Raw genomic sequence first — 144,179 nt, forward strand, 5'->3', positions numbered from 1 at the left:
GCTATTGGCATGGTATGGATGATGTCAGCTAAGATGTGTTGGGTGGATCACTTTTCCATTTCTAGTTATTAACATCAGGCTCTTAGCTACAGAACAAACATCCCATGCCCAGGTTACTGCTTGTGTGCGGAGAAAATAAAACGTAAAAAAAAAACAACCCTCGATAATTACACAGACAATGTTTTTAATAGCAATACAAACAATAACATTAATAATATTAATTTAACATCATATAAAACAAAGTGTGTGAAACAACCCTTAACAATATACATTATAAAATATTAATATTTATCTAATAAAAAAAAAAATATATATATATATATATCTATCATTCACAGTGAGTGGTCATGAACAATTCCTCACACACACAAAAAAAACCCTCATATCTTGATAATGGCAACTTTACAGGAAACGGAAAACTTATTTTAATGTAAAAATATTTGTAGATGTCTTTTCTAGTCCTTTTGAAACATTTCTATTGGTCAATTTATCCTAATATTTTTTTTGACAAAATGATAATACAGTCTTTTTTTGGTAATTCTTGCAAAAAAGCTAAATAATTATTATTCCAAGCAATAGAACTGGAAAACATTTATAAGCGATAAAAACCTCAATATATAATTCTTAAAACACTTTATTTATTTTTATCATTTTCACTTGAATCTTTGACTCTAATTGTTCTTTACACTGTCTCAAATTTCAGCAAGAGTGTACAAATAAAAATGCTCCATAATTACAGCAATCAAATTCTGTAATGCTACCAATTTTGAAGTTTTTTGTGTGACAGTAATCATATAAATATATAAAACATTAAGACACACAATTTGGCATTCAGTTATAAGTTCAGTGCATTCAACAAATACATTATATTTGTGCTAGATTCCTAAATTCTACTACTAGTAGGTTCTTCTCTATTGTTGAATAGTTTATGGGTTGTGGTCTGGGTTTTGTTACTCTTTTATTCTGTGATGTTTTCCACTGAAAATCCACACATCACATTTTCTCTGAAATTCTCAAACTAGACTGCACAAACAAACCTCAAGCTGCATCAGACAGTTATTTACAGGAGAGGACAGGCAGAATCCTTTGCATTACATACAAATGTACTGACCAACACATCCCGTATTTTTCGCACTATAAGGCACATTTAAAATCTTATGTATGAATTCTACCAGTTAGGTTGTAAGGAGCAGTAAAGCCTCTCTGCTGAAGTACAGCGTTATACAGGAGCTTCAGTTTAGTTCTCCAGCACTAGCTCTTTGGCCGTTTAGAGGTGAGTATTATCTGGAACAGCATTAGCATTACCCGCTAACCACAGCACTATCCCTTTTGCCTTTTAGAGTGAGCATATTGGACTGCGTGTTATCGTGGTAAAACAAGCTACGTGAGACAAACAACGACCTAATATCGCCCTGTCTTACTGGAATACTCTGGGTTTCTCAGTGTAGCGCTGTCAGGCAGCATTAACCGCTCCCCCACCAATAAATATTCTTTTGTGACCTCTTTACTTTTTCACATCCAGGCTGGTTTGGATTTACGCAGGTTATCTCAACTGATATTAAAGTTTGTATGAAGAAAAAACAAAAAACTAAAGACATCTGTTGGAAAAAAAAGAATACATTTTGCAGCACTGTGTGTTCAAGAGAGTAGGATAAAGTGCAAACTAGTGTAAGAAGTAAGAAGATCTGCGGTATTACTTTTAGTCCACAAACACTTTCGACATATGATGCATATGACACCTCAGACCAAATGGTGTGACTTCTATTCTGTGAGGTAAAACTTGAGTTTCACTCTCCAGCGAGTGTCACTCTATTTTTTTTTTTTAGCAGAGTAATGTTTAGAGCAGGGGTCGGCAATTAGTTTTGGTCGTGGCCAGATATTTTCCAAGCAATTGTGTGGCGGGCCACAAAAAAAAATCTGTTTTTGGAAAATTAAGCAGGTAAACCCAGGAAGAAAGGAAAAAAATGAATAAATAAACACACCCCTCCTCACGCTGCGATTAAACCCGAGTCGTTAGGATCGCGGTCCAATATGCTACCGCTGCCCCAGCTAGTAAACTGAGTTACAGCTGGAAAAAAACGCCTTATAATCGTTCATTATAGGTCAAACAACCACACGGACCAGATGTTTCACGCTTGCAGGCCACATCTGGCCCTAGGCCGCCAATTGCCGACCTATGGGTAAGACTCATCAGCTGCAGATGCTGCATTGTACTGCAGTACTACAGGGCTACACAGTGCTACATTTGGGAAAAGAGGTTTGAAATGGTTGGCTTGAAATGGTTGGAGAAGCAGCATCACATTTCTGCATTAAGGTTGCTCTGTTACTGCGCTGGAGCTCTAACAGGGCAGCCATGGTCTAAGGGCTAGATCATGTCTACACGACGCAGCACTGGACCTTTCAGATTGCTCGATGTTCATACTATACCTATTGCCCCACCATCCCTTTTGCCCCGACATGACTTTTGCCTAAAAAACTCTGCACTGACCTGTTCATGAGATCTTTGCCTAACTCATTTTTCTGTTCGCGAGAATCTGTTCACAATAATTACCACCCACAGAACTGTCTACTCTGGGTGGTAATACCTTCTATGATGTATTCCTGACACGTGACTTTTTTGATCGAAGAATGTTATATATTCTTTGAATAACTTTTTAAATAAACTTTTCCTTAAACTCACGATCAGAAATCATCTGACATAATGGTGATAATTCATGTCGCCTTGCCATGAGCACACAGGCCTGAGTTCAACCTCACTCACTTACAGTGTTCATTTTGACAGGTGATCTATATTTATTTTTAGTTTTTGACTAAAAACATTGTATAATAAAAGTATAATAGTTTTAGTCACATTTCAGTAATTTAAGTCTTAAACTAGTTTTAGTCTAATACATTTTAATCAAATATATAATAAATATAATATTTTTTTGTTACCATCTTAAATGTGTAATTATTTTGAGATTTTTTGTATCAAAAGTTTTGTTACATGCAAATTATGCTAATGTATCAAGGTTAGAAATACTTATTTGTTTTTTGTTATTAACATTCTAACAAATCTTGACTTTTGCTTAAATATCTGTTCTTGCGTTCCATATATTCCATATTTGTACTGGGAACTCTTTATTCTAAAGAGTTGTGTCCAGATGCACATCCATGGGACTGCAGCTGCTGAACTTATTGTAATAATGTTTATCTTCAATAAGTGGTAGAGCCACTGTCAATCTTAAAATTTGTAATTTTGCTTTTGTTCATTGATGGAAAGTGGAATAAATTTATTCATAGTTTAAGTTCTTATCTCTTTTTCGTTATAAAAAATAGGCTGTCAAATAATTAACATCGCTAACCTAAACACATAACACCTCGTAAATTAAACATGCCTAGGTGTTTTTCAAGCTGCCCTGTGCCTCACTGAAGTGAGGTAATGCCTGGGTGTCCCTTTGCTCATGCACCTTTTGGAGTGTCCACATCTGCAGCCTTTAAAGCAATCAGTGGCCATGGTCCCCTGCTTCCTCTCTTTATGGGCAGGAAGTGTTGGAGAGAGGAATTCCATAATTGCGCACAATAGTGTGTGTTCACTGCAATAGGAAATAAGAAGGCTAAATACAGCACATGCAGATGATGTGAATTTTAACACTGAGAGCCCTATCTTACACCATGCGCAAGGCTTACACTCCGCCAACAGTTTAAATAGAGACAGCAATTGCGAATATATCTTTGCTGATGGGTGCTGTAGTCCTGAAATGAGGTGTGTTCAGGTACATTTCTGGTGTATTGCTATTTTGGCAACGGAAACCACTGTTGGTGGCCACTGACTGAAAAACCTAGACCACAGACAACATGTTCATTGCTATTTTGGCAACACAGTCTGCAATAAACAGGATATCAAATAAACTAAAATTATGGTTCCTGTAAATCAGCTTTTTACTTGCCATTTCTTTTAAGAGCCAGATGTGCTCTGACTTTGGCAGATTGGTATTTTAACGGCGCAGTGCTTCTGAGCTTTTCAGCAGAAAAAAAAGTACATGCTCGTTCACACTGTAGAGATGCACAAGCAGGTCATTTTTCTTCTGCTAAGAAGCACAGAAGCAATGCGCCGTTAAAATACCAATTTGCCAAAGTCAGAGCACAAAAATCTGGCTCTTAAAACAAATGGCAAGTGATATATATGCTGATTGGTTTATTTCATGTTACCCATGATTATTTAAGAGAATTAGCACATGGCTTTTGTGTGCAAGACATACTTTTCCCGCCGTTACGATAGCAAAGACACACTGACACACCTCAAATCAAGCTGCACGGTGAGCCATTGACGGTCGGCTATAGAATGCTAAAATAGGGTCTTTAGTCTCATCAGTCTGAGCTAATGCGCAATGGTAAAAAACAGCCTTCCATTGTTTTAAAAGTGCTGTTATCAGCAGTGAACGACTAAGAATAAGGGGTACACACACTCCAACATCATGAACTCTAAACAAACAGCTAGAATACTATCATACTGATCAGGAGAAGAAGACAGGTCATCACTGCAGGAGCCACTCTCAGGTGGGAGGCACCATTTTCCACCAAGAGATTAGATGTGACTGTCCAAGACTGCTCTTGCTCTGTGGCTTGGCAGACATAACATCCTTCGTCCTTTTTGCTCATGCTTTCTATTAGCAGGAGACACTGCTCTTCAGTGGAGACGCACTCTGATACAGTTTTGTTGTCATGAATCCAGGTGTAGGAAGCATGCTTGGAAAGTGTGGGACAAGTAAGATAGTATTTGGAGTGTCGAGGGATCAGGTCTGGGGATCTGGGGCTGCTGCTGAGCCTCTGGATGCTTGGTCCTCCTGCTGTGGGACAATAAAGAAAACAGTGGTAAATTGCAGACGGGCTCCAAATATGTGCATACACTTAGTAGATACTCTCAAGCAAGGACAAGGACAGGAACTAGTATCATATCCCATGACTATTGCTGAACTGTGGAAGATGTGCATGTGCGTGCCTCCTGTTTAAATGTAGATCTAACTGTCTGTTTGCATGGACAATTCTGACCAGATGCCACCAGTCACAATCATTATCAGCCTCTGTGCTGTCCACTGTGAGTGGTAATACCCTCCATGGCATACAGTATTCCTGGTAAACAGATGAGGTAGATGCAGTAACTATTTTTTTCAAAAGAACAATGTGTCTCCATAGTTTAGCTCTCATGAGTTTAATAACATAAAGCATGTTTCAAACCGGCGTGTCTGCGCGTGTCCGTCAAATAACGTAAAGGAGCGCCATGTCGCAAAACCACATTATGAAGCTTTTTTTTGTGAAGATAACTTTATTATCACTTATATAAACCGAGTTTATGCAAAGTGACCGCGCCAATACATTTAATCATAGCCTACATTATATATTTGCATAAATTATTGATGAAATTACTGTAGAAACGATATTAGGGACGATAGAAGATAAGTAGCACGATAGACACTTTTTTATCGTCGCCATGATATTTATAAACATATTGCACAGCACTACCCCCCACTATTCTATTTTCATGTTGCCTTGCCATTAGCACATTGTCCAGAGTTTAGCCTCATTACTTATACATGTGTTGGTGTTCCAAAGCCGTCTCAAGCGGAGGTAGCACTACTCTCCCATGACTACACTTTTTGGCATGACAGCGTAAAAAAAGGAAAATCTCTATAGATCCTATATGTTTATATGTTAGTGTGTGATTAAGCACTGTCTCCGTGTCTAAGACAATTCAGCAGTGTTTCGTATTGCCTTTAACAGAACAAGAGATAAATCTTAGTTAGGAATGCATGATGCAATTTGGTTTTGGCTGTTTGGCTGGCTATGAGGTATGACTTGCATTCAAGGCCATGGGGGGCTGCAGCATTACTCAGTTCAACAGAATTCAACAAGTTCTGCTCCAACCCACTAAATCTAATTTGTGCAGGTGATTTCATAGTTTAAAGATGCTAGTTTACAGATGATTTGTGTTTTAGAGCAAAACAACGAAAAAGACACTCTTCTGCACTGTGGTCTCATTCTAAAAAAGAACAAAACAGCCCTGCAGTCATGGTAAGGTCACATGGTTATACTGTATTTCTTCATAGTTTGTTTAAGCTTTGATCATGTGTTTACCTAGGGCAGAAGAGGCTGACTTGGCTTGAATGTGGCATATTATATCACACATTCCATGTCTTTAAAAAATTGTATGTTCTTGCTTTCAGGCATTTATACAAACTCCCCTCTGTGTGCTCCAGCTTTTAATGAAATGACTTCAGTAAAGTCTTGCAAACAACGATTGCACACCTAACCCACACATTTTCTTTTTCAGCGCACTGCAAGCAGTAGTGTTTGCAGAACTTATCATCACTAGGATATGACAGCAACCAGTTATAAAACCAACAACAGCCACAAACACGTACAAGTAGACCTACCGTCTGCAGAAAAAAAGTGATCTTCCCTTCTCACACCTTCAGCCGAGGCTCTGTGAACATAGAGGACACAGTGTGATCAGTATGATGACACAGTGAAGAAGTGTCTTAAGAAAAAATAATTCTAATATGCAAATTCATTAACTTTATACTTAAGAAAAGTAAAGAAAGAAATCCTTAAAAAGATATTTAAAGATCAAGGGCTCTATCTTACACCCTGCGCAAGGTGCTCAACGATGCTCATTACTATCTATTACTACAACCCGTAAACATTTATCATTTATTTTGACACTTTGCGCCTGCATCGTTTACATAGCAAAGACATTTAAGAAAATATATCTACGCTGATGTGCGTGGTGTTCTGGAAGTGAGGTGTGTTCAGGTAAATTGCTGGCATATTGTTTCTTGCCAACAGAAATCACAGGTGCTCCACTGTCTGGTTTGAACCCTGACAACAGTCAACAGTGAGATGTTCGTTGCTATCTTGTTACACACGCACACAAGAACACGCTGCAGCACAAACACAACTTTTTCATCAACAATTAACAAAATATAAAATAAAATAAAATAAAATAAGATTCTGTTCCTGTAAATGTGAACCTGCTCGTGAACCTTCACAGCATGAACAAGCAGGTCAGTTTCCTCTGCTGAGAAGCGCAGAAGTGCTGCGCTGTTAAAATACTAATTCACTAATCAGGTCGGACCACCCCTGGCTCTTAATGGTATGTGATTGGTTTATTTCACATTGTGCCCAAAACACACATAACTGATTAAGAGAATCAGTACATGATTTTTGTGTGTTTTTGGAGCTGCGCAAGGTATATTTTTTGCGTCCTTACAACAGCAAAGACACACTGATGCCCTAAATCAATGGTTTGTCTATAGATCACTAAAACAGGAAATATTGACTCATTTTATTAGGAGTAATTCTAAAAAGAGTTTTTTTTTTCTTAAAAAATATATGTTCTTAAATATTTTAATTAATTTAAGTTAGACCACAATGGACTGAGTTGGCTAGAACCAACTCCCACCCATTCTTGCTAGAATCTGTCCCACCCACACTGCGTCCACCCACTCCAATTCCATTAGAATTTGTCTTGCTCAGATGTACTCCCACCTGCTCCTGCTGAAACTGGTCCCTCTTCTGCCTACTGTCACCTGTTCCCACTCTTATTTTGGGCTGACGTGGGTGGGTGATAGTGTTTTAGAGGTTTAAGCAAGGGTTCGCTTCACTATTTCACTTCACTTTGGTCAAGAGTTTGTGGATGTGAATAGTTTATGAGAATAGTTAGTCTTTTGATCATTTATTGTAGGCTGCAGTGAGACAAAGAATGCTCAGTACACCAAAGTCACATTAAAGACTACAATTAATGAAAAAAAGGGACGGTTGTTCCTTACAAAATTATCTAAACAGCTTATTAGCACCTTGAATAAGGTTAAACTGTTAGAAATCCCCATTCCCCTCAGTTCTATTGAAATTGAGCCAAAATGTTTTAAATGTGTTCTGCTCCCACCCAGTCCCACTACAATGGGTCATGCTTAAACCCACTCCATTCAGAAAATGGGGCCTGGGTGCAGTCATATGTGAGATGAATGGGCTCGGGACCAAAAGGTTGCTGGGTCAATGCCCTCAGACAGCAAAAAATTGTGGTGGAGTAAAAAAAAACATAGTTCTGTCAACCTTCATGTCTGAGCTGCCCTTTAAATTTGACACCCAACCACAAAATGGGTTGGCTGCCCAGTAAAGTATTAGTTTGATTAGGTTCTGTTTTTCCTCCATTTTGCTTCCCTGCATTGATGTGTTTCTCCTAACTAACATAAAAAAACAGTTAATCAAAAAACGGTTTATGATAGGCTGTAGCATAGTTTAACTGCAAATATCACTTCCTTATATGGCAGGGCTTTGCCAGCTCTCAACGCCCTCAACGCCTCTCTATTATGTTCACCACACTTTGCATGATATGTCATGCATTACAGGGATCAGAATAGTATGTAAACCTGACCACAGTCTAGACATTCAAGAGACATGGATATGCTTGTGTTATGGGGGGTATGGTGCACAACCATTTTCCAAAAACAAATGTGATCTGATTCATCCAGGCAGAGTTTATGTGTGTGTGTGTGTGCACGTGTTAAATAAATGTATGAAATGGCTGACATGGGAGGGTGATAGCATGTCAGAGGTTCAAGCAAGGGTCTACTGCACTATTTCACTTCACTTCGGTTAAGAATTTGTGTGTGTGTGAATAGTTTATATGAATGTTTAAACACAGCAGTTACAATCTGTAATTGTCTTTTGATCATTTACTAAAGGGAGCTGAGAGATTCCTAATTAAGACACGGACATATTACAGACAAAGAAGACTCAGTACACCAAAGTCACATTATTAACATTACTGTTCTGTTTGAAAACAGGGACAATTGCCCCTCACAAAGAATGAATTATTAGCACCATGATAAAGATCAAACCAAATGCTTTCCATTCCTCTCCGTTCTATAGAAATAAAGTCGAGATATCTGCCATGTTATCAAAATTGGCAACCCACATTTGCACACAGAGACCAGAGTTGGAACCAGGCTTTATAACTGGCACATCCTGCACAAATCCACAGCAACACGGACTCCACCAGACAGGCTCAAGTCTCACCACGCCTACAGCAAGGCAGTAGGGGTGGGCGATACGGCTCTAAAATAATATCACGATATTTTAGGGTATTTTTGCGATAACGATATACTTGGCGATATAGGAAAACAGAAAAATAATTAATTAATTTCAGGAATATAGTATAAAAGTATACAGAATAGTAGACAGAATAATCATAATGTGGCAAAATAAATAATTTAGCATAAAATAATATAATGCAGCAAAACATATTGCAGAATATTCAGTGCATGCATATAAACTGCAAACTAAAACAATTATACAATAAATACACCTAAAGCTTCACAGTAAATAATAGACTACTTTTAAGACAGAACAGCCCAATTATCACGATATGAATTTTTAAATATCATGATATTTCTGCGTCACAATATATTGTATACGATATAATATTGCCCACCACTACAAGGCAGTACAACATAAGATGCTACAGTCTGTCCCTGAGTAACTGTAAAGAGATGCTAGGCTAGCAGCCTCCTGGAAGCAGACATGGGAGACAGCTGGGCCTTCCCGCAGCCAACAATACATCAGGGACCCAGGAGATGGTGTAAAAGGAGAAGACCTGCCACGCCACCTGTGGACCTCACAGAATCTGGTGTCTACTCCATTTAAAAAAAATTTGTCTAGTGGTGGCAATAAAAATGTGCACATACTTGCATCATAGGAAAAAAACACTGGAGATGGAATGAAAAATTCAAGGAGAGATGAGAGGCAGGACTCATTAATCACATTAGAATGGGTGGAGCAACTCATCATACTGCAGACAGCCAGCACATGCCTAGACAGCTAGACCTGTGGTTGATGCACTTTTTAGAGTGGGCTCAGAAGAAGACCAAATAATTGATTAAGATCGGTTTCTTGTTTGCAATCATAGTGTGATCTCTCAGGTTTCTGAGAAACAATCATCTTCATTGACAGACATGCTGTCCTTAATATTACAGTCAGTGTAAGAAGTTATTTTAAGGTAGAATCACCACATAATGTTGCTTTTTTTTAAGTTCTTAGTAAATATAACCTGATAAATTAACCAACCTAGCCTGCACAAAGCGTTGGTAGACATTCAGTAATTTGTACCACTTTTTGTAACTCTGCCCCCAAGAGTCAAGTCAACAAACTTCAATTAAACTTCAAACCAAAAACCTTTTTTAATCTAGAGGAGCATGGAGGCTCACTGATGTTTGGTGCACTAAATAGTCTAAAATTGAATGGGTTCTGTTCAATCAGCATAACCATTATATAACCTATGAAACATGGTGGTGGTAGTGTCATTGTGGGGGAACCTTTGCTGGCCCTTACTAGAAAATTGAGAGAATATCTGGTTTTAGATGAGTTAATCAACACTTACCCAGATGAATTCTTGCAGCTGCAGTAAGGATCATTAGCCATACCACATGCATTAAAAGCATCCCCATAGTGGTTGCAGTCCCGCAGGTTGATCGTGACCACCTGGCTGCTGTTGCTCACGTACAGCGTTTTCTACAGAGAGGAAGATAAATAAGTTTAATAAGATGATGTGCTGTACATAGTAGAATATTTTTTAAGGTACATTACATATTACTATTGTCATACAAGTGTCAGCTATAACATTATTAGTACTTCCTTGTTTCTACACTCATAGGCCACCATGTTTTTAGATCTACTGTTCATATAGGAACTCATTGCAGTGCTATAATTACAGGCTATAGTCCTGTATTTGTTTCTCTGAGTACTTTTAGACTATTATCCACCATTCACCATGTTCTTCAGAGTAGGTATTATTTGTGTGGTGGGTCATTCTCTGCCATGGTGGTGGTGTGTTTTAGTAGTGTGTGTTGTGCTGGTAGTATAACATCAGATGCAGCAATACTGCTGGAGTTTTTAAACACTTCAGTGTCACTGCTGGACTGAGAATAGTTAGTCCACCAACCAGAAATATACAGCCAATATGGGCCATGTCCTGTGCTCACTGATAAAGGACTAGAGGATAACCAACACACACTGTGGAGGAATAGATTCAGAGCTTCTGTCTCTGACTGTACTTTATCTACACGGTGAAGCAGATGTAGGTCGAGTGTACAACAGAGTGGAGGACAGTGAGTGTTTAAAAACTCCAGCAGCACTGCTGTATCTGATCCACTCGTACCAGAACAACACACACTAATAACACACCACCACCATACCAGTACAGTCACTGCAGTGCTGAGAATAAATGACCCACCACCCAAATAATAGCTGCTCTGTGCTGGTCCTGTGGAGTCCATTGAAAAACAGGGTGAAATGAGGATAAAAATAAGGTATGCAGAGAAACAGACAGAGCACTACTGTAAGCTCTGTAATAATAGAACTATAATTCGCTCCTAAATGCTAAGAGCATCTGATAAAATGATGGAATGTGAGCACAGAAGGCGGTTTGGTTAAAAGAAAGGTTTTTAATTTATATAAGTTACTTAAAAGCTTTAATATTATTGCAGTTTGTGTTTATTGCAGTCTGGAATGTTAATAACAGTGTTCTAACCTAAGGTGGTGAGTGCTTTTCTGTCCCTGGCTAAGATTGTTTTAAAGTGGGTGTGTTTTCATTAGAAAGGGAGTGAGTTCCTGGCCAGCGACAAACAAACACACAGCACACACTGCACAAAAATAACGGTGTTTCAAATGGTTCATAGAGCTATGCCACATAAAACCAAATTATGTTTCTATAAATAATCATGTTTTTAACAGAGATGTAAAGATTATTCACACTCACAAGTCTATTAAAAACATGCTACTTTATGGGACCAAAAAAGGTCTCTTTAATAAAAGGATTTTGCAACTTGTGGCACATTTAATCTACCACAGTTCAACATTCACTGGCCTACACAAGTACACAAGTATGTATTTGCCATTTCGAATTTAAAGCAAATGCAGCACAACAATCAGATTAGCCCATAAAGTCTTGTAATGAAACCAAACAAATAATCTATATGTCACACAGGAAGGGGTGAGAAGACGGACGTAAATGCAGGTATCAATTTATTAAACAAATGAGATAAACCAAAGCAAAACAGAATGCTAACACCAGTTGCAAAGCAAATAAAGAAGACAAAATAAACTAAACTACAAAAAAAGAACAAACAAAGAAAACTAGATTAAGAAAATAAAACCGAGAAGATTAAACGGATTAAAATTTACAAGCAGCACATACATGGCATAGTAGCACAAAAGACTTCACATAAAACACGAGGAGGGTGAGGAACACCTGGATCTGGTAACAAGGGGGCGTGGTTACAAACAGCACACCATGTAACAACAATAATGGTAAGAACGGGGAAAACAAAACAAAGAGCAAATGGCTGGGAACACAAGACAGGAAAACAGAGGGCAGAAGCACATGCAAACAAAAAAGGAAAAAACACAAGACAGACACGTGCTAAGGTGCGACACTATAGTAAGGTAAAGTTTATATAATAATTTAATTTTAATCAGAATAACTAGGCTGCTTACCCAGCTAACAAAGAACAATATAAGAACGTTTAGCAATGTTTTGAAAAGGTTTCAGGAATGTTAACCTGTAATGTTGTAGTCTTAATAACGGTTTGCTTCATAATGTTATAAGAACGTTTCTCAAATAACCTTCCCAGATAGATAAATACTATCGGTATGGAACTCTTAAAAGCAACCCAGTTTCCAAAACAAGAAATTAAATCATTGAGACAAGTGACGTTGCAGTGATGTTACCTGAACATTTAACAACGTTAACAACGTTCTTAGAACATCCAGAAAACTTGACAGATTGAACGCTTTAAGAACGTTTACTGTAACGTTCAGTAAATGTTCCACTAACCAATAATTATAAGCTGGGTATCCACTATCCTCAAGTTCATACTAAATGTTGAAATTATTTTTACTTTCCTTTTACACATTTTTGGGTGAAATTGATTAGTAACTATTAGCATGGCCAGTTCACCCAACCATGTGTGTTTTTGGGAGGGGGTCATAATTACAACATCAAGCGGAAGACCACAAGGCCATAGACTGCCAACACCCAAATTCCTCACAGGCAGTGACCAGAGTGAAAATTAAAGCCACATCTCCAGGCCATTAGAGCTGTGCAGCACACACTTCTAGAACACTCCTACTGTTCTGGTTAAGTTTGCTGATCTGTGATGTTAGACCTTAGAAACCAAAAATATACCATAACATCACTTTAGCAACCACCTAAGCCCTGAGAGGCAGCCTAGCAGCACCTTAGCAATTGCTTGACAGCAACTTGTTACCACAACAACCACCTAACAACACAGTAGCAACCATTGAATATACCATAGCAACCACTTTAGAATACTTTCCACTGTCCAAAGTTATACTCCAAAACTTCTGTCTTAACCAAGACAGTTCCCAGTTTCTGGGTGTATGTTTTCTCTGTTCTCAAAATTGTTGATGCATCATCATTCAACCTCTGAGACTCGTAGATGAAACTAAACAGAAGTAACCAGTATTTACCGTGAATTTGCCACTGACACAATAGCAGAAGACTGTTCAGATACACAATTTTACATTTTAAGGTTCTTTTAAGATTCTGTTAATGCAAACAACTATTATTATACTTTTATGTCATGATTCTGACATACCTTCCTGTGTTAGCCTTGGCTAAGGGGGTTAGCTTTGGATAATGGTGACTTAAAACTTCTTTGTTAGATGATGCATCAGAGCTGGGTTGCTGCGCTGTGCTCCGAGTACACTGGCTGCCCAGTGATGCTGCATCTTCACAAACACATTTTGTCACTAGAATGCACCATGTCACTAGTTTTGTTACTAGAATAGCTAGTAATGCCATGCCTGAGAATCTCCTAAAAGGAGAATACCCACTTGAAGTGAGTTGAAGAGTTTATGAATGGCTGATCATTTTTTCATACTGTGTGCTAATACAGTATCTACTTATTTCCTCAACACAGGACAATTGTAAATGTTTCAGTAGCCTTTTATACATGCTCTAGCTGTAACTCCAGTATCAGCTCATCAACCAATCAACTCACAGTACCAGTAATTCATGTGAAATCATGTTTGCTGTAGAAAAATGGAAACATACATAGTTTTTAGCTCCAACTACCCCCATTTATAGAGGGTGACTTGTCACTCGCAAGCTCCCTCTAGTTTTTAACAGTCCTTTCCGGATATAACAAGATGGCTGATTTGCCTCAGAGCTCTTGTCAGCAAGCAAAAAAACTAAAACTAAAATGACTAAAACTTGAGCAAAAATTGTGTAGTGTGAACTAGGCATAACTTGTAAAGATAATTCTTTCTAAAAACACAAGTGCATTCTTCCTCTTTTTGTGTAATTCTTGGTGTTGAAAACACCCATTATCTTCTATAGTAATTCTTGGTAAGACAAAAAGTTTCATTACAGCCAGTGGCTCTTCTGCTGATGCTGTTGTTTTTAGACATCAGAGGCCAGTTTTTGGCCACAGAGCTGCTTGAGGTTGATATATATTTGCCCTTTCCTCCGCTTAGTTTCACTGAAGTGTGAAAAAAACAAGACTAATGAACTGTTGATTCTGTAGATGTAAACTGATTGATCTGTTTCTCAGAAAGGTTATATAGGAGCATTAGACCTCGCAGCAAGCGTACTGCACCAAAATAGATTGCTTGCAAATCAGCGGATATCTGCGAATAACCAAGAGTTACCACAAATAGGCTTTTCCCTCACAAACATGCCGTTTGTGTTGATTGTGCGGAGGTTCATGCTAATCCAGAAAAAATCGCAGACTGCCACTACCACTATTTTTTATTGTTTTGATTTGGAAAAAATCAAATAAAAAAAATAACAATAGTAATTATAGTAGTAGTTTTAGTACTTCATAGTAAATAGTAAATACCATACAGGAATATCTAAAAAAATATATAGAAAATGAATAGCTGATAATTTAGACATGATTATCATAGCTGTTAATTTAGAAAACAAGTTCTGTAGATTTTATATAAAGTATTAACTCCCGTTTATAAATAGCAGCCACTTTTAAGTGGTATAATAAGTGGAGCTCGGCATGTGTATAAATAAGTATAAATATTAGAGTTTGACGATTGTGTATAAAGCCCCCAGTGTTCTTTGGAATGGTGGTGTTCCAGCCTGTACTTGAGTTGGGATGAGTTGGAATGAGCCAAATCTTAAAGCAAAATCTTAGCAACCACTGTAGCAAGAACTTGGCAACATCTTAGAAACCCACAGTTATTCCCTAGCAACATCTTTACAACAATCTCGTAAGACCAAAGCAACAGCCTAGGAACACCTTAGCAACAATCTATCAAGCCCTTAGCAACAGCCTACCGATGCCATAGCAACTGCCTAGCAGCATCTTAGCTACCAACCTGTTTCCACAGCGACCACCTAACAAAACCTTAGCAACCAGGAGAACAGCGGAACTGTGTTTTCTAGACTGATAGTGTTGCATCAGTCCAGAAAACACATGCATACAATGCATCATGCATGCAATGCATGAGCAGGTGTTCCAACACTTTTGTCCGTATAGTGTATCAATAACTGAGTAAGCACATTCTGCACATACTGACCTCTGGCTTTATGTTTGTTTGCACAGTTTTTATACTGTAAAAAGTTTCACAGTCAGAAACTTCATACCAATGAGTCAGATCATTGCTGCTGTTTTAGAGATGTGCATGGTCTGTGCACACAGGAAGTAGCCCACCCAAAGAAGCACAGCTCTAATTATAGCAGCCTGCATTGCATGTGCATCTTGTGCAAACTTGAAAGAATTGAATGAGTATAACATCAACCCCTTCAGAACGGCTAACAGCCCAGTGCACAGCACCCATTCAAAGATACCCCCCATGACTGGCTGACAGCCTGACTGGCTCCTTTGGTTGAAGGGCTGAAGTCTATCCTTGAATGAGCAGCATGATTTGCGTTGAGAAAAAAAAATAAAATTAAATAAAATCCCATTCATACTCTCCTTATTAAGAGAGAGAAAGGGTGAGAAAGGGAAGGGAGGTTGGCTGAAAATAAAATGCTCTGATTGGCTGAAAGAACTAGCTTTTCTAAATATATACTTTGGTGTCAACAGGACAATGCTCATCCACATACTGCTGCCATCTCCAGAGCTTGCCTTGAAGACACAGATGCTATGCCATGGCCAGGAATTAGGTCCCCATCACTAGACCTATCCCTGATTAACAATGTGTGGTATGCTATTGCCTGGGCTATCAATACTCCCTACACTCCTACCACAAAATCTGCAGGAACTACAAGATTATTAAAGCTGCATGGGATGGAATTATCGCAGGACACCATTAGGAACCTCTACAACCCAGAGATGCAACCCAGAGTCTGACATGCTGCATTACATGACATGCAACACACATGCATTACACTCTACATCTGTATCTTTAGCTCAGAAAATATTGTCTACATCAGTTAATATTTTCTGTTTATTTATTCCTTTTATCTTCTATCTGAATAGAATTGCAATCAAACACTTTTTTTCTTGGGTGCAACTAACTTTTCTTTTATGATGACTGTACAGTATAGATAAATATAATAGAATATTAACAATATTTATAATTTAAATTCTTCACCATCTTCACCTCAACCTAAAACCTTCTCCTACAGGAATCTTTTGATAATAAACTCTTAATTCTACTTTCTCTTTACTACTAAGAAAGTCTGAGGTTCTCTTACCTCAGATCTGTCCAGAAGCATGCTGTGGATGTGGGTCTTCTTATCGAATGGCAGGTATTCAGCGATAATGAAATGACCATTTTCTTTCTTCAGCACCTTATGAATCCTGCCATTTTCTGGGGAGAAAAATAAAAAATAATACAACATAATAAATAAGTGTTGCAACCAACCTCAACAAACAGGTACAATCACAGTCCTAGGGCTTCTCTCTGCTGTATTTTACATACAAATCCAGTCCACTTGGGATTAAACTTGTGAAGTAGCATAATAATTATGTATTCAAAGCCCTGGACTTTCCAAAACGTTCTAGCTGTTACATCAAAAGATTAGTCAGAAACTTGCAGATAATATGGGAAAAACCTGGGTTTAATAGTAAAAAGGTAACAGGTAACAAAACAGACCAGGGAAAACACAGATTTGTAAACCATGGAAAACAAAAACAATACAAACAACAAAGCAGACAAACCAAACGGGAAAAAACAGACAGAAAGATATCATAAACAAGACAGATACAGACAAGAAGAGTTCTCACTATGAAACTGATAGGGTTGGCAATACTTCGCAAAGGGACATAGCGAACATACAGGTATATACTGTATACATATATTAAATGGGGTAATCAGTTACAGGTACAGGTGAACTTTACAGTACTAATGAAACACAGCTAAAACAGATCACCATTAGAGAGTGAGAATAGGTCCTGATTGGCTGACTGGTGGCATGTGACAGATGCTGTGTTCCATTTAAACTATTAGATATCAGCTATATCTGTTAGCAGTGCCTCAGGTTAGCATTGCTAATGATACAATTTGGTAACAATGCATTAAGCTGTTTTTTGTGCAACTAAATATGTCCAGAGATAGAAGATGGATAATACAGTGTGTATTACTGATCTAATGATCCAGTTTAAATCACTTCTAAAAAGTGGTTTAGAAGAGGTACTTCTCATGTTGAGGCACAGTTTAACAGGAACACTGTGTTTTTTCAGACAAAAATACAGTTGAAAGCTACTAAGAGCTTCCACTTGGTATTTTTACTTGGTATTTTAACCATGGGTGACTAGAGTGCTTCACTTAAAACAAAAATAGAGCTGTGGTTGGTGATGCATCTCTTACACATGCATCTCTCAAGTCCAGGCTTAGCCCTGAAGCAATGACAACAATAACAGCATTATTTTTACATGCCTTATTTTGGTCTTTTGGTAAGGTGGGCTTAGAAATCTAAAACAACCCTGACTTAACCTTATATGTGTTGAAATTCACTCTATGGAACAAAGTATTAGATCACCTGCTAATTTGGTGTTTCTTCTGAAATCAAGGGTATTAAAAAAAGTTTTGTTGGAGTAACTGTCTATACTTGTGTCTAGGAAGCACTGCTAGTAGGATCTGAATTCAGGAAGCGACATGAGTGTTAGTGAGGTAAAGATGTTGGATGATCACCACTCCAAACGTATTGGGTTGAGCACCATCATTCGTCATCAGAGAACACAGCTCCACCGCTCCACAGCTCATATCAACACTAGGGGGGTTTATACTTTTGTAGACCATGCCTGACATTAAGCATGAGTTCTGTGTCTCTCAGCTTGTCAACAAATGCATGTGAAAAGTGGTGGCTCAAAGCTTAAATTACATGTCCTTTGACGTTTGCAATATTAGTGTAGTTCTCATTCACCATTATCTTCTTAAAGCCCTATCCTGATGAGATTAGTTTCTTGGGGAGTCCTGGGGTAATTTTCTCTTTTATGGGGCGTCCTCTGAGAAAATTACAGGCTGAATTACCTACTGTTTTTCGCTGAACTCCATGGTCCTTCTGTAATTTTAGTCCCTTCCGTACGCACATCTCTGTGTTTCATCACCTCACGTTTATCCACTGCCACACATGGTAATTACACACTGGGCATGCCACGTAAACACAACAGGGAGTTAAAATGGAGGAGCTACTGAACGTGATGTCGTGACTGAGACAGCCAAAAAACTCACTGGTCCTCCTGTTTTTTTCAATTGTAGTCCAAATGGAAGAGTTTTATCACTGAGTAGAAGTGTTAAATATTTTTCACAGACATCCCCCAGAAAAACTAATCCTGTCCGGATAGGGCTTAAGATTATAATGATCTATCCTATTATTCTCATGAATTGATCATATCCCACAGAGACTGTTCCCATTCATTCAATGAAAATGAAGCCAAAATCTTCCGCCATGTTGGCGATCCTGAAACCCGAGTCTGCGCAGTAGAGTCCAGAGGAGGGAGAAAGACTGTGGAGAGACAGCCTACTCATTTACATAACCCCGCCCCTGAGGGCTGCCTCCACAGAGCTCGCACAGTCATTGGTCCCACCCATACAGTCATTGGTCCCACCCCAGCTAGGTGTAACCCAGCCCTTTTACAATAACCACAACTATTTGAATAGAGCTGAATAACGTTTTAAAAAACGAATTCTGTGAGGATATAAAAATTTACAATATAAGCAGAGGTTACACTAGCTGTTGCGAGGTAGAATTTCAGTATATTAGAAAAAAACGTGATTGAAAGTTGTCTGTTTTGCCATTGAAACCTATGGGGATGGGTGGAGTTACACAGCTTTCTGAAACCGAACAGCAGGGGGCTATACACAGTCTAAGATATTCCAAATAATATAATATAATCTTCATTTTGATGGCTGATCAATGGTTCATTTACAATTAGGTTCATTTATTCTTTCAGTGTTTCTTGGGTAGAATGCTTTGTAAGTTATTTCAAAAGTGAAAACAAACATTCAAGCATATAACTTTTTGCTTCTGCTGATGCTACACTTGTGAAATGAGTAATGTCACAAGCGCATGGATTGGTTTGCTCCACCTAAAGACAAAAGCATGACTCAAAACTGAAAGTGTGACAAGGCCTGTCAAAATACCATAGAAGGAACTTTGACAGGCCAAGGTTATGTTAATGAGGTCCTACCAACAGTGGCATAAACTGGAAATGTACACTATTTCGGTGCACTATTTCAACACTATTTCAATACTCATCTGCATACTGCTGCCCAAGTGCATGCTAGCATGCTGCATTGTAGCACTGTTCATAACTTCCTTTTCCTCTGAAGACGCTACACTTGAGTAAGAGTAAGAGTCACGTCAACAATGCAAGAGTGCTCCTGCTGACACACTGGAATAAATTTCACAGGCTTCAGCAGATTTAACACTCATGACTCATTAAGGGTCAATAAGTTTCAAGAACCAGCATGACTCTGTGGTATCATGCAAATATGAGAGTGAAACTATATGTCCAAATGTTTGTGGAGTAGGACATGCCAGAAATGATCCATGACTAATCTACCAATCAAAATAATAATCATTAGAAGATTCATTGCCTACCAAAGTAATCATTAATTGCAGCACTATTGCGGATACCCCATTTATAATGAATGAAATCAGCTACCTTAGATTGCACCTGTTCCTGACATAGACATGCTGATATAGATGAGTATAAAGCACCCCCGGTATTTAGCTGTGGAGGAGTATCCAATGGAGCTCCATCCAATACTTTTGGGATGAGGTGGGGAGGAGATGAGATTAGGTAGTGCTCATCTGGTGAAATCAGGTAAAAAATAGAATAGAATCCTTCTCTGGACAGTAGAGACAGTTACTCCAACAAAAGCAGGATCATTTTTTGGTAACACTTTACTTGGATGGTCCATTTGATGGCCTCTTTGATGCTCAACTGACATTCAACTAACATTCAACTACATGTCTATTAAATGCAAATGAACTAAAAGGTGAAAGTAAATGATTCTCTATTGAATAAAACCCTACATTCAACTCTAATCCAAACGCTTATCTTAATATTTTAGCGTTGGGTTTAGGGTTAGATTTTAAGCTTAGGTTAAGGAAAGGGTTATGGTTAGGGTTTGATTTTATGGTTGATTAAGGGTTAAGGTTAGGTGTAGGGTTAGGTTCTATTTTGAATCATTTACATTCAACGTAGGGTTAAGTTAAAATGAATGGACATTCAATTCAGTGTTAGTTGAATGTCAGCTGAGCATCAACAAGGCCATAAAATGGACCATCCAAGTAAAGTGTTACCAATTAAAAAAAAACAAAACAAAAAAAAACACCTGATTTCAGAAGGACCAATGCATGAACAGGTGTCCGGGATTTTAAGATCATATGCAGCTGTTCTAAAATCTCACATTCTACTAGCAATGCTAATATGTATGTAATTTAATTAAGTTTAAATAACGTAATACTTTTAAAGAAGCTAAACCTAATATTGATTAATCCTGTAGTACATTTGAAATTAAATGTAATTATTTAAATACACATGTCAAATATAATAATCTGTTTTCTCTTCCTGTAAATTTGTCAGTTCCGAATTTGAGGTCTGGTAGCTCAGCACAGTGGGTTTTTGGTGGGTTCCTGGTAAAAAGGAAACCGCCATCTTACTACAGGCGGAGACTCACAGTTTCCACTACACAGCAGCAGCCGCCACAGCTGCAAAAATAGTGTTCTCAAGTTCCTCATGACTATAGACCTGCAAGCCAGCAAAGAGTTCAGCCAGGGTTTGTAAGCTCAATATTCTTTCTAGAGAAAGTTTTGCACCAAAGATATCCTTGAATATAATAAAAATGAGCTGGTTCATTCTAGTTTATGAAGAATGCATCCACAACATTTATCCACATTTAATGTGTCTAGCTTTAATATGATACAGAATAATTGTTTGTAATGAGATAAGGTTTTAGTTAAAAATACAATAAGTTTTAACTTGCCTCAGAGTCTAATATAGTTAGGTAGCTGTGTTAGCTATAAATAAAAAATCACTTCAGTTTCTGAATCAATGTCTCTGATTTTGCTATTAATAAGTATATTTTTGAGTAAAGTAAACATTGTTTTTTTATTCTATAAACTACGGACAACATTTCGCCCAAATAAAAATATTGTCATTTAGAGCATTTATTTGCAGAAAATGAGAAATGGCTGAAATAAAGAAAAAGATGCAGAGCTTTCAGAGCACAAAATTTGCGAAGAAAACAAGTTCATATTCATAAAGTTTTAAGAGTTCAGAAATCAATATTTGGTGGAATAACCCTGGTTTTTAACAGGTTTCATGCATCTTGGCATGTTCTCCTCCACCAGTCTTACACACTGCTTTTGAATAACTTTATGCCACTTCTGGTGCAAAAATTCAAGCAGGTTAGCTTGGTTTGATGTCCTGTGAACATCTTTCCCCTTGATTATATTCCAGATGTTTTCAGTTTAGTAAAATTAAAGAAACTCATAATTTTTAAATGGTCTCTTATTTTTTAAGAGCTGTATGTCCACATACACATATGTCCACACACAAGTTTGTCCACACACATATATCCAGACACATATCCACACACACACCTAGACAACAGCGTGAACACGCAGGTCAGTATCCTCTGCTAATATGTGATAGTCAAAGAGCATCTGGCTCTTAAAAGCAATGAAAACTGGCACTTATTTCATGTTACGCCCCAAAACACACTTATGATCAACTAATAGAATTAGTACAGCTGACAAATACTGGAAGTCCACATTTACAAGTCTTTTCTGTAAATGAATGCCCTCCTCTCTCCTTCTTTCAATCTGCATAAACCACATTCTCGATAAGGTCAGGCCAGACCAGTCAATGGGGTTTCAGACCAATTACTGAGAATTATCAAACTGTGGCTGTTCTTAGAATACCCAAAGCGTTCTCCCATGTACCATTTTTATCAGAGCTAGTTATTTCTAGGCTACAGCCCTGCGGAGATCAGTGTTTCCATGATTCCATGCCCCGAGTTCACGTAATCAAGGTCATGCTTGTTAAATGGTGAGTAAAAGCAAGTGTAAGTCATGGATATTGTTTGAGTGGGTTGAAAGAATAGGGGTCAGTTTTCTATAACTAAAGCAAAGCAAAGTACTTAATAACCTCGAACTTAAGATTATTTTATAAATTATGAGTGCTTCTTAAAATACTTCATAAGTAATGTTGTACTTAAACCTGAGCATTCGGACCTATTACAATTTTCAGTAAAAGAAAATAATCTTACTTGTAAGTAATGTCTGTGCTTAGGGCTGCAACTAATGATCTTTTTGGTAGTGGATTAATCTGATGATTATTTTTTTGATTAGTTGATTAGTCAACGATTATTTCCATCTCTAAAAACAAGAAAAAAACAGCGGAGCATGCGATTTAAACAACATTTAAATGTTGAGATGTTGTTTAAACATGGAAATTACTAATATTTAATGAGTAAATATATAATCCTTTGAGTTTGGGCACTTTTAGAAACACAGACTGAAGTTGAGTGTAATGTGTGAGTCAGTGACGTGCAGACGCTATGGCCCAATGTGCTTGGGCAACTGCCCTTTTGCCGTCCTTGGCTGATATTGCCCTTCCGAGGGAGGGGAAAAAATAATATAGGCAAATATTATTTCATATTTCAACAAGATTTTCTTTATAATTCGTAATTTTGATTGAAGTTTCGTAAAACAAAGTTTTCAGAGTCAATCATTCAGATTTAGACACCTCGAGAGAGAGGCAAAAGGTAGGTGCGCGGGCGTAGCGGGGGACACGCAGCACACTTCACTAGAAAAAAGAAAAAGCGCTTCAGCCGACTAGCAGAGCATCTGCCCTGAAGGTGAGCTTGAAATGTAGCCTTCACAGTATTACAAGACATGATCACAATCAACTTCTCTAAATTCCGATGTCGTCGAGTCTAGGACGTTTAGTGATTCTAAATAATCTGACAGCACCTACTGTGCCACGTTTAGGTAGCAAAAAAAAAAAAACACAGCCAGCTAGCTTGCAGTCAATGTTTTACATGGCTCAGGTTGTTTTGTGGGAGGCTAACCAAACTAAGTTACATGCAGCTGATAACATTTCATTTTATCAAGCAAGATGGACCATGATGGGCATAAAGCACTATTTGAATTATTCACATGCACGTTGTGTTAATGCAGAACATTCAAAATGCCCACGGAAAAGAGACGAATACAGAAGAGAGAGAGACACTATTTGTTTTTTGTTTTTTTTTTTGGGGGGGGGGGGGGGGGGTGCCCTTTCTTCAGGTTAGAGAAACTGCCCTTCAAGATTCCTGTGCACGTCCCTGGTGTGAGTGAGCCATTTACCCAAATTACGATTAGTTGACAATTAAATTTGTAGTCGACAAATTTAAATAATTGACATTGTCGATTATATGGTTGCAGCGTTAATATGTGTCCAACTGTTCATTTGTAATTTTTAAAATGTGGTGGCTTTTCTTAGGATTGGGTAGATATTAACTTGGCTTATTAAGCAGAAGGAAGAAAAAATGTACAGGTGCTGGTCAACGAATTAGAATAATTTGAAATAGTGCAATCATGAAATTCTTTGAATGCATTTTTTGTGCAGAAAGCAAATCAGGTGTTCACCGCACCTGTCCTACTCGTTAGACTAATCACAGAACTCGTTACCTGGAAAAAATTTGCTCAGCTGAGCTTTCCAAAAGGCCCATTTAGGCCATTTAACTGTGACACTGTTGTTTTATTGAATTAGAATAATGGAGAAACCGTTTCATTGAATTAGAATAATTTTTATTATAATTACAATCATCACTTTCTCAGTATTTTGTGGCTGCCCCCTTGGCTTGTATGACTGCCTGAAGTCTCCGCGGCATCGATTTGACCAGCTTGTCGCAAGTTTCCGCACTCACAGCTTCCCAGGCAGTGGCGATGTTCTGCTTCAGTTGGTCCAGCGTAGTAGGCTTTCTGTCGCAAATTTTCCGCTTGACGATGGCCCAAAGGATTTCAATGACATTGAGGTCAGGCGAGTTGGCCGGCCATGCCAAAACTTCAAGCTGTTTTTTAGTGAACCAATCTTTGGTCGACTTTGCCGCATGAGCCGGTGCAAGATCCTGTTGAAATATGAAGTCTTCTTCGCCAAACTGTTCCTCAACAGTCGGAATCAGGAACGTTTCCAGAACATCTTGATATACGGCAGCATTGACAGTCTTCTTGAGGAAGCAGAGTTTCCCTACACCTCGAGCGGACATGCATCCCCAGACCATAACGCTCTGGGGAAACTTGACGGATCTTTTCACGCACTCGTGGTTGTAGGTTTCGCCACCACGACGCCAGACACGAGGACCTTGGTCACCGAAGGAGATGCAGAAGCGTGATTCGTCACCGAAGACCACTTTCTGCCAGTCTTCAGCAGTCCACTCGCCGTGTTCTTTGGCCCACTTCAGCCGTTTCTCCATTTGTTTCTTGTTCAGCATTGGTTTTACTGCTGGAACGTGAGATTTGAAGCCGAGTTCGCGCAGACGATGGTAAGTGGTTGATCTGGAGACGTCAGCGCCGGTCTGCTTGTTCCACAAGTCGGTGAGCTCGGAAGTGGACTTGAACCGGTTGCTGACTGCGATCTTTCTCAGCTGCTTGTTGTCGCGAGCAGAAGTTTTTCGGACGCCGGAACAGTTGGTGCACTTGCTGCAGTTTTTCTTGAGAGCTTTGCAGACGGAAGACTGGCTGATGCCGAGCTGCTCAGCAATTTTAGTTTGGGTCAAGCCTTGTTGGCGAAGGGCTTGAATTTGAGCCACTATTCCGGTTGAGAGGTCACGCTGCTTACCCATGATTGATTTTACAACTTAGAAATTCTACTCAACCCTGACTTTATACTGCACAGTGAACACTCTTCACAGAAAACAAACATTCGAGCATTTATTCTAATTCAATGAAACGGTTTCTCCATTATTCTAATTCAATAAAACAACAGTGTCACAGTTAAATGGCCTAAATGGGCCTTTTGGAAAGCTCAGCTGAGCAAATTTTTTTCCAGGTAACGAGTTCTGTGATTAGTCTAACGAGTAGGACAGGTGCGGTGAACACCTGATATGCTTTCTGCACAAAAAATGCATTCAAAGAATTTCATGATTGCACTATTTCAAATTATTCTAATTCGTTGACCAGCACCTGTAGGTTGGTTTAGAATTTAAATTGGTATGACCACACAACTTGTTTCTCAGAAACTAATCAGTTCCTCTTTTTTTATTATAGAAGTGAAATATCCTGTTTAGTCTTGTAAGTCTAGCAACTCTGTGGGGTATATGTGGTGTAATGTATATTACTGTAAACTCTCCCAGCATTGCTGAAACTCGAACCCTGCCTTCACACGCGGAAACAAAACATTTAAACCTGAAACGTCACAGAGGATCAGGCCAACATTCACTTTCAGACCGATGGTGCAAATCACCCCTCTCCCTGTTCTGGTTCACTGTGAACACGATCAGTCTCTGTTATCAAATTTGTCGGGTGGATGTGACAACTCCCTTCCCTTCTCTTTGATTACCACAACATTTCACATCGTCATGCTCTGCATAAGTGTTGATATGTTTTTCTACACTTTAAAACACATCCCTAAAAAAAAGGTTTAGGTATTTTTTTTTATTACAGTGTTTTATGGACTTTTTTTAGTGCACCTGCTGCTAGAATTTTTTTTTTACAGTCCGCCAAAAAGAGAGGTCTAGTTGGATAAAAAGTTTCAATTAATTTATGAATTATTTGCAAAAAATTGTAAACATGCTTCTGTAGTAATTATACAACATTTACTCAACCACAAATGGTTGTAACAGCAATGTTTTTTTTTTAAATAATATTAGGTGTTTCTTAAAGGGGGCCTCTAAAATGAAGGCTAACACCCCAAAAGACTTTCTCTTTAGCTTAGTTTTCATCAGGATTAATTAGAACTATCCAAAAATATCCAGCTAACCTCACCAAAACATCTCTTAGATCATTAAAAAACATAACATAACCGTGCTTAACAAAACTACTACTAAATGTCATCTCTTAATAATTAAATACAAATCCTATAGTCATCATAAGTATTATGGGAACACAACACTGTCATACAAAATCACAATATATTAAAAGTACTACTCAGTTTCTGAAAGACAGAAAATGTCTGTTAAAAAGACTAACTTTCTTCAAGCAGTGGTGACTATTTTTTTTTCATTGATTTTCTTGCATGTTTTTTGCACTTATTATGTATCTGCATAACAGTATTTTGTTAAATAAAATTACAGAACATTTACTATAAGGATCACAATTAACAGTATTTATGACAGTAATAATCAAGTATTAATTGAAACGGGATAAGACATTATTACACATTACTACATTGTAATGCTTAAGCTGTTTTAAACAACAATGTATTAAACATTTTTTAAACAATTTTTATTTATTAATAATCTAAAAACTATTGTCAACTAATAATTAGTTGAGACATTCTGTTGTAAATACTGTCGATTAATGTACAGTTATTGTAAAGTGTTACCATGGTAGCTAATGTTTTAACATTTTTTAAATTAATTTATAGTTAGTGTCCTTGCCATGTTGCCATCTAATATCTTATAAGCTAATAATTTATATTTGTATTTCACTTAAACAGTTTTTATTTTTTCAATAAAGTGTCTATTTTTGTTATTTTAAGGTTATTATTCAAATAAAAAACAAACATTAATATACATTATAAAATATTGTAAAACTTTTTTTTTTTACAGTTTAGTTACAGAGATGTTTACTCACCTAGCGTCATTAACAGGACATCTTTATTGTTGACATTGTCCACCTGTAAGTGTGAGTACAAGTGGTGGCGGAAGACCAGGGGGTCGCTCTCAGGCAAAATCCATTCCTCCATCTCCGGACGCTGTTCCATGAACTTCAGAACACTTGCATGTAAGGACTGACTGTTTGAAACACACTGTGAGATAAACATGAATAGATTATTAGCATCGGCTGTCTTCTTTCTCATGCTTTCTTTTTCCTGTAAACTGTAAGATTTCTATTGCATATGCCATATCTAAACTGACAGGCCAGATGTTATGGGGCATGAGACTAGGATTGTGTTCCATGACTTTTGCCATTTCCCACTATAGCTAAAGTACACTGCACTGAGCTGTGGGATGTGTGTGTGGGGTCTTCTGCATTGAATGTGGGTGGGATTTTTTGCCGGAGTCACTTGTCTGTTTGCCTGTATAGACAATTTTAGCCAGAAGTCGCTGGACACAATCTTTACCACCCACTGCACAGTCCACTGCGGGTGGTAATATTAGCCTATTAGCTTATTTTGACATATTCTTGGTAGAAATGTGACACTGTGGTTGGAGGAATGTTTAAAAGCCACACAACTTCAGAGATGTTGAAGGCTACTATTATCAGGCCTCACTAAAACCATGATAATTTGCATGGCCTTGCCATGAGCAAGCTTGGCCACCTTACTGGCCACCAGTGTTTAATCTTACTCACAATATAATACCTTAGAGCTTATACAGATGTGGACGTTCATAATGTGTGCCTTAAGGAAATACATCATGTTCAATTTACATTCCACTCTTTTTTGTTCTTTGCTTTTGTTGGAGTAACTACAGTTTTTTGAAACATTGCTATGAGGATTTGATTGCGATGATCACGACCCCATCTTATTCCAAACTCCCCAACTCATCCAAAAAGTACTAGATGGAGATCCATCATTCCAGAGAACACAGTTCCACTGCTAAACAGCTCAATACTGGGGCACTTTTTTGCCACCCCACGCCTGAACGTACAGCCCTATCTGTCTCAGCTGGTCTGCATCAGGACTGATTAAGCAGCCAGCTGGGACAGGTATATAAACTCAGCCTCAGCCCACACTCGGAAAGACTTCGCTGGTGAGCTGAGGGCTAAGGCTGCACGGATCTTTAAAACAAAGAATAAGTATTCTGTTCAATGACTAGAGCCCAATTGGGCCGATTTATATTGCTTTGAGTTTATTTTGGGTGTGGTGGAGGGCGTTTAAAACCAAATAAAGGTATGATTTGAGTTAATTTACTCCCCCGTGTTTGTGTATCTCTGTGTGCTTCCTGCTGCCGGGTCAGAGTGGCCACGCCCCTGAACCCACAGTATCAAACACAGTATATGTGTGCGTTAACATACAATCATATAAGTGTGAAAAAATAATGAAATTAAACTAGATAAAGAGGAATAAAATAGAGCAGATATATAAGATCCCCTGCAGAATGATAGCTCAAATATGCACCAACAGGATTCAGGAAATTTTAACCAGTAATAAAGTTTATGAATGTGACTAGCCCAATAATAAGTTAAGTTAAAAAAGGTAATATTAGTCCCATGTCACAAATAACAGAACTTATTATCTCATTCAGTGACAAGAGGAACTGACTGTAATAATCAGGTCGAATTCTGACACTGTTTGTCTGTGTAATCTATACAATGTGATCAAAAGAACACTGTGTGACTGTCTGTAACATTTAAGCAAGATCCTGAATGCAGAAGTGAATGGTTTCACAGGTTCTCCCTTCCTTCTTCACACTTGTCACCATACATACCCCATATACACGGTTAACACAGACGGTTAACAAGATGTGCATGCAAAGTATCTTCAAACTAGAGGCATTCTGACAAGAAGATTGAGCAACTTTTAGTTAGTAGCATCAAAAAACCTTTTTAACTTTAAATGGAAGTCAATGTAAAATGAGTTTATTACAGTTATATATATTATACAATTGTAACATAGTATAAGGGACAGTTTAATTGCGACAATATGCATCATATGCATTATTATGATCATTATGATATTGGAGCTAAATTTCATTTTAAATGTAAGCATATACAATTTACTTTCTTATTATCAGATAATTTTATCTTCTGTAGGCCACTGTGTGCCATGAACCTTTTGGAGTATGTTTTGCTGTATTCTAACTTGTAATAAAAATAATTCTAGTAAACTATAGTATAATACTTATAAATATACTTATAATAAATAATAAAAGTGTACTTATAATAATAAAAGTGTAGTTTTGCAGTATTGTATCTATTTCCAAAAACACATTGATTTTCTAGTTTATAGTTTATAGGAAAAGACTGGTGTCAGGCAGTGGGTTCAGTTTGTGTAATGTTTAAACCCTGAACACTAGATGGCAGTGTTGTACTCTGTCATTAGATTCCACTTTTCTTGATTTAATAAAAATAAACTTTTAATCTTATTTTGTAAATATGATGTATGGCTCTTATACTAAGAAAGATTTGCTAAAATAAAATTAAAACAACTGCACTTTATCTCCTTGCTTACAGTAGGCTATTGCACTATATTACAATATATTGAACCATAATCCCTGTATCACGATTCCTATCATATCACATAGGGTCTTGCCATAATCAGCAATTGCAGCCCTAATACCTTGGTTGATCGACTATACTTTGGGAAAATCTAGAACAAATATTATATAAAAATAAACCACAGATTAAGCTTAATTAAATTTAGATTTACTTTTATTCACATTGTGCATTATGTCTAGGAAAGCCTTATGTGTATTGTACTGTGCAGGACCGTACCTCTCCAGGATTCTGTGAGATGGAGTCTTTGGGATCTTTGAACTTGGCGCTGTTGAAGATCCGCTCGATCTCAGACATTTTATAAACGCACACAGCTCTGATGTTACTGTGGGACAGAGACAGAGATCAGCATTAACTTTTCTCAACACACACACACACACACACACACACACTAAACTGAGCTTCTGTGAGGAACTGGAACGAGACACAGCTGACAGAAGTGATGAGATGCTCTTAAATAAGCTCTTTCTCAACTTCTGCATTGACCCTTGGCAGACAGACACCTTTAACACTGAAGAGCTCATGGAGATGAATGTGTCAGAGACCCTTTAAAGATGTGTAAAGTTCCTTACTGCACTCTGTCCTAGGTGACATATTCAGAATGTATCCGATCGTGTGACCTTATTTGCACAATGTCAGGGTCATTATAAAAATACTGTGCCTTTTGGCCCCTTAAGCTTAGAGGAAAATGATTCTTTTGACTATTTACAATATTAATAAGCCTTTAGACTATACAGACATCATATTATCCAAATTAATCACTTTTGTTTTCACTTGCATGGATTTATCCTCCCTGTTACGGCAATCTGCATTGGGAACAATTTTCAGAGAAAACTAGCATTGAACTAGAGTCGCAAACATGTTGAACTGTTCCTGCTGATCTTCTTATATGCCAAAGATAAATTAAAATCTTAGAATATATAATATTTTAATAACCAGGATATTTTACTATAACAGGATGGACATTCACAGCATTTTTTACACTACAAGGAGCATTTAAAATCCTTTAATTTTCGCAAAGATTGTCAGTGCACCTTATGTATGAAAATAGATTAGAAAACAGACATTCATTGATAGCATGCCTTATAATCTGATGTGTCTGATGGTACATTTTTACCTAGACAGGGAATACTTGCACACATTTAAATAGCTTTATATTGTTATGAAAATAGATAAATAACGAATAAAAATGCCTAAATTATTCAAAAACGCATCTTTAAAACATTAAGCAAACATACTAACACAAATTGTGTTATTTAAACACTTAAACCAGGCAGAACTGCAGATATGGCAAAAAGCCCAGGTATCACATTAAAGAAAACTGTATAAAAAGTACAGAAAGTAACATGCAGTATTAAAATCCTTTTAATTTTCCCCAAAATTGTCAGTGCACATTTTAGCGTGCAGCGTGTCTTATGTAAGAATTCTGTCAGTCAGGTTGTAAGGAGCAGTAACGTTAAAGCCACTCTTCTGAAGTACAGCGTTATAAAGTTGTTTCTGTTAGTTCTCCAGCACAATGGCTGGAGCAGTATTAGCATTTGCCGCTAACCGTGCTAGCTCTTTAGCTGGTCAGAGATGGGTATTATCAGCCTGTAGCCTGCTGCTAACCCCTGCTGAAACAGCATTAGCATTTTAAACTAGCCGTGCTAAGCGCTAGCTCTTTTGCCATTCGAGGTGAGTATTATCGGCCCTGCTGGAGCGGTTAGCCGCTAATGCTAATGCTCCAGAATTGTGCTGGAAACTAAGCTTACTGTAAATAAACGGAAGTTTTTCAGGAGAGAAATCTGTGTAGATTTACACCCAGCTCTCTTTTGACTTTGAAAGGAAATCTTTTTTATTACAGTTTTGTTAATTTAGCTTAGCTTTACTTAACTTAGTTAGCTACCCTCCTCCACCACCACCCAGCGGCGAGACCAGCTGAATTTCCTTACTACTGTCTCTTAAAATGCACATTATAATCCAGTGTGCTTTAAGTATGAAAATAGACATTTATTGATAGTGCACCTTATAAGATATACAGTATAAAAAATACAGTATATGCACAACTATTTGTGTAAAAATGTGTTAATTTAGACTACATTTAAAAAAAATGTTACAGTGTTTGTATGAAATTTATACAAATATGCTAAGAACATAAAAGTCACCCATTATACTGATACTGATCCTTTTAGGAGTGTATTTTTTTTTTCAAATTCAAGTTCTCAAATTGTTTTTCTGTCATTTCTGTTATTGTTGCACATTATTGTTAAAAATATAAGTACAATAAAAAAAAATCTGAATCAATCGTTAGAAATGGGTCTAGACTCTTATGGGTTATTTGGCTAGATTTCTCTTCCCTTTAAATCTATTATCTCTTATTCCTAACTCTCCCTTCTTTTTGAGTCTACATCTTCTGTCCAAAATCTTTACAGAGTAGCAAAAAATATCATAACTTTAAATGGCAGGCAGTGTAAATTATTTTACCACATTTTAATTAGTCTAACTCTTAATTCTTAGGTTTTAAATACGTTAAAAGACAACTGCTAAAAATTAATATTTTGCATGAAACCTCCAAATACTGTAATTTACAATTGACTTTCTAAGTAAAAACAAGTAAATGAATCCTCAACAGGACATGTATTATATGTAATTATACAGTATAGCATATTTTAGAGCAAGAGCACATTTTATAAATGTATTTGCTGAATTTATCATATTGGAAATGTGTCACATTTCATTTGTTTTATATGTTCCCTTAAATGTTTTTCCAAAGTTTTAATCTAATGTGCCTAAGATCTTTACATACGACTATATATGTATGGTCTATGCAGTCATAAAAACAATCACACAGCACACCATCTTACTTACTATACATTCTTGAAGAGTGCAAAAATGATGGTGTCGCCCGAGATCTCCAATTCTGCAACGTCCAGCAGCTCTGTGAAGGTCGTCCTATTCTCTTTTTTCCCACAGAACAGACGAGCACTCAGCATGGATGTCCAGCGGAACTGCAGCAAGCTTTTACTCCCCCCTTTATCACCCTGGTTCAAATAAAGAAAATAATCAACTCTCAGATATCAGATATCCAGTTTCAGTACTGCAGCACTGATTCATAACTGATTCATAACTCATCAACTAACTCACAATGGCCTGTAAAACTGAACTCAGAGCATTAGAGGAGAGAAAATACTTGAACTGTTGAAGTCTACTTGCTGCTAGGTTTCAAATAGGGATCTTTTGGTAGACATCATTGTCCAGCTGGCAGCACTGAGGAGAGTTCTCAGAGGGTAAAAGGACAGTTTTGCACAATTTGGCTGGATTTTCTGTCAGATTAATGAGGTAGAGTCCCCTGGAATTCAGGCTTTCAGTTAACAGCTGTGCTGAACTTTTCAAGAGGTAACTACTTGAATTTCTTTCCTCTTAATGTGTTTGAGAGCATCAGTTGTAAAGTTGTGAAGAGGTAGAGTTACAGGTATACAGCGATTAGCTCTATTTGAGTAATGTTCTAATTCATATTATGCTAGGAACTACTTAACTAAGTAAAGAAAATGATACATTAAGTCAATATGAACATTTTCAAGAAAGTTGAAAGTTTCCTGAAGTGCAGTCACAAAGCCAATCAAAAAAATATGGATGAAACTGGCTCTCATCAGTAAGATCACATTGGTTAAAACTCTTGTTTGTGTGCATAATCTAAAAATGTGTGGTGTTACATTTCAGAGCAATAATACACACATGCTATAAAAAGCCAAATTATTGCACATTTATCCACAATAAAACAGCTATAAATCATCAGTAGTCAACTTCATACAGGGTGGCTATCTCTACACACACACTTGACTCCGAGAAATTGGGAGCTGAATGCTCAGCTTGGTCAGTCAGACTGAATTATAAGATTTTAATCACACCATAAAAACAATACTAAACTAAATAAATAAGCCCAGAATGCCTCATTAACCCTTGTGTGGCGTTCGTGTCTGTGGGACCCGTTTTCATTTTTCATCAAATGATACTAAAACAAATATTTTTTCTAACTCAAACTCATTGGCATTGGCTCATTTTTTGTGAAAAACATATATCAAAACACATTTTCGATAAACACACACTGTACCCCCCCCCCAACCATTTATATTACATACAGTATGTTTGGCCAAGGGCTAATAAACATTGCTTCATTTGTAAATTTGAAACTAAACAAATTTTCTACTCATATCTTGAGTTTAATTCATTTTCTTTTACATTTTATTAAAAAACTAATAAAAAAAAGAGTAGCACTTTTTGAAAGAAATGTACATAAGAAAGGTAAAGGGCAAATATTAACCATGTAAGCTGTTTATATTGCTTGCAATTTAGGTGAAGCAAGCATGTGTAAAGCATTTTAATGTAAAATTGCTTAATTTTGCTGAATTAAATACAAGTAACAAAGTAAACGAGTAACAAAAAATATGAACACCACACAAGGGTTAAATAAACTGTCGCGGTTTAGTCAAACAATAAAATTTTTAAACAGCTCCTTATAAGTTCAGTCGACAGCAGCAGACCTTCTCTTCTGGGGTACTGCCTTGAACCTGACCTGTTCTTCTCTCTTATCTCAAGGTACAGGAATCATCCATCATTTATTCTCTGTCATCTAAGATGACTCACTATTCTTCCTATTCCTTTATTAAAACTTACCTGGAAAGCAGAAAGTGTATGTGCATGATTTAGCATATTGTAAATGATACTGTTTACAACCAGCGCTTTTTTGGACTCTGTCCTGGAATATCAGGTTAGCGTCTCCTGTTCTAAAAGCTTCTTGATTTTTGGGAGGCAAGGTAGGACAAGTGTTGGCGTATCCGTGGCACATGTGGTGAATACTGATAACCTGCTCTGTTTACCTAAGAATCATTAAGTCCTTGAAGAGCAGGCCCAGGCTGGTGAAGGACTGGACATAATGTGTATTTATAGTATTGTACCTATTTTTTGTTTTGTACTGTGTTAAAAAGTGTTCTAAATGCCTTTTTTATATTTAATCTATGCTAAATGTTAGACAGGGCACCAACACTTAATAATCATATGTTTTCTATTTTTGGCGTATAAGCATTACGTAAAACTTTAAAAGGTCTGATGAGCTTCCTTCCTTTTTTCATGATAACCAATTTATATGGCTGCAAACCTCACGCACTAGTACCTGCAGCCGCTGATGTACCCTTAGTTATCACGTTTAGTTATACTTCAGTTATTCTTGTCTTCACTGCTGAAACTGAGAATTAGGTCAGTTTTAAGCTAAGCTGAGCTGAGCTAAAGGCCCTGTTGCCATGTGGGTCAGCCAGACTTCTTTTTGTACCAGTTTTGTCCAGTTTCTAAGGGGCTTTGGAAGATTTACGAAAACAGTACTCACTGATTTCTGGCTTCATCTGTAATTTCTAACTTTTAATAGCCAAGAGTTCTTTGTGTTTCTGTCTCTTTTTCTAGTTTGAGTTTTCTAATATATATTATGATGAAAATGTGAATGTGCTGAGTGTAAATGCTGCAGTAGAGAGTGCAGTAACACCATCTGTTTCAGCACTGTTTTAATACAAACATTTTGTAAATTTACTATTTAATATTTTTTAAAATCCATTTCCAAAGCTCAGTTAACCAATTAATTGTTTGCTAAACTCACCCCATTTTCTAAAATAATATTAATAATAACATTTTTACTAAAATAAGAAAACACTGGACTTTACACCATTTACAGTTATTGACTGGACCTGATAAGATTAAATGGAAAAACACAGAGGAAAAAAGGCTGGGGTTCTATAACTTTTAATAACCAGTGTACATTAACTCAGTGATTCAGTGGTTCTCTTTCAAGCATTCGTTTCGGTGTCTCACTATGGGATACGCCCCTTCCGCGTATGCCTCAGAAGCTCTATTCCACTACGCCAGCCAATGAGGCTGGCTGACAGCTGTGACGCTCGTGCTCACATCCCCCCGTATATAATACGGTGGCGCAGCATCACCTCCTCATTCAAAACCTTCTTCTCGCTTCACACCAGAAGCCTCCACACACTCTCTCTTCTACAGGCCGCCTAAGCTAAACAGTCCACAGACGGAGTTAATACCTCCGTCGCCGGGCGTTTAGCGACTTTGAAGAGAAAGAGGATTTATTCTGGTCTTCACCATAGACCGAATATTTTTCTGTTTAGTCGGGTTGTCTCCAAACGACGGCTAAACGAACTAGCTAAGCTAACAACCACATTAGCATTAGCGCCGCGACTAGTTACTAGCCCCCTGTGCTAACGGTGAATAGATTGCCCACCACGCCATCGTCCACCGAATAGCGCGGTATAGCACAAATTAGCACACCAGCTAATTGTTTGCAGTAATGCAGGCAGTGCCGAGTGGAGATGGTGAACCCGCACGGTCGTGTCCCTGTGGGAATAAAATAGCTAGCCGGGACACGCACCATGTATGTGCCGCTTGCCTCGGGCTGCGACACGCCCAGGCAGCGCTGGCCGGTCCTGGTTCGTGCCATCACTGCGCGCGGTTCACAGTCAAAAGCCTACGCCGCAGGCTGGCGCGCCAAGTCAGCCTGTCGGGTGGGGACCCGCTCATATCAGGCGATGCAAATCCGCCCAGTACACAGCAGGTCGCCATGCCCGCTGCATCATCCACTCCCGCGGGGTTAAGCTGGGGTGACCAGCTAGACACCCTCGCCCCACTCCCCACTCTGCTAGACGCAGAAGAGGATGAGCTGGAGGGAGAAGAGGATGATATGGACGACGGATCCGAATTTCTCATCTCTGACGAGGATGATGAATTTGAGGATTCACCGTTCCTCCCCTCCGCCTAGATGGTAACACTCCCATGTGCCATGGAGGTCACTAGTGAATCGGGAGAGTCACCACACTCTCAGTTTCTAAATGTGGACCTCCAGGATGTGCTAAAGCGTGCAGCTGAAAAGCTGAACATCCCGTGGCCAGCCGTGCTAGCGGAGACTGCAAAGTCACGCTATGAGGGAAGGAGATTGCCTAGGGCGAAGCGGGCAGCGAGACAGCTACTCCCCATATTTCCAGAGCTTATGGAGGAGTTAGCTACGTGCTGGAAGGAGAAGCCCTTTACAGGAAAAACTCCTATCCAAGGAGGATCTGCTCTTGATCTGGAGCATATGGAAGAAGAAGGACTTCTTCGCATGCCCCCCATGGAGCACCTGGTAGCAGCACACCTGCATCCCAGCCGCTCAGCAGCCTCCAACCCCACGCTGCCCTCCAAGGCAGACCGCTTTCAGTCGAGCATGACCGATCGGGCTTATAAAGCGGTCGCCCTGTCTGCGAGAGCCCTTAACGCCATCTCCATGCTTACAGCCTACCAGGCTGAGCTGCAGGACGACGCGTCAGCCACGCCAGGCTCACCTCTATGGGAGGAGATTTGTGTCATCACGGATCTCTCCCTCCGTCTTCAGAGATGTGCGGTCCAAGCGGCAGGCAAAGCCATGGCCACGATGGTTGTCCAGGAAAGGGGCAGGTGGCTGAATCTCGCGAATCTCTCAGACAGGGAGAAAGAGGCCATTCTGGATGCACCGGTTGTGCCCAGGGGCATCTTCGGCTCCGCTCTCGCGCTGATGCAGAAGCGGTGCGAAGAAAAGAAGAGGGACGATGAAGCGCTCCAGCTGTGCCTACCCAGGAAATCACAGCCGGGACCTACAGCTCCTCCTCGCCCTCCTTTCACACAGGCTGCAGCCCGTCCGACTGTCGGTTTTCGTATTCCTAAACGGCCGAGACCACAGCCGGATCAAAGCAGTAGCGCTGAAAGCAAGACAGCTTGGTCCAGGAAGCCCCAGACGCTACCACAAGCTGCCCAGCCGCCCCCCAGCTCATCCTCACGGATGGTGAGGAGGCAGAAAAAGTCAGCCTGATGGGTATCTGGCGCAGGGAGGAAGCCAATCTGCCCCCCATTTACTGGCTCCTCTCCCTAATGTTCAGGCGAAACGCAGTTCAGGCGCTCCCATATGTTCTGTGTGCCAACCATGCCCAGTTCGCACACCAAGCACACCCTCACTCATTTCAGCAGTGATGTGTTCAATAAAGCCAAGTGGTTCTGTGTTTTATGCTCGTTACATGTTGCAAAACAGAATAAAACGCAAAATGTTGCAAAACATAAAAGGCATAAAGCCGAAGCCTCAGGGAGTGTCTCTGCTCTCTGGGCTAAAAAGCCACACACACGCTATCTCGGCACAGACAGGTCGCGCATGCGCAGTACACGACACGTGTAATCACAGTGCGCTGCCGCTGGAGGGCGCGAGTGCCACATGGCTGGACAATTGGAGCACATGCGTTTCGTCCCGCTGGGTGCTCAGAACGATGCGAAATGGTTACAGGCTACAGTTCAACACACAGCCTCCCCATTTCACGGGAATCGTTTATTCTCGAGCCACAAGGGAATCGGCTCACATTCTTCAGGAGGAAATTTCCTCATTACTGAAGAAAGGAGCGATAAGAGTAGTGCCACCTGGACAAAATCAGGACGGGTTGTACTCTCGGTACTTTCTGGTTCCCAAGAAGGGGTCCCAAACTTTACGACCCATTCTGTATTTACGTGCTCTGAATAGATATTTAAGAAAATACAAGTTCAGAATGCTTACTCTTTCAGCTCTACTGAAGTGTATACGCCCAGGCGACTGGTTTACATCCATCGACCTGAAGGACGCTTATTTTCATATCAGCATATATCCCCCGCATAGGAAATACCTAAGATTTGCCTTCGCGGGGATAACGTACGAGTATTTGGTTCTCCCCTTTGGTCTCTCACTCAGCCCGCGGGTGTTTGTGAAATGCACGGAGGCGGCGATAGCTCCGCTGCGAAAACGGGGCATTCGTATCGCTACGTACATAGACGACTGGCTCGTTTTAGCTCAGTCGCAATCAGAAGTGACAGAACACACAATGTTCCTTGTGGAGCATCTTCTAAAACTGGGATTCCAGTTAAACACAGAGAAGAGTGTGTTGGTTGCAACCCAGTGCATATCTTATCTGGGGCTGACACTGGATTCAGTGTCGCTCAGGGCATGTCTATCTGCAGAAAGAGCTGCAAAGTTCAGAGTGTGTTTGGATGCCTTTCGAATGGGAAACACGATCCCATTTCGCATGTGTCTTAGACTTTTGGGCATGATTGCCTCAGCCATAGACGTTATCCCTCTGGGACGTTTATTCATGAGGGATTTCCAGCGCTGGGTGGCCTCGCTCAGGTTGGATCCGTTACGTCACTCGCGCTGGAAAGTGAAAGTCACGCAGACGGCGCTGATGGCTTTGTGTCAATGGAAGCGCGAGCGCTTCTTAACACAGGGGGTCCCTACGGGCGTCGTGCATGCTAGACGGGTAGTGACGACAGATGCGTCACTGTCTGGTTGGGGGGGCATTCACGAGGGCCGGACAGTTAATGGCAGGTGGAGTCACCGGCAGCGATCCATTCACATAAACTGTCTTGAGATGCTGGCGGTTCAGCTAACAGTCAGACATTTTCTCCCTTTTCTAAAGGGCTGTCACGTTCTCGTGAGGACGGACAATACGGCGGTAGTGGCGTATATCAACCGTCAGGGAGGGCTGCGCTCCCGTCCGTTACACACACTGGCCCGCAGGTTGATTTTATGGAGTAGTGTTCACTTTTTATCCCTAAGAGCTACACACGTTCGGGGGATCTTGAACAGGGCGGCAGATCTGCTGTCGAGGGGTAATCCCCTTTATGGGGAATGGACACTCAACAGCTCAGTTGTCCAACAGATTTGGGAGCGTTACGGCAGAGCAACAGTGGATCTGTTTGCGTCATTAGAGAATGCGCAGTGCCTGCTGTTTTACTCGCTGCACGATCAGAGTGCCCCGCTGGGAGTCGACGCTTTCTCACACGAGTGGCCACGATCGCTGCTTTACGCGTTTCCTCCAATCTTAATCTCCCCAACTCTAGCCAGAGTAAGGGAAAAAGGTCTGACCATGATCTTAATAGCTCCACACTGGCCGGGCAAGCATTGGCTGGCGGAGGTCACGCAGCTTCTCCATGGCAACCCCTGGCCCCTCCCATTGCGTAGGGATCTACTGACGCAGGCAGGGGGGGAAATATTTCATCCACACCCGGAACGACTAGCCCTATGGGCTTGGCCCGTGAGTGGTTTGGCTCAAGTGTAACAGAGTTACTGCCTAAAAAAAAAAAAAAAAAAAAAAAAAAAGAGGGAGAGCTGCCTCCACTAGGTCCCTTTTTGGATACAAGTGGGGAGTGGTTTGAACAGTGGTGTTCAGAGAAACTTAAAACCCTGTCCCTATGCTCTGGGAGTTATACTTTATTTCTCACAAGACCTGAGAGTTAGGTATTTCCCCGCAGTTAAGCTGTACATGGCAGCTATTGCAGTGTGGCATGTGATGAGATAACATCCTTTAGTGTGCCACTTTGGGCACAGTGATTGTTACTTGCCTCCAAACCCCGTCTCTGTTTTGGGGTTTATCTTCAAATAGTACTCAGGTTAGCCTTGGCTAACAGGAAATGTATTACGTAACAAAGACTATCGCACTGAAATTCAGAAGCGATTGCTTTGGCTTACACTGGTAAAGTGCCTTATTTAGATTTGGCTGGTTGACAGTGTGTTCGGGAAGGCTTGTCTGGCAATACGGGAGTTAGGATATCCCATAGTGAGACACCGAAACGAATGCTTGAAAGAGAACTTTAGGTTACTTGCGTAACCCCGGTTCTCTGATAGCATGAGTGAGGTGTCTCACCAGACCACCCTCCTTGCAGCGTGAAGCGAGGAAGAGGTGTGCCTGTTTTGAATGAGGAGGTGACGCTGTGCCACCGTATTATATACGGGGGGATGTGAGCACGAGCGTCACAGCTGTCAGCCAGCCTCATTGGCTGGCGTAGTGGAATAGAGCTTCTGAGGCATACGCGGAAGGGGCGTATCCCATAGTGAGACACCTCACTCATGCTATCAGAGAACCGGGGTTACGCAAGTAACCTAAAGTTTTGTCTTCATAATGAAACTCTAGTGACACAAGAACTGAAAATTCTTAATCCTGCCCTCTTCCTCATTACTGTAAGAAGTTTGTACCGATTCAGAAACACACTCTAACAGATGACACTAATACATTCTCCTCTGATTGACAAAGTGCACTGACTAAGAAGGAAGAACATTGAAATGTTGCTTGATGTCACAACCTTTAAATGACAAACTGGTTAAGAAAAAAAACGTTCTTTAGTAATATTTTCTCATGATCAGAGTGTCATCACTGTCAGTGTGATGAGCCTGGTGACAGTGGTATTACGATACAGTCCCTGTGATTCCTTCACATATTTTCCACTGTGGGCTGAATGACTTTTGTTCTGCTGTTTAAAGAATTCAGACAGTAATTTATTTGTTCTTACTCTGTAATCTTTTTAATTTTGTCCTGTCCTGAGGCCACATGCTTTAATTTTGTCATGTCCTGCTGGAACTCTTGAGACCAGAACTTTAAAATCAAGAAACTCAGCTTCAGGCTGCTTACCATGCAGTAGTGAGAAACTTGAGAAATCCATAAAGGCGTTTCCGGGTCCGTGTCCGAATTCTTCACAGTTTGAAAGGAGTACAGCTTGCCATCCAGGGTTGTGCTTTTTGTGATGATTTTCACATATTTTTGTGCTGAATGACAGAAGAAAAGAAAAATACAGTTTTCTTAATCATACCTTAACGATCCTTAAATAATATACACTGCCTGGCAAAAAAAAAGTCACCACCTGGATTTAACTAAGCAAACAGGAGAGCACCGTCCATTGGATAATAAATGTATGGGTGATTAGGCTTACCTAGAAATAAGTTATTAACTCTAGCTGATGCAGTGAGTAGCTTTCAGTGGGGAAGATGTTAGTCGGTTTCAGAAAAGTCAAACGACTGGCATGCATCAACCTTCAAGGAAGGAATGTGGCCGGCAACAAAAATGTTGAATGATGATGATCGGTGACCACTTAAACATTTGGTGAAATCAAACTGTAGAAAACAGTGGCGATTGCTCTAAGACTGCAAGGGAAGCTCAGCTTCCCCTAAAATGTAAAAAAAAAAAAAAAAAGTGATTAAATATATACTGTTGTGTGTGTACATGTCACTGATTAAATATGCGCTACACCGCGCTGAATTTAGTTCAGAATCATCTTCTTATCACTGGTAACGCCGCGGTTTTCCTCTCACTCATTCCAGGAGCTTCACAGCGCTGCTTTAAACAGTGCAGGGGAAAAGTATTTTCAGCTGTTCTGGTATGATAAAGTGAGCTGGCTGACTGGAAGTGCTGTAACAAATAAAATGTCAGGACATAAATGAACAGGGGCCAGTAGTAAGTATTGTGTTATTATTAAAAATAATTTAAATAATTTAAATTAATAAAGGGATTATTTAAGGAAATTAAAACTGTCCAAAAAGGAACTAAATTTACCTGCATTTTTTCCTTTACCAACTTTAAAGATTTTGCGTAATGTTTTTTTTTTTTACTGATCATTTTATGTTTATTCAGGTCATAGCGTCTTTTTTTATGTAATTGTTCAATGTAAAGAATGGGTACCTTTTTGTTGTGTAGTGAAAACTTAAAAATAATGCCTTTTGTTTACAAAAAAAATCTCAGGGAGAGTAGAATTTACGTATAAATAAAACGACATATGTTAAGATGTAGGCCGAAATTGAGCTTCCCATCCTTGAAAGACCAGCATCCGCCACTGGTAGAAAAGCAACACTAGAACTCAGGAATATGGTTAATAGTGAAAGTAAAAGCATTTCCACAGGCACAGTGTGAAGAGAACTCAAGGGATTGGGACTAACAGCTGTATAGCCTCAAGAAAAACACTTATTGGTAAGGCTATCTGGCGAAAACAGCCTCAATTTGCTAGGAAGCATAAAGATTGGAAGACTGGAAGAAGGTTGAAGGACAAGTGGTCCAATAGGTCCAGATTTACCCTGTTCCAGAGTGATGGAGCATCAGGGTAAGCAGAGAAACAGCTGTGGCGATTCACCCATCATGTCTAGTGCCTATTGTACAAGCCTGTGGGGGCGAAGCTATAATCTGGGGTTAATGCTGCAGTTGGTCTGCAGGTCTAGGTTCAACAATGTTATATGCCCAAAGAATGAGGTCAGCTGACTACCGTATATACTGAATATAGACCAGGTTATTCCATCAATGGATTTTGTATTCCCTGATGGCACGGGTATATTCCAAGATGACAATGCCAGGATTAAGTGCCGGGTTCAGGGAGTATGAAACATAATTTTTACACGTGGATTGTTTTACAACAGAGTCAAGACCTTAACCCTTTTTAAGAATCTTTGGGATGTGCTGGAGAAGACTTTTGTGCAGTGCTCAAAATCTCCCATCATCAATATAAGATCTTGGGGGGAAATGAATGCAATTCTGGACAGAAATAAATGCATTGCATTGGGACATTGCAGAAGAAGATTGTGAAAACTACGCCACAGCGAATACGTGCCGTAATCAAAACTAAAGGTAATCCAACTAAATATTAGAGTGTGTGACTTTTTTTGGCCAGGCAGTGTATAATAAGAAGTATGGTAACTCAGTTGACTGTTTTACGTACAGCAGGTGGCTGGCGGTGTGTTATTGGCTAACTTGGTAGCTATTAACTAGATGCCAGTTGGCTCACTTACCCACTGTTGTTCCCTGTGGCCAAGTGTAGCTGGTTTTGGAGCTTTGTTTGTAGAGCCCCAAGTTGGCTTGTGCATTAAGATCACCGGACATGGTGAAAAATAGTGTCCTGTCTGGAGAGGAAAACACATTCAGTTCAAGTTTATTCAAAAGTATTTATATAGTGCTTTTTTACAATGGATAGCGTCACACAGCTGCTTTATAGATTCCCAGGCCACAGTTTCTTTTGTTAAAGTCAATGCAGGGAAACAAAAAAAAAAAAAAAAAAAAACAGCAACAGCAAGAGGTAGGAAGAAACCGGAGATCAGCCCCAGTCGATATTTTCCACCCAGAGCAATGTTAGGTCATTTTACTTTATTTCCACAGTGCTGGGCAGTGTTAAGGCACAATCTTCAGTGCAGCACCACAGCAAAAGTCATGGATGATTTGATTATACTGAAGATTTAATAGAGACTACAATACATTATTTATTATCTAAATATGTTCAGCCTATCAATCAGCTTCTTCTCAGCCATCACTACAAAAAAAAGAGAGCAATCTTCTTGTGAGCAATATGTGATGTTGTACAGAGCTGAGACAGTCTCCTCCTAGTGAAAGGTTTCTTTTAAATGTTGAATTTCATGCATTTTGTGAAATTTCCATGTCAAATGTCATATATTATTGATTTTTGAGATTTTGTTTTTCATGCTTGGAGTCCTTGAGTGCCGGCATGCATTGTTATATTAAGGACAATTGTTTAAAAGTTTTAAAGAATTCTGCAACCCGGTGGTCAGTGTATATCCAACATTAGGATACTGTAAAGACGTACTTATAACTGTCACTGCCCGTATATTTATTTTTACTTATTTGTTAAGTTTCGGACAACAACCCCCTAAACACCTTCTCATTCATTGTTTTTTTTTCTCATATATTTTATTTAGTTCATAAATTGTGGATTAATATTAAAGATATGAAAACAATTAAGGGACACATATGGAATAATATAGTAAACAAAATAAGTGTTTGTTCTCCACATTAATCCCCTGATCTAAACCTGATGAACTGAGATGGTGATTTTAGGTAACTAGGGATGAGCTGGAGTTACAGCATGAAGGAAAAGCAGCTACTATTGTTCAGCACCTCCAGAAACTCCGTCTAGTTTCACAGCCATCATTAATTAAGAAAATTAGAACATTCCTTCTGCATGTGCTTCGAGCCACACAATGCATACTTTTCCTGTCGTTATGATAGCAAAGACACACTGACATGCTCTAAATCAAGCTGCATGGTGCATGTTTGATGGATCACCTATAGATCGCTAAACTAGGGCCCTAACCTATTCATAAAACCAATAAACACCTCATACGCTGGCATGCCAGATTATGTCAAGTGTTACATTTTTATAACAGCATCCATGTGACCTTTACTGGTAAGTGCCATGATAGACAGATACCGCAGTGAAGTCATGACTGTTCCGGTTACGAGGTCATTTAAAAGTCATTGCATCAAATATTCCACTACACCTGCCATGACAGTCAGCTTTGATGGTTATATGATACTGACATTAATATGATATGATACTGATATTAACAGACATTCTCTGTTTTGACAATTCACAACAGCATAAGATTCAGATAACAGAACATTTCAAGAGAACGTCTATGCTGAGTAATATGAGCGTGTGGTAATTGATAGTTAACTATTCTAGAGAACAGGTACATACTGAGTCAAATTTGCTTGAAATGATAAAATGCAAATCACACGCTGAATGTGAAAGGCAATTATATACTACATTCATTAACTACACAGGAGCTCTTTGACTATAACAGTAGTGGAACCCTTTTTGATGCGACATACAGGGCCATTTTAAAAGAGATCCTTTTTAATAATTAAAAAAAATAATATATTGTAGAACCGATACAACGGACACCAACCAACCATCAGAAAGCTGAATTGCTTAAACTGTCTGGTTATAAGTTCCTTTCTGTGGTGAAAAACCTCTTGCTTGTTGTTTGTCACAGAAACTTTGAAAGAACGGTTCTCTATAGAACCAGAAAATGGCTCCACACACTTTTGGAGTCAAAGAACCATTTTTTTTATTCTATTTAGAAATGTTTTGCCTTGTATTAAGATCAGTACAGTGTCTGATAAAAATAATAATAATGAACTTTGACATATGAATGTTTATATGTCTTTGCACTGTTTGCAACATACTGTATAAGTTTAGAGCGCTGTTATGACATACTAAAGTTGGAACTGTTCTGCCCTGCAGTGGAAATTTGGCTATTGATTCATAAAAAGCACCACCCTCTGTTATGTTACTCTGATAAGCAGCTGTCAGGCACTTCATTATCATAAGTCACATTATGCCTCATTATCTGCACCCAGGTGTAAGTAACAGTGTATTCTATTTCATAGCTGAAATGTGTTTCTTTGAAGTAATGAAACATTAATAATTAAACCAGTCCTGTTTAAAATGTGTATAAACATTTCCTAACCTTTAAAAACACGTTTATTACGGTAATTTCTGCCTCTGCAGTGCCCTCGCAGTTTCAGCTGTGCTATAGGTGAAGATGATGTGTCCGTGTACTTAGGTACACGGACACATCACAATATGCAGATCAGTCAATCAAAAATACCGTCCAACCATCTGCGTCTCACCTCTATCAGAGGCACACTGCTGCAGCTCAGCCAATCAGCTCTCCCTCCTGCCCTGCCTCTAAACCCATACATCACCCAGTGCCTTTCTCAAACTACCCCTCCCATTTTTAGCATTTTTTTTATTTGAGCTGAGGATGGAGTGAGCAAAAATAATTTGATTTAAATATTATCATTTTAAATCAAATCATTTTAATTAAAATATTGTGTTTTGGTGCATTCATCAAGCTTGTCAGTACATTCACTACCAACATAACTTAACTTACAAATCTATTAACCATTTGATCTAACTTAACACTACAATTAAACTTTTATTCTTCACTACTCTCTCAGTTAGCTTATATATCCACATAGCTAGCTGACATAAGAAAACCACAAGCCAGTTATTAGCGATTAGATCTAGAACTAGAACTCAAATAAATATATAAAGCAGAATAGCCAACATAATACAAAACTTTTAAGCAGTTAAGTAACCTAAGTAACCACATCTACTAAGTCACTCATTGAGTTTTATATAGCCAGTTAGAGCTTTAAAAGTCTGGTAACACTAACTCAAAACAAACTTGTAGCTATATTATCACAAAGTGAAATTAACTTTACCTCTAAACTGTGTTTTAGATAAGATTTTCTGTGAACGTAAATTAAGTTCACTGTGCGTTTGCTAACATTTGATAAGAAGCAGGTAAGTTTAGCTAACTAGCTAGCTATAATGTTTCTATTAGCTCACAGATTATACCAATTATACATCTGTGAAAATTAGCAGTATTTGTTGGATACGAATCCCCACATAATTTTTCATATTCACCAAATTCTGTGCATTGTTTTCAACTGAATCCTTTAAGTTAGCTTTATGCTCCTTTATGCTCTCTAGCATTGGTTGGTAGTAATGACTGTACAGTCAGTGGTTGTTAGACATGTGCATTTGGGTTGATTTTGTTTTTTTGAAAATAGCCTCCCTGAGTGGCAAACGCTACTTGTACCCGTGTACAAATAGTCACTCCCTTATAATAACTGATAGTGGCTTCCACAAAATACAGTATTAAAACTAAGAGCCTAATAAATGATAAAAATTCTAAATTCAGTACACGGATTTAACTTCTGTTTTTCAGTACTATTAAAATTCACACATAGGTGCAGACAGGCCTAGTCTACACCAAACTCTCAGCTCTGCTCAGTGTGGTCCCGTTCTTTTACTTCACTTTTATTTTGTTATCTTTTTGCGTCATATGCTCTTATCAGCATCAACAGCTCATCCAGAACCCTGCAGTATTTCAAGAAGTTGCCAGTTTAGCTTCCGCGAATTGTCGGTCAAGTCTACAGTCTGTGTACTCTTGTAATGTAACCTGTTGAGTTAAATATCTGTAATACTTTGAAAACCTTTTTTTTTTTTTTTTGGTGAAGGGCCAGTGAGCTAACATCAACACCAGTAACAATAGCAGGAAATCAATGAGGAAACTTTAGAGAGGAACCAAAACTGAGAAGAGGACCATCTTCTGCATATGTGTTTTGTGTTTGTTTTAGAACACCTGTAACATAATATCACAGCAATACCACCCAAATACTACTGGTTGGTTGTCTAATTAATATAGAGTCTATTGTTTATGTACGATTATAGCTCACATAACAAAGGTTTAAGTGATATAAAACTTTGATGGATATTGGGTAGGTGTTTTTTGGGGGGGTTGCCAGGTGGTATTTTAGGGTGTTCCTAAGTGGTGTCTATGTTATTACAGGTATTTGTTAGGGACTTGCTTATTGGTTGCTTGGTATCTTAGGGAACATGGCAATTTCTTGATTGTTTCTGTGGTTTTCCAGATGCTTGCTAGGGTTTTGTTAAGTGATTGCACTTGTATCGTATTGACAACTTACTGTTATAGTAGATGCTAGGGTGTTAAAATGGTGTTTCATTAGATGTTTGCTATAGACTGCTGCTATACTATCTCTCTATACTCTATACTCTAACTTTAAAAACAGTTGTTATGTGAAAAAAACATTAATCTAGATAAAACCTTTTAAAAGAACAACAAAACTTGAAAACTTCTGTATTGATTAAAAATTCTGCTGATTGTAGTGTCTATATAGTGGTGCTTGAAAGTTTGTAAACAACTATTTTTCTTTAACCTTGTGTGCTTAGGGTCATTGTCATGCTTCATGACCCACCTTCTCTTGAGATTCAGTCCTGATATTTTCCTTTAGAACATTTCTAAAATAATTCAGAAATTATGATTCCATCAATGATGGCAAGCCACTCTGGACCAGCTGAAGCAAAATAGGCCGAAACCATAATACTACCACCACCATGTTTCACAGTTCTTATGCTGGAATGCAGTATTTTCTTTTCTTCAAACAGAAAACATTTTTTCCAATAGCCTTGGGCTTGGTCATGTGATCATTAGCAAACTGCAGACATGAAGCAATGTTTTTTTTTCCGGAGAGCAGTGCCTTTTCCCCCTGCAACCCTGCCATGCACACTGTTGTTGTTCAGTGTTCTGTAGATGGTGGACTCCTGAACATTAACATTAGCCAAATGTGAGAAAGGCCTTCAGTTGCTTTGAATGTACCCTGGGGTTCTTTACGACCTTGCCGACTATTACACGTCTTGCTCTTTAATTTATCTTTATTGATCAACCTCTCCAGGGAAGAGGAACAATGATCATAAATTTCCACCTTTAAACTACCTGCTAATCCTAGAGGTTCACATACTTTCCCAATTACAAATATGTAATATTGGATACTTTTCTCAATAATTAAATGATCAAGTATAATATTTTAAAAGTCTTATTTATTTGACTGGGTTCACATTTTATATATGTTTAGGATATGTTAAAATCTTATGATGTTTTAGGTCATATTTAAACAGAAATCAAGAAAATTCTAAAGAGGCCACCAACTTTAAAGCATTACTGTATACGCCAAATGAGCTGCTGGAAATTATGGCAACAAAATAACATGGAAAAGAAAAAGGAATGGAGTAGATTTACACTGAAAAATAAAAAAAGAACATTTTACTTACCAACAAGCAGGGAAGCTTCATTAATTTGCACCTCTTGGGCCACGTTAAAGCAATTCTGATCGGATTCCGGTTTCTGACATAAAAAAAAAAAAACAACATAAGATTTCACAGCCACACACAAGTTCAGATCTACTGTGAATCACATACAGAAATTAAAAAGTATCTGCTGAAATACTGACATACCAGGAAACAGCATTTATGATCTTTCTCCTTAATCTTTTCACAGATGAACAGAGTTCTATTCGTTCCTTCAGTCAGCAGTGAGATGCTAGGTTTTACCTGAAAAAGAAGTCAAGCAAAAATTCAACAAAACAAAGATTTGCCAACTTTAAGCATGTTTTTAAGCTTCTCCTAACTCTTAGTTCTAACGTACAGGGGTTGGACAATGAAACTGAAACACCTGGTTTTAGACCACAATAATTTATTGTGGTGACGGACAGTTCTGGTGGAAACAGGAGAGTTGAGGTGCACATTGAATTCTGCCGTGATTTGGGCAGCTGTGGTTTTATGTTTTTTGGATACAATCCGGGTTAGCACCCGAACATCCCTTTCAGAGAGCTTCCTCTTGAGTCCACAGTTAATCCTGTTGGATGTGGTTGATCCTTCTTGGTGGTATGCTGACATTACCCTGGATACCGTGTCTCTTGATACATCACAAAGTCTTGCTGTCTTGGTTACAGGTGCGCCAGCAAGACGTGTTCCAACAATTTGTCCTCTTTTGAACTCTGGTATGTCACCCTTAATGTTGTGTGCATTGCAATATTTTGAGCAAAACTGTGCTCTTACCCTGCTAATTGAACCTTCACACTCTGCTCTTACTGCTGCAATGTGCAATTAATGAAGATTGGCCACCAGGCTGGTTCAATTTAGCCATGAAACCTCCCAGAGTAAAATGACAGGTGTTACAGTTTCATTGTCCAACCCCTGTAGTTCTGTATCAAAGTTTGGTGAACAAATTAACAACATTAAAGGAGCTGCATCCGATTAAATCCAGTAAAAGATCAGCGTTTATCTGTAGCTCCACCCCCTCAATTTGTTTCCTGTTTATTTCCATCTGCAGGTTCGAACTTCCCCATCACAAGGCATCCCCATATTGTAAGGCTTTTGACGATGGAGTGCTGATCCTATGTGGGATTTAAACGCATGATTTTCTTTCAGTTGAGTAACAGCAGTTAGACTGTAGGGCCACCCTAGAACTCTGGTTGGTGCAACTGTCTAACTGCATTCTCCTGTCAGGAGACAGGAATACATAAGTTCAAGTCCCATCAACACCACAGCCCCATGTGATAGGGGAAGTTCTAACCTGCAGATTGGTATAAACAAAAACAAAACCGAAGGGAAGGCATAAATAGTATAAATGCGTTTTACACCTTCCTTATTATTATATAATTTGTAATGGACCTTTGATCTTTTCAGGGTAAAGCAGAAGTGAATGGGCCAAACTGAAATTTAAGGTTGTTTCGGCCTGGATTAACTGATCAATTGACAGATTTTTGGACCAATAAGAGGAAGTTTAGGCAGGCTGAATCGGTTGTGGAAATACTGCCGCATGACATCCACGCATATGAAGGGAAGTCTGTTTTGGCACAGCACCGGTTGCTTATCTTCTTGTTTTGGTTAAAGGGTGATGACAGTCTGAGTCAACTTCCTGTAACTGGTCCTAATGAGTCTAAATTAGCCAAAAAAGCAAAAAATAAATTTCACAATGCAGACAAACTGGATCACGGTTTAGTTGATTGTTTCCATAGAAGAAATTCACAATAGTTGCAGTGCCTTGAAAATGTATTTATACCCTTGAGCTTTTCTACATTTTTTAAAACTACACCTACAAATGTAAATGTATTTCATTACGATTTTAAGTCATACACCAACACAAAATATAATGAAGTGAAAAGAAAATGATATATATATATTTTTTTCGAACAAATATCTGATGTGTGATGAAGTTATTTTGCAATTTTTCTTATTGTAGAAGAAATATTTTGCAAAAAAGAATGACAAAGTGTCACGTCTGGTGCCGAAAGCGCTCCTGTTCCACCCACACTCAGCTCTAATGGAGGTTCTCAGCCTAACAACTACACTACCCAGAACGCACCACTCGCTGCCATCTATACACACATTTTTAGGCATTTTGGTATCCCTGAGGACATCCTTTCTGATCGAGTCCTCAATTTACTTTCAGAGTCTGGGTTTCATCCCACAGTGTGGGTCAATAACGAAAAAAGGGTAATAACAGCAAACAGGAACCACGTAGACATAAGCATACCATAAACAGGGACAGTCCAGAGAATCATACACAGGGAATCCAGCAGCAGAGATAATCCAAGAGGCAGAAATGATAAACAGTCCAGGTCAAACACGGTAAATCCAAAATCAGAGGTACAGACAAAAATCAGCGTCGAAAAACAAAAAGCAAGGTCATACACGAGAAATAACAGAGACTAGAGATAGACCACTTTGTAATGAGGTAGAACCAATAATAAACCGCACAGGTGTGCGCGTGGTGTGCTCTTTTATAGTGCAGGTAATCAGTATTCAGGACTTCCTGGAGGAAGCAGGTGTTGTGTCACGTGAGCGGGTGGTGCGTTCTGGGTAGTGTAGTTGTTAGGCTGAGAATCTCTGTTAGAGCTGAGTGTGGGAGGAACAGGAGCGCTTTCAGCACCAGACGAGACACAAAGTGTACGGCTGGTAGAAGGATTTCCCAAAAGACCAGTAAAAGGTGGTCTCTAGAAAGTATTGACTCAGGCGGGCTGAAAACACTTCAGATTTGTATTTGTATAACATTCTGAAAACCATATGTCATCATCTTTTTACTTCACAATAACATAAAAACATTATTTTTCTTCAGCTGCTTTATCTGTCTGTCTTAAGTTGATCTGATTTACATTTTCACATTGCTGACTGAGCTAAGTTCAGAGGAAAAATTAGCCTGAGGGCTGTAAGCCTTCACATCTCTGCCAGATGTCTGACAGCTACCAAACAATTATTGGGGTGTGCTGGGAAATGGAGAAATACAAAAACCTTCTGAAGAGCAGGATTAAAATTTTGTTCTAATATTAATAGGTAAGGAACGTACAGAACTGCATGCTGTGACAAAAAGCAAAGAAAAAGAAAATTCTGCAGTTTATGTTTAGATCTATCTTAGCACAATCTTTTATGTACATGTAAAACCTCCTTCCTGTTCCTGTTCTTACCATGATGATTAAACTGTCATGTTTCATTATCTTTGCTCAAAATGGACCATCACCAGTTACAGTACAGTAAATTACATCTGCACATAACTTATTAAATTATGCATGATAACAGATGGGCTGCAGAGAGCTACTGTATTTTATATACAGTCTTTTGTAAATATTTGGCACCCCTGGTCAAATTACATGTTAGGTCCAGTCCAGATCTTCTACAGAGACCCACTTCTGTATATTCTAAAGGAGAGTTATTTTGTTTAGCTTAATTTAACTCTGCTGTGGAAAAAATAAAATATGAAATCTGTTATGCTCATTTTTTCCTTAAAGCAATATTATGTAACTTTTTTGAGTTGAGTTAAGATGGTCCGGTAACACTTTTGTCCAGCAAAACTACAATGATTGACCAGCCTGACCACATAACTAAAATCATATGCATCATACACTGTGATGTTCAAAAGCTGATTACCCATCAAGGATTATCAATTTTCATTCACTTGACCATTAAAGATCAGCGTAGAACATCTGAAACCAGCTACCAGCAAACACCTTAAGTCTTGATCTGGAATCTTTCAGCAGGATTATGCATCTTCAAACCCTCTGTGATGCTCCACTCATCTCTATCTTTGCTGCTTGTGGTGATGGACCAACACATAGTAGCACATACAGAACTAAATACAGGGCAATCCTGGAAGAAAATGTGTTGAGGGCTGCAAAAGACTTGAAACTGGGGTGGAGATTCACCTTCCAGCAACACAATGACCCTAAACATAAAGTCAGTTAGATCAAATAATATCCATGTTTTAGAATGGCCCAGTCAAAGTTCTGAGCTAAATCACATTGAGCACAGACTCTCTCCATCCAACCTCACAGAGCTTTTGCTGTTTCGCAAAGAAGAATGGGCAAAATTCGCAGTGTCTAGATGTGCAAAGCTGGTAGAGACATACCTTAAAATACGTGTATTTGCAGTGCACAAGCTTCTGATTTAAATCCAATGATATCCAATTTTTTGGAATTCATAAAAACCCCAAAAAGTGGTAAAATGCTTTGGAATGATGTTGAAGGAGCTGATATTTTGATGAAGATGCTGATGATTGTGTTACTGCAGTGTATCAGTGTATATTGCAGTTAGAATATTGCTCTGAAGTGAAATACAGAAAGCAAAAGGCACAGTATGAAGAACAAAACTCAATAAGTGATGCTGTGGGAGCAGCTTACCATTTTTAACTCATTTTGATGTAAATTATACAGGCCATTCGGACCACCTGCGTAGATATCTGAACTGAGAGGATCCTTCACCAGCTTCCACATCTCTCCCGGCTGTCTGATATCATACCTTTTAAATACGTCTTCTAAACAAAACAAGAGAGAGAGAGGAAGAGAGAGAGGGAGGAAGAGAGAGAGAGAGTCAGTCAGTCATAAAGTCAGTTATATAATATATGCTGCTGCTTGTGATCATCGCATGACTTCATTTCAACAGCTCTGAGCAAAGTTCTCTCTTTAAACACACACTGGTCTTCACAGACTGGCAACAGTGTAATACTTTGATGAGCACAATACAAGAATAGCAATCATTCACCAAGAAATATCAGACAGAAGCCAAGAAAAGTAACAGCATTAACAGACAGCCCTGTCCATCACTTTTTTTTTAATGAATGTTAGTCCTAAAAAAAACAAATGTTGTATTCTCAGCCAGACATTAATACATTCCCGACCACAAAATATTAAATAAACAATATTTGAATTGTGAACAAATACAACACAGCCTTCATAACCAACCATCACAACCACCAAATGTCAAATCACCCAAAACAATGGACTAAAAATAAAAGAAAGTTTCCTGTTTGCATCCAGCTATCTGTGAATCTCTGATGGGCAGTGCTGGTAGGGGGGCTGGTAGACCAAGGGGAAGAAATGGTAGAGGTGGACCTCTCAAAACTCCAATTCCCAGAATCCCTGGCAGTGATTAGCATCAACCAGCTGCACCTGTGCAGCACCCTATATAAACCTCAGTCAAAACAGACCTCACTGTTGCACCTTTGTAGAGGGGTGACCGGGAACAGAGGGTATAAGAAAAAAAACAACAACAAAAACAGGTCATGTGGTGAATACGATGCTTGACTATCTCAGTATGGACACAGTTCGTTGTTGTTTGTAACAAAAGCTTCAGCATTTATTGTTGCTGCTTGTTGATAGGTCACAGTATTCGACTGGTTCGTTATCAGGGGCTCATTAAACATGGCTGTTAGTTTTAGTGGCCTTCTGCCGTTGCTAGGCTACGGGTCAGGCATATTGAAAGTGGAATGACATTTACAGATCATTTCATGCCATATATTACTGGTGTTTTATATCTGTGGTCCAGCAGACTAAAGCACTGCCACTATTGTCTGAGGATCCATCATGCATCATCCATCAGCAGCCGGAGTCTGAGAGAGCACAATTGGTCTTGCTCCTTGCTCTCTCTGGGTGGGTTCCACCTCATTACTCCTAACATAATGTTGGTCAGCACAGATGTCTGTTAGCTGATGCATGGAAGATGGCTTTTTGGACTGTTTGTTTTACCTTTCCTCCTTTTCTGAGGTTCTAAATAACTGGTAAGACTCAAGTCTTGCGCTGAAGTCGTAGTTGGCTTGAGTCAATTTTTGACCCATATATAAAATACTTTAAGAAAAAGGCATTTTTTTTAAATAGAACTTTAATTTAAATAAAAGATAATAATAATAATAATAATAATAATAATAATATAATGTATATTTTCAAGGTCAAACAAACAACCAATCAAGCAAATCAAACTAACAGAAATCAAGTTCTAGTTTTTTGGTGCATTAGTATTGTTAGATGCACGTGTGACAAAAAGTGACACTTTTTGTGTGTTCTTTGCAGAAGTATTTTTTTTTTGTATTAAATAAACCAGCTGTTTATGTAGCCAACCACGACACCTCAACGTTTCCACAAGGTAATTAAATGCTAAAGAAGTAAACAAAGCCATTTAGATTGGGCTGGTGGGTACAGCCTAAGGGCTGTACCAGTGATGGTAATGTGAAACATATGTCTGACGTTTTGCTACAAAAAGCTCCTGCAGAGAAAACTAGGACACGAAATAGTAAATATATCAAATAATTATATTGGAATAAAATGACTAAATGATATAAAGCTTGTTCATATTAGTGTATCTTTGTGTATCTTAGTCTACAAACTAGCTTTGGATATTTGAAGTAACATCGAAGCACTGTCGTAAGTCACTCTGGATAAGGGCGTCTGCTAAATACCGTAAATGTAAAAGTAAATGTAAATGTAATAAACGAAGAATTTCTGCATTTGCACATGATGTATCTTCTTCATACGTCAAGGCTGCACTATCCTAATAGCCTACTAAACCTCACCTAGTTCAAAAAATGCTGCTAAAATCAGACAATTTAAATCACACCACCCCAGTTTAAAAGCACTTTACTCCCTTTATGATTATAAAATTAAATTATTAGGACATATAAAACCCTTCACCACTCCTGAGTACCTGTACAATCTCATCTCCTATTATAAGCCATCACAATTCCATAGATCAGAGGGTGCTGGCTTTTTCCTAGCTCAAATAATTCAGAAAGCTTCAGCAGCCTCATCCTATAATTCCCTTAACTGTGGAATACGTTTTCAGAAAAGGTCCAGTATGCAGACATAGTCTCAGACTTTTGATTCAAATACAAAGACATATATCACTGCACTGCCTTCTAAGTGAGATAGTATGGGCAGCAAGGCATTAAGTAGGCATTTCTTGCAGTTCAGACCATAGACTGTATATAGCTGGACAGAGCATCGTCTCTCAAAAGTGAAGCCACCACAGGTCGGGAGAATCGGGTGTCAGGATCGCCAACATGGCGGTAAGATTTTGGCTTCATTTTCATAGAATGAATGGGAACGGCGACACAGCGACACTCTGGTTCAGACACAAGTCAATCATTAAGTCTAGGTTAAATTTAAATTGCAGACCAGGGGTTCATGGACATATGGAATTGTGGTAAATTGAGATGCTGGTGCTGTTGGCTCACCATTTGGAGTGCTTCATGTCTATGATACCTTCTGGCTCTCTGCTTATAATTAGACACTTCTCCACAGATCTATCAGAACTAACGGCATCTCTTTGCCTTTTCTGAGTTAATGACTGCCCATCTGTCTGTATAGACACTGATGAAAGTTTGACTGTTGGTAATTGCATAATTACGCGAGACTTCACCACGCAGCAGGCTCTGGGACACAGGCATGTGCGGAAAAGTTTCAAAACAAACTTCAGCATGACTTAGAATCTTTTATGCATCGATTTTTTGGCACACCCCTATTGTCCACCCCTGATTATGATACAGGTACAGCTGTGCCATATCGTATTGTACGCAATACTACCGCCAACATTTTTGAATATCATAAATATTATACCCTGAAATATTGTGTCACATCACCCACCCCTAATTATCACATCAGGGTACCACTTTTTTGCTGTATTTAGCAAAAAAAAAAATTCTAACTATTATCACTTCTCATGATATATCTATTAGAAACAGATTATATCTGTTCTGTATCATTTATTTTATTTCAGTCCTGGATATATGGAGATATATAGAGTGCATTATTAGTATCATGAAGTACTGTATTCTTGAAATAATATTTTTATTCGTTATTAATCATTTTTAATTGTACAAAAATACCATTTAATATTTTGATTTTAGGGCCATATCACCCACCACTAGCTACAAGTAACCTTTAGAGCTCATTAAACAGTTTTTGTAAGCATTTTTACACTCCATTCTCTGTTTTAATGGGTTTTATAACTCATTAACATTTTACCACTAAAATGCACACCATTACAACTGGTAACGCATACAGCTTTTTTTATTTTTTTATCCCATTTTCCCATTATCCCAATTTAGAAGCCCAATTATGCAACCCACTCACTAAGACTCCCTATCTGCTACTAATGCCCCCAACACTAAGAGGGTGAAGACAATCACGTGCCTCCTCTGATACATGTGAAATCAACCAATACCTCTTTTTAAACCGTCACTGGTGCAGCATTACTGAGTAACCAGTGCACTCAAAGGAAAGCACAGCAACCCAGCTCTGATACATCAGCAAACAGACGCCTGTACTGACCAACATCACCCTTTGGAGTGATGTGGGGCGCCATCTAGCCACCCAGAGAAATCAAGGCTAATTGTACTCTCTCAAATACATGTAGCTCACTGACGATTCAAACCGACAGGGCATATCCTCAGATCATAGTAGCAGCACTTTAGTCCACTAGACTACTTCAATTATTAAAAAAAAAAAAGGCAATTTGACCTAAAGCATACCAAGAGGGTTAATTTGCAGATGAATATGTGTGCCATTCTGAATAACAACAATTATTAAATAAAGCAATAAGCAGCTTTACTATACTAACATGGTACCAATGCAGTTCATTACTACACCTCACACTGTCAGTGCAGCTCTTGTAAGGTACTGCCTGCTAATAGGGGTGTAACAGTATGTGAATTCTTCATGAACTCTCACGGTACGGGGGTCACGGTTCGGTTCGCGTAAACACACGCAGAATACACGGTACAGGCAGTCTGTAGGAGGGACTAATGTTCAAAGGAGTGTTGCACCCATTGCTGCGCTGAAATCACGTACTGTCATAGGAAACTATGGTCAACTGTTGCTTTCCAGTGTGAACGCAGGGTTAGGCGCTCCTACTCTCTCCCTCACCCTCTCTCTCGCTCTCTTTCTTTCTTTCTTTCTCTCTCTCTCTCTTTTCTCTCTCTCCAGTAATATTTTTAGGAAGAAATATTTGTAGTTTAAGCAGTTAAACTAATGCTGTTGTTTTTGTTCTTAATAAAAGCATCACAATCAACAAGATACAAAAGATGGAGCCTCCCATGATGAGAGTAGGAGAGAACCCTGGTTTAAAGCATTTAATAAAAGAGCTTGAGCCCAGTTACAACATTCCATCCCAAAAAACTAAACATGGTTATAATAAAGATTCATTTTTATTTTAAAGTTATTAAGGTGAGGCTATTTATTTTTTCCACTAAACGAACCAAAAACGTACCGAAAATGCATCGAACCATGGAGTTTATGCTGAGGTGTGAACCGAACCATTACACCCCTACCTTTTCTGTACCATTACACCCCTACCTTGTTGAGATATTTTCTAAAGTAGATATTTTTTGCATAAAGTAGATATTTTCTACTTTATGCAAATGAGAAGCGAATTCGCTTGGCGGTAGCCAATCAGCGCCACGCGGACATGACGTTGTCCCACACAAACCACATGTGACCTACAGTGTGAGAAAATGGAGGAGAAGCTGATTTCTGGCTTCCCTGTGCTGTATGATACGTCTCTGTTTCATAGAGACTTTTATAAACGTCAGGATATGTGGTCTTACTGTGAAATACAAATGAACAGAAGTCACGTTACAGCAGTGTTTCTCAACCCAGTTCTTATATATTCTACTGCATATTAAAACTGTTCTGCATATTCTAGAGCTTCCTCTGGTGGATTTACATGATTAATTAAAGTACCACTTTAGGACTTAATAATTAAGGATTACAATAATAATCATACAATAATAATAAAAGTCTGCATATTCTGTACAATTACAGACTAACCTATTACACATAAACGTACATAAGAGCATAGACATGTCCAGCACCTTGACAGTAAAAAAAAAAATTAATTTATTTATTTATATTTGTGTAATAGGTTTAATAAATGGTTTAATTAATACCCTAGGAAGTATATGGCTAAATATATCATTGTAACAAACAAACCAAGCCCAATTTTGTACTTTAAGAGAATATTAAAAAAAAAATCTAGAATACCTAGAATACCTAATCTAGAATATGTTTGTTACCATCTTATCTGCTGTACATTTAGAGCCAGTCAAAAGTTTGGACACACCTTAAATACAGTGTTTTTTCATTGTTTAACAAATGTTCTGCTTTGTAGATTAATTGCTACTTAATCATTAGATCATGAATAAAATCATGGAATAATTTAATTAAAACAAAGTTTAAGGTATAAACTATCTAGAATATTTTAGCTTTTTTTTATTTTAGATGTCAGCTTTACACATCTTGGCTGGATTTTCTCAGTAAGCTTTATGAGGTAGAGTCACCTGGAATTCAGGCTTTCAGTTAAATGAATACATTTCTTGTCTCTTAATGTGTTTGAGAGCTTCAGTTGTAAAGTTGTGAAGTTGGTATACAGTGAGCATTCCTATTTGACTTATGTTCTAATCCATATAATGGCAAGAACTACTTCAACAGTAACAAAAAATACTTGAAAAGAAAAAGAAACTTGAATTTGAATTTAAAAAAGTATCATCATGTGCAGTCGCAAAAACCCTCAAAAACGTTATGATAAAAAACTGGCTTCATCAATTGCATATGTGTTCCTTCAAAGTATTTAACATTAATCTAAAATGTAGTAAATAATACAGATAAAAATATTAATAAGAAAGGTGGGTCCAAACTTTTGACTGGTTCTGTACCCTTAATTAAAATAAACACCAATTTGTTTCTGTTAAATTGTCCATGCATAAGATTGAACGTAGAAAAGATCTGAGCACACCACATTGGTTACATGTGCATCAACCTAAAACTAGAAAATATACGAAAACTAATGAAGCATACTGAACAATGCCCTTACCTGCTTTTATTTGGATCCTGGCTGCATTCTTATGGTTGTCCAAGTTGGAGTGGACAACCTGAGTCCATATTAAAGCCAGCAGTGCCGTAGAGAGAGCTGTGTAAGGCATGCTGCACTCCAAGCAAAGAAAACGTGAAAGTGCTGTCTGTAGTTCTCTATTGTTAGATGGGGGTGTGGCCACATGAGGGTGGTAAGTGCTTAGTGAACCAGTGAATCCATACCAGAGGTTCTCAACTGCTCTCAGCCCAGAACCCATATTTTCTCATGGTCATTAAGGAACAGACTAATAAGAATTAATTGCTGGAACACCTGTCCCACCTTTCTAAAGACATTCAATATGCTGAAATTAACTAGTTAACCAGCAGCTAGGTTGCTGAACTTTATTGCTATTACTGTATTAGGTGCTTGGAGATGTTTCCCAATTCTTAAAGGGGAGGATTTCACAGCTTCCCCTTGTAACTCTGTCATACTCCAAAACAAGGGGTAGGGGTTCAAAAGAGAAACAGTATGATTCTTAGTCTGTTCACTTTTATTAGCTTTCTTTTATTTAATTTAAGATGCTTTTCCATGGATTTCTACTTGGATTCATTGGGCACAGAGAAGACATACCCCCTGGTCAAGACCCCATCCATCACAGAGTAACACACAGGTAAATTTACTTACAGCTATAAACTACCACACTATCAGACTCAAGGGCATACCTGTCAAGTTTTATATTTAAAAATAAGGGATATTTTCCTCCGTCCGCTTAAAGTCGTCCCACCAGCCCAACCAAGATTTAGTATTCCTTACATTTTAAGACAGGTTTACAAGAAATCTAAAATAACCACATGTGAACCACTTACACACTAAATTTAGATTATCAGAATCTGATATACCTCTGCGCTCCGCGAAACCAGCAAGCTGATTGGCTGTTTCTCCTGAAAGGCGAGACTTTCTCCTTGAACCGGCACCACGATTGGTTAAGAGACACAGATCGGTCAGTGCCCTGTCTCCTCAATAATAAAGTTTTTTTAATTTTAATATAATACGGGAAATTTACGGGAAAATATTAATACGGGAGGACGGCGGGAAAGAGGAGTAAAATACGGTAGTTTCCCGGCCAAAACGGGAGACTTGACAGGTATGCTCAAGGGTGGCAGCCTGGTGGTTGTAAGCCCCTGCGGTTCAAAAAGTGTTGCAAAGGTGCCCTCTAGTGTGGCAAAAAAGAAGCAATTTTCTGCTTCTCTTGTGGTGACAGAAATGCAATAAATGATGGCTATGCTGTCACGTCAATGTCAAAAGTAGAGGGTGCAGAAATACAAGGTAAAAAAAGAGGCAGCAGTGACGGCGTGGACAGCAGTAATGGCGTGGGTGCCGGTGCCGGGAGCGGCAGAGGCTCCCGGCACCGGCACCCACGCCATTACTGCTGCCGCTCCCTCCGGACTTCTTTCTCTCTCTCACCTCTGCCGCAGAGGTGAGAGAGAGAAAGAAGTCCGGAGGGAACCTTTTAGTAGCGGCCAGACCGTGCTGAGGAGCCAGGGCGGGCCGAGGAGCCAGGAGAGCAGACACCAGCCGGCAGCAGTGGTGGTGGAGGAGTAGGTGAGGACGCAGGAGACATAGAGGTGGAGTACCATCGTGGAGCAGGTAATGAGCAGGAGTTAACGCTGCAGGATCAATCAATCGCGGGGTCGTTAAACTGCAAGGTTGTTCAACGAGCATGTAGAGAGGAAGTGACGATTTAAATAGGGAAGGAAGTGGGATGAGTGAGGGCGTGGATCAACTCCCAAAACGTAGTTATGGATACATAACTCCACTATTGGAAATACTTCTCCGCATGGGCTAGACAAGCTGTGTGTGTGCATTTCCACATCTGTGGTTGGTCGATTTTGGAAAACTCTTTCTTTTTTACCATCTGTGACTTTTGTAGGACCTTCCCCAACCTCAACATGTGCTTTTCAGGAAAGCGAATTGTCATCTGACAGCACTGTGTTTGAATTTATGACTAAACCCAATAAGAAAAACACGAGGAATAAACAAACTTGTAACGTCAGTGTGGTCATAAAGAGTACCACAGACATGTGTTGTTCAACATGCCAGTCTGCTGTTCAAACTGCTGTTTAATCCCTAAGAGACACGAGAGGTGATTTTATGTCTACTTTGTCTTTCTATATGTATGATTTTCTGGAAAGCCACTAACCACAAACACTTTGTTGTTTTGAATTTGGAATTTTAGCAAATGTCATTCAGGGGTTTTTAAGGTTATGACATGCACATTGTGACTTGAGGAATAACAGAGGAATCCAAAGTATCAAAATGGACAATAGAGCCGATTATACCATGGTAAATGGAGCATTGTGGGAATTATGCAAAAAGAAGAAGGAGAATTTATGACATGTGCATTCGTTTCTGGCAAATTTACAACACTTTTTTTTGTTTAGCACTTTTTCGACACAGTGAGAATCTCTTTTTATTCCACATTGTGTCAAACCTCACAATGATTATTCAAATAAAAATGATGTAAAATATTTTTTATTAATATTAATATAACTGTATTAACTTATATACAATACAATACAGTGTCCTAACTGCAGATTGTGTGATTTTTTCTTATTTTACATCTTTTATATCAAATTGTAAGTTCTTCTTTTTCAGATGTGCTGAAAATCGAAAGACTGGGCCAGAGCAAACAGCCAGTTAGAGCACAGACTCTGCATTGAGTCACATCATAAAAAATGTAATGAATGTATACAGTAAAGTTTCTTTAATATTTTGATACTGTTTTTAATATGGAATCACTATTAGAGTCACTAATTGTGTAGATCTGTTTAGCAGAAACTCACTTAAAATACTGTGTGTATAATATATGAATCTATATGAATCTGTCTGTGCAGTTTTAAAGCTCTCAGTGCCTCATTTCAAATGCCGGTGCCCTCAGAATTCAACCAATGAAATCTGGAGCTACTCTGTGCTTGTTAATGGTGTAAAAATAACTATTTATTTGCATGGGCAATGTTATGCCTCTATCACTAGCATTATAAGCCTGTTGGGAGCATCGACTAAAAGCGCTGTATTTTGGAATACGGGGGGGGGGGGGGGGGGGTCATGCCCTCAGTAAGCAGCACTGTTTTAAGCACATCATGCATTTAGTTAATTAGTTTAATCAATGGATTCTGAAAAGACTTGAAAGCTGATTTTTGTCAACTATTAAAAAAAGCATATCTGAACTGATCCTAGTGCTAATCACCAATATAAAGATGCAGTAAGCAGACAGTGTTCCAGCGTGGACGGGCAGATGAACTGGACCACTGCCAGCAGGATTAAAAGATTCAGCACTTTCTTCCTCTGACTAAGAGACGAGGAGAGAGAGAGAGATGTGTTAAAAAGAAGAGTGGAATACAGTAGAGTAGACCGACATACAGAGACAGAATATAGAGCGACTAATACAGAATAAATAAAGATAAGAGTGGCTGGGGTGTCCACTGGAGCGGTCATGGAAAGTCCTGAAGAAGAGGAGCTGTTGGGGCTGCAGATTTTATGGCATTGTGCGCTGTTTTGCTGTAGGGGGATGATAGAGGGGGTCCTGCCTCTGCTCTTTTTCTGGCTACTGCTGCAGGTACTCTACACCAAACACTTACAAGGTACGCACCACCTCTATTTCTGCCTATATACTGTATGTTATGTATTGCATCTCCATGCCTATAAGTAGCCTATTCATATTCCTACTCATAGTCATTGCATTTGGCTGATGCTCATAGCAACAGCGACTTAATTTTGAATTTTGTTTTACTGGAGGGCGAAAAATTGTAACGTGTGGAGTCTTGCCCAAGGACTTTAAATATGTTCAGTGGCATATTTGCAGTCAGGGAAATGAACCCCAACTGACACAGAGCTGTTTTGTTATCCACTACACTACACCACTTCTTTACAGACTGTAAAAAAAACTAAAAATATTTAATTGCACCATAAACTACTTTAAACTAGTTGCCTAAACTAACATTAGTAAGTTTCTTGTCAAAAGTTGGCCTAACTAAATCATTTGTACTGGCAAAATTTACAATTTGTAGTTGAACCCTAGTTGAGGCCAAGCCAACTACTCTGCACTACTGCACATGCTTAGTTTTACTCTTCAGTTAAACAGGGTCTACTAAGCAATTCTGCAGGGGTTTTCACCTGACCTTGATCACACTATTTACATATTTGCAGTGTCCTCCCATCTCTTACTTACCATCAGTGTGTAGTCCTTCATCACAAGCTGCTGCCTTCTCTTCGGATTCATAGATGTGTAATATGATAGTGAACTGTCCTCAGTGTTGAAGGCTGTAAGAGCAAGTTGCTGTGATTTGTGTTGGTGAGTGTATATGGACTATATGCTGGCTGGGTCCAGCTGCTCATATTTGCATTACCTCAAGTGTATATGATTGAATATAAGACAGATATGTAATAATCATGAATTCCTAGTTCCCAGTTGCTAACTTAAATTAGCAAAAACATAGTGTTGCGTCCTCTATGTTTGATTAATGTAAAACATTAATTTGATCCTAAATGATAGTCAGCACATATATCATAGAATTTAAAATTAGGCCAACGAAAAACATAAACTGAATTTTTAAGGCAGTGAGACTTAATATTTTTTTGTTTTTATGAAAAATTAATTATCTGAACTAAAGATTTCTAGTTGGCACAACTGGTGGGGTTTTCATCTTTAAAAAATAGTACAGTAAGATGCCATGAAATTCTAAGTAAATTGACACTCAATTTGTGTCTTACTCGTGCAATTGTACATTTGAGAAATATTACTTTGAATATTTAAACTTTGTTTATTTAAGTTTATAGTTTTTCCATTTTTTCCATTACATTTTCGAAAAGGCTGTGTAAAAGGTGTTGGCATATTTTTTTTAAGTTCTATTTTTAATACCATTCAGTTTGCACAATAAATATTTTTAATTCTGAAAAAATAAGAACCTTTGATGAGAAGGTGTGTCCAAACTTTTGACTGGTACTGTAAAATCTTTAAGGATGCATACATTCAGTCCACTATCTTTAACACTCCTGTTCCTTTTTAATTGATTAAGTTAGTCGACAACCATAACCAAAATTATTAAAAATTACAACCCAGGGTTCAATAGGTTTAGCAGCTCATAGCAACACCTTTACAATGAGCTGCATACAAATCACTTCTCATATTTCTGATAACAGATAGTTATTTAATCATTTTGCCACTAGAGGGAGGCATCAGCAAGGCTTTTTGGTGTTGGAGGCCATATAAAAGAGAATCTGTGCAGTATGACTGCATCTACATTGTGTTACCATGCTCCCTCTCATACTTGATTTAGATACAATACGTGGACAGAAATATTGGGGCTCTGGTTCATTTCTTTTGAAATCAAGAGTATTAAAAGAGTTTATTCTGTTTTGCACTGTCTCTACTGTCCAGGTTTTTCTACTAGATTTATAAGCATTGCTGTGAGGATTTGTCAGGATGTTAACTGATAACTATGCAAGCTTAACTCTTGTGGAAAAAAAAATAAAGTAGCTGAATGTATTTATTAAAAGGGGCATCCACAAACGTTTTAATAAATCTGTGTAGACTAACATCCAGCCTTCTTTTGACTTTTAACATTTATTTTTAAGAAGTACATCTTTCTTTACTGAGGCGACATTAGAAGGGAAACATGGCAGCACCCTATAGTTGCGTACTAGTCGCTTAAAATGTGCCTCAGTTCAGTGTGCCTTAGGAATTAAAATAGACCAGAAAACAGACGGTTAATTATAAAGCGCCTTATAATAGAGTGCATCTCCTAAAATGTGGCAATATTGTTGTGTGTCATGATGATGACAAACATAGTTCTGAGTCAAAGATCAGATTTTTCAACTCTCAATTATAAACAATTGGGGACAAAACATTCAGATCACCTATTTGCATTTGAGCATGTACTAAAACGCACAAAATAATTTGTAACGTTACAAAACTGTGTGACATAATGAAACCTGTTTTGGGACAGTCAAGTGTTTTTTTTTTATTTTTTTTTTATTTAAATAAATAATTTCAGTTTGAATCTGAGTTTTGGGTTAACTAATTAAGTTAAGCCAGGAAATCCACTTCATGTACGTTGGTTTACAAGTCTAGTTTGACTAAAGTACTTTCATTGCATGTATACATTTATTTATTTATCTATCTATTTATTTATTTATTTACGTTTTTTTCTTTTCATTTTTTTTTGGAAATATAGGACTGTCCTTCATGTGGTGAAACCCGTTTCCATTCCTAATATTCAAGCCCACGTTAAACCTCCTTTTACACATTTTAAAATTAAATCAAAACCAGAGTCTTTGGATTTCACCATTTTAGCCAGTTTATGTGGTGATATTGCTATATAAGTGCATTGATCATTATAGTTTGAATACAAGTAAACTTGCGTGTCCTGTAGCATAATAAAGTTAAGCGTACTTAAGTCAGCTTTTTCACTGTGTAGTGTAGGTACTTTGGTACTTTTGAAATCTTTAACAGCAAGTACATAATACTTTATATCTCTAATATTCCCTTTAGTACCCCAATGTTGGTGGAGAATAACACTTTTGCCCAATGGCGCAGATGGCACCTGGGACATTTATAGTGACCTCATCCGAAATCTAGCATCTACAAGCATAAACGTTGAGGTTTTAATTTAATTAACTGTACGTTTGTGGAATTCTGTGTTCCACAATGCCCTCGTTTTTAAACTAGGAAGCGTTCAGTTCAGAGGGTTACATTGTTCGGAGCTCCGTGTTCCAGTTCCAATGTAAATTTAACGCACCTTCTCAAGTCTACAAGACTACAGACACAGGCAGTTACCAGCTCCTTACGGGACGTGTCCACTGGCACTTTTTTCAACGCAATCCGCTGCGCTGGATCTCCTTGCTCGTTTTTGAATTAAAATGAAGCAACAGAAGTAGACAGTCATAAGTTTAATATTTTTATTTTTTTACCAACCTCACTGTAACCTATAGCTCTATAAATCCATATTCTGCCGCTTTCAGCTTCTCTTCTGTGGTTGAAAGGCGCCTGTTCTGTGTGTGTGTGTGTGAAGACGCAGCCTGCTCTTCCATCATTGGCTGGACGCAGCCTGCTTTTCCCTGATTGGCTGGACTGGACATAGTGCGGCGGCAGGATTTATTTGAATAAAGTTGAGCCGGAGGGCGGAGCTGCGTTAAACGCAACGCAATCCGGCATGCACCGAGGCATGCAGCGGCTCTCTCCATTGATTTTATGTATGATGTTATTATGATGTTATTTTAGTAAGCATTCGCTGTTAACTGAAATTATAAGATGTAAAATGTTAACATTGTCTTCCTGGTCTTGCCTAGGCTGTAGCAATGAAGAAACAAAAAACAATAACAGCGTTTTTTCAAAAACCAAACAATGTAAGTATCATAGGCCGATTGTCTGTTAACTTCCCCAAATGTGGTAGACTGTTATTATTATTATTTTAGAATGCACGCAGATGGCACTGGGGACATATTGACATACCAGATGGCTAGTGTTGATCAGAAAAGTGAATATTCTAAAGTTTATTGCAGCATATATATATATATATATATATATATATATATATATATATATATATATATATATATATATATATATATATGATTTTACAGCTTGGTCCCCCCCAGTTCAAAATTTCCATCTGCGCCCCTGCTTTTGCCTAATTTACACAGGAAAGTCCAGAGAAGAGCTGAGTTTGTGCGGTGCAGTAGAGTGAGAGGGTTTTAGTGTCTCCAGGAGCTTGAGGGGTGTTCTTATACAACAAAGCAGCTTAGCCTGGAAGATTAGCCTCTTATTTTGAAATTCAAATTGTGTAGTTGCCAGAAATGTCAGAACTGTTTTTTAGAAAAAGCTTCTTGGCGTGGAGCGAGTATCAAACCCCCTGTGGGTGAAACGAAGGGGAAGTCCTGTTTTGTGTGAGGCTTTAGCATAGGGTTGCAGCGGTAACCGGTTTCACGGTATACCGTGGTATTAAAATGCACGGTTATCATACCGTGTGTGTTTGCTTATTACCGGTAAAACGCAAGCCAGCGGAGAAAGTCACCCGCGCATGCGCAACTCTGCTCCGCTTCAGCTACTCAGCCCACAGCGGTGAGAATGGCAGAAAGTGCATCAGACTAGAGCTTAGATTCTCTGCCCGAACCAGACCTGACCCGAGGACCGACCCGAAATCGGGTCCGTTCGGGCCGAGATTTCCCACCACATTCCTCGGGCCGGGTCGGGTTAGGCTCCAGAAAATAGTCTGAGATGTAGGCATCTGTTTTTTAATTATATATTTTATTTTTAAATAAAGCTCTGGTGTGATAATCACAATGTTAATGCTAAGTAACCAATTATTATTGTTAATGAAAACGAACCAAATAACGAAAACTGAAAGTGAAACTTAACTAACTTATTTATAAGCGCTGTTTTCACTCCCGCAGTTCTACAGCGGGAGGTGTTGTGCCGATTCTGTCCGCGAAGCGGGAGTCGGATTGAGCAGGGAGTCGGATTCGGCATAACAGCGGCAGCGCGGCTGCACCTCGCGGTCCGCGGTGTTAGTTGTAAGCGCTCGCGCTAGCCGCAAAATACGACAGAAAACACTGAGAAACTGCAGAATTATGAATTGGACTAAAATGAGCACGAGGAGATAAAAGAGAACATTTACCTGTGAGTAGCTCATATCAGAACACGCAAATCTCTCTCTCTCTCTCTGTGTCTCTCTCTCGCACGTGAACTTCTCCGCACTGTGTTTAGCTGTTCTTAAAAATAATTTTAATTAAATAATAGTTCTATGCTTCTATGTTAGTGTTAATTAACATAATTCTGATCATATTTCGCTCATTCAAACAGCCTGAAAACAGACTTGTAATCTTGTAATCAACAAGCTTGTAATCAATGTGGCCGTAAAGTCACAGCTAAAGGAGGAAATACATCAAACCTGTTCTCCCATCTCCATGAACACCACCCCGCCGTGCAGCGCAAAGTATGTGTTCAGTTTATAATTTTACCTAAATAACCTAAATAAAACTTCTTTGTAGTCGTGCACAACCCATGCGGTAAGCGCCCGCAAAAGCGCTGAGTTATCCGAAATTTGGGCACGCAGGTACAGGCGTGAAGTGCGTGCTACGATGGATTCACGTGTCCGTGTAAAGGTACTGGCCGGACTGGATGTGAAAGACGCCATTCATTTACATGCGTTCATTTTCTAATTCTGACGTGCCTGTTTTTCATATTTTGAAGGTTTTAAGTAGTGAAAGCCTTAAAATAGAAATCTCTATTGTGAGGATCATGTCAGAAATAAATCCCCTCTTTCTGCAGTATCTGGTTATATACCAACTTTTTTTTATATATATATACACTCTTAATGCCCTTAAGAGTAGTGGAAAAACATGGTTTCCTTCACCTGATGGTGTAGTTTCTACAATAAATAGTTAATTGAACAAAAAAATAATAATATATGTAACAAACTGTGATACCGTGATAACCGTGATACCGCGGTATTTTCCGAGACGGTTATCATACCGTGAAAATCTCATACCGTTGCAACCCTACTTTAGCATGTTATGTAACTGAAGAGCAGTGGCTTAATGCTCCAGCAGTCGTGACTCCTGCATTTAGAAGAAGCAGCTCTGATGTGCTAAATCTGAAGCTATTTTGTTGTTTCTAGTGAGAAAACATTGTTACGTACAATAGGAAATGAAGATTCATGAACTTGAACACTTCATGAAAAACACCTCCTAGGAGCACTTTATGATTATGAAACCACAAACCAAATATAACCAAATATCATAGTGTTTTACATTCTTTAAAGTAGCACGTCTTGCTTAGATGACAGTTTTGCATGTCTTGGCTGTGTTTTCTCAGTCAGTTTTATGAGGTAGAATTAATTCATCTTTGCCTCTTAATGTGTTTGAGAGCATCAGTTGTGGAGTTGTGAAGAGGTAGAGTTACAGGTATAAAGTGAATACCTTTATCTGAGTAATGTTCTAATCCATATTATGGCAAGAACTACTCAACTTAGTAAAGAAAATACATTAAATACTTTAAGAAATGAAGGTCAGTCAATCTGAAAAATTTAAAGAACTTTGAAAGTATCCTCAGGTTCAGCCGCAAAGACCATCAAAAACATCATGATGAAACTGGGTCTCATCAGAACCACCCCAGGAAAGGAAGAGCAAGAGTTACTTCTGTTGCACTGGATAAGTTCAACAGAGTTACCAGCCTCATAAACCACATGTTAACAGCTCCTCCCAGATAAAACCCACAATTTACTCAAAAATGTCACCATAAAAAAAAAATGAATTTAGAACTTCCTTGATGGCAGCTATGAATGTCAAAAAAGTTAGGGATGAGCAACAAAGGGCAATTAAATAAGGTATTACTTGAAATCAAGTTTAGATGCTGGAATTTAAAGGACCATTAAGGATTCTTTTTTAAACTTGTTACATTATTGTGATTTTAAGAATAATATTAAGAAACCATGCTGAGTTTAAGCACTGGCAGCTCTTGCTAGCAGAGCTTCAGCCAGTATGTTCTTATTTGCACTGTGCAGTAGGTCACAGAAGTCTGTGTGGGTTCTATCTATAAAATTTGCCCACCGCCATTCCCCCAGTCCCATTTCCACACTCAGGTTTGCCAGGTACCAACAGCAGCAGGCAAACAGTGTACTGCAGCTATGGAAATGGTCAAGCTGGCTATTTTTCTGCTAAACAGGTAATCACTGAGCTTCAGGAAGGTTGCATTCCATAGGTGGGTAATTTACCACCACTACTAGCACAGTAAAGACATATTTGAGGCATTTTGGACATTGAAATGTATATTTTTGCTGATTAGCTAAAGTGTAAGGCTCATCGATGCTTGCCACTGTGTGTCAATCTGGCAACCTGCTTGAGCCTCATGTTTAGGGCAGAAAACTCTATCCAGGGCAGAAAAAAAAACAATCACACTAGCACGCATTTATTACTGATTGTTCCTTTTAAACTTTGAATATCCCACCATTTATAGTACATAATATCATCAAAAGATTCCAACAATCTGGAAAAATCCCTTCACAAGTTCACAAGTAACAAGGCCAACAATCAATATTGGATGCTTGTAATCTTTGGGCCCTCAGGACGCACCACATTTAGAAAAGATGTACTGATTCTGTACTGAAAATCACTCATGGGCTCAGGAATACCCTGCAATCCACAAAACTTTTTATTGTAAATAAATGTTCTAAAGGTTTCTGCAATATTCTACATTCCCTATCACCCACTTTCTGACCGATCTAGATGTTAAAAAAAATTTGATTTTAATTTGCTCATGATGATGCACGTAATGCAGGTAATTTTTACAGGACTTTTTCATGCACTGACACTGTACAGTAGAATGTTGCACTATTCTGCATGGTTCAGCAGTTCGATCTGAGAGATATCTTGGTCTTTCTCTAGTCCTGTCACTGATATCTTTTTATGACTGTTTCCTAATTTATAAGGAACTATTTATGAGCTGCTCGGCATAAGCACAATGTTTGAAGACTCATCAGCTAATAATACCTAATGAATCAGTTCTAGACCTGCCCAGACTGACTTATGGCTCTTTTCCAAAGGATGGTACCTACGCTACTCGACTTGGCTCTTCTCAGGTTTTGCTTTTCGATTATACAAATTCGGTCACTGGGATTTGTTTCTTTTCTAGTAATTGCATACTACCTACTCAATGTGGTTCCAAGTAACTTCCTGTACCAAAAAACAAAATTGCTTTCCCCACTGCCCTATAAAAAGTCTAGTAGTGATAGTAGTAGATAGATAGTAGTCTCTTATGTTAGGGTTTTCAACTGCCAGGGTTTTCAATTTTTCAGCAGGGTAATGCTCACCCACACACAGCAAGAATTTACCAGGGATGTCTCGGTCAGATTTTGAGATTTCTACGTTTCACAGTGGGCATGGTGTATTCAGGGTGATGAGCTGTGTTACATTAGTAGTTTGGTTGAACAGCAATTTCTCAGTAGATTTGCAGTTGTAAAATACATTTTTCATTTTTGAATCATTTATTGAACGGTGCTCCTTGGAATGCTCAAAACGTAACCTAAAATCTAACCCTGCTTTAAACTTCTTCTCCACAACTTTATCTCTGACCTGTCTGGTGAGTTATTTGATGTTCATGATGCTGTTTGCTCACTAGTGTTCTCTAACAAACCACTGAGGCCTTCACAGAACAGGTGTTTGTATTTATACTGAGACTAAATTACACACAGCAGGACTCTTTTAACTATTAACTCTATTAAGTCCTGGATTTTTTAAAAAGTGACTTTTGAAGGCAATTGATTGGACTGGATTTTTTTTTAGAAGATTCAGAGTGAAAGGGGCTGGATACTTTTTTTTGTACCAAGTCAAACTGTTCAGATTTTTATTTGATTAAAATTTTGAAAACCACGTAGAGTTTTCATTCCACTTTACAATCATGTGCTACTTACTTCAATTAAATACATTTAAGTTTGTGGTTGTGGCAACAAATTATTTTTGCAAGCCACTGTAGGTTTACATCAGCTGTAATAAAAGGCTTTCCCATGTGCTTTATTAAGATATATACATACGTGCACATACATATACATACAATGCATCAGTACACATGCCTAGTGTAGTAGCGCCAAACACACACACACACACACACACTCACAAACACACAGACACACTTGTGTATCAGTGCCCATTCATCCATGCCTCAGCAGAGCCCTGCAGCAGATCTATTCTAATAGAGGAGCAGAAGCTTCAGTGCCTGCAGAGCAAATCTTCTGAAAATAGCTGTTTCCTCTTGTTTGCTCAAAAGCTGCTCTGGGCTGGAAAACTGCAGTGTGCACAATCCCCCCCCTTACGCACTGCACTTCATCTCAGCACGACTAACGTGATTAGAAGATCAGTCTGATGGAGGGGGTGGAAAGCCTGCACAGATAAAATTGATTTTGGATTAAAGTAAGACATGAAAAATTGCGCCAACATTAAAATGAACGTAGTAGGAATCCCCCTTAAATGAAAGTGCCCAGAATGCTTCTACTTATGCAGCCCAACATTAGAGAAACCTAAGCTGGTCAAAGTAATTTGGCTCAACTTCTAATAGCTGAGTCAGAGAGAGAGAGAGGAAGAGAAAGAGAGAGGGGGCATAAGTGTCCAGAGAGAGATTAAGTAAATGAAACATTCAAGATGATAAATAGGATAAAATCTCTGATAAGTTCTGTGTATGTTCGCATATCTACCTATATACTGTAGTCATAGGTTATACTGTAGTCATATACTGTAGTCATTTTTGTTTGGTAGCTTAGCTACCGACTAGTGTCATTAACACAGTAACAACCAGGTAAAAGGGTTAATTTTTTCTTCTAACAAACAGCACCTAGAAGAACTGTTGGACCATGCTGCTAGTTTTACTCAAAGGTGAAAATGACTGTTTTTTTATCTATTGAGGCCCTGCATCCTTATATGTGGACATTACATTTCTGAGTTTCTGCAACATGATCCTTAATATTTGGCCCCATATGGCGATACTGTCTGTACCATCTGGTGTTCACATTACAACATTGCACTCAATTGATTGGAAACAAGTTGACGGGAATCCCAGTCAATCATTTCTACAACCAGTCCAAACAGAAACATGGGCCGGGTAAAATTCTCATCCAATGTTATGTTTTAGAATTAGAATTAGAATTCAACTTTATTGTCATTACACATGTCTAAGTACAAAGCAACAAAATGCAGTTTGCATACTGTCATGTCCTGGCCCTGTTTCCTGTCTGTCCTCGTGCCTGTGTTTGTCCCACGTGACCTGTGCCCCTGTGTTCTGTCTCAGTAATTTTCCATCACCTGGGTTAATTTGTAGTTCCGCTCCCTAGCCCCAGGTGTTTCCACTTCCCTTATGTGTTATATAGCCTTCCTTTGTCACTTGTCCTTTGTCGGTCTTTGCACTAACCCCTGTTGTTTGTCTTTCTCAGCGTTTCTTTGTTTCATAGCCTTCGTGTTCCTAGCCTTAGTCCTCTGTTATATATATATATATATATATATATATATATATATATATATATATATATATATCTTCTTGTTTGTTTCTTCTTTTGTTTATTTAGTTCCTAGTTTATTCCTTGTATATATCCCTGCCCTGTTTAGTGTGTATTTTTTTCAGTTACTTCAGTTACAGCCTCCCTGTTTGTTTTATGTTATCGTTACACCCTGTTTGTTTTGGTTTGTTTTCTTGTTCTTTGTTTGTTTGTTTCTTTGTTATTTATTTAATAAATTATTCATTTGGTTCTTACCTGCGATTACGTCCGCCTCCTTGTCTCTCTGCCTGGCACACCCCTGACACATATATTCAGAAGTGCTTAACAAAATATTATTATTTTTACAAACATTATTTTTTGCAGGAGGTTAAAACAGTTAGCACAAGCTAATTTCTAAGTCTGGAGAAATACTTGCTGTTAATTATGTTTGCATAGACATGATGGCCACCTCACATATCCTGTGCTCATTTGGTGAATTTTATGGTGAAATTTATTTCACATATAACGAATTACATAGACTTTAGGTGTAGTGAAACATGATAACTTTTTTGAATAACCCACAGCCATTCCCTCTGTGCTAGTTCTTAGTTCCTCGTTTTAAATGTCAGGGCCCTCAGAATTTAAGTATTTAAGTAGTAAGCTACTTTGAGCTCATTATTGGTGTTAAAAAAAACGATTTCTTTGCATGGGCAAAGCTACGCCCCTATCACTAACATTGTAAGCCTGTTGGGAGCATCGGCTAAAATTGCTGCATTTTGTAATGCTGGGGGTGTACAGAGTCCATTTCACATTTCTCCTTTAAGACTCACCAGCAGGCCATTTAGAGGGTTATATCATAAGGTAGAACTGCAACATAATGATAAAAAAACACATACAGGTACTAGTGCATCATAAAAAAAGTTTATTACTTTTATTGTTGATTATTATGGCTTACAGCCAATGCAAATTTGAATATAATATAAGATCAGTAATATTTGGCAGTGTGCCAAGTCCTGCTGGAAAATGAAACTTACATCTCCATTAAAGTGGTCAGCATGAAGTGCTGTAAGATTTTGTGGGAAAACACTGCACTGACTTTGAACTTGATTTAACACAGCAGGTCAACACCAGCAGATGACATGTCTCTCCAAACCATCACTGAACATCAATAAATTTTACATTTCATTTGTAAATCAAGGAAGCAGAGTCTGGAGGAAAAGAGAGACACACTGCTTGAGGTCTAGTGTGAAGTTTCCACAATCACTAAGGATTTAGAATAAACAAACAGCTTGGAAAATTAGGATATGATAAAATATATCAGAGTTTAAATAGTGATCAAAAGTTAGTTGTGTAATATTAAAACTCTGATTTAAACACAGTGAAACTCTGCTGGTGAATCCCATCCAGCTCTATAGCTTCTCTGAAACAGCGCGTAAATGACGTGGGACCCGCGGAGCTCTGCCACTGGTCGGGCTGTTTGCACGCTTTGATGTCTCTCCGGCGCGCGCGTGTCTCGCGGTCAGTCGGTTTCTGAGCCGGTGGATGAGAGGGAGAGCAGACACGCGGAGCGGAGCGGAGCACGCGCTGCCCAGAGGGGCGTTACCGGGGGAGTGTGGGCTGATAGTGAAGGACTGCAGTACGGGGCAGACAGTGAGGGTCCCGGGGGTCCCGTAAACAACACAGAAACAACCACACACTACAGACACGCAGAGACACACACAACCATGAGGATCCACCTGACAGGTAAAGATCTGCAGCGCTGCTGCATTACTCTGCATTTATTTACTTATCATTTAATCTCTTTAAACTGTCTGTGATGTCTATCATTTTCAGCATCTGTTGTGTTTTCAAACACCTGTTACTGGAGACCTGCCAGCTGATATTGTGTGGCAATGTGTTGGGTTTTATGAGAATATAGATATTATAGAACAGTTTTAGAAAGCTATTTTGAGTCTGTGTTAGGTATTATGGCAGTGTGCTTGGTATTATGAGACAGTATGTTAGGAATTTTAAAACAGTGTGTTGGGTATTATGCCAGTTATACAGTACACAACATTGTGTGTTGGGTAATATGAGACAGTGTTGGGAACTATAAGGCACTGTGTTGGGTATTGAGAGAATGTTTTGGGTATTTTGAGAAAGTGTTAAGAATTATAGGGCTGTTAAAGGTAATTCACTTATTATTAGACAGTATGTGAGGTTTTGAGAAACAGTGACCTTGGTATAATGCCACAATATGTTGGGTATTGAAGAGTAACTGTTTATTATACCTTGGGTGTATTGACAAATATCTTTCAGTTATGATTACTGTCACACAGAGCTCTTTTGATACCGGCGCCAGGCGCCGATACACCACACTATACACTAACAGTTAATGCCATACATACCTTTCATGTTGAGCTACTGCTAATTTCCAGCTAACCAACTCTGTGGGTGCAACTCAGGGGAGTTGTACCCCGGATGAGGGGTGGGTGTTGACCCACCTTTCGTTTTCTTTTTTTACAACAATTTGGTGACCCCGACCTCTGAACGAGTCTGACGGAGGACAGCATCCGGCACCGATCCACTCACGGCCGAACTTAACAAAACAGGTAAGCAGAGCCGGTTTAACCAAATTCTGCATATTGGCTATTTCAAATTTGAGTGGAGCGGCAGTCTGGCTGCTGTCTGGAGGGGAGCAGGAAGCATACCAAGGTATTTAAATGAGAGTAGAAGCTGTACCTACTCCAGGGTTTTAAATAAGAATAGATGCTGTTCCTATTCTAGGGTTTTAAGAATAGATGCTGTTCCTATTCCAGGGTTTAAACGGTAGATGCTGTACCTACTGGTTTTAAGGATTGGAAGCTGGCGTGTCCCCCCGGCTTCTGACGAGCTCGGATAAAGGCCAGGTGTAAGGCTCACCTCGAGATTGATCCGCTCGTAAACAAGCGCAGATGCTGTACCTGCAAGAGTAGACGCTGTACCTACTCACCTCTATTTTGATTCGGTTAAAAAGAGCAGATGCTGTACCTGCTCGGGTAGACGCTGTACCTACTTCTCTGTATTTAATTTGGTTATAAAAATAAAAAAGAAAAAGAAAAAAGAAGCAGATGCTGTTCCTGCTCAAGAAATTTGATACTTTGTGAAAAGAGTAGATGCTGTTCCTACTCAAGTGTTATATAATTTTGTTAAAAAAAGAGTAGATGCTGTACCTACTCAAAGTCTTTTATAAGTATAAATGTGTTGTGAAATGTGAAGGAAATATAGTATATTAACTATTTAAGCATCTCTATTCTCTCTATTAGTAAGCTAATGATTCTCCAGTGTAATGTTTCTTATTGAAGCTGCCAGTGTCATTACGTTGCCCAGTGCCACTGAAGTCCTGCACACTGAGGCTGGTCGCTTACGGCAAAGATTTCTCCGGCCTCCGGGAGACGCCACTGGGGGACCTGGAGCTGACCTGTGCAGAGATGGACTGGGAAGCAGATGCAGCTGTCATGTACATCCATAGACTGTATATAGCTGGACAGAGCATCGTCTCTTAAAAGTGAAGCCACCACAGGTCGGGCGCCCCCTGCTGTTCAGCTGCAGGAAGCTGTGTAACCCCACCCATCCCCATAGGTTTCAATGGCAAAACAGACAACTTTCAATCACATTTTTTTCTAATATACTGTAATTCTAAGTCCATTATTTAAATGCAGCAGCTAGTGTAACCTCTGCTTATATTGTCAATTTTTTATATTCCCACAGAATTCGTTTTTTAAAACGTTATTCAGCTCTATTCAAAAAAGGTGTGGTTATTGTAAAAGGGCTGGTTATGGGCGGGACCAATAACAGACCGTCAGCTCCGCTCCGCTCTGCAGCCTGTGACCGTGAGGCAGCCCTCAGGGGCGGGGTTATGTAAATGAGTAGGCGGTCTCTCCACAGCCTTTGTCCCTCCTCTGGTCTCTACTGCGCAGACTCAGGTTTCAGAATCGCCAAAATGGCGGAAGATTTTGGCTTCATTTTCATTGAATGAATGGGAACAGCGACACGGCGTCCATCTTTATATACAGTCTATGTGTACAACCTCCAGCTCAACCCAGCAAGGAGGAGGCTCAAAAAGGTAAAATATTATTTGTAAAAAAAGGAAAACTGTCAGTTTCATTACCTGGAATTTTTTAAGATTTTAAAAAATCAGATATTTTTTTGTACATTTACTGATAAATACTGTGTAAAAACAGAGGATCACAAATATAGAAAATTCTCTTAAGAATTAGGAAATTCAGAACATGTATTATATTGATATGCAAAATAATTTTTCTATAAAATGTGATTTAAAAACAGATCACCACATTGATTAGGGGAAAGTCACCTAAAACATAATTTTATTTTGTTTCAAATATAGCTCCTCATTTCTTTAAGTAATTTTTTGATTGAAAGTAACCCACCATTACTGATACAAATCTGACAAATCTGAAAAGTATATACTGCATATACTATATTATTAAATAACTATTATTAAAATGAAACACACACCAATTGATGGTAGATGTAACCAAGTTCTTACATTTTTTATATAATTAAAATGAAGTAGTTGCTGCTTAATGTGAGCCCAAAGCTACGCTAGCTAGCTCGCTAGCTTGGTAGATAACTTATAAGCGACTATCAAAGACCCACAAAACTTACCTCTGCAACAATAATTAGGCTTGTGAAAGCCTGAAAAACCTAAAAACATACATATTTACACTATAGTTGAACTTTAGCTTCTACTCTAACAGTTGAAATTAGGTCTTTACACAGCTAGCGTTTGCAAACTGCTTTATGGGCACCCACAAAACTTAGCTTGACAGCTAGCTAACTAAACTAACATTAATACCTACTGTTATATGTAGCTATTCAAGCTAGCTAGCTAGCTTTAGCTATTTAAGACCTACAATAATAATTAAACATGAAATTAAAATGTTGAGTAAATTATCTAAAATATATAGTAATATGATAATATGTAGTTATATTTAGACTAATTTGACACTTAGAATAATTATAAATTTAGGCTAATTTTACCACTAACTTCTTCCTCAGGAGTGATGAAGGAATTGAATGTGCTAAGAAATACCAATTCTTATAATTCTTATTGGGCAGAGGCATCAAAAGCATATTTAATGTTGGATCAGGGGGGGCTTGTGGTGGTCTGAGGGTCTTTCTCACATTCTCTCACTCCCTCATTCTCTCTCTCTCTCTCTCTCTCTCTCTCTGCTCCCATTGCTCCCAACAGCTCCTAGCGTCACCCACTACTCAAGATATTGCGTATTGAGTTGTATATGCATGCTGCACATTAAATTGATCCTTAGCCTCCTTAGCTAGTAAAAGCTAGTAATAGCTAGTAAAAAAAAAAGTAAAAAACTTTGATCAGGAAAACCACCGCATCTACGTCAATCCGTACATTAGTATTCATGGTTTTGCTCACAGACCACCCACAAGCAGAGCTGAAGCCACGCAGCCAGGCACGTCTGGTCAGATAGGAGCTAACAGCACTGGGAACAGCATGGCAGTTCATTCCTCTGTTATTTGTGCAAATAACACACCAGTGCCCAGTAATTCAGAGCTAAGGAACAAATGGTTAAACTTTGTGGAATTATACTTGGTGGTGTTTTATAGACAAAGTACAATTGGGATAGGTATTTCTTGTTACACTACTTTCTGGACCTAGACTACCCACCTCTGTGTGTAAGTAACTAGGTTTACATAGGATCTTGCTTTTTACAGAGACTCTGTAACTGTGGCTGAACTGCACGTAGCAGGGTATATTACACATGTTGTGAAGTAACATATGCCATTGCAAAGACTGTTATTAGTTTAAAAATGTCTTTATTTTAAAATGTTTCTAACTGTTGTCTGCCTTCTGGTGTTGCAGTGCTGTTAGCCAATCAGAGGCAATATGTTTGCATGTATGAATATTAATGAGCAAGAGCCAAAATCCCACCGTTTCCTCTAAACACTCCTCCAAAAGACTAAAGCAGCGTTATACTGGATCACTAGAGCACTTAAAAAAAAAAAAAAAAAAAAAAAAAACCTCACATTGCATTCATTCATACTAGAGACCACAACTAAGCATTTTAAAATTAATGAAAAAAAAAAAAACAATAGAATGATACCTTTAAAAAATAGGGAAATTCAACATGAAATGTGAAGGGCACAAGTGATGTCACAAACATGTTACTTTGTAACTAGTTATTGTCAGTGATGGGAGTAACGGCGTTGAAATAACGCCGTTACTTTTTTCAGTAACGAGTAATCTAACTAATTACTATGACTGTAACTATAACGGCGTTACCATTTCCGACACCCCGTTACTGCACGTTACTTTAGCCACTCAATTAACTTTATTTTTTACAAAAGCATACCTGTCAAGTCTCTCGTTTTGGCCTGGAAACTACTGTATTTTACCCCTCTTTTCCGTCGTCCTCCCGTATTAGTATTTATGACCGTATTAATGAGAGATTATTAAATCTCTTAACACCAATCATGGTGCCAGTTCAAGGAGAAAGTCCCGCCTTTCAGGAGAAACAGCCAATCAGCTTGCTGGTTTAGCGGAGCGCAGAGGAGGGTCAGTGTGGGGGAAAACTGCAGAAAAAAACGTAATCTCCCTTTCTTGCACCTTCAGCCGAGGCTCTGTGAACACAGAGGACACAGAATGATCAGTATGATGACTCACAGTGAAGAAGTGGCTTAAGAAAAAACTATTCTAATATGTAAATTCATTAACTTTATACTTAAGAAAAGTAAAGAAAGAAATCCTTAAAAAGATATTTAAAGATTAAGGGCTCTATCTTACACCCTGCGCAAGGTGCTCCACAATGCACATTACTATCTATTACTACACTGGGTAAACATTTATCATTTGTTTTCACACCTTGCGCCTGCATCGCTTAAATAGCAAAGACAATTACGAATATATCTACGCTGATGGGCACAGTGTTCTGGAAGTGAGGTGTGTTCAGGTAAATTGCTGGCATATTGTTTCTTGGCAACAGAAATCACAGGTGCTCCACTGTCAGGAACCCAGGAAGTAAAGGCGAAGACCTGCCATGCCACCTGTGGACCTCACAGAACCTGGTGTCTACTCCATTTAAAAAAAATATTTCTAGCATGGGCAATACAAATGTGCACATAGACCAAATAATTGATTAAGATCAGTTTCTTGTTTGCAATCATAGTGTGACTTCTCAGGTTTCTGATAAACAATCATCTTCATTGACAGACATGCTGTCCTTAATATTACAGTCAGTGTAAGAAGTTATTGGTAGAATCGCTACATAATGTTGCTTTTTTTAAGTTCTTAGTAAATATAACCTGATAAATTAACCAACCTAGCCTGCACAAAGCGTTGGTAGACATTCAATAATTTGTACCACTTTTTGTAACTCTGCCCCCAAGAGTCAAGTCAACAAACTTCAATTACACTTCAAACCAAAAACCTTTTTTAATCTAGAGGAGCATGGAGGCTCACTGATGTTTGGTGCATTAAATAGTCTAAAATTGAATGGGTTCTGTTCAATCAGCATAACCATTATATAACCTATGAAACATGGTGGTGGTAGTGTCATTGTGGGGGAACCTTTGCTGGCCCTTACTAGAATATCTGTTTTTAGGTGAGTTAATCAACACTTACCCAGATGGATTCTTGCAGCTGCAGTAAGGATCATTAGCCATACCACATGCATTAAAAGCATCCCCATGGTGGTTGCAGTCCCGCAGGTTGATCATGACCACCTGGCTGCTGTTGCTCACGTACAGCGTTTTCTACAGAGAGGAAAATAAATAAGTTTAATAAGATGATGTGCTGTACATAGTAGAATATTTTTAAAGGTACATTACACATTACTATTGTCATACAAGTGTCAGCTATAACATTATTAGTACTTCCTTGTTTCTACACTCATAGCCCACTATGTTTTTTTAGCTCTATTGTTTATATAGGAACTCATTGCAGTGCTATAATTACAGGCTGTAGTCCTGTATTTGTTTCTCTGAGTACTTTTATACTATTATCCTCCATTCACCATGTTCTTCAGAGTAGGTATTATTTGTGTGGTGGGTCATTCTCTGCCATGGTGGTGGTGTGTTTTAGTAGTGTGTGTTGTGCTGGTAGTATAACATCAGATGCAGCAATACTGCTGGAGTTTTTAAACACTTCAGTGTCACTGCTGGACTGAGAATAGTTAGTCCACCAACCAGAAATATACAGCCAATATGGGCCATGTCCTGTGCTCACTGATAAAGGACTAGAGGATAACCAACACACACTGTGGAGGAATAGATTCAGAGCTTCTGTCTCTGACTGTACTTTATCTACACGGTGAAGCAGCTGTAGGTCGAGTGTACAACAGAGTGGAGGACAGTGAGTGTTTAAAAACTCCAGCAGCACTGCTGTATCTGATCCACTCGTACCAGAACAACACACACTAATAACACACCACCACCATACCAGTACAGTCACTGCAGTGCTGAGAATAAATGACCCACCACCCAAATAATAGCTGCTCTGTGCTGGTCCTGTGGAGTCCATTGAAAAACAGGGTGAAATGAGGATAAAAATAAGGTATGCAGAGAAACAGACAGAGCACTACTGTAAGCTCTGTAATAATAGAACTATAATTCGCTCCTAAATGCTAAGAGGATCTGATAAAATGATGGAATGTGAGCACAGAAACAAGGCTTTTTGGTTAAAAGAAAGGCTTTTCATTTCATATAAGTTACTTAAAAGCTTTAATATTATTGCAGTTTGTGTTTATTGCAGTCTGGAATGTTAATAACAGTGTTCTAACCTAAGGAGGTGAGTGCATTTCTGTCCCTGGCTAAGATTGTTTTAAAGTGGGTGTGTTTTCTTTAGAAAGGGAGTGAGTTCCTGGCCAGCGACAAACAAACACACAGCACACACTGCACAAAAATAACGGTGTTTCAAATGGTTCATAGAGCTATGCCACATAAAACCAAATTATGTTTCTATAAATAATCATGTTTTTAACAGAGATGTAAAGATTATTCACACTCACAAGTCTATTAAAAACATGCTACTTTATGGGACCAAAAAAGGTCTCTTTAATAAAAGGATTTTAAACATTTTGCAACTTGTGGCACATTTAATCTACCACAATTCAACATTCAGTGGTCTACACAAGTACACAAGCATGTATTTGCCATTTCGAATTTAAAGCAAATGCAGCGCAGCAAATCAGATTAGCCCATAAAGTCTTGTAATGAAACCAAACAAATAATCTATATGTCACACAGGAAGGGGTGAGAAGATGAATGTAAATGCAGGTATCAATTTATTAAACAAACGAGATAAACCAAAGCAAAACAGAATGCTAACACCAGTTGCAAAGCAAATAAACAAGACAAAGTAAACTAAATTACAAAAAAAGAACAAACAAAATAAGCTAGATTAAGAAAATAAAACCGAGAAGATTAAACGGATTAAAATTTACAAGCAGCACAACACATACATGGCATAGTAGAACAAAAGACTTCACATAAAACACTAAAACAAAGGGGCTTAAATACACGAGGAGGGTGAGGAACACCTGGGTCTGGTAACAAAGGGGCGTGGTTACAAACAGCACACCATGTAACAACAATAATGGTAACGACGGGGAAAACAAAACAAAGAGCAAATGGCTGGGAACACAAGACAGGAAAACAGAGGGCAGAAGCACATGCAACAAAAAAGGAAAAAACACAAGACAGACAACTGCTAAGGTGCGACACTATAGGTAAAGTTTATATAATAATTTAATTTTAATCGGATTAACTAGGCTGCTTACCCAGCTAACAAAGAACAATATAAGACCGTTTAGCAATGTTTGTAGTCTTAATAACAGTTTGCTTCATAATGTTATAAGAACATTTCTCAAATAACCTTCCCAGATAGATAAATACTATCGGTATGGAACTCTTAAAAGCAACCTAATTTCCAAAACTAGAAATTAAAAAAACATTGAGACAAGTGACGTTGCAGTGATGTTACCTGAACATTTAACAACGTTAACAACGTTCTAAGAACATCCAGAAAACTTGACAGATTGAACGCTTTAAGAACGTTTACTGTAACGTTCAGTAAATGTTCCACTAACCAATAATTATAAGCTGGGTATCCACTATCCTCAAGTTCATACTAAAATGTTGAAATTATTTTTACTTTCCTTTTACACATTTTTGGGTGAAATTGATTAGTAACTATTAGCATGGCCAGCTCACCCAACCATGTGTGTTTTTGTGAGGGGGTCATAATTAACACATCAAGCGGAAGACCACAAGGCCATAGACTGCCAACACCCAAATTCCTCACAGGCAGTGACCAGAGTGAAAATTAAAGCCACATCTCCAGGCCATTAGAGCTGTGCAGCACACACTTCTAGAACACTCCTACTGTTCTGGTTAAGTTTGCTGATCTGTGATGTTAGACCTTAGAAACCAAAAATATACCATAACATCACTTTAGCAACCACCTAAGCCCTGAGAGGCAGCCTAGCAGCATCTTAGCAATTGCTTGTTACCACAACCACCTCCTAACAACACAGTAGCAACCATTGAATATACCATAGCAACACCTTAGCAGCCTCTTTAGAATACTTTCCACTGTCCAAAGTTCTGTCTTAACCAAGAACAGTTTCTGGGTGTATGTTTTCTCTGTCCTCAAAATTGTTGATGCATCATCATTCAACCTCTGAGACTCGTAGATGAAACTAAACAGAAGTAACCAGTATTTACCGTGAATTTGCCACTGACACAATGGCAGAAGACTGTTCAGACACACAATTTTACATTTTAAAGTTCTTATGGTGTTCCTGACTTTTTAATGAAATGTGAAATGGGTAGTAAATTTGTAAAAAATTAATTCAGTCAATGCAAACAACTATTATTAATACTGTTATGTCATGATGCTGACATACCTTCCTGTGTTAGCCTTAGCTAAGGGGGTTAGCTTTGGATAATGGTGACTTAAAACTTCTTTGTTAGATGATGCATCAGAGCTGGGTTGCTGCGCTGTGCTCCGAGTACACTGGCTACCCAGTGATGCTGCATCTTCACAAACACATTTTGTCACTAGAATGCACCATGTCACTAGTTTTGTCACTAGAATAGCTAGTAATGCCATGCCTGAGAATCTCCTAAAAGGAGAATACCCACTTGAAGTGAGTTGAGTTTATGAATGGCTGATCATTTTTTCATACTGTGTACTAATACAGTATCTACTTATTTCCTCAACACAGGACAATTGTAAATGTTTCAGTAGCCTTTTATACATGCTCTAGCTGTAACTCCAGTATCAGCTCATCAACCAATCAACTCACAGTACCAGTAATTCATGTGAAATCCTGTTTGCTGTAGAAAAATGGAAACATACATAGTTTTTAGCTCCAACTACCCCCATTTATAGAGGGTGACTTGTCACTCGCAAGCTCCCTCTAGTTTTTAACAGTCCTTTCCGGATATAACAAGATGGCTGAATTGCCTCAGAGCTCTTGTCAGCGAGCAACAAAAAACTGTCGGCAACTAAAACTCAAAGCAAAAATTGTGTAGTGTGAACTAGGCATAACTTGTAAAGATAATTCTTTCCAAAAACACAAGTGCATTCTTCCTCTTTTTGTGTAATTCTTGGTGTTGAAAACACCCATTATCTTCTATAGTAATTCTTGGTAAGACAAAAAGTTTCATTACAGCCAGTGGCTCTTCTGCTGATGCTGTGGTTTTTAGACATCAGAGGCCAGTTTTTGGCCACAGAGCTGCTTGAGGTTGATATATATTTGCCCTTTCCTCCGCTTAGTTTCACTGAAGTGTGAAAAAAACAAGACAACAATGAACTGTTGATTCTGTAGCTGTAAACTGGTTGTTGATCTGTTTCTCAGAAAGGTTATATAGGAGCATTATACCTCGCAGCAAGCGTGCTGCACCAAAATAGATTGCTTGCAAATCAGCGGATATCTGCGAATACCCAAGAGCTACCACAAATACGCTTTTCCCTCACAAACATGCCGTTTGCGTTGATTGTGCTGAGGTTCATGCTAATCCAGAAAGAATCACAGACTGCCACTACCACTAATTTTTATTGTTTTGATTTGAAAAAAAAAAAAAATAATAACAATAGTAATTATAGTAGTAGTTTTAGTACTTTATAATAAATATTTAAGACCATACATGAATATCTAAATAAACATAGAAAACTAAATAGCTGATCATTTAGAGATGATGATTATAGCTGTTAATTTAGAAAACAAGTTCTGTAGATTTTATATATTAACTATAATAATTGGTATAATAAGTGGAGCTTGGCATGTGTAAAAATGAGTATAAATATTAGAGTTTGACGATTTTGTTTAAAGCCCATTAGTGTTGAGTTGTGAAGCTGTGGAACTGTGTTCTTTGGAATGGTGGTGTTCCAGCCTGTACTTGAGTTGGGATGAGTTGGAATGAGCCAAATCTTAAAGCAAAATCTTAGCAAGCACTGTAGCAAGAACCTGGCAACATCTTTAAAAAAAAAAAAAAAACAGTTATTCCATAGCAATATTTTTACAACAATCTCTTAAGACCAAATCAACAGCCCAGGAACACCTTAGCAACAATCTATCAAGCCCTTAGCAACAGCCTACCGATGCCATAGCAACTGCTTAGCAGCATCTTAGCTACCAACCTGTTTCCACAGCGACCACCTAACAAAACCTTAGCAACCAGGGGAACAGCTTTTTTCTAGACTGATAGTGTTGCATCAGTCTAGAAAACACATGCATGCAATGCATCATGCATGCAATGCATGAGCAGGTGTCCCAACACTTTTGTCCGTATAGTGTATCAATAACTGAGTAAGCACATTCTGCATATCCTGACCTCTGGCTTTATGTTTGTTTGCACAGTTTTTATACTGTAAAAAGTTTCACAGTCAGAGACTTCATATCAATGAGTCAGATCATTGCTGCTGTTTTAGAGATGTGCATGGTCTGTGCACACATGAAGTAGCCCACCCAAAGAAGCACAGCTCTAATTATAGCAGCCTGCATTGCATGTGCATCTTGTGCAAACTTGAAAGAATTGAATGAGTATAACATCAACCCCTTCAGAACAGCTAACAGCCCAGTGCACAGCCCCATTCAAAGATACCCCCCATGACTGGCTGACAGCCTGACTGGCTCCTTTGGTTGAAGGGCAGAAGTTTATCCTTGAAGAAGCAGCATGATTTGTGTTGAGAAAAAAAAATAAAATTAAATAAAATCCCATTCATACTCTCCTTATTAATAAGGTCTTCTCAAGGTTTGACTGAAGTGCGAAGCTGGGTGAGGAGGGGCAGGGAGGTTGGCTGAAAATAAAATGCTCTGATTGGCTGAAAGAACTACCTTATCTAAATATATACTTTGGTGCCAACAGGACAATGCTCATCCACATACTGCTGCCATCTCCAGAGCTTGCCTTGAAGACACAGATGCTATGCCATGGCCAGGAATTAGGTCCCCATCACTAGACCTATCCCTGATTAACAATGTGTGGTATGCTATTGCCTGGGCTATCAATACTCCTCCCTACACTCCTACCACAAAATCTGCAGGAACTGCAAAACTATTGAAGCTGCATGGGATGGAATTATAGCAGGACATGTGGGCCCTAAATTGGTGATCAATATATGCTATATTACCTTTATAATAGTATACTTGGATAAAAAGTCTAGAGTTCACTAAGTTCTGTTAAAACAGGTGTCTGACCCTTTCTCTGAGGCCTGTACAGTCTGTACCAAGGCGTGAGGTGCTGGTCGAGGCGACCTTGGTTTTGTCTGACTTGTGCCAAAAGCCCCCACCGTTGTTCACCCAGACGTTGCTGACTTAGCTTTCTCTCACGAGAAGAGTGCCCAAGTGAAGAACAGGTGTGCCAAAAGCCCTCACCTTTGTTCACCCAAATACTGTATAAAAGTGTGTATTCCTCTGTGTTTTCAGAAGATCGGAGCTTCCTGACTGAAAGAACAATAAAAAGATCAACTTAGAACTTCAGAACGACCCGACTTCTCCTTTCTTTAAAACTCGAGGCACTCGTCTGTTTTTATCTTCTTTCTTTTGAATTTAGAACTTTACATCGATGCATGACTAGATAATTTTTAAGAGTCTATTTTAAGCTAGCCCAAGGCTTCCCTTTAAGGGAGGCCAAGAGTCGTCAGATTACGAACGACAGACACCATTAGGAACCTCTACAACCCAGAGATGCAAAGAGTCTGACATGCTGCATTACATGACATGCAACACACATGCATTACACAACACATATGTATCTGTAGCTCAGAAAATACTGCCTACATTAGTTATTTTTTTGTTTCTTCATTCCTTCTGGTAACCTTGATCTATCTTCTGAATAGAATTGCAATCAAACACTTTTTCTTGGGTGCAACTAACTGTTCTTTTATGATGACTGTACAGTATAGATAAATAAAATAGAATATTAACAATATTTATAATTTAACTTCTTCACCATCTTCACCTCAACCTAAAACCTTCTCCTACAGGAATCCTTTGATAATAAACTCTTAATTCTACTTTCTCTTTACTACAAAGAAAGTCTGAGGTTCTCTTACCTCAGATCTGTCCAGAAGCATGCTGTGGATGTGGGTCTTCGTATCGAATGGCATGTATTCAGCGATAATGAAGTAATCATTTTTTTCCTTCAGCACTTTATGAATCCTGCCATTTTCTGGGGAGGAAAATACAACATAATACAACATAATCAATAAGTGTTGCAACCAACCTCAACAAACAGGTACAATCACAGTCCTAGGGCTTCTCTCTGCTGTATTTTACATACAAATCCAGTCCACTTGGGATTAAACTTGTGAAATAGCATAATAATTATGTATTCAAAGCCCTGGACTTTCCAAAACGTTCTAGCTGTTACATCAAAAGATTAGTCAGAAACTTGCAGATAATATGGGAAAAACCTGGGTTTAATAGTAAAAAGGTAACAGGTAACAAAACAGACCAGGGAAAAAAATGATTTGTAAACCATGGAAAACAATACAAACAACAAAGCAGACAAACCAAACGGGAGAAAACTGAGACAGAAATATATCCTAAACCAGACAGATACAGACAAGAATATTTCTCACTATGAAACTGATAGGGTTGGCAATACTTCGCAAAGGGACATAGCGAACATACAGGTATATACTGTATACATATATTAAATGGGGTAATCAGTTACAGGTACAGGTGAACTTTACAGTACTAATGAAACACAGCTAAAACAGATCCGCATTAGAGAGTGAGAATAGGTCCTGATTGGCTGACTGGTGGCATGTGACAGATGCTGTGTTCCATTTAAACTATTAGATATCAGCTATATCTGTTAGCAGTGCCTCAGGTTAGCATTGCTAATGATACAATTTAGTAACAATGCATTAAGCTGTTTTTTGTGCAACTAAATATGTCCAGAGATAGAAGATGGATAATACAGTGTGTATTACTGATCTAATGATCTAATGATCCAGTTTAAATCACTTCTAAAAAGTCGTTTAGAAGAGGTACTTCTCATGTTGAGGCACAGTTTAACAGGAACATTGTGTTTTTTCAGACAAAAATACAGTTGAAAGCTACTAAGAGCTTCCACTTGGTATTTTTACTTGGTATTTTAACCATGGGTGACTAGAGTGCTTCATGCATAACAAAAATAGAGCTGTGGTTGGTGATGCATCTCATACACTGAAAATGAATGTTGTAATTCTCAAGTCCAGGCTTAGCCCTGAAGCAATGACAACAATAACAGCATTATTTTTACATGCCTTATTTTGGTCTTTTGGTAAGGTGGGCTTAGAAATTTAAAATCAACCCTGACTTAACCTTATATGTGTTGAAATTCACTCTATGGAACGAAGTAAAAGATCACCTGCTATTTTGGTGTTTCTTCTGAAATCAATGGTATTAATTTTTTTTTTTGGAGTAACTGTCTATACTTGTGTCTAGGAAGCACTGCTAATAAGATCTGAATTCAGGAAGCGACAAGAGTGTTAGGTAAAGATGTTGGATGATCACCACCCCAAAAATATTGGATTGAGCACCATCATTCATCATCAGAGAACACAGCTCCACAGCTCATATGAAGACTTGGGGGCCTTATGTCTCTGTAGACCATGCCTGACATTAGGCATTAGTTCTGTGTCTCTCAGCTTGTCAACAAATGCATGTGAAAAGTGGTGGCTCAAATTAAAACCATTATCTTCTTAAAGCCCTATCCTGATGAGATTAGTTTCTTGGGGAGTCCTGGGGTAATTTTCTCTTTTATGGGGCGTCCTCTGAGAAAATTACAGGCTGAATTACCTACTGTTTTTCGCTGAACTCCATGGTCCTTCGGTAATTTTAGTCCCTTCCGTACGCACATCTCTGTGTTTCATCACCTCACGTTTAATAAAATAGCTGTTTGTCCACTGCCATACATGGTAATTACACTTTGGGTGTGCGTTTCCACAAAGATCCAGGTAAACACAACAGCGAGTTGAAATAGAGAAGCTACTGAACGCGATGTCATGTGACTGAGAAAACCTAAAAACTCACTGGTCCTCCTGTTTTTTTCAATTGTAGTCCGAATGCAAGAGTTTTGTCACTGAGTAAAAGTGTTAAATATTTTTCACAGAAGTCCCCCTGAGAAACTAATCCTGTCCGGATAGGGCTTAAGATTATAATGATCTATCCCATTATTCTCATGAATTGATCATATCCCACAGAGACTGTTCCCATTCATTCAATGAAAATGAAGCCAAAATCTTCTGCCATTTTGGTGATCCTGATACCCAAGTCTGCGCAGTAGAGAACAGAGGAGGGAGAAAGACTGTGGAGAGACAGCCTACTCAATTAAATAACCCCGCCCCTGAGGGCTGTCTTCACAGGGCTAAACACAGTCTATGGTCCCACCCATACAGTCATTGGTCCCACCCCGGCTAGGTGTAACCCGGCCCTTTTACAATAACCACACCTTTTTGAATAGAGCTGAATAACGTTTTAAAAACGAATTCTGTGAGGATATAAAAATTGACAATATAAGCAGAGGTTACACTAGCTGTTACATTTAAATAAAGGAGGTAGAATTACAGTATATTAGAAAAAAACGTGATTGAAAGTTGTCTGTTTTGCCATTGAAACCTATGGGGATGGGTGGGGTTATACAGCTTTCTGAAACCGAACAGCAGGGGGCGCCCGACCTGTGGTGGCTTCACTTCAGAGAGACAATGTTCTGTCCAGCTATATACAGTCTATGATATCCCAAATAATATAATATAATCTTCATTTTGTTGAATGTCAGAAACTTGGTGAAAAGTGTGTGAGAAGGTCACAGAAAAACATTCTTCTACTAAACCTTTGAAAAAACGGCCCAATGTGTGCAGGTTTTGGTATTGTCTCAGTCTGGTGGATGGCTGATCAATGGTTCATTTACAATTAGGTTCATTTATTCTTTCAGTGTTTCTTGGATAGGATGCTTTGTGATTTATTTCAAAAGTGAAAACAAACATTCACACATACAACTTCCCTTTGCTTCTGCTGATGCTACACTTGGGAAATGAGTAATGTCACAAGCGCATGGATTGGTTGGCTACACCTAAAGACAAAAGCATGACTCAACACTGAAAGTGTGACAAGGCCTGTCAAAATACCATAGAAGGAACTTTGACGGGCCAAGGTTATGTTAATGAGGTCCTACCAACAGTGGCATAAACTGGAAATGTACACTATTTCGGTGCACTATTTCAACACTATTTCAATACTCATCTGCATACTGCTGCCCAAGTGCATGCTAGCATGCTGCATTGTAGCATTGTTCATAACTTCCTTTTCCTCTGAATACGCTACACTTGAGTAAGAGTAAGAGTCACGTCAACAATGCAAGAGTGCTCCTGCTGACACACTGGAATAAATTTCACAGGCTTCAGCAGATTTAACACTCATGACTCATTAAGGCTCAATAAGTTACAAGAACCAGCATGACTCTGTGGTATCATGCTAATATGAGAGTGAAACTATATGTCCAAATGTTTGTGGAGTAGGACATGCCAGAAATGATCCTTGACTAATCTACCAATCAAAGTAATCTCCCGAAGTAATCATTTATTGCAGAACTATTGTGGATACTCCATTTATAATTAATGAAATCAGCTACCTTAGATTGCACCTGTTTCTGTTCCATATAGATGAGTATAAAGCACCCCCGGTATTGAGATGTGGAAGAGAATCCAATGGAGCTCCATCCAATACTTTTGGGATGAGGTGGGGAGGAGATGAGATTAGGTAGTGCTCATCTGGTGAAATCAGGTAAAAAATAGAATAGAATCCTTCTCTGGACAGTAGAGACAGTTACTCCAACAAAAGCAGGATAAAGTTTTTTTTTCTGAGAACACCTGATTTCAGAAAGACCAATGCAAGAGTAGGTGTCCCAATACATGACATTGGGCATAGGGATTTTAAGCTCATATGCAGCTGATCTAAAATCTCACAATTTACTAGCAATGTTAATATGTATGTAATTTAATTAAGTTTAAATAACGTAATACTTTTAAAGAAGCTAAAACTAATATTGATAAATCCTGTAGTACATGTGTATTTAAATAATTACATTTAATTTCAAATGTCAAATATAATAATCTGTTTTCTCTTCCTGTAAATTTGTCAGTTCCGAATTTGAGGTCTGGTAGCTCAGCTCAGTGGGTTTTTGGTGGGTTCCTGGTAAAAAGGAAACCGCCATCTTACTACAGGCGGAGACTCACAGTTTCCACTACACAGCAGCAGCCGCCACAGCTGCAAAAATAGTGTGAAAGTTTCTCATGACTATAAACCTGCAAGCCAGCAAAGAGTTCAGCCAGGGTTTGTAAGCTCAATATTCTAATCTGTTGAACGCACACCAGGCTCCAACTCAAATGGGAGGGTTTTATCAATATTTGGCCACAAGAAGCATTGTATTTTTGTTGATATGTTTCACTATTTAAATAGAGAAAGTTTTGCACCAAAGATATCCTTGAATATAATAAAAATGAGCTGGTTCATTCTAGTTTATGAAGAATGCATCCACAACATTTATCCACATTTAATGTGTCAAGCTTTAATATGATACATAATAATAATAATAATAATAATAATAATAATAATAATAATAATAATAATAATAAAGCGTTTGTAATGAGATTATGTATTAGTTAAAAATACAATAAGTTTTAACTTGCCTCAGAGTCTAATATAGTTAGGTAGCTGTTTTAGCTATAAATATAAAATCACTTCAGTTTCTGAATCAATGTCTCTGATTTTGCTATTAATAAGTATATTTTTGAGTAAAGTAAACATTGTTTTTTTATTCTATAAACTACAGGCAACATTTCTCCCAAATTCCAAATAAAAATATTGTCATTTAAGAGCATTAATTTGCAGAAAATGAGAAATAGCTGAAATAAAGAAAAAGATACAGATCTTTCAGAGCACAAAATTGCAAAGAAAACAAGTTAATATTCATAAAGTTTTAAGAGTTCAGAAATCAATAGTTGGTGGAATAACCCTGGTTTTTAATCACAAGTTTCATGCATCTTAGCATATTCTCCTCCACCAGTCTTACACACTGCTTTTGGATAACTTTATGCTGCTTTACTCCTGGTGCAAAAATTCAAGCAGGTTAGCTTGGTTTGATGTCCTGTGAACATCTTTCCCCTTGAGTATATTCCAGAGGTTTTCAGTTTGGTAAAATTAAAGAAACTCATTATTTCTAAGTGGTCTCTTATTTTTTCAGAGCTGTATGTCAACATACACATATGTCCACACACAAATTTGTCCTCACACATATATCCAGACACATATATCCACACACACACCTAGACCCCTCTCCTTCTTTCAATCTGCATAAACCACATTCTCGATAAGGTCAGGCCAGACCAGTCAATGTGGTTTCAGACCAAGAGAATTATCAAACTGTTGCCTTTATGAGAAACTCTCCAGCACCTGTTTTATCAGAGCTAGTTATTTCTAGGCTACAGCCCTGTGGAGATCAGTGTTTCCATGATTCCATGCCCTGAATTCGCATAATCAAGGTCATGCTTGTTAAATTGTGAGTAATAGCAAGTGTAAGTCATGGATATTGTTTGAGTGGTTTGAAAGAATAGGGGTCAGTTTTCTATAACTAAAGCAAAGCAAAGTACTTAATAACCTCGAACTTAAGATTATATTTTTTTTATTATGAAGTGCTTCTTCAAATACTTCATGAGTAATGTAGCACTTACACCTGAGCATTTGGACTAGGCCTGGACAATAATTCGATATCGGTATTTATCGCGATAAGAAATGTTTCAATAACGGTGATATCACTTTTGTGGTATATCGATATGTATTATGTACAGAATCTGTCACGGACAGGCGTTTTTTTACTGGCGTCAGCTCGCCGCAGAGCCAAACACATTCAGCCCCCATAGCTGTGCTACCTCAGTGCGTGATGACGCAATCACACAGGCACGTAGCCAGATAGGCTAGGCTAGGCTAGGTTAAAATGGCTAGGCTAGGCTAGGCTAGGCTAGGTTAGGTTCAGGTCCGCTCCGCTACGCATCTAAAATGTCTCGAAACGGAGCCGGGACGAGCGGATTCAAGGCTAGGGTAGACTCGGTTCGGTCAGCCGCTGTTTCGCTCGCCCATTCGCGCGTCCGCTCGCTCATCCGCGGCTCCGCTCGCTCGTCCGCTCGCTCATCCGCGGCTCCGCTGGCCCAGCCGCGGGTCCGCTCGCTCATCCGCGCCTCCGCTCGCTCATCCGCGGCTCCGCTCGCTCATCCGCGCCTCCGCTCGCTCATCCGCGCCTCCGCTCGCCCAGCCGCGGGTCCGCTCGCCCAGCCGCGGGTCCGCTCGCTTGCCGCTTTGCTGCAAATTGTGCCGGTGAGTTGAGCCGACAAGCAGCGTAACGTTAATACATCTAATCTGTTCCACCACCTCAAGCATCTTCACTACATACAATATTTTCCTTATATTGACTGAAGCACTTTAATTGATTATGTTGAAACTAAGTTATTTAAAGTTTATGAATCCTTTAGGTTTGTTTATTTGACGTGGATATCATGTTGAATACCTCTTGTATTCTGGCTGAAGCACTTTAATAGATTATGTTGTCACTAAGTTATTTATAGTTGAAAAATCCTATAGGTTTGTTTATTTGACGGGAAAATCTTGTTGCTTTTATGTATATAAAGGCTTCTTGTATTATATATCCTAGTTAAAACACTTTTGTTTTAATCTGTTAAATTTGTTTACAATGAATAAGAAGCTCTGCCTCTGTTGTAATTTAAAGTTATTTTTATTTGTAATAGTTATATAGGCTTATGTTTGACAGGGATGTCATGTTATTATTTTGCTATATGCAAATAAAATTGAGCATTGATTTATTTTGACTACTTTTATTTCTAAAGTAGTAAAGTTTTTGTGAAAGGAGGTTTCAAAGACTTAAAAAACATTTTCATACAGTAGTAGGTACAGATTTCCATTAGATAGATTGATACAAAAAGTGCAAATACACAGTTAAATAATAATTTAAATTTGCAGTGCAAGCTGCAGAGATTGCAGGGATTCTTTTTCTGAGGCCTTCAAAGTATTTATCGATATCGAAATTATATCGTATCGACCGAAATTTAAGGAATATATCGTGATATAAATTTTGGCCATATCGTCCAGCACTAATTTGGACCAATTACAATTTTCAGTAAAAGAAAATAATCTTAGTTGTAAGTAATGTCTGTGCCTAGGGCTGCAATGAATGATCTTTTTGGTAGTCGATTAATGTGATGATTATTTTTTTGATTAGTTGATCAGTCAACGATTATTTCTGCCATGTCCTCCACCTCTAAAAACAAGAGAAACATTTAAATGTCTAGATGTTGTTTAAACATGGAAATTACTCATATTTAGTGAGTAAATATGTTTGGGCACTTTAAGAAACACAGACTGAAGTTGAGTGTAACGTGTGAGTGAGCCATTTACCCAAATTACGATTAGTCGACAATTACATTTGTGGTCGACAAATTTATATAATTGACATTGTCTAATATGTGGCCAACTGTTCATTTGTATTTTTTTCAAATGTAGTGGCTTTTCTTTTAGAATAGGATTGGGTGGATTCTAATTCGGCTTATTAAGCAGAAGGAAGAAAATGTAGGCTGGTTTAGAATTTTAATTGGTATGACCACACAACTTGTTTCTCAGAAACTAATCAGTTCCTCTTTTTTATTATAGAAGTGAAATATCCTGTTTAGTCTTGTAAGTCTAGCAATTCTCTGGGGTATATGTGGTGTAATGTATATTACTGTAAACTCTCCCAGCATTGCTGAAACTCGAACCCTGCCTTCACAACTGAATATTCACGGACATCACAGAGGATCAGGACAACATTCACTTTCAGACCGATGGTGCAAATCACCCCTCTCCCTGTTCTGGTTCACTGTGAACACGATCAGTCTCTGTTATCAAATTTGTCGGGTGGATGTGACAACTCCCTTCCCTTCTCTTTAATTAACAAAAAAATTCACATTGTCATGCTCTGCATAAGTGTTGATATGTTTTTCTACACCGTAAAATACATCCCTAATAAAGGTTAAGGTTTTTTTTTTTTATTACTAGTGCACATAAGTAGTGCACCTGCTGCTAGAAAATTACCTTTTTTTTACAGTCCGCAAAAAAGTGAAGTCTATTTAGATTAAAAAGTTTAAATTAATTTATGAATTATTTGAAAAAATCTGTATTTTAATCTGAATCTGAATTCTTCTTTTTATAATAATAGGCTGTTCTTAAAGGGGGCCTCTAAAATGAAGGCTAACACCCCAAAATACTTTCTCTTTAGCTTAGTTTTCATCAGGATTAATTAGAACTACCCAAACATATCCAGCTAACCTCACCAAAACATCTCTTAGATCATTAAAAAACATAAAATAACCGTGCTTAACAAAACTACTACTAAATGTCATCTCTTAATAATTAAATACAAATCCTATAGTCATCATAAGTATTATGGGAACACAACACTGTCATACAAAATCACAATATATTAAAGTACTACTCAGTTTCTGAAAGACAGAAAATGTCTGTTAAAAAGACTAACTTTCTTCAAGCAGTGGTGACTATTTTTTTTTTTCATTGATTTTCTTGCATGTATTTTGCACTTATTATGTATCTGCATAACAACAGTATTTTTTCAAATAAAATTACAGAACATTTACTATAAGGACCACAATTAACAGTATTTATGACAGTAATAATCATTGTTAAATGGTTAAGTAATATCTCAACTAAGTATTAATTGAAACTATTATTTCAACATTACAAATTACTACATTTTAATGCTTAAGCTGTTTTAAGCAACAATTAATTAAAACATTATTTAAACAATCTTTATTTATTAATAATCTAAAAACTAGTGTCAGTAATAATTAGTTGAGGCATTCTGTTGTAAATACTGTTAATTAATGTACAGTTATTGTAAAGTGTTACCAAATTTTAACAAATATATACATATTTTTATTTTATGGTCCTTATACTGTCCTTATACTTGCCATCTAATATGTTATAAACTTATCATTTGTATTTGTATTTCACTTATACAGATTTTTTCCAATAAAATGTCTATTTTTGTTATTTTAAGTTGATTATTCAAATAAAATAAAAAAAACACTGAAAATACTGTAAAATTTATCTGTTTATCTGTTTTTTACAGTTTAGTTACAGAGATGTTTACTCACCTAGCGTCATTAACAGGACATCTTTATTGTTGACATTGTCCACCTGTAAGTGTGAGTACAAGTGGTGGCGGAAGACCAGGGGGTCGCTCTCAGGCAAAATCCATTCCTCCATCTCCGGACGCTGTTCCATGAACTTCAGAACAGTTGCATGTAAGGTTTGACTGTTTGAAACACACTGTGAGATAAACATGAATAGATTATTAGCATCGGCTGTCTTCTTTCTCATGCTTTCTTTTTCCTGTAAACTGTAAGATTTCTATTGCATATGCCATATCTAAACTGACAGGCCAGATGTTATGGGGCATGAGACTAGGATTGTGTTCCATGACTTTTGCCATTTCCCGTTGTAGCTAAAGATTTTCAAAAACACATTGATTTTCTAGTTTATAGTTTATAGGAAAAGACTGGTGTCAGGCAGTGGGTTCAGTTTGTGTAATGTTTAAACCCCAAACACTAGATGGCAGTGTTGTACTCTGTCATTAGATTCCACTTTTCTTGATTTAATAAAAATAAACTTTTAATCTTATTTTGTAAATATGATGTATGGCTCTTATACTAAGAAAGATTTGCTAAAATAAAATTAAAACAACTGCACTTTATCTCCTTGCTTACAGTAGGCTATTGCACTATATTACAATATATTGAATCATAATCCCTGTATCACGATTCCTATCATGTCACATAGGGTCTTGCCATAATCAGCAATTGCAGCCCTAATACCTTGGTTGATCGACTGTACTTTGGGAAAATCTAGAACAAATATTATATAAAAATAAACCACAGATTAAGCTTAATTAAATTTAGATTTACTTTTATTCACATTGTGCATTATGTCTAGGAAAGCCTTATGTGTATTGTACTGTGCAGGACCGTACCTCTCCAGGATTCTGTGAGATGTGAGAGTCTCTGGGATGTCTGAACTTGGCGCTGCTGAAGAGCCGCTCGATCTCAGACATTTTATAAACGCACACAGCTCTGATGTTACTGTGGGACAGAGACAGAGATCAGCATTAACTTTTCTCAACACACACCCACTCACACACACACACTCACACACACACTTATTGTCTTAGCTAAATTGAGATTCTGTGAGGAACTGCAACGAGACACAGCTGACAGAAGTGATGAGATGCTCTTAAATAAGCTCTTTCCCAACTTCTGCATTGACACTTGGCAGACAGACACCTTTAACCCTGAAGAGCTCATGGAGATTAATGTGTCAGAGACCCTTTAAAGCTGTGTAAACTTCCTTACTGCACTCTGTGTTAAGTGACATATACAGAATGTATGTGTGATCATGTGACCTTATTTACACAATGTCGGGGTCATTATCAAAATACTGTGCCTTTTGGCCCTCAAACTTGAAAATGATTCTTTTGACTATTTACAATATTAATAAGACTTCAGACTACACAGAGATCATATTATCCAACTTAATCACTTTTTTCACTTGGTTGGATTTATCCTTCCTGTCACGGCAATCTGCATTACATGGGGACATTTTAAGCATTTTAAGAAACATGGTTGTCATAGAGTCGCAAACATGTTAAACTGTTCTTGCTGATCTTCTTATATGCCAAAGATAAATTAAGATTTTAGAATATATAATATTTTAATAACCACGATATTTTTTTTTGACTCTCCCTTCTTTTTAAGTCTACCTCTTCTGTCCAAAATCTTTACAGAGTAGCAAAAACATTGTAACTTTAAATGGCAGGCAGTGTAAATTATTATACCACATTTTGATTAGTCTAATTCTTAATTCTAAGGTTTTACATACGTTAAAAGACAACTGCCAAATGCCAAAAATGAAGATTTTGCATGAAACCTCAAAATACTGTAATTTACAATTGACTTTCTAGGTAAAAACAAGTAAATGAATCCTCAACAGGACATATGCTATACTGTATAATTACATAATTACAATATATTTTAGAGCAAGAGCACATTTTTTAAATGTATTTGCTGAATTTATCATATTGGAAATGTGTCACATTTCATTCGTTTTATATTTTCCCTTAAATGTTTAACTCAGTAAATAAACAATAATTGTCAATCGAAACATGCAACGTGCAATCCTCTGTGGATGATTTAGTTCACTTATTTTAACTTTCCATAAATGTTTTTCCAAAGTTTTAATCTAATGTGCCTAAGATCTTTACATACGACTACTATATGTATGGTCTATATAGTCATAAAAACAATCACACAGCACACCATCTTACTTACTATACATTCTTGAAGAGTGCATAAATGATGGTGTCGCCCGAGATCTCCAATTCTGCAACGTCCAGCAGCTCTGTGAAGGTCGTCCTATTCTCTTTTTTCCCACAGAACAGACGAGCGCTCAGCATGGATGTCCAGCGGAACTGCAGCAAGCTTCTACTCCCCCCTTTATCACCCTGATTCAAATAAAGAAAATAATCAACTCTCAGATCTCAGATATCCAGTTTCAGTACTGCAGCACTGATTCATAACTGATTCATAACTCATCAACTAACTCACAATGGCCTGTAAAACTGAACTCAGAGCATTAGAGTAAATAATTTTAAATAGTTTTCAAACAGGGATCTTTTGGTAGACATCATTGTCCAGCTAGCAGCACTGAGGAGAGTTCTCAGAAGGTAAAAGGAAAAAAAAAAAAGTTTTACAAAGTTTTGGCTTTATTTTCTGTCAGATTTATAAGGTAGAGCCACCTGGAATGTCTTCCAGTTAACAGCTGTGCTGAACTTGTTAGGAGTTAATTACTTGAATTTCTTGTCTCTTAATGTGTTTAAGAAAATCAGTTGTAAAGTTGTGAAGAGGTAGAGTTACAGGTATACAGTGAATAACCCTATTTGAGTAATGTTCTAATCCATACTATCGTAAGAACTACTTAACTAAGTAAAGAAAATTATACTTTAAGTCAATATGAACATTTTCAAGAACTTTGAAAGTTTTCTCAAGTGCAGTCACAAAGCCAATCAAAAACATTAGGATGAAACTGGCTCTCATCAGGAAGATCAAACTGGTTAAAACTCTTGTTTGTGTGCATAATCTGAAAATGTGTGGTGTTACATTTCAGAGCAATAATACACACATGCTATAAAAAGCCAAATTATTGCACATTTATCCACAATAAAACAGCTATAAATCATCAGTAGTCAACTTCATACAGGGTGGCTATCTCTACACACACACACTTGACTCCAAGAAACTGGGAGCTGAATGCTGTAGTGGTTTAGTCAGCGGAAGACCTTCTCTTCTGGGGTACTGCCTGGAACCTGACCTGTTCTTCTCTTATCTCAAGGTACAGGAATCATCCATCATTTATTCTCTGCCATCTAAGATGACTCACTATTCTTCCTATTCCTTTATTAAAACTTACCTGGAAAGCAGAAGGTGTATGTGCATGATTTAGCATATTGTAAATAATACTGTTTACAACCAGCGCTTTTTTGGACTCTGTCCTGGAATATCAGGTTAGCGTCTCCTGTTCTAAAAGCTTCTTGATTTTTGGGAGGCAAGGTAGGACAAGTGTTGGCGTATCCGTGGCACATGTGGTGAATACTGATAACCTGCTCTGTTTACCTAAGAATCATTAAGTCCTTGAAGAGCAGGCCCAGGCTGGCGAAGGACTGGACATGTTGGTCTGGATGAACATAATGTGTATTTATAGTATTGTACCTATTTTTTTTTTTTTGTACTGTGGTAAAAAGTGTTCTAAATGCCTTTTTTATATTTAATGTATGCCAAATGTTAGACAGGGCACCAACACTTAATAATCATATGTTTTCTATTTTTGGCGTATAAGCATTACGTAAAACTTTAAAAGGTCTGATGAGCTTCCTTCCTTTTTGTCATGATAAACAATTTATATGGCTGCACACCTCACGCACTAGTACCTGCAGCCGCTGATGTACCCTTAGTTATCACGTTTAGTTATACTTCAGTTATTCTTATCTTCACTGCTGAAACTGAGAATTAGGTCAGTTTTAAGCTAAGCTGAGCTAAAGGCCCTGTTGCCATGTGGGTCAGCCAGACTTCTTTTTGTACCAGTTTTGTCCAGTTTCTAAGAGGCTTTGGAAGATTTACGAAAACAGTACTCACTGATTTCTGGCTTCATCTGTAATTTCACTAAAAAGAAAATACTTATATTTTTAATAGTTACAGAGTTCTCTGTGTTTGTCTCTTTTTCTTGTTTAGATTATGATAAAAGTGTGAATGTGTTGCGTGTAAGTGTGTAAATGCTGCAGTAGAGAGTGCAGTAACACCATTTGTAAATGTACTATTTAATATATTTTTTAATCCATTTTCAAAGCTCCAAAGTTAACCAATTAATTGTTTGCTAAAATCACCCCATTTTTTAAAATAATATCAGATTTTTTACTAAAGTAAGAAAATAACTTTTTACCGTTTTTAGTTGATTTGTTTTCCTTAAAGGCCCTGACAGTTTTGTACACTGGATTTTACACCATTTACAGTTATTGACTGGACCTGATAAGATTAAATGGCAAAAACAAAGGGAAAAATTGGTGGTGTTCTATAACTAGTATACATGCACTCAGTGATGCACTGGTTTTGTCTTCATAATGAAACTTTAGTGACACAAGAACTGAAAATTCTTAATCCTGCCCTCTTCCTCATTACTGTAAGAAGTTCGTACCGATTCAGAAACACACTCTAACAGATGACACTAATACATTCTCCTCTGATTGACAAAGTGCACTGACTAAGAAGGAAGAACAATGAAATGTTGCTTGATGTCACAACCTTTAAATGACAAACTGGTTAAGAAAAAACGTTCTTTAGTAGTATTTTCTCATGATCAGAGTGTCATCCCTGTCAGTGTGATGAGCCTGGTGACAGTGGTATTACGATACAGTCCCTGTGATTCCTTCACATATTTTCCACTTTTGTTCTGCTGTTTAAAGAATTCAGACAGTAATTTATTTGTTCTTACTCTGTAATCTTTTTAATTTTGTCCTGTCCTGAGGCCACATGCTTTAATTTTGTCATGTCCTGCTGGAACTCTTGAGACCAGAACTTTAAAATCAAGAAACTCAGCTTCAGGCTGCTTACCATGCAGTAATGAGAAACTTGAGAAATCCATAAAGGCGATTCCGGGTCCGGGTCCGAATTCTTCACAGTTTGAAAGGAGTACAGCTTGCCATCCAGGGTTGTGCTATTTGTGATGATTTTCACATATTTTTGTGCTGAATGACAGAAAAAAAGAAAAATACAGTTTTCTTAAATCATACATTAACGATCCTTAAATAATATACACTGCCTGGCAAAAAAAATTCACCACCTGGATTTAACTAAGCAAACAGAACCTTTGGATTAGATAATAAATGTATGGGTAATTATGTTTAGCTAGAAATAAGTTATTTAACTTTAGCTGATGCAGTGAGTAGCTTTCAATGGGGAAGATATTAATCGGTTTCAGAAAAGTCAAACGACTGGCATGCATCAACCTTCGAGGAAGGAATGTGGCCGGAATCAAAAATGTTGAATGATGGTGATCAGCGACCACTTAAACATTTGGTGAAATCAAACTGTAGAAAAGCAACACTAGAACTCAGGAATATGGTTAATAGTGAAAGTAAGAGCATTTCCACATGCACAGTGTGAAGAGAACTCAAGGGATTGGGACTAACAGCTGTATAGCCTCAAGAACAACACTTATCTGGCGAAAACAGCCTCAATTTCCTAGGAAGCATAAAGATTGGAAGAATGGAAGAAGGTTGAAGGTCAAGTGGTCCAATAGGTCCAGATTTACCCTGTTCCAGAGTGATGGAGCATCAGGGTAAGCAGAGAAACAGCTGTGGCGATTCACCCATCATGTCTAGTGCCTATTGTACAAGCCTGTGGGGGCGAAGCTATAATCTGGGGTTAATGCTGCAGTTGGTCTGCAGGTCTAGGTTCAACAATGTTATATGCCCAAAGAATGAGGTCAGCTGACTACCGTATATACTGAATATAGACCAGGTTATTCCATCAATGGATTTTGTATTCCCTGATGGCACGGGTATATTCCAAGATGACAATGCCAGGATTAAGTGCCGGGTTCAGGGAGTATGAAACATAATTTTTACACATGGATTGTTTTACAACAGAGTCAAGACCTTAACCCTTTTTAAGAATCTTTGGGATGTGCTGGAGAAGACTTTTGTGCAGTGCTCAAAATCTCCCATCATCAATATAAGATCTTGGGGGGAAATGAATGCAATTCTGGACAGAAATAAATGCATTGCATTGGGACATTGCAGAAGAAGATTGTGAAAACTACGCCACAGCGAATACGTGCCGTAATCAAAACTAAAGGTAATCCAACTAAATATTAGAGTGTGTGACTTTTTTTGGCCAGGCAGTGTATAATAAGAAGTATGGTAACTCAGTTGACTGTTTTACGTACAGCAGGTGGCTGGCGGTGTGTTATTGGCTAGCTTGGTAGCTATTAACTAGATGCCAGTTGGCTCACTTACCCACTGTTGTTCCCTGTGGCCAAGTGTAGCTGGTTTTGGAGCTTTGTTTGTAGAGCCCCAAGTTGGCTTGTGCATTAAGATCACCGGACATGGTGAAAAATAGTGTCCTGTCTGGAGAGGAAAACACATTCAGTTCAAGTTTATTCAAAAGTATTTATATAGTGCTTTTTTACAATGGATAGCGTCACACAGCTGCTTTATAGATTCCCAGGCCACAGTTTCTTTTGTTAAAGTCAATGCAGGGAAAAACTAAAAAAATAAAATAAAAAAAAAAACAGCAACAGCAAGAGGTAGGAAGAAACCGGAGATCAGCCCCAGTCGATATTTTCCACCCAGAGCAATGTTAGGTCATTTTACTTTATTTCCACAGTGCTGGGCAGTGTTAAGGCACAATCTTCAGTGCAGCACCACAGCAAAAGTCATGGATGATTTGATTATACTGAAGATTTAATAGAGACTACAATACATTATTTATTATCTAAATATGTTCAGCCTATCAATCAGCTTCTTCTCAGCCATCACTACAAAAAAAGAGAGCAATCTTCTTGTGAGCAATATGTGATGTTGTACAGAGCTGAGACAGTCTCCTCCTAGTGAAAGGTTTCTTTTAAATGTTGAATTTCATGCATTTTGTGAAATTTCCATGTCAAATGTCATATATTATTGATTTTTGAGATTTTGTTTTTCATGCTTGGAGTCCTTGAGTGCCGGCATGCATTGTTATATTAAGGACAATTGTTTAAAAGTTTTAAAGAATTCTGCAACCCGGTGGTCAGTGTATATCCAACATTAGGATACTGTAAAGACGTACTTATAACTGTCACTGCCCGTATATTTATTTTTACTTATTTGTTAAGTTTCGGACAACAACCCCCTAAACACCTTCTCATTCATTGTTTTTTTTCTCATATATTTTAATTAGTTCATAAATTGTGGATTAATATTAAAGATATGAAAACAATTAAGGGACACATATGGAATAATATAGTAAACAAAATAAGTGTTTGTTCTCCACATTAATCCCCTGATATAAACCTGATGAACTGAGATGGTGATTTGAGGTAACTAGGGATGAGCTGGAGTTACAGCATGAAGGAAAAGCAGCTACTATTGTTCAGCACCTCCAGAAACTCCGTCTAGTTTCACAGCCATCATTAATTAAGAAAATTAGAACATTCCTTCTGCATGTGCTTCGAGCCACACAATGCATACTTTTCCTGTCGTTATGATAGCAAAGACACACTGACATGCTCTAAATCAAGCTGCATGGTGCATGTTTGACGGATCACCTATAGATCGCTAAACTAGGGCCCTAACCTATTCATATAACCAATAAACACATCATACGCTGGCATGCCAGATTATGTCAAGTGTTACATTGTTATAACAGCATCCATGTGACCTTTACTGGTAAGTGCCATGATAGACAGATACCGCAGTGAAGTCATGACTGTTCCGGTTACGAGGTCATTTAAAAGTCATTGCATCAAATATTCCACTATACCTGCCATGACAGTCAGCTTTGATGGTTATATGATACTGACATTAATATGATATGATACTGATATTAACAGACATTCTCTGTTTTGACAATTCACAACAGCATAAGATTCAGATAACAGAACATTTCAAGAGAACGTCTATGCTGAGTAATATGAGCGTGTGGGAATTGATAGTTAACTATTCTAGAGAACAGGTACATACTGAGTCAAATTTGCTTGAAATGATAAAATGCAAAATCACACGCTGAATGTGAAAGGCAATTATATACTACATTCATTAACTACACAGGAGCTCTTTGACTATAACAGTAGTGGAACCCTTTTTGATGCGACATACAGGTCCATTTTAAAAGAGATCCTTTTAAATAATTAAAAAAATAAATATATTGTTCAACCGATACAACGGACACCAACCAACCATCAGAAAGCTGAATTGCTTAAACTGTCTGGTTATAAGTTCCTTTCTGTGGTGAAAAACCTCTTGCCCTGCCTCTAAACCCATACATCACCCAGTGCCTTTCTCAAACTACCCCTCCCATTTTTAGCATTTTTTTTTATTTGAGCTGAGGATGGAGTGAGCAAAAATAATTTGATTTAAATATTATCATTTTAAATCAAATCATTTTAATTAAAATATTGTGTTTTGGTGCATTCATCAAGTTTGTCAGTACATTCACTACCAACATAACTTAACTTACAAATCTATTAACCATGTGATCTAACTTAACACTACAATTAAACTTTTATTCTTCACTAAACTCTCTCAGTTAGCCTATATATCCACATAGCTAGCTGACATAAGAAAACCACAAGCCAGTTATTAGCGATTAGATCTAGAACTAGAACTCAAATAAATATATAAAGCAGAATAGCCAACATAATACAAATCTTTTAAGCAGTTAAGTAACCTAAGTAACCACATCTACTAAGTCACTCATTGAGTTTTATATAGCCAGCTAGAGCTTTAAAAGTCTGGTAACACTAACTCAAAACAAACTTGTAGCTATATTATCACAAAGTGAAATTAACTTTACCTCTAAACTGTGTTTTAGATAAGATTTTCTGTGAACGTAAATTAAGTTCACTGTGCGTTTGCTAACATTTGATAAGAAGCAGGTAAGTTTAGCTAACTAGCTAGCTATAATGTTTCTATTAGCTCACAGATTATACCAATTATACATCTGTGAAAATTAGCAGTATTTGTTGGATACGAATCCCCACATAATTTTTCATATTCACCAAATTCTGTGCATTGTTTTCAAATGAATCCTTTAAGTTAGCTTTATGCTCCTTTATGCTCTCTAGCATTGGTTGGTAGTAATGACTGTACAGTCAGTGGTTGTTAGACATGTGCATTTGGGTTGATTTTGTTTTTTTTGAAAATAGCCTCCCTGAGTGGCAAACGCTACTTGTACCCGTGTACAAATAGTCACTCCTTTATAGTAACTGATAGTGGCTTCCACAAAATACAGTATTAAAACTAAGAGCCTAATAAATGATAAAAATTCTAAATTCAGTACTATTAAAATTCACACATAGGTGCAGACAGGCCTAGTCTACACCAAACTCTCAGCTCTGCTCAGTGTGGTCCCGTTCTTTTACTTCACTTTTATTTTGTTATCTTTTTGCGTCATATGCTCTTATCAGCATCAACAGCTCATCCAGAACCCTGCAGTATTTCAAGAAGTTGCCAGTTTAGCTTCCGCGAATTGTCGGTCAAGTCTACAGTCTGTGTACTCTTGTAATGTAACCTGTTGAGTTAAATATCTGTAATACTTTGAAATCCTTTTTTTTTTTTTTTTTTGGTGAAGGGCCAGTGAGCTAACATCAACACCAGTAACAATAGCAGGAAATCAATGAGGAAACTTTAGAGAGGAACCAAAACTGAGAAGAGGACCATCTTCTGCATATGTGTTTTGTGTTTGTTTTAGAACACCTGTAACATAATATCACAGCAATACCACCCAAATACTACTGGTTGGTTGTCTAATTAATATAGAGTCTATTGTTTATGTACGATTATAGCTCACATAACAAAGGTTTAAGTGATATAAAACTTTGATGGATATTGGGTAGGTGTTTTTTGGGGGGGTTGCCAGGTGGTATTTTAGGGTGTTCCTAAGTGGTGTCTATGTTATTACAGGTATTTGTTAGGGACTTGCTTATTGGTTGCTTGGTATCTTAGGGAACATGGCAATTTCTTGATTGTTTCTGTGGTTTTCCAGATGCTTGCTAGGGTTTTGTTAAGTGATTGCACTTGTATCGTATTGACAACTTACTGTTATAGTAGATGCTAGGGTGTTAAAATGGTGTTTCATTAGATGTTTGCTATAGACTGCTGCTATACTATCTCTCTATACTCTATACTCTAACTTTAAAAACAGTTGTTATGTGAAAAAAACATTAATCTAGATAAAACCTTTTAAAAGAACAACAAAACTTGAAAACTTCTGTATTGATTAAAAATTCTGCTGATTGTAGTGTCTATGTAGTGGTGCTTGAAAGTTTGTAAACAACTATTTTTCTTTAACCTTGTGTGCTTAGGGTCATTGTCATGCTTCATGACCCACCTTCTCTTGAGATTCAGTCCTGATATTTTCCTTTAGAACATTTCTAAAATAATTCAGAAATTATGATTCCATCAATGATGGCAAGCCACTCTGGACCAGCTGAAGCAAAATAGGCCGAAACCATAATACTACCACCACCATGTTTCACAGTTCTTATGCTGGAATGCAGTATTTTCTTTTCTCCAAACAGAAAACATTTTTTCCAATAGCCTTGGGCTTGGTCATGTGATCATTAGCAAACTGCAGACATGAAGCAATGTTTTTTCCGGAGAGCAGTGCCTTTTCCCCCTGCAACCCTGCCATGCACACTGTTGTTGTTCAGTGTTCTGTAGATGGTGGACTCCTGAACATTAACATTAGCCAAATGTGAGAAAGGCCTTCAGTTGCTTTGAATGTACCCTGGGGTTCTTTACGACCTTGCCGACTATTACACGTCTTGCTCTTTAATTTATCTTTATTGATCAACCTCTCCAGGGAAGAGGAACAATGATCATAAATTTCCACCTTTAAACTACCTGCTAATCCTAGAGGTTCACATACTTTCCCAATTACAAATATGTAATATTGGATACTTTTCTCAATAATTAAATGATCAAGTATAATATTTATAAGTCTTATTTATTTGACTGGGTTCACATTTTATATATGTTTAGGATATGTTAAAATCTTATGATGTTTTAGGTCATATTTAAACAGAAATCAAGAAAATTCTAAAGAGGCCACCAACTTTAAAGCATTACTGTATACGCCAAATGAGCTGCTGGAAATTATGGCAACAAAATAACATGGAAAAGAAAAAGGAATGGAGTAGATTTACACTGAAAAATAAAAAAAGAACATTTTACTTACCAACAAGCAGGGACGCTTCATTAATTTGCACCTCTTGGGCCACGTTAAAGCAATTCTGATCGGATTCCGGTTTCTGACATAAAAAAACAACAACATAAGATTTCACAGCCACACACAAGTTCAGATCTACTGTGAATCACATACAGAAATTAAAAAGTATCTGCTGAAATACTGACATACCAGGAAACAGCATTTATGATCTTTCTCCTTAATCTTTTCACAGATGAACAGCGTTCTATTCGTTCCTTCAGTCAGCAGTGAGATGCTAGGTTTTACCTGAAAAAGAAGTCAAGCAAAAATTCAACAAAACAAAGATTTGCCAACTTTAAGCATGTTTTTAAGCTTCTCCTAACTCTTAGTTCTAACGTACAGGGGTTGGACAATGAAACTGAAACACCTGGTTTTAGACCACAATAATTTATTGTTCAGACGGACAGTTCTGGTGGAAACAGGAGAGTTGAGGTGCACATTGAATTCTGCCGTGATTTGGGCAGTCGTAGTTTTATGTTTTTTGGATACAATCCGGGTTAGCACCCGAACATCCCTTTCAGACAGCTTCCTCTTACAGCGTCCACAGTTAATCCTGTTGGATGTGGTTGGTCCTTCTTGGTGGTATGCTGACATTACCCTGGATACCGTGTCTCTTGATACATCACAAAGACTTGCTGTCTTGGTCACAGATGCTCCAGCAAGACGTGTTCCAACAATTTGTCGTCTTTTGAACTCTGGTATGTCACCCTTAATGTTGTGTGCATTGCACTATTTTGAGCAAAACTGTGCTCTTACCCTGCTAATTGAACCTTCACACTCTGCTCTTACTAGTGCAATGTGCAATTAATGAAGATTGGCCACCAGGCTGGTTCAATTTAGCCATGAAACCTCCCACAGTAAAATGACAGGTGTTACAGTTTCATTGTCCAACCCCTGTAGTTCTGTATCAAAGTTTGGTGAACAAATTAACAACATTAAAGGAGCTGCATCCGATTAAATCCAGTAAAAGATCAGCGTTTATCTGTAGCTCCACCCCATCAATTTGTTTCCTGTTTATTTCCATCTGCAGGTTCGAACTTCCCCATCACAAGGCATCCCCATATTGTAAGGCTTTTGACGATGGAGTGCTGAATCCTATGTGGGATTTAAACGCATGATTTTCTTTCAGTTGAGTAACAGCAGTTAGACTGTAGGGCCACCCTAGAACTCTGGTTGGTGCAACTGTCTAACTGCATTCTCCTGTCAGGAGACAGGAATACATAGGTTCAAGTCCCATCAACACCACAGCCCCATGTGATAGGGGAAGTTCTAACCTGCAGATTGGTATAAACAAAAACAAAACCGAAGGGAAGGCATAAATAGTATAAATGCGTTTTACACCTTCCTTTTTATTATATAATTTGTAATGGACCTTCGATCTTTTCAGGGTAAAGCAGAAGTGAATGGGCCTCAATTTACTTTCAGAGTCTGGGTTTCATCCCACAGTGTGGGTCAATAACGAAAAAAGGGTAATAACAGCAAACAGGAACCACGTAGACATAAGCATACCATAAACAGGGACAGTCCAGAGAATCATACACAGGGAATCCAGCAGCAGAGATAATCCAAGAGGCAGAAATGATAAACAGTCCAGGTCAAACACGGTAAATCCAAAAAAAGAGGTACAGACAAAAATCGGCGTCGAAAAAACAAAAAGCAAGGTCATACACGAGAAATAACAGAGACTAGAGATAGACCACTTTGTAATGAGGTAGAACCAATAATAATCTGCACAGGTGTGCGCGTGGTGTGCTCTTTTATAGTGCAGGTAATCAGTATTCAGGACTTCCTGGAGGAAGCAGGTGTTGTGTCACGTGAGCGGGTGGTGCGTTCTGGGTAGTGTAGTTGTTAGGCTGAGAATCTCTGTTAGAGCTGAGTGTGGGAGGAACAGGAGCGCTTTCAGCACCAGACGAGACACAAAGTGTACGGCTGGTAGAAGGATTTCCCAAAAGACCAGTAAAAGGTGGTCTCTAGAAAGTATTGACTCAGGCGGGCTGAAAACACTTCAGATTTGTATTTGTATAACATTCTGAAAACCATATGTCATCATCTTTTTACTTCACAATAACATTAAAACATTATTTTTCTTCAGCTGCTTTATCTGTCTGTCTTAAGTTGATCTGATTTACATTTTCACATTGCTGACTGAGCTAAGTTCAGAGGAAAAATTAGCCTGAGGGCTGTAAACCTTCACATCTCTGCCAGATGTCTGACAGCTACCAAACAATAATTATGGGTGTGCTGGGAAATGGAGAAATACAAAAACGTTCTGAAGAGCAGGATTAAAATTTTGTTCTAATATTAATAGGTAAGGAACGTACAGAACTGCATGCTGTGACAAAAAGCAAAGAAAAAGAAAATTCTGCAGTTTATGTTTAGATCTATCTTAGCACAATCTTTTATGTACATGTAAAACCTCCTTCCTGTTCCTGTTCTTACCATGATGATTAAACTGTCATGTTTCATTATCTTTGCTCAAAATGGACCATCACCAGTTACAGTACAGTAAATTACATCTGCACATAACTTATTAAATTATGCATGATAACAGATGGGCTGCAGAGAGCTACTGTATTTTATATACAGTCTTTTGTAAATATTTGGCACCCCTGGTCAAATTACATGTTAGGTCCAGTCCAGATCTTCTACAGAGACCCACTTCTGTATATTCTAAAGGAGAGTTATTTTGTTTAGCTTAATTTAACTCTGCTGTGGAAAAAATAAAATATGAAATCTGTTATGCTCATTTTTTCCAACTTAAAGCAATATTATGTAACATTTTTGAGTTGAGTTTGATCTTTAAGATGGTCCGGTAACACTTTTGTCCAGCAAAACTACAATGATTGACCAGCCTGACCACATAACTAAAATCATATGCATCATACACTGTGATGTTCAAAAGCTGATTACCCATCAAGGATGATCAATTTTCATTCACTTGACCATTAAAGATCAGCGTAGAACATCTGAAACCAGCTACCAGCAAACACCTTAAGTCTTGATCTGGAATCTTTCAGCAGGATTATGCATCTTCAAACCCTCTGTGATGCTCCACTCATCTCTATCTTTGCTGCTTGTGGTGATGGACCAACACATAGTAGCACATACAGAACTAAATACAGGGCAATCCTGGAAGAAAATGTGTTGAGGGCTGCAAAAGACTTGAAACTGGGGTGGAGATTCACCTTCCAGCAACACAATGACCCTAAACATAAAGTCAGTTAGATCAAATAATATCCATGTTTTAGAATGGCCCAGTCAAAGTTCTGAGCTAAATCACATTGAGCACAGACTCTCTCCATCCAACCTCACAGAGCTTTTGCTGTTTCGCAAAGAAGAATGGGCAAAAATCGCAGTGTCTAGATGTGCAAAGCTGGTAGAGACATACCTTAAAATACGTGTATTTGCAGTGCACAAGCTTCTGATTTAAATCCAATGATATCCAATTTTTTGGAATTCATAAAAACCCCAAAAAGTGGTAAAATGCTTTGGAATGATGTTGAAGGAGCTGATATTTTGATGAAGATGCTGATGATTGTGTTACTGCAGTGTATCAGTGTATATTGCCGTTAGAATATTGCTCTGAAGTGAAATACAGAAAGCAAAAGGCACAGTATGAAGAACAAAACTCAATAAGTGATGCTGTGGGAGCAGCTTACCATTTTTAACTCATTTTGATGTAAATTATACAGGCCATTCGGACCACCTGCGTAGATATCTGAACTGAGAGGATCCTTCACCAGCTTCCACATCTCTCCCGGCTGTCTGATATCATACCTTTTAAATACGTCTTCTAAACAAAACAAGAGAGAGAGAGGAAGAGAGAGAGGGAGGAAGAGAGAGAGAGTCAGTCAGTCATAAAGTCAGTTATATAATATATGCTGCTGCTTGTGATCATCGCATGACTTCATTTCAACAGCTCTGAGCAAAGTTCTCTCTTTAAACACACACTGGTCTTCACAGACTGGCAACAGTGTAATACTTTGATGAGCACAATACAAGAATAGCAATCATTCACCAAGAAATATCAGACAGAAGCCAAGAAAAGTAACAGCATTAACGGACAGCCCTGTCCATCACTTTGTTTTTAATGAATGTTAGTCCTAAAAAAAACAAATGTTGTATTCTCAGCCAGACATTAATACATTCCCAACCACAAAATATTAAATAAACAATATTTGAATTGTGAACAAATACAACACAGCCTTCATAACCAACCATCACAACCACCAAATGTCAAATCACCCAAAACAATGGACTAAAAATAAAAGAAAGTTTCCTGTTTGCATCCAGCTATCTGTGAATCTCTGATGGGCAGTGCTGGTAGGGGGGCTGGTAGACCAAGGGGAAGAAATGGTAGAGGTGGACCTCTCAAAACTCCAATTTCCAGAATCCCCGGCAGTGATTAGCATCAACCAGCTGCACCTGTGCAGCACCCTATATAAACCTCAGTCAAAACAGACCTCACTGTTGCACCTTTGTAGAGGGGTGACCGGGAACAGAGGGTATAAGAAAAAAAACAACAACAAAAACAGGTCATGTGGTGAATACGATGCTTGACTATCTCAGTATGGACACAGTTCGTTGTTGTTTGTAACAAAAGCTTCAGCATTTATTGTTGCTGCTTGTTGATAGGTCACAGTATTCGACTGGTTCGTTATCAGGGGCTCATTAAACATGGCTGTTAGTTTTAGTGGCCTTCTGCCGTTGCTAGGCTACGGGTCAGGCATATTGAAAGTGGAATGACATTTACAGATCATTTCATGCCATATATTACTGGTGTTTTATATCTGTGGTCCAGCAGACTAAAGCACTGCCACTATTGTCTGAGGATCCATCATGCATCATCCATCAGCAGCCGGAGTCTGAGAGAGCACAATTGGTCTTGCTCCTTGCTCTCTCTGGGTGGGTTCCACCTCATTACTCCTAACATAATGTTGGTCAGCACAGATGTCTGTTAGCTGATGCATGGAAGATGGCTTTTTGGACTGTTTGTTTTACCTTTCCTCCTTTTCTGAGGTTCTAAATAACTGGTAAGACTCAAGTCTTGCGCTGAAGTCGTAGTTGGCTTGAGTCAATTTTTGACCCATATATAAAATACTTTAAGAAAAAGGCATTTTTTTTAAATAGAACTTTAATTTAAATAAAAGATAATAATAATAATAATAATAATAATAATAATAATAATAATAATATAATGTATATTTTCAAGGTCAAACAAACAACCAATCAAGCAAATCAAACTAACAGAAATCAAGTTCTAGTTTTTTGGTGCATTAGTATTGTTAGATGCACGTGTGACAAAAAGTGACACTTTTTGTGTGTTCTTTGCAGAAGTATTTTTTTTTTTAGCCAACCACGACACCTCAACGTTTCCACAAGGTAATTAAATGCTAAAGAAGTAAACAAAGCCATTTAGATTGGGCTGGTGGGTACAGCCTAAGGGCTGTACCAGTGATGGTAATGTGAAACATATGTCTGACGTTTTGCTACAAAAAGCTCCTGCAGAGAAAACTAGGACACGAAATAGTAAATATATCAAATAATTATATTGGAATAAAATGACTAAATGATATAAAGCTTGTTCATATTAGTGTATCTTTGTGTATCTTAGTCTACAAACTAGCTTTGGATATTTGAAGTATCTGTCGTAAGCACTGTCGTAAGTCACTCTGGATAAGGGCGTCTGCTAAATACCGTAAATGTAAAAGTAAATGTAAATGTAATAAACGAAGAATTTCTGCATTTGCACATGATGTATCTTCTTCATACGTCAAGGCTGCACTATCCTAATAGCCTAGTAAACCTCACCTAGTTCAAAAAATGCTGCTAAAATCAGACAATTTAAATCACACCATCCCAGTTTAAAAGCACTTTACTCCCTTTATGATTATAAAATTAAATTATTAGGACATATAAAACCCTTCACCACTCCTGAGTACCTGTACAATCTCATCTCCTATTATAAGCCATCACAATTCCATAGATCAGAGGGTGCTGGCTTTTTCCTAGCTCAAATAATTCAGAAAGCTTCAGCAGCCTCATCCTATAATTCCCTTAACTGTGGAATACGTTTTCAGAAAAGGTCCAGTATGCAGACATAGTCTCAGACTTTTGATTCAAATACAAAGACATATATCACTGCACTGCCTTCTAAGTGAGATAGTATGGGCAGCAAGGCATTAAGTAGGCATTTCTTGCAGTTCAGACCATAGACTGTATATAGCTGGACAGAGCATCGTCTCTCAAAAGTGAAGCCACCACAGGTCGGGAGAATCGGGTGTCAGGATCGCCAACATGGCGGTAAGATTTTGGCTTCATTTTCATAGAATGAATGGGAACGGCGACACTGCGACACTCTGGTTCAGACACAAGTCAATCATTAAGTCTAGGTTAAATTTAAATTGCAGACCAGGGGTTCATGGACATATGGAATTGTGGTAAATTGAGATGCTGGTGCTGTTGGCTCACCATTTGGAGTGCTTCATGTCTATGATACCTTCTGGCTCTCTGCTTATAATTAGACACTTCTCCACAGATCTATCAGAACTAACGGCATCTCTTTGCCTTTCCTGAGTTAATGACTGCCCATCTGTCTGTATAGACACTGATGAAAGTTTGACTGTTGGTAATTGCATAATTACGCGAGACTTCACCACGCAGCAGGCTCTGGGACACAGGCATGTGCGGAAAAGTTTCAAAACAAACTTCAGCATGACTTAGAATCTTTTATGCATCGATTTTTTGGCACACCCCTATTGTCCACCCCTGATTATGATACAGGTACAGCTGTGCCATATCGTATTGTACGCAATACTACCGCCAACATTTTTGAATATCATAAATATTATACCCTGAAATATTGTGTCACATCACCCACCCCTAATTATCACATCAGGGTACCACTTTTTTGCTGTATTTAGCAAAAAAAAAAAATTCTAACTATTATCACTTCTCATGATATATCTATTAGAAACAGATTATATCTGTTCTGTATCATTTATTTTATTTCAGTCCTGGATATATGGAGATATATAGAGTGCATTATTAGTATCATGAAGTACTGTATTCTTGAAATAATATTTTTATTCGTTATTAATCATTTTTAATTGTACAAAAATACCATTTAATATTTTGATTTTAGGGCCATATCACCCACCACTAGCTACAAGTAACCTTTAGAGCTCATTAAACAGTTTTTGTAAGCATTTTTACACTCCATTCTCTGTTTTAATGGGTTTTATAACTCATTAACATTTTACCACTAAAATGCACACCATTACAACTGGTAACGCATACAGCTTTTTTTATTTTTTTATCCCATTTTCCCATTATCCCAATTTAGAAGGCCAATTATGCAACCCACTCACTAAGACTCCCTATCTGCTACTAATGCCCCCAACACTAAGAGGGTGAAGACAATCACGTGCCTCCTCTGATACATGTGAAATCAACCAATACCTCTTTTTAAACCGTCACTGGTGCAGCATTACTGAGTAACCAGTGCACTCAAAGGAAAGCACAGCAACCCAGCTCTGATACATCAGCAAACAGACGCCTGTACTGACCAACATCACCCTTTGGAGTGATGTGGGGCGCCATCTAGCCACCCAGAGAAATCAAGGCTAATTGTACTCTCTCAAATACATGTAGCTCACTGACGATTCAAACCGACAGGGCATATCCTCAGATCATAGTAGCAGCACTTTAGTCCACTAGACTACTTCAATTATTTAAAAAAAAAAAAGGCAATTTGACCTAAAGCATAGCAAGAGGGTTAATTTGCAGATGAATATGTGTGCCATTCTGAATAACAACAATTATTAAATAAAGCAATAAGCAGCTTTACTATACTAACATGGTACCAATGCAGTTCATTACTACACCTCACACTGTCAGTGCAGCTCTTGTAAGGTACTGCCTGCTAATAGGGGTGTAACAGTACGTGAATTCTTTATGAACTCTCACGGTACGGGGGTCACGGTTCGGTTCGCGTAAACACACGCAGAATACATGGTACAGGCAGTCTGTAGGAGGGACTAATGTTCAAAGGAGTGTTGCACCCATTGCTGCGCTGAAATCACGTACTGTCATAGGAAACTATGGTCGACTGTTGCTTTCCAGTGTGAACGCAGGGTTAGGCGCTCCTACTCTCTCCCTCACCCTCTCTCTCGCTCTCTTTCTTTCTTTCTCTCTCTCTTTTCTCTCTCTCCAGTAATATTTTTAGGAAGAAATATTTGTAGTTTAAGCAGTTAAACTAATGCTGTTGTGTTTGTTCTTAATAAAGCATCACAATCAACAAGATACAAAAGATGGAGCCTCCCATGATGAGAGTAGGAGAGAACCCTGGTTTAAAGTATTTAATAAAAGAGCTCGAGCCCAGTTACAACATTCCATCCCAAAAAACTAAACATGGTTATAATAAAGATTCATTTTTATTTTAAAGTTATTAAGGTGAGGCTATTTATTTTTTCCACTAAACAAACCAAAAACGTACCGAAAATGCATCGAACCATGGAGTTTATGCTGAGGTGTGAACCGAACCATTACACCCCTACCTTTTCTGTACCATTACACCCCTACCTTGTTGAGATATTTTCTAAAGTAGATATTTTTTGCATAAAGTAGATATTTTCTACTTTATGCAAATGAGAAGCGAATTCGCTTGGCGGTAGCCAATCAGCGCCACGCGGACATGACGTTGTCCCACACAAACCACATGTGACCTACAGTGTGAGAAAATGGAGGAGAAGCTGATTTCTGGCTTCCCTGTGCTGTATGATACGTCTCTGTTTCATAGAGACTTTTATAAACGTCAGGATATGTGGTCTTACTGTGAAATACAAATGAACAGAAGTCACGTTACAGCAGTGTTTCTCAACCCAGTTCTTATATATTCTACTGCATATTAAAACTGTTCTGCATATTCTAGAGCTTCCTCTGGTGGATTTACATGATTAATTAAAGTACCACTTTAGGACTTAATAATTAAGGATTACAATAATAATCATACAATAATAATAAAAGTCTGCATATTCTGTACAATTACAGACTAACCTATTACACATAAACGTACATAAGAGCATAGACATGTCCAGCACCTTGACAGTAAAAAAAAAAAATAATTTATTTATTTATATTTGTGTAATAGGTTTAATAAATGGTTTAATTAATACCCTAGGAAGTATATGGCTAAATATATCATTGTAACAAACAAACCAAGCCCAATTTTGTACTTTAAGAGAATATTAAAAAAAAAAATCTAGAATACCTAGAATACCTAATCTAGAATATGTTTGTTACCATCTTATCTGCTGTACATTTAGAGCCAGTCAAAAGTTTGGACACACCTTAAATACAGTGTTTTTTCATTGTTTAACAAATGTTCTGCTTTGTAGATTAATTGCTACTTAATCATTAGATCATGAATAAAATCATGGAATAATTTAATTAAAACAAAGTTTAAGGTATAAACTATCTAGAATATTTTAGCTTTTTTTATTTTAGATGTCAGCTTTACACATCTTGGCTGGATTTTCTCAGTAAGCTTTATGAGGTAGAGTCACCTGGAATTCAGGCTTTCAGTTAAATGAATACATTTCTCGTCTCTTAATGTGTTTGAGAGCTTCAGTTGTAAAGTTGTGAAGTTGGTATACAGTGAGCATTCCTATTTGACTTAAGTTCTAATCCATATAATGGCAAGAACTACTTCAACAGTAACAAAAAATACTTGAAAAGAAAAAGAAACTTGAATTTGAATTTAAAAAAGTATCATCATGTGCAGTCGCAAAAACCCTCAAAAACGTTATGATAAAAAACTGGCTTCATCAATTGCATATGTGTTCCTTCAAAGTATTTAACATTAATCTAAAATGTAGTAAATAATACAGATAAAAATATTAATAAGAAAGGTGGGTCCAAACTTTTGACTGGTTCTGTACCCTTAATTAAAATAAACACCAATTTGTTTCTGTTAAATTGTCCATGCATAAGATTGAACGTAGAAAAGATCTGAGCACACCACATTGGTTACATGTGCATCAACCTAAAACTAGAAAATATACGAAAACTAATGAAGCATACTGAACAATGCCCTTACCTGCTTTTATTTGGATCCTGGCTGCATTCTTATGGTTGTCCAAGTTGGAGTGGACAACCTGAGTCCATATTAAAGCCAGCAGTGCCGTAGAGAGAGCTGTGTAAGGCATGCTGCACTCTAAGCAAAGAAAACGTGAAAGTGCTGTCTGTAGTTCTCTATTGTTAGATGGGGGTGTGGCCACATGAGGGTGGTAAGTGCTTAGTGAACCAGTGAATCCATACCAGAGGTTCTCAACTGCTCTCAGCCCAGAACCCATATGTTCTCATGGTCATTAAGGAACAGACTAATAAGAATTAACTGCTGGAACACCTGTCCCACCTTTCTAAAGACATTCAATATGCTGAAATTAACTAGTTAACCAGCAGCTAGGTTGCTGAACTTTATTGCTATTACTGTATTAGGTGCTTGGAGATGTTTCCCAATTCTTAAAGGGGAGGATTTCACAGCTTCCCCTTGTAACTCTGTCATACTCCAAAACAAGGGGTAGGGGTTCAAAAGAGAAACAGTATGATTCTTAGTCTGTTCACTTTTATTAGCTTTCTTTTATTTAATTTAAGATGCTTTTCCATGGATTTCTACTTGGATTCATTGGGCACAGAGAAGACATACCCCCTGGTCAAGACCCCATCCATCACAGAGTAACATAGGTAAATTTACTTACAGCTATAAACTACCACACTATCAGACTCAAGGGTGGCAGCCTGGTGGTTGTAAGCCCCTGCGGTTCAAAAAGTGTTGCAAAGGTGCCCTCTAGTGTGGCAAAAAAGAAGCAATTTTCTGCTTCTCTTGTGGTGACAGAAATGCAATAAATGATTGCTATGCTGTCACGTCAATGTCAAAAGTAGAGGGTGCAAAAATACAAGGTGAAAAAAAAAGAGGCAGCAGTGACGGCGTGGGCAGCAGTAATGGCGTGGGTGCCGGTGCCGGGAGCGGCAGAGGCTCCCGGGTGTTCTGTCGAATTTTCCTACCCATCGATACATGCTTCCCAAAGTTACTGCGCATGCGCCGACCTACACTATTTAATTATTTCTCGTTTTTTATGTATAATTAATCTGGTTTAGGGGGGTTTATGTGTATTAAACAACCTGGACGAACTGTCATTGCACAAACGTGTAAAGGGAAACAAAAAATTACACTTATTATCATAAATAAATACAAAAGCAGTTTGTAATGAGCTATATTTACTATAACTTTGCCATGGTACAATGAATTATGCAATCCAAATCTAATAACGTACATCTACTGGAATATCACTGGGTACATGCCCTAAAATAGTGCTTCTTTTGTATTTTTACAGTTAAATATACATTGGGGCAGCACGGTTCGACAAGGTAGGAGAATTCGACAGAACACCGGCACCGGCACCCACGCCATTACTGCTGCCGCTCCCTCCGGACTTCTTTCTCTCTCTCACCTCTGCCGCAGAGGTGAGAGAGAGAAAGAAGTCCGGAGGGAACCTTTTAGTAGCGGCCAGACCGTGCTGAGGAGCCAGGGCGGGCCGAGGAGCCAGGAGAGCAGACACCAGCCGGCAGCAGTGGTGGTGGAGGAGTAGGTGAGGACGCAGGAGACATAGAGGTGGAGTACCATCGTGGAGCAGGTAATGAGCAGGAGTTAACGCTGCAGGATCAATCAATCGCGGGGTCGTTAAACTGCAAGGTTGTTCAACGAGCATGTAGAGAGGAAGTGACGATTTAAATAGGGAAGGAAGTGGGATGAGTGAGGGCGTGGATCAACTCCCAAAACGTAGTTATGGATACATAACTCCACTATTGGAAATACTTCTCCGCATGGGCTAGACAAGCTGTGTGTGTGCATTTCCACATCTGTGGTTGGTCGATTTTGGAAAACTCTTTCTTTTTTTACCATCTGTGACTTTTGTAGCACCTTCCCCAACCTCAACATGTGCTTTTCAGGAAAGCGAATTGTCATCTGACAGCACTGTGTTTGAATTTATGACTAAACCCAATAAGAAAAACACGAGGAATAAACAAACTTGTAACGTCAGTGTGGTCATAAAGAGTACCACAGACATGTGTTGTTCAACATGCCAGTCTGCTGTTCAAACTGCTGTTTAATCCCTAAGAGACACGAGAGGTGATTTTATGTCTACTTTGTCTTTCTATATGTATGATTTTCTGGAAAGCCACTAACCACAAACACTTTGTTGTTTTGAATTTGGAATTTTAGCAAATGTCATTCAGGGGCTTTTAAGGTTATGACATGCACATTGTGACTTGAGGAATAACAGAGGAATCCAAAGTATCAAAATGGACAATAGAGCCGATTATACCATGGTAAATGGAGCATTGTGGGAATTATGCAAAAAGAAGAAGGAGAATTTATGACATGTGCATTCGTTTCTGGCAAATTTACAACACTTTTTTTTGTTTAGCACTTTTTCGACACAGTGAGAATCTCTTTTTATTCCACATTGTGTCAAACCTCACAATGATTATTCAAATAAAAATTATGTAAAATATTTTTTATTAATATTAATATAACTGTATTAACTTATATACAATACAATACAGTGTCCTAACTGCAGATTGTGTGATTTTTTCTTATTTTACATCTTTTATATCAAATTGTAAGTTCTTCTTTTTCAGATGTGCTGAAAATCGAAAGACTGGGCCAGAGCAAACAGCCAGTTAGAGCACAGACTCTGCATTGAGTCACATCATAAAAAATGTAATGAATGTATACAGTAAAGTTTCTTTAATATTTTGATACTGTTTTTAATATGGAATCACTATTAGAGTCACTAATTGTGTAGATCTGTTTAGCAGAAACTCACTTAAAATACTGTGTGTATAATATATGAATCTATATGAATCTGTTTTAAAGCTCTCAGTGCCTCATTTCAAATGCCGGTGACCTCAGAATTCAACCAATGAAATCTGGAGCTACTCTGTGCTTGTTAATGGCGTAAAAATAACTATTTATTTGCATGGGCAATGTTATGCCTCTATCACTAGCATTATAAGCCTGTTGGGAGCATCGACTAAAAGCGCTGTATTTTGGAATACGGGGGGGGGGGGGGGGGGGGGTCATGCCCTCAGTAAGCAGCACTGTTTTAAGCACATCATGCATTTAGTTAATTAGTTTAATCAATGGATTCTGAAAAGACTTGAAAGCTGATTTTTGTCAACTATTAAAAAAAGCATATCTGAACTGATCCTAGTGCTAATCACCAATATAAAGATGCAGTAAGCAGACAGTGTTCCAGCGTGGACGGGCAGATGAACTGGACCACTGCCAGCAGGATTAAAAGATTCAGCACTTTCTTCCTCTGACTAAGAGACGAGGAGAGAGAGAGAGATGTGTTAAAAAGAAGAGTGGAATACAGTAGAGTAGACCGACATACAGAGACAGAATATAGAGCGACTAATACAGAATAAATAAAGATAAGAGTGGCTGGGGTGTCCACTGGAGCGGTCATGGAAAGTCCTGAAGAAGAGGAGCTGTTGGGGCTGCAGATTTTATGGCATTGTGCGCTGTTTTGCTGTAGGGGGATGATAGAGGGGGTCCTGCCTCTGCTCTTTTTCTGGCTACTGCTGCAGGTACTCTACACCAAACACTTACAAGGTACGCACCACCTCTATTTCTGCCTATATACTGTATGTTATGTATTGCATCTCCATGCCTATAAGTAGCCTATTCATATTCCTACTCATAGTCATTGCATTTGGCTGATGCTCATAGCAACAGCGACTTAATTTTGAATTTTGTTTTACTGGAGGGCGAAAAATTGTAACGTGTGGAGTCTTGCCCAAGGACTTTAAATATGTTCAGTGGCATATTTGCAGTCAGGGAAATGAACCCCAACTGACACAGAGCTGTTTTGTTATCCACTACACTATACCACTTCTTTACAGACTGTAAAAAAAACTAAAAATATTTAATTGCACCATAAACTACTTTAAACTAGTTGCCTAAACTAACATTAGTAAGTTTCTTGTCAAAAGTTGGCCTAACTAAATCATTTGTACTGGCAAAATTTACAATTTGTAGTTGAACCCTAGTTGAGGCCAAGCCAACTACTCTGCACTACTGCACATGCTTAGTTTTACTCTTCAGTTAAACAGGGTCTACTAAGCAATTCTGCAGGGGTTTTCACCTGACCTTGATCACACTATTTACATATTTGCAGTGTCCTCCCATCTCTTACTTACCATCAGTGTGTAGTCCTTCATCACAAGCTGCTGCCTTCTCTTCGGATTCATAGATGTGTAATATGATAGTGAACTGTCCTCAGTGTTGAAGGCTGTAAGAGCAAGTTGCTGTGATTTGTGTTGGTGAGTGTATATGGACTATATGCTGGCTGGGTCCAGCTGCTCATATTTGCATTACCTCAAGTGTATATGATTGAATATAAGACAGATATGTAATAATCATGAATTCCTAGTTCCCAGTTGCTAACTTAAATTAGCAAAAACATAGTGTTGCGTCCTCTATGTTTGATTAATGTAAAACATTAATTTGATCCTAAATGATAGTCAGCACATATATCATAGAATTTAAAATTAGGCCAACGAAAAACATAAACTGAATTTTTAAGGCAGTGAGACTTAATATTTTTTTGTTTTTATGAAAAATTAATTATCTGAACTAAAGATTTCTAGTTGGCACAACTGGTGGGGTTTTCATCTTTAAAAAATAGTACAGTAAGATGCCATGAAATTCTAAGTAAATTGACACTCAATTTGTGTCTTACTCGTGCAATTGTACATTTGAGAAATATTACTTTGAATATTTAAACTTTGTTTATTTAAGTTTATAGTTTTTCCATTTTTTCCATTACATTTTCGAAAAGGCTGTGTAAAAGGTGTTGGCATATTTTTTTTAAGTTCTATTTTTAATACCATTCAGTTTGCACAATAAATATTTTTAATTCTGAAAAAATAAAAACCTTTGATGAGAAGGTGTGTCCAAACTTTTGACTGGTACTGTAAAATCTTTAAGGATGCATACATTCAGTCCACTATCTTTAACACTCCTGTTCCTTTTTAATTGATTAAGTTAGTCGACAACCACAACCAAAATTATTGAAAATTACAACCCAGGGTTCAATAGGTTTAGCAGCTCATAGCAAACCCTTTACAATGAGCTGCATACAAATCACTTCTCATATTTCTGATAACAGATAGTTATTTAATCATTTTGCCACTAGAGGGAGGCATCAGCAAGGCTTTTTGGTGTTGGAGGCCATATAAAAGAGAATCTGTGCAGTATGACTGCATCTACATTGTGTTACCATGCTCCCTCTCATACTTGATTTAGATACAATACGTGGACAGAAATATTGGGGCTCTGGTTCATTTCTTTTGAAATCAAGAGTATTAAAAGAGTTTATTCTGTTTTGCACTGTCTCTACTGTCCAGGTTTTTCTACTAGATTTATAAGCATTGCTGTGAGGATTTGTCAGGATGTTAACTGATAACTATGCAAGCTTAACTCTTGTGGAAAAAAAAATAAAGTAGCTGAATGTATTTATTAAAAGGGGCATCCACAAACGTTTTAATAAATCTGTGTAGACTAACATCCAGCCTTCTTTTGACTTTTAACATTTATTTTTAAGAAGTACATCTTTCTTTACTGAGGCAACATTAGAAGGGAAACATGGCAGCACCCTATAGTTGCGTACTAGTCGCTTAAAATGTGCCTCAGTTCAGTGTGCCTTAGGAATTAAAATAGACCAGAAAACAGACGGTTAATTATAAAGCGCCTTATAATAGAGTGCATCTCCTAAGATGTGGCAATATTGTTGTGTGTCATGATGATGACAAACATAGTTCTGAGTCAAAGATCAGATTTTTCAACTCTCAATTATAAACAATTGGGGACAAAACATTCAGATCACCTATTTGCATTTGAGCATGTACTAAAACGCACAAAATAATTTGTAACGTTACAAAACTGTGTGACATAATGAAACCTGTTTTGGGACAGTCAAGTGTTTTTTTTTTATTTTTTTTTTATTTAAATAAATAATTTCAGTTTGAATCTGAGTTTTGGGTTAACTAATTAAGTTAAGCCAGGAAATCCACTTCATGTACGTTGGTTTACAAGTCTAGTTTGACTAAAGTACTTTCATTGCATGTATACATTTATTTATTTATCTATCTATTTATTTATTTATTTACGTTTTTTTCTTTTCATTTTTTTTTGGAAATATAGGACTGTCCTTCATGTGGTGAAACCCGTTTCCATTCCTAATATTCAAGCCCACGTTAAACCTCCTTTTACACATTTTAAAATTAAATCAAAACCAGAGTCTTTGGATTTCACCATTTTAGCCAGTTTATGTGGTGATATTGCTATATAAGTGCATTGATCATTATAGTTTGAATACAAGTAAACTTGCGTGTCCTGTAGCATAATAAAGTTAAGCGTACTTAAGTCAGCTTTTTCACTGTGTAGTGTAGGTACTTTGGTACTTTTGAAATCTTTAACAGCAAGTACATAATACTTTATATCTCTAATATTCCCTTTAGTACCCCAATGTTGGTGGAGAATAACACTTTTGCCCAATGGCGCAGATGGCACCTGGGACATTTATAGTGACCTCATCCGAAATCTAGCATCTACAAGCATAAACGTTGAGGTTTTAATTTAATTAACTGTACGTTTGTGGAATTCTGTGTTCCACAATGCCCTCGTTTTTAAACTAGGAAGCGTTCAGTTCAGAGGGTTACATTGTTCGGAGCTCCGTGTTCCAGTTCCAATGTAAATTTAACGCACCTTCTCAAGTCCGGGGTTCTAAGGAGCTGGTAACTGCCTGTAGACTACAGACACAGGCAGTTACCAGCTCCTTACGGGACGTGTCCACTGGCACTTTTTTCAACGCAATCCGCTGCGCTGGATCTCCTTGCTCGTTTTTGAATTAAAATGAAGCAACAGAAGTAGACAGTCATAAGTTTAATATTTTTATTTTTTTACCAACCTCACTGTAACCTATAGCTGTATAAATCCATATTCTGCCGCCATGGGCGTGGTAGTGGGGGGAAAAGTGGACCTGACCACCCAGGGCCCAAGTAGAGAGAGGGGCCCATGAAAATTTTTGCTCACGTTCCTTGTGTACTGGCATGGATAGGGGCCCACTGTCACTGAGAGTGTACAGGGCCCCGAATTTGCTGCTACGCCCCTGTCTGCCGCTTTCAGCTTCTCTTCTGTGGTTGAAAGGCGCCTGTTCTGTGTGTGTGTGTGTGTGAAGACGCAGCCTGCTCTTCCATCATTGGCTGGACGCAGCCTGCTTTTCCCTGATTGGCTGGACTGGACATAGTGCGGCGGCAGGATTTATTTGAATAAAGTTGAGCCGGAGGGCGGAGCTGCGTTAAACGCAACGCAATCCGGCATGCACCAAGGCATGCAGCGGCTCTCTCCATTGATTTTATGTATGATGTTATTATGATGTTATTTTAGTAAGCAGTCGCTGTTAACTGAAATTATAAGATGTAAAATGTTAACATTGTCTTCCTGGTCTTGCCTAGGCTGTAGCAATGAAGAAACAAAAAACAATAACAGCGTTTTTTCAAAAACCAAACAATGTAAGTATCATAGGCCGATTGTCTGTTAACTTCCCCAAATGTGGTAGACTGTTATTATTATTATTTTAGAATGCACGCAGATGGCACTGGGGACATATTGACATACCAGATGGCTAGTGTTGATCAGAAAAGTGAATATTCTAAAGTTTATTGCAGCATATATATATATATATATATATATATATATATATATATATATATATGATTTTACAGCTTGGTCCCCCCCAGTTCAAAATTTCCATCTGCGCCCCTGCTTTTGCCTAATTTACACAGGAAAGTCCAGAGAAGAGCTGAGTTTGTGCGGTGCAGTAGAGTGAGAGGGTTTTAGTGTCTCCAGGAGCTTGAGGGGTGTTCTTATACAACAAAGCAGCTTAGCCTGGAAGATTAGCCTCTTATTTTGAAATTCAAATTGTGTAGTTGCCAGAAATGTCAGAACTGTTTTTTAGAAAAAGCTTCTTGGCGTGGAGCGAGTATCAAACCCCCTGTGGGTGAAACGAAGGGGAAGTCCTGTTTTGTGTGAGGCTTTAGCATGTTATGTAACTGAAGAGCAGTGACTTAATGCTCCAGCAGTCGTGACTCCTGCATTTAGAAGAAGCAGCTCTGATGTGCTAAATCTGAAGCTATTTTGTTGTTTCTAGTGAGAAAACATTGTTACGTACAATAGGAAATGAAGATTCATGAACTTGAACACTTCATGAAAAACACCTCCTAGGAGCACTTTATGATTATGAAACCACAAACCAAATATAACCAAATATCATAGTGTTTTACATTCTTTAAAGTAGCACGTCTTGCTTAGATGACAGTTTTGCATGTCTTGGCTGTGTTTTCTCAGTCAGTTTTATGAGGTAGAATTAATTACTTGAATTTCTTTGCCTCTTAATGTGTTTGAGAGCATCAGTTGTGGAGTTGTGAAGAGGTAGAGTTACAGGTATAAAGTGAATACCTTTATCTGAGTAATGTTCTAATCCATATTATGGCAAGAACTACTCAACTTAGTAAAGAAAATACATTAAATACTTTAAGAAATGAAGGTCAGTCAATCTGAAAAATTTAAAGAACTTTGAAAGTATCCTCAGGTGCAGCCGCAAAGACCATCAAAAACATCATGATGAAACTGGGTCTCATCAGAACCACCCCAGGAAAGGAAGAGCAAGAGTTACTTCTGTTGCACTGGATAAGTTCAACAGAGTTACCAGCCTCATAAACCACATGTTAACAGCTCCTCCCAGATAAAACCCACGATTTACTCAAAAATGTCACCATAAAAAAAAAATGAATTTAGAACTTCCTTGATGGCAGCTATGAATGTCAAAAAAGTTAGGGATGAGCAACAAAGGGCAATTAAATAAGGTATTACTTGAAATCAAGTTTAGATGCTGGAATTTAAAGGACCATTAAGGATTCTTTTTTAAACTTGTTACATTATTGTGATTTTAAGAATAATATTAAGAAACCATGCTGAGTTTAAGCACTGGCAGCTCTTGCTAGCAGAGCTTCAGCCAGTATGTTCTTATTTGCACTGTGCAGTAGGTCACAGAAGTCTGTTTGGGTTCTATCTATAAAATTTGCCCACCGCCATTCCCCCAGTCCCATTTCCACACTCAGGTTTGCCAGGTACCAACAGCAGCAGGCAAACAGTGTACTGCAGCTATGGAAATGGTCAAGCTGGCTATTTTTCTGCTAAACAGGTAATCACTGAGCTTCAGGAAGGTTGCATTCCATAGGTGGGTAATTTACCACCACTACTAGCACAGAAAAGACATATTTGAGGCATTTTGGACATTGAAATGTATATTTTTGCTGATTAGCTACAGTGTAAGGCTCATCGATGCTTGCCACTGTGTGTCAATCTGGAAACCTGCTTGAGCCTCATGTTTAGGGCAGAAAACTCTATCCAGGGCAGAAAAAAAAACAATCACACTAGCACGCATTTATTACTGATTGTTCCTTTTAAACTTTGAATATCCCACCATTTATAGTACATAATATCATCAAAAGATTCCAACAATCTGGAAAAATCCCTTCACAAGTTCACAAGTAACAAGGCCAACAATCAATATTGGATGCTTGTAATCTTTGGGCCCTCAGGACGCACCACATTTAGAAAAGATGTACTGATTCTGTACTGAAAATCACTCATGGGCTCAGGAATACCCTGCAATCCACAAAACTTTTTATTGTAAATAAATGTTCTAAAGGTTTCTGCAATATTCTACATTCCCTATCACCCACTTTCTGACCGATCTAGATGTTAAAAAAATTTTGATTTTAATTTGCTCATGATGATGCACGTAATGCAGGTAATTTTTACAGGACTTTTTCATGCACTGACACTGTACAGTAGAATGTTGCACTATTCTGCATGGTTCAGCAGTTCGATCTGAGAGATATCTTGGTCTTTCTCCAGTCCTGTCACTGATATCTTTTTATGACTGTTTCCTAATTTATAAGGAACTATTTATGAGCTGCTCGGCATAAGCACAATGTTTGAAGACTCATCAGCTAATAATACCTAATGAATCAGTTCTAGACCTGCCCAGACTGACTTATGGCTCTTTTCCAAAGGTACGCTACTCGACTTGGCTCTTCTCAGGTTTTGCTTTTCGATTATACAAATTCGGTCACTGGGATTTGTTTCTTTTCTAGTAATGCATACTACCTACTCAATGTGGTTCCAAGTAACTTCCTGTACCAAAAAACAAAATTGCTTTCCCCACTGCCCTATAAAAAGTCTAGTAGTGATAGTAGTAGATAGATAGTAGTCTCTTATGTTAGGGTTTTCAACTGCCAGGGTTTTCAATTTTTCAGCAGGGTAATGCTCACCCACACACAGCAAGAATTTACCAGGGATGTCTCGGTCAGATTTTGACATTTCTACATGTTTCACAGTGGGCATGGTGTATTCAGGGTGATGAGCTGTGTTACATTAGTAGTTTGGTTGAACAGCAATTTCTCAGTAGATTTGCAGTTGTAAAATACATTTTTCATTTTTGAATCATTTATTGAACGGTGCTCCTTGGAATGCTCAAAACGTAACCTAAAATCTAACCCTGCTTTAAACTTCTTCTCCACAACTTTATCTCTGACCTGTCTGGTGAGTTCTTTGATGTTCATGATGCTGTTTGCTCACTAGTGTTCTCTAACAAACCACTGAGGCCTTCACAGAACAGGTGTTTGTATTTATACTGAGACTAAATTACACACAGCAGGACTCTTTTAACTATTAACTCTATTAAGTCCTGGATTTTTTTTAAAGTGACTTTTGAAGGCAATTGATTGGACTGGATTTTTTTTAGAAGATTCAGAGTGAAAGGGGCTGGATACTTTTTTTTGTACCAAGTCAAACTGTTCAGATTTTTATTTGATTAAAATTTTGAAAACCATGTAGAGTTTTCATTCCACTTTACAATCATGTGCTACTTACTTCAATTAAATACATTTAGGTTTGTGGTTGTGGCAACAAATTACTTTTGCAAGCCACTGTAGGTTTACATCAGCTGTAATAAAAGGCTTTCCCATGTGCTTTATTAAGATATATACATGCGTGCACATACATATACATTCAATGCATCAGTACACATGCCTAGTGTAGTAGCGCCAAACACACACACACACACACTCACAAACACACAGACACACTTGTGTATCAGTGCCCATTCATCCATGCCTCAGCAGAGCCCTGCAGCAGATCTATTCTAATAGAGGATCAGAAGCTTCAGTGCCTGCAGAGCAAATCTTCTGAAAATAGCTGTTTCCTCTTGTTTGCTCAAAAGCTGCTCTGGGCTGGAAAACTGCAGTGTGCACAATCACCCCCCTTACGCACTGCACTTCATCTCAGCACGACTAACGTGATTAGAAGATCAGTCTGACGGAGGGGGTGGAAAGCCTGCACAGATAAAATTGATTTTGGATTAAAGTAAGACATGAAAAATTGCGCCAACATTAAAATGAACGTAGTAGGAATCCCCCTTAAATGAAAGTGCCCAGAATGCGTCTACTTATGCAGCCCAACATCAAAGAAGCCTAAGCTGGTCAAAGTAATTTGGCTCAACTTCTAATAGCTGAGTCAGAGAGAGAGAGAGAGAGAGAGAGAGGAAGAGAAAGAGAGAGAGAGACATAAGTGTCCAGAGAGAGATTAAGTAAATGAAACATTCAAGATGATAAATAGGATAAAATCTCTGATAAGTTCTGTGTATGTTCGCATATCTACCTATATACTGTAGTCATAGGTTATACTGTAGTCATATACTGTAGTCATATACTGTGTTAATGACTGTAGTGTCATTAACACAGTAACAACCAAGTAAAGGGGTTCTTCTAACAAACAGCACCTAGGTGAACTGTTGGTCCATGCTGCTAGTTTTACTTAAAGGTGAAAATTAATTTTTTTTATCTATTGAGGCCCTGCATCCTTATATGTGGACATTACATTTCTGCGTTTCTGCAACATGATCCTTAATATTTGGCCCCATATGGCGATACTGTCTTTACCATATGGTGTTTACATTACAACATTACACTCAATTGATTGGACACAAGTTGACGGGAATCCCAGTCAATCGTTTCTACAACCAGTCCAAACAGAAACATGGGCCGGGTTAAATTTTCATCCAATGTTATGTTTTAGAATTAGAATTAGATTTCAGCTTTACTGTCATTGCACATGTCGCAAGTACAGAGAAACAAAATGCAGTTTGCATCTATTCAGAAGTGCTTAACAAAATATTATTATTTTTATAAACATTATTTTTTGCAGGAGGTTAAAACAATTAGCACAAGCTAATTTCTAAGTCTGGAGTTAACTATGTTTGCATAGATATATATATATATATATACAAGTAATAGAAGAAATCCAGTATGAAATAGACTTTAGGTGTAGTGAAACATGCTAACTTTTTTGAATAACCCACCCCCATTCCATCTGTGCAAGTTCTTAGTTCCTCGTTTTAATTGTCAGGGCCCTCAGAATTTAAGTATTTAAGTAGAAAGCTACTTTGAGCTAATTTTTGGTGTAAAAAAAAATTCTTTGCATCGGCAAAGCTATGCCCCTTTCACAAAGCTATGCCCCTATCACTAACATTGTAAGCCTGTTGGGAGCATCGGCTAAAAGCACTGTATTTTGTAATGCTGGGGGTGTACAGAGTCCATTTCACACTGGATTTGAGTGAGTTGCTCCTTTAAGACTGACCAGCAGGCCATATTAAAGGTTATATCATAAGGTAGAACTGCAACATAATGATTTTCTGAAAAAACACATGTACTATAGTGCATCTTTAAAAAAATAGAATATCATTAAAAACTTTGTTTTAATTATATTAATTTTATTGTTGATTATTATGGCTTATAGCCAATGAAAATTTTAATATAATAAAAGATCAGTTATATTTGGCAGTTTGCCAAGTCCTGCTGGAAAATGAAATCCACATCTCCATAAAAGTGGTCAGCATGAAGTGCTGTAAGATTTTGTGGGAAAACACTGCAAGACTGACACTAAACTTGCAGTGGACCAACACCAGCAGATGACATGTCTCTCCAAACCAGCACTGATGATCAGTAAATTTTACATTTCATTTGGAAATCAAGGAAGCAGAGTCTGCAGGAAGAGTGGAGAGACGCACAGTTCAAACTGCTTGAGGTCTAGTGTGAAGTTTCCACAATCACTAAGGATTTAGAATAAACAAACAGCTTGGAAAATTAAGATATGATAAAATATATCAGAGTTTAAATAGTGATCAAAAGTTAGTTCTGGAATATTAAAACTCTGATTTAAACACAGTGAAACTGTGCTGGTGAATCCCATCCAGCTCTACAGCTTCTCTGAAACAGCGCGTAAATGACGTGGGACCCGCGGAGCTCTGCCACTGGTCGGGCTGTTTGCACGCTTTGATGTCTCTCCGGCGCGCGCGTGTCTCGCGGTCAGTCGGTTTCTGAGCCGGTGGATGAGAGGGAGAGCAGACACGCGGAGCGGAGCACGCGCTGCCCAGAGGGGCGTTACCGGGGGAGTGTGGGCTGATAGTGAAGGACTGCATTACGAGGCAGACAGTGAGGGTCCCGGGGGTCCCGTAAACAACACAGAAACAACCACACACTACAGACACGCAGAGACACACACAACCATGAGGATCCACCTGACAGGTAAAGATCTGCAGCGCTGCTGCATTACTCTGCATTTATTTACTTATCATTTAATCTCTTTAAACTGTCTGTGATGTCTATCATTTTCAGCATCTGTTGTGTTTTCAAACACCTGTTACTGGAGGCCTACCAGCTGATATTGTGTGACAATGTGTTGGGTTTTAGGAGAATATAGATATTATAGAACAGTTTTAGAAAGCTATTTTGAGTCTGTGTTAGGTATTATGGCAGTGTGCTTGGTATTATGAGACAGTATGTTAGGATGTTAGAGTATTATGCCAGGTATAAGAGACTGTGTGTTAGGTAATATGAGACAGTGTTGGGTACTATAAGACATTGTGTTGGGTATTAGAAGAATGATTTGGGTATTTTGTGGCAGTGTGTTGGGTTTTTTGAAAAAGTGTTAATTTTTTGAGGTAGTGTATCAGTTATCATTAGACTGTATGTGAGGTTTTGAAAAACAGTGACTTTGGTATAATGCCACAATATGTTGGGTATAATGACACAATGTTTTAAGAGACAGTGTATTAGGTATTAAGACAGTGTTTGGTATTGTGAGACTGTTTATTTGGTATTAGGAGAATGTATTGTGAATTTTGAGGCAGTGTGTTGGGTATTATCAGACTGTGTTGGGTATTATAAGGCAATATGTTGTGTTTTAAAGGGCAGTATGTTGGCTATTATTTTGAGGCACTGTATTGGGTATTATCAGACAACGTGTTGGGTTTTACAGGGCAGTATGTTGGGTATTATAAGACAGTGTGTTTGGTATTATCAGTCAGTGTGTTTTGTTTTACAGGACAGTATGTTGGGTATTATAAGACAGTGTTGGGTATTATCATACTGTGTATGATGTGTATTTTAGAGGGCAGTATGTTGGGTATTATAAGACAGTGTGTTTGGTATTATCAGTCAGTGTGTTTTGTTTTACAGGACAGTATGTTGGGTATTATAAGACAGTGTTGGGTATTATCATACTGTGTATGATGTGTATTTTAGAGGGCAGTATGTTGGGTATTATAAGACAGTGTTGGGTATTATCATACTGTGTATGATGTGTATTTCACAGGGCAGTGTGTTGGGTATTATAAGACAATGTTTCAGGTGTTGTGAGAAGGTTTTTTGGTTATTATTAGTCAGTGTGTTTTGTGTTATGAGACATAGTGTTGCGTAATAGAGATAAGAATGTTAATTGTCATGTAACAACACGGTCATACTAGAGATTGTGAGCTAAAACGGATTAGCTATCAGTTTATTTAAGAATTAAAAAGGTTGTACCTCTTATCTGACTCTGTGTGTGTGTGTGTGTGTGTGTGTGTGTGGTAATATGAGACAGTGTTTAGGGTGTCATGTGGCAGAGTGCTATTGGAAAGTGTGTAAAATACTGGAACTTGTTCAGTGCTTTTACTGTAAAGCTATGAAACCTCTCTGCTTTCCCCTGTGAGTGTATAAAATCACATCATGCCGTTTCAGTCAACAGGCCATAGCATGGACCCAAATACGTGACTTGCATTGCTATCTAGCACTGATTCACAGCTTATCTCTGGCACTGAACGGCCTGGCAGGTGACCAGAATGACATTTTCCACCTTAATATAAAAGCTAGCCTCTTTTTCATGCAGGCCTTTACATCTGCAGTGAGCTTTAATGTTAGCTTTAGTCTTAGGCTCCACTGGTTGCAGCTGAGGTGCTGAGTCAGTGTGTGAAATGTATGCCAGGCTTTGCAGTATTGCAGTAATCCATAGTATAGGATTTCCTGAGAGCTTTCACAGTGAATTGAGCTAATATTAGCAGATTAGATTAGCAGCACAGTGTGTGGTATGTGCCTCTATATATGTACACATACTGACATGCCACAAGTTATGGAACAGGATCTAGCATAATGTCCCATGACTTTTGCCATGTCCCATAGAAGCCTTGGGTCTCCTGCATTGAATATGGGTGTGATTTTTGCTGTGCTGCTTGTCTGTACTCATGGACACTTGTAGCCACCACTGGTTAATTAGACATTTGGATAATTATAAGACACTGCGCTGTCCACTGTGGGTGGCAATGCCTTCTGTGACATATTCCTGGAACACACGTAACACTGTGGAATGATAAATGCCTGCACAACTTGCTATGACAATAATGCCCAAATGTGTTCAACTTCACAAGATAACACCTCACAAGTTATACTGGTGTGGGCATTTTTTTAAGATAAATACACAACCAATGCATAAATATGTAAACCCAGACATACAGTCAAAAGTTCTAATTCATCTCCTTCTCATTTAATGTTTTTAGTTTTTGATCATTATTTTTTCTGACATTGTAAATGAATACTGAATTAATCCAGACTATGTAGTAAAACATATAAGGAATCTTGTAGTTAATCAAAAAATTACTAATTTATAACTTTCCCGAGGTGGTCCTGATGAGAGCCGGTTTCATCATAACGTTTTTAATGGTCTTTGCAATTGCACTTGAGGCTAAGTTCTTGATTTTTTTTGGATTGACTGGCCTTCATTTCTTATCGTAATTTAGTTCTTGCCATAATATGGATTAGAACATTACTCAAATAGAGCTATTCACTGCATACAAACTGTTCCATTTCAGCTTTTGACAAGGCACAGCTGGTAACTGAAAGTCATTCCATTCCAGTCATTCCTTATAAACCTGACTGAGAAAATTCCAAAATGTGCAAAGCTAGGTAGGAGGTGCATATGCTTTTCTTCATAGTTTGGGTGAATTTAGTACTAATCTACACTGCAGCAAATTTAAAATATTGAAGAAAAAAAAAAAGTCCAAACTTTTGACTTTTGACATGTGACAGCCCATATCAAAGAACATAAAAGTCTATACAGCTTCTTAAAGGAACCTCAACTATGTGTAAAATGTTTGTGGACACCCCTTTCAATGAGTGCATTCTGTTTTAAGAAGCAAACACTGCTGCTGCAGACATGCAAATACGAATATTTATCTTGTTTATAATTACTCAAATATCAAACAGATATTGATATAATACCTAATGCCAGACATGGGCTAGCAGGGTATAAAACCCCTCAGCATTGACCATCCAGATCTCACAACTGTGGTTTGTCATTGAACGCAATCAAACCAGAATATGTTTTATGTGTTATATTCTTTAAATCAGTACCTCTTGCTTAGATGACAGCTTTGCACATATCGGCTGTTTTTCTCAGTCAGCTTTATAGAGGTAGAATCACCTGGAATGGCTTTCAGTTAACAGCTGTGCTGAACTTATCAGGAGTTAATTACTTGAATTTCTTGTCTTCTTAATGTGTTGAGCAACAGTTGTAGGTATACAGTGAATAGCACTATTTGAGTAATGTTTAAACCATATAATGCAAGAACTACTCAACTAAATAAATTAAAAAATATATATAAATGAAGATCAGTCAATCTGAAAAAAAAAAATCTGCAGTCATGAAGACCATCAAACATTTTATGATGAAATTGGCACTCATCAGGACCGCCACAGGAAAGGAAGATCAAGAGTTCCTCTGTTGCACAAGATAAGTTTATCAGAGTTACCAGCCTCAGAAACCACAAGTTAACAGTAAGTTATTCAGAAAACATGTTGTAAAATGTGAAGGAAATATAGGATATTAACTATTTAAGCATATCTATATAATAGTAGGCTAATGATTCCCCAGTGTAATGTCTCTCAGTTTAGCTGCCAGTGCCATTACGTTGCCCAGTATGCAGCAGAGATAATGTCCTGGTCAGACTGGTCTCTTAGCAGGAGAGAAACAGTCCGGATCCTGCTGAGGTCACATGGATGCTCTGGTTTAGATCAAAGTCTCTCCTGCCCCGGCTGCGTCCCCATCGTGGTGCAGTTAGCTGTGATTAGGACCGAGGGACATTTCCTGTGCTCCATAATCAGATAATGAGCGATGTGTGGAGAAAAACTGCAGCGCTAAACAAGCCGAGAGCAGGCGAGGAGTGTGGAGGCGATGCTGGCTCCGGATCTCCGTTAGTCATCGCTGTTGGTGGAATCATTAGCATGCCTCACCCTTTTCAGACAACTCAGTACACTAGCGGTGAATAACTCTAACAAACCATGTGCTAACAAAGTTAGCTATCTCTGAGTTCAGGTTAGCTCTTAGCATTTTATTAAAGGTTTAGCTTGGAGTTGGCTATTCAGCAATGTTCCAATTAGATTTTTAATCGAACCATAATGTCCATTAAAAGACTAATGTAACAATCCTAAACTGAATCATTTAAATAAGCATTTTACAAGATAACAGCTTTGAATAATCTCTCTTCACCCTTGATAGAGAGCATGCTGCTAAGTGCCATGTGTAATTGTATTATTGTATGAATTTTAGTGTGAACATTATCTCCTATATTTCTTAATGTTACTATTAGTATCTTTTGGGCTGGGATAGAAAAGTCTCCCAACTCCAGATAAGAGTCATATATGATCATAAGTGAAATGAAATCACTTTAAAAAATGAAGGTCAGTCAGTCCAAAACATTTAAAGAACTTTGTATTTCCACAAATACATTCACAAAGACCTTCAAATGATATATGATGAAACTGGCTCTCATCAGGACCGCCCCAGGAAAGGAAGGGGAAAAGTTAACTCTGTTGCGCAGGATAAGTTCATCAGAGTTTTCAGTCTCAGAGCCAGAAGTTAACAGCACCCAAAAGTAATAATTTTGTTTAACACTTTTAAGTTACTACATGATTCCTTATGAATTCCTTTATAGTCTGTATTCATCTACAATGTAGGCAAAATATTTAAAAATAAAACATTGAATCAGGTGTGTCCAAACTTTTGACTGGTACTTTGTCTGACATTTTTATACTCAACTGTGTCCAAACTTTTTCAGCTACCACAATAAGAAGCTGTAGTTGGCTTCTTATTAGGCAGTTTACTCATACTGATACAACTTTAATTTAATGTCATGTAGAAGTGCATAACATTTTTTCACACTTTGCTGAATATCTTCTTATTTCTGTATCTTCCTCTACATCAGTTCACCTTCAGATCCTGCTGGCAGTTGGCCTGGCCATCTTCTGCTTCTGCCTTGTATTGGGCTGCATCATTTGCTGGCGCCGCAGGAAGTCCTTCTCCTATAGTGACAAAGAGGCGGGGCTCTCCCTTCCCTCTGGTACTCTGGATCATGTGACTGTGACTTTAAGTCCTTCCCCATCCATCAATGTCCTACCCATCAAACAACAGTATGAAGAGCTTGACGGTGATGTATTGGACTATCCACCTCAGGACAGCAGTTCCACTCCCTCAGAGGATGACCTGAGCTCTCTTTCACGTGTCCAGGTGGATCCAAAAGGGCCTCAGAAGTCTAGCTTCCCCCTGCGGCGCCTCAGTTCGCCGGTTCTGTGTTCCTCTCCCTCTAAACTGTCCGTCCGTGGCCGTGCCTCCCTCCCCAGCATCCCTAAACTCGGCCTGGTGTCTAAAACCCGCCGCGCCTTGGACCGTCGCTCCACAGTGGCTGGCGACAACTTCTTGTGCACAGAAAACAGCAAGCTGACCAGTGGCGACCAACAGGGGGCGCTGTCTTCATCCCCATATGGCTCCAGTCCACAGTGGGAACCATCGTCGCCTAAGTACGGCTCCAGCTCCAGACGCAGTTCCATTTCCAGCAAGCAACCACCATCCCTGCACTTTACCCTGCTCTTCTCACCAGCAGAGGGCACTCTTACAGTCACAGTCCTGGGGCTGTTCCGGGCTTCCCGCAGGGTAAGTGGGGCAACAGTCCGAGCCAGTTTGCCCCCTGTCTGCCCAGCTGCCCTGCAGGGGGTTCCAGCACGGAGGCACAGTCTGAGTCCAGAGCCCCAGGCTCAGGTCCTCACCCTGCAGGCTGGCTCTCTGGAGGAGCTGAAGTCCTGCACACTGAGGCTGGTCGCTTACGGCAAAGATTTCTCCGGCCTCCGGGAGACGCCACTGGGGGACCTGGAGCTGACCTGTGCAGAGATGGACTGGGAAGCAGACGCAGCTGTCATGTACAACCTCCAGCTCAACCCAGCAAGGAGGAGGCTCAAAAAGGTAAAAAATCCTTCTGTACAAAAAGGAAAACTGTCAGTTTCATTGCCTGGAATTTTTTAAGATTTTAAGAAATCAGATATTTGTTTTGTAAATTTACTGATGAATACTGTGTAAAAACAGAGGATCACAAATATAGACAATTCTCTTAAAATTTAGGAAATTCAGAACATGTATTATATTGATATGCAAAATATTGATTTAATGTCAAAAAATGATTTTTATGTCGCAGTGCTGTTAGCCAGTCAGAGGCGATATGTTTGCATGAATGAATTCTCATGAGCAAGAACCAAAATTCCACCGTTTCCTCTAAACACTCCTCACAAAGACTAAAGCAGCGTTATACCAGATCACTGGAGTACTTTTTTCACAAAAAAAAAACAGCTCACTTTGCATTCATTCATACTAGAGACCACAACTAAGCATTTTAAAATGAATAAAAAAAAACAATAGATTGAGACCTTTAAATTCAACATAGCTACATGTTGGGGGAGGGTTCCACATGAATAATTATGAAATGTGAAGGGGACAAGTGATGTCACTAACACGTTGCACATATTATATATTTTATAATATATGTGATATTTATTACTTTGTATAATGTTATAAACGCTCCAAAGCTAAGAACTGCCTCCCTGCTACAGCCTTGATTAAGCAGCTGCACGTATCAGAGCTGCCTCTGGCTGGTTTTATCATGTGTCACCAAGTCCATCAAAAAGCTTTCCACCTGTGAGGTCAGTACTACGCTGGACCATACCTGAGCCAGGTGACTCAAATGGATGGAAAACACAGTGCTCTGCCTGTGTAATAATGGCTATCAGGTTGGCGCTATCTCTGTGAGAATGTGTTTTTGTAATCAGTGCAGGGCAGCTGATTGTGTGCACTGTATTTTCCACTCCGCTGAGAGATGCTGATAGGGCTTAGCGCTGAGTGACTGGACTGTAGACAAGTGGGACACTGGCCTGGCGGGCCGCCCGCGCTTTGTCCTCCACTGGGGAGGAAAACAGTGCCAGAGGGCATCGAACACAACCTGTCAAAGAAGCAGAGAAGAGAAATTGACAGTGTGGGAAATAAACCTGAAGCTGTGTTCACATTATAAGTGGAACAATATATTAATTTTTTTTTTTTGCATAAATGTAACACAGATTTGTTTTTCGAGATGTTACAAAGAACTTTATAAACCAAATAAACACATTTGACATAATGAGAAACAAAGCATAATTTAATTTAAATGACATACATTTTGCATGCATTTAACAGCAATATATGTCAAAATCACCAAATGTTTAATGGATGGCCCTTCTACTAAATGCATTTAGTTCCTTTAAGTTGCACCAGTTGCTGACACAGATGTGCAAATGCGCACACATCTTGTCTAGTCCTTACAGAGTCCCTGTGGACTGTTTGTCTCTAGAACAGACAAACAGAAACCAATTGGCACAATGCCTAATGCCAGGTGTAGACTAGAGGGGTATAAAACCCTCTGCATTAAGCTGTGGAGCAGTGGAACTGTGTTCTCTGGAATAATAGTGGTGCTCCATCCAATACTTTTTGGATGAGTTGGGGAAGTAGGGATGATGGCGATGGTGGGGTGGTGATCATCCAACATCCTGATCTCACTAAAGCTATTGTTGAAACAGTCTAAAACCAAGTAGCAGGTGTGAAAAGGCTCGCAAATATGGTCCAACCAAAGAACCAGAATTTGGTGAGACTAAAAGAGGTGGTCTCAGTCCAGATCTACTGAACCATGATCTGGTTTATTCGCAGTGTGAAAGCACTTTTTTCTAGAAGGTTTGGAAGTTTCAGCAGGCAACCCTTAACCATGAAGCCACATGGATGCAGACGTTTTCCTATTGTTACTCTAAATTGAGACTTACAGAGGTTGGACAATGAAACTGGAACACCTGTCATTTTAGTGTGGGAGGTTTCATGGCTAAATTGGAGCAGTCTGGTGACCAATCTTTATTAACCAGTAAGAGCAAAGTGTGAAGGTTCAATTAGCAGGGTAAGAGCAGTTTTGCTCAAAATATTGCAATGCACACAACATTATGGGTGACATACCAGAGTTCAAAAGAGGACAAATTGTTGGTGCACGTCTTGCTGGCGCATCTGTGACCAAGACAGCAAGTCTTTGTGATGTATCAAGAGCCACGGTATCCAGGGTAATGTCAGCATACCACCAAGAAGGACCAACCACATCCAACAGGATTAACTGTGGACGCTGTAAGAGGAAGCTGTCTGAAAGGGATGTTCAAAAAACATAAAAACACCGCTGCCCAAATGACGGCCGAATTCAATGTGCACCTCAACTCTCCTGTTTCCACCAGAACTGTCCGTCAGCATGATAAATTATTGTGCTCTAAAACCTCTAAATGGTTTTAGTTTCATTGTCCAACCCCTGTATATATAAACAGAAATAAATCTGAAAGGATCTGTATCATGCTCACAATGGGAATCGAATTCTGGCAGAGATGTAGAATTCAGCACAATACCTGGTAATGATAACATGATGTAAAAAAAGTAAACTACAATCTGAAACCAAAACTAAGTGGACCAAATGTACAGAATACAATATAAAAATCACACAAACCTTGGTGCGGACTTGTGTCTAGACTTTCACGCATGAAAAGTCCCCAAGAATCTGCTACTGCTGATACATTTTGTCTGTATGTCAAAAACATTGACGATTCAATGCAGTAGCAATTTCACACAAACTGAAAAGTCTAAGCAAAATTTACAACTAAGCAATACTACAGAAACAGACATATAAAGGTGAGGAAGTGGGAAGTTGGGGAGGGGGGTGGTAAAGGTGAATGATGCTGCACGGACAGACTGTCTCTTGAAGGAGGATGCGGTGTGTGATGTAGCGGAGGCTGTGTGTCAGGTTGTTTACTGTGATCTTTTCCAGGGTGTGTCACACCACTGTGCATACAGTTCCCATGACCTGAGCCCACTGTCACTACATCATCATTGCTTCCCTTAACGCTGTAATTGTAGTGACATCAAGGGCATGTATCACGGAAAATTAAAGTTTCCGGGCTGTTTTTTTTTTAAGAAACGATCCAGTTGGCACATAAAGAAATCTACCAAACTCTACTCTTGCGTTTTTTTAGTCCCCTTCAGAATGAGCCGTTTAAGGGCTCTGTCACTTTTATGCAAATTAACTGTTGTAGGCCCCCTTTACCTTTAAGCTTAGTGTTTACCACACGTTAATGTTAGCTTAACTGGGATAGAAGCACAAAACTCATTATTTGGAAGTATTTACATCTTCCTCATGTGCTGACATAGATCCCTCCCTCAGGTGAAATCTGCTGGGTAATTCTGCTGTGTACAGTCTGAGGAAGTTGCATTTGTGAATGTAATTTGTAGTATTGTAGTGTGACAAAGGTTTGCTATTGCTGAACAACAGTTCTTGGTGCAGTTTAAGATTGGACCCTTGAACGAAGATTATATGAACTATAAAATTTTAAAAACTAAGTGTTATAGATTTGTTTTAAGCACCAAGGCTTCTCTGCTGGTATATAAGTATTCTTTTTCTGACAGTAATCATTTTAATTTATTTGATTAAAAAGAGAAATGCTGGACCATTTTTAAATGTAGTTACTGTAAAAGGGCTTTACTCGTTAAAAGTAGAAAATATACAAATAATTGTTGATGTTAAATAAACAACCCAGCAATTGTTTTTACGCCTACTCTACAGTGATAAAGCACAGATCCAATAAACACAGTAGAAGGAATTAATTTATTATTATTTACAGTGCAGAGAACTCATACACAGGGAAAAGTTTGAGTTTCTGCCATAATGTCCTATTAAGTAATCTAATCTTGGCAGGGGGTGAATTTGCTGATGTAGGCTTTAGAGGAGAAAACATGGCTGATACAGCAATCACGGGGGTGACGTAATCTTCAGTGGGCGACTGTGTGTGAGCGTGTCTGCAGAGTGTGACTTGTGATTATACGTTGGTGTTAGATAAGCTCAGATCGCCCAGTGTGTTATAATGGCCAAACTCAGAGAGGCATGAAATCTGTGTCCAACTGACTGCCCACTGACCATCCCACATCAAAACACATCTGTCACGACATAAACAAGCATGAAACAGAGATTCAACTCCAGCGTTAAAGACTGAGTCCAATAACTGGAAGGAGAAAACATGAGACATGGGGTGAACACAGCTAATGGGATTTTTATACATTGTAGTCTAGTTAGAAATGGTCAGATACAGTACCAGTAAAATATTTGGACACACATTCTCAATCAAGAAACTCTTTATTTCTATTTTTAATTTATTTTCTACATTGTAGATTAATATTATACTGGTCCAGCGGTCTAAAGCGCTGCCACTATGAGCGGGAGGTCGCAGGTTCGAATCCCAGCTCATGCAGCTTTGCCATCAAGCTGCCGGCGCTCAGAGGGAGCAAAATTGGCCCTGCTCCCTCCGGATGGGTAGATGGCGCTCTCTCCCCACATCACTCCTAGGGTGATGTCCACAGCACAGGTCGTCTGTGAGCTGATGTATCAGAACCGAGTCGCTGCGCTTTCCTCCAAGCACACTGTGATGATACTCAGCAATGCTACATCAGCAGCAGCTCAAAAAGAAGCAGTGTCTGACTTCACATGTATCGGAGGAAGCATATGTTAGTCTCCACCCTCCTGGTATGTTGGGGCATTACTAGTGATAGGGGGAGTCCTAATGAGTAGGTTGGGTAATTGGCCGTGTACATTGGGAAGAAAACGGGAATTTTTAAAAATAAAATTTAATTAAAAAGTCAAATAATCTAAAAAAGGCAAATAAAAAAAAGACGTGAAAACAATTAAGGATACATATGTAATTATTTAGTAAAAAATATATAATAATTGGCCTCAATATTCCATAGTAAATTAGTAAAACAATAATATGAATAACACACTTGTTCTTAAAAAATGAGCATTTAATAATAAATATATAAATGTAAATAAAATCATCAATATAAAATTATATTTATATCAGGGGTGCCCATTACTTTTGTATTAATCACAACAATATTCTGTTGTTATTCCTATTTAAATTATTTTTAAAAAGTAATATAATGCTAATATTTCCCTGTGTTGAAAGGAGACAAAATAATTATATGCAGGCAGGCTTGTATTATAGCCACGTCTTTGTAATAAGAGCAACATGTGGATTTGCATTGTCTTGTTGGAAAAAAATCTAGGATGTCAATGGAAAAGGTGTCGCCTTACACTAAGATCTTAATGTAATTGTCTACATTACAGCTGCAGTCCCCATATAATGAACTGTCACTAATGCTGAT

General features: G+C 38.3%; 2 protein-coding genes across 7 annotated transcripts in view; one reads left to right on the forward strand and one right to left on the reverse strand.

The window, feature by feature from the left end:
- Positions 1–3,639: 3,639 nt before the first annotated feature.
- LOC103037190 (semaphorin-7A) lies at positions 3,640–119,335 on the reverse strand. Of its 6 annotated transcripts, none has more exons than XM_049483269.1 (13): positions 119,187–119,335; positions 112,747–112,880; positions 109,238–109,333; positions 109,058–109,130; positions 104,137–104,247; positions 41,305–41,438; positions 32,687–32,859; positions 30,059–30,164; positions 27,254–27,428; positions 16,715–16,830; positions 10,418–10,548; positions 6,414–6,463; positions 3,640–4,829 (listed from the first exon to the last, which is right to left on the reverse strand). In XM_049483269.1, the coding sequence occupies exons 1-13, from the start codon at positions 119,293–119,295 to the stop codon at positions 4,477–4,479; spliced, it is 1,761 nt and encodes a 586-aa protein (XP_049339226.1). In that variant the 5' UTR covers positions 119,296–119,335; the 3' UTR covers positions 3,640–4,476. The 6 variants fall into 6 exon arrangements, with proteins under 6 accessions (XP_049339226.1, XP_049339225.1, XP_049339224.1 ...); XM_049483268.1 differs by lacking the exons at positions 104,137–104,247; positions 109,058–109,130; positions 109,238–109,333; positions 112,747–112,880 and adding exons at positions 43,443–43,553; positions 49,091–49,163; positions 49,274–49,369; positions 53,494–53,627 and having other exon boundaries at positions 119,187–119,334; XM_049483267.1 differs by lacking the exons at positions 104,137–104,247; positions 109,058–109,130; positions 109,238–109,333 and adding exons at positions 43,443–43,553; positions 49,091–49,163; positions 49,274–49,369 and having other exon boundaries at positions 119,187–119,334.
- A 13,285-nt stretch (positions 119,336–132,620) lies between these two features.
- Positions 132,621–144,179, forward strand: part of LOC103037946 (synaptotagmin-11) — a 14,269-nt gene continuing 2,710 nt past the window's right edge. Inside the window, exons 1-2 of the mRNA XM_022679823.2 lie at positions 132,621–132,871; positions 137,860–138,890. Of these exons, the coding sequence (XP_022535544.2) occupies positions 132,676–132,871; positions 137,860–138,890 (1,227 nt within the window). The 5' untranslated portion in view covers positions 132,621–132,675. The remainder of the gene's footprint in view (positions 132,872–137,859; positions 138,891–144,179) is intronic.

The sequence above is a fragment of the Astyanax mexicanus genome, chromosome 9 (assembly GCF_023375975.1).
Source record: "Astyanax mexicanus isolate ESR-SI-001 chromosome 9, AstMex3_surface, whole genome shotgun sequence".
Taxonomy (NCBI): Eukaryota; Metazoa; Chordata; class Actinopteri; order Characiformes; family Acestrorhamphidae; genus Astyanax; species Astyanax mexicanus.

What these genes read in the sequence shown, in the direction of transcription:
- LOC103037190 (XM_049483269.1), bottom strand. Translation starts at nt 119,295, where the DNA reads ATGCCTTACACAGCTCTCTCTACGGCACTGCTGGCTTTAATATGGACT. An exon ending in TGAAGCGTCCCTGCTTGTTG is followed by an intron (nt 104,248 to 109,057) that starts GTAAGTAAAATG and finishes TTTCCTCTCCAG; the next exon opens with ACAGGACACTATTTTTCACC. An exon ending in AAGTTTCTCACTACTGCATG is followed by an intron (nt 32,860 to 41,304) that starts GTAAGCAGCCTG and finishes TATTTGAACCAG; the next exon opens with GGTGATAAAGGGGGGAGTAA.